This window comes from Cotesia typhae, unplaced genomic scaffold (genome assembly GCF_013202065.1).
Source record: "Cotesia typhae breed Kobodo isofemale line unplaced genomic scaffold, CoteBio_Ctyphae contig_35, whole genome shotgun sequence".
Classification (NCBI taxonomy): domain Eukaryota; kingdom Metazoa; phylum Arthropoda; class Insecta; order Hymenoptera; family Braconidae; genus Cotesia; species Cotesia typhae.
Window position 1 is genome coordinate 62,208 of NW_027423743.1, and position 144,179 is coordinate 206,386.

The 144,179-nt window shown below is 33.6% G+C and overlaps 8 protein-coding genes, 1 long non-coding RNA gene and 1 other non-coding gene across 10 annotated transcripts; 8 read left to right on the top strand and 2 right to left on the bottom strand.

Moving 5' to 3' along the window:
- Positions 1-12,224: 12,224 nt before the first annotated feature.
- LOC141526589 (5S ribosomal RNA) lies at positions 12,225-12,347 on the top strand. Its single transcript, XR_012479054.1, has one exon. It is a non-coding gene; the product is annotated as a 5S ribosomal RNA (ribosomal RNA).
- Positions 12,348-31,391: 19,044 nt separating this feature from the next.
- LOC141526572 (uncharacterized) lies at positions 31,392-33,280 on the top strand. The gene is made up of 3 exons (XM_074241604.1): positions 31,392-31,733; positions 31,939-32,122; positions 32,233-33,280. The coding sequence occupies exons 1-3, from the start codon at positions 31,657-31,659 to the stop codon at positions 32,362-32,364; spliced, it is 393 nt and encodes a 130-aa protein (XP_074097705.1). The 5' UTR covers positions 31,392-31,656; the 3' UTR covers positions 32,365-33,280.
- Positions 33,281-33,909: 629 nt separating this feature from the next.
- LOC141526582 (uncharacterized) lies at positions 33,910-36,454 on the top strand. The gene is made up of 3 exons (XR_012479053.1): positions 33,910-34,273; positions 34,415-34,498; positions 36,142-36,454. It is a non-coding gene; the product is annotated as an uncharacterized LOC141526582 (long non-coding RNA).
- Positions 36,455-38,456: 2,002 nt separating this feature from the next.
- Positions 38,457-41,072, top strand: LOC141526546 (uncharacterized). The gene has a single exon (XM_074241580.1). The coding sequence runs from the start codon at positions 38,457-38,459 to the stop codon at positions 41,070-41,072; it is 2,616 nt and encodes an 871-aa protein (XP_074097681.1).
- A 4,708-nt stretch (positions 41,073-45,780) lies between these two features.
- Positions 45,781-47,190, top strand: LOC141526547 (uncharacterized). Its single transcript, XM_074241581.1, has 2 exons — positions 45,781-45,925; positions 45,977-47,190. The coding sequence occupies exons 1-2, from the start codon at positions 45,781-45,783 to the stop codon at positions 47,188-47,190; spliced, it is 1,359 nt and encodes a 452-aa protein (XP_074097682.1).
- A 221-nt stretch (positions 47,191-47,411) lies between these two features.
- Positions 47,412-48,833, top strand: LOC141526549 (uncharacterized). Its single transcript, XM_074241582.1, has 2 exons — positions 47,412-48,407; positions 48,786-48,833. The coding sequence occupies exons 1-2, from the start codon at positions 47,412-47,414 to the stop codon at positions 48,831-48,833; spliced, it is 1,044 nt and encodes a 347-aa protein (XP_074097683.1).
- Positions 48,834-52,119: 3,286 nt separating this feature from the next.
- LOC141526550 (uncharacterized) lies at positions 52,120-56,287 on the bottom strand. Its single transcript, XM_074241583.1, has 2 exons — positions 56,243-56,287; positions 52,120-56,166 (listed from the first exon to the last, which is right to left on the bottom strand). Exons 1-2 carry the CDS (start codon positions 56,285-56,287, stop codon positions 52,120-52,122), a joined length of 4,092 nt encoding a protein of 1,363 aa, XP_074097684.1.
- Positions 56,284-57,510, bottom strand: LOC141526551 (uncharacterized). Its single transcript, XM_074241584.1, has one exon. It carries the CDS (start codon positions 57,508-57,510, stop codon positions 56,284-56,286), a length of 1,227 nt encoding a protein of 408 aa, XP_074097685.1.
- A 2,813-nt stretch (positions 57,511-60,323) lies between these two features.
- On the top strand, positions 60,324-63,377 carry LOC141526552 (uncharacterized). The gene is made up of 2 exons (XM_074241586.1): positions 60,324-61,111; positions 61,394-63,377. The coding sequence occupies exons 1-2, from the start codon at positions 60,324-60,326 to the stop codon at positions 63,375-63,377; spliced, it is 2,772 nt and encodes a 923-aa protein (XP_074097687.1).
- A 13,655-nt stretch (positions 63,378-77,032) lies between these two features.
- Positions 77,033-82,652, top strand: LOC141526553 (uncharacterized). The gene is made up of 3 exons (XM_074241587.1): positions 77,033-78,481; positions 78,601-81,250; positions 81,295-82,652. The coding sequence occupies exons 1-3, from the start codon at positions 77,033-77,035 to the stop codon at positions 82,650-82,652; spliced, it is 5,457 nt and encodes a 1,818-aa protein (XP_074097688.1).
- Positions 82,653-144,179: the final 61,527 nt, after the last annotated feature.

Genomic DNA, 144,179 nt, shown 5'->3' on the forward strand with positions numbered 1-144,179 from the left:
AAGTGTTGACACGTCAAAACGCAGAGTTCCTAAAAAGTCTAGGACTAAAATTACGTGGAAAATTCACAAGATAAAAATAAATTTTTGTTGTCTAGCTTGTGTGATACCATGGCGGAAATCTTAGATATAAAAAAATCAATTATTTTCGATGAGTCTATTGCACACTATGAAGCTCATTCACACTTACCATATGCATCATCAACATTCAACAACAGTGATGAAATCAGGATTGCTGTTCAACATCAAGATCTGTGCTTGCTCCCAAGTAAGAGCACATTACATTTTTATGGAAGAATGAGGAAAGCTGATGGTACTGCTGTAAGTGCTACTACGAAGATGGTCAACATGGCTGTTCGTCATATGTTTGAAGAGATACGTTATGAACTCAATGGTGTAGAAATCGATAGATGTAAGAATGTTGGTATCACCAGTGTTATGAAAGGATACGCTTCTCTGAGTCCGGGACAACAAAATATTCTGGAAAATGCTGGTTGGATTGTTAATGAAGATGACAACAAGCTGACTGATAATAGCGGTTACTTTGATGTCTCAGTACCGCTGAGTTTCATTCTTGGATTTGCTGAAGATTATCAACGAATTATCGTGAATGCCAAGCATGAATTGATACTGATCAGATCAAATACTGATCAAAATGCTTATGTTGTTACCGTTGAGAATGAAAATGCTTCAATTACGATTCAAAAAATTGAGTGGATTGTACCATACATAACAATGTCTGACAAGCAAAAATTATGGTGCTGAATTACATAACCTCCGATCCAGCTATCCCAATCAGTTTCCGGACTTGGGAATTGTATGAGTATCCACTGCTACCAGCTACCAACAAGCATATTTGGGTAATCAAAACGACAAATCAGCTTGAGAAACCTCGTTTTGTTATCCTTGGATTCCAAACAGCAAGAAAGAATCAATCGAATCAAAACGCAAGCGAGTTTGATCACTGTAGCATAAGAGACATTAAGCTGTTCTTGAACTCTCAGAGTTATCCATATGGAAATTTGAACCTCAACATTGTGCATAATCAGTATGCCTTGATGTATGATATGTACACAAATTTTCAAAGTGCTTACTATGGGAAAGAAGCTGAACCGCTATTGGCTAAGAAAAAATTTCTAAGTACAGCACCTCTGTATATAATTAACTGTTCCAAGCAGAACGAGTCAATCAAGTCTGGACCTGTGGATATACGCCTGGAATTTGAATCATCAGCACAGTTTCCAAATCAAACTGCTGCTTACTGCTTGATAATTCACGACCGAATAATTGAGTACAATCCCATCAGCAGCACTGTGAGAAAACTTACTTAATGGTGCAGTTTGACCCCAAGCCCACCATACATTACATGTATGTATGGGACTTTGCATCCAGACAAGCGAGGAAAGGACCATGGGAACAAGCAGCAAGAGACGGAGAACGATTTCGCCGACGAATACAACAAATCAATAACATTATTGATCCTATACTAATCAATAAACTTAATGTAATTAAAAATAGTAAATAAATAACAATGTTTTTGTAATTTAATGTTTTTTAATTACAAACCTTACTAGAATAAGTATAAAAAATTATTTAGTATAAAAGTTAAGTATCAAACAATTATTTAGAATAAAAGTTAAGTGCACATATCAAAACACAATTCTCTCACAATTTCTGTAATTGTTTTCCCAGAGTGATTAATAAGCTTGAATTTATTATAATTGGCCCCAATGTAGTGTCGATTTAAAGTATTGCATAAGATTAAAAATTTCATTTTAAATATCATATCAGGATTGTTGAGATATTTCTGGTTGGTGGTAGCAGGGAAGAACGTTGAAAAGTGGTTTTCCAGATCGATTTCAACGTTGAGTCCATGATCTGTCATAACCGTTCTAATCCCAGTTAGCTTGTAAGTTTTTCCCACCTCAAGTTCACACATCCTCTTGAACATCAACGGGCTTGGAGTTTTATCTTCAACTTTGACACGCTTGAAAGTTGTTGATCTCTCAATTTCATGCATTGTATCGGTAACAGGATGTTTACGGTACGGTGCCATGATTGAGATTTCTTCAGCAGATTTCAAGTAGCAGATTCCAGCACGAGGTATCAGATTTCAACAGCTGGTAGCAGGCTTCAGAAAACAGTTTCAGAACAGCAGATTTCAAAAGCTTGATATTTTCTAACACACAACACTATGGTACTTCACTCGTACTTCACTTCGATGAAGTATGCTCGCGTCGCGCTGCTTTTATAGCACGGTAATGACGTCATCTACTGCGCAGTTGGAAAAATTCTAGAATAGTATGACTCATAATCTAAAAATAGAAACTGCGCAGTTATGATAGATGACGCACAAGAAGTTTAACATAACCTGAAATCATAAGTTAAATGGCGGGAAAGCATAAACATAACCTAACAATCATAAACATAACCTAAAAATTGAGATGATATCATCAACTACGCAGTTGAAAATTATACAACCTTGAACAGGCTCAGAACTGTTGGATAGTGTCATATACTACGTGGTTCAAAAATCTACTGTGTACTTTGAATAACCAATCAAATTATCAATTAACCAAGAAGAAATAATTGACCAATAAGATTATCGAGTGGTGGGGGGTAAAATCCAGAGATCGGGTTATAAAAAGGTTGAATTGATTGTAAGAGTCATCATTCAGTCACTCTTCGTTGTCAAGAGCAGAGAAATGGAGATCATTCTGAACGTTCAAGGATTCAGAGGAGCTGATAATCGCTTCATTGTTAAGGAGTTGGCCTCAATAACAATTCAACATGATATTGTTAATATTGAAGAGTTGTCATACACACTATTTCAACCGCCATATCACTGGAAAGTGCTACCAGCCAACTATCAACGTCTGAATACCTGGCTGATTCGAAATTATCATGGAATCGGTTGGAACGCTGGAACAACTTCATATTACAAGCTCAAAGAAGTTCTTAATTATTTAACTTGTAATAAAAAAATTATTTATGTCAAAGGTATCGAGAAAAAGTTATGGGTTCAAAATTTAATTGATTGTAATAATAAAATTGTAATCGATCTCGATAATTTCAAATGTCCCTCTCTAAAAAGTATGAAAATTTGTAACAATCATTTTTGTAATTATCATGATCGTTTATCTGATTTATGTGCATTGGAAAATGTAAAAAATTTAAAAGATTGGTTTGTAAGCACTCAATAAATCTAAAATAAATGAATTATAATTGTTATTATTATTTCATCCTAACACATTTAATTCAGAATAGAATTAATTATTGTTAGTTATTAAATTCAAATAATTTTCCAACTCTACTACTGATATTAATACTTATCAACAGATGGCGTAATGGTTTTTGATTTTTTAATTATGATAATCAATAATCAGTTTTTGTTTTCTAAAATTTTATAATTAATATTTGTTTAAATTAAAAGCCATGCATTATTTTATATAACCATTTAAAAATAAAAACTGAGTATTGATTTTCAAAATATATAGAAGATTTTTGGATTTGACGATACAGAGCACATCAACCCCATATTAGTTTATCAAATAATACATAACTTTTAATTTAAATAAATATTAATAATATTAATAACAAAATATTATAAACTAATAATAATTATTTATCTTTTATTTAAATTAAAAGTCATGTATTATTCTATATATGTATATATAACTAGAAAATTTTTTTAATATTTATGATTTGACAGCTTTCACGCTCTAAGAATAAACTGATAGTAGATGGCTCTAGTACAAGAAGCGCGAAATTCAAACTATCATTATGATAAGTAACTTAAAATTATGATTAAGTATAACTTATTGAATTTGAATTATAAATATTAATCTTAAATTAAAAATGTGAGGAATTATAAATAAAAATAATGAATTATTTATATTGAAATCCAATATTTTATTGATTAAATAATTCCACTGGTCATTTTTACATCAAGACTAGAAATAATAAATTCAAATTTATTATATTTTCCACCATGGAAACGTAGAAACAGGTAGTTTGAATCTATTAATTCATTCAAACTCTTCAGGAAGTTATCATCTTTTAAATGTTGAATAGTTCTAGATGGTAGATAAATGTTAAATTCATCGTTTAGATTGGCAACAATCCTAGTCCCATACTGAGTTGTAATAGCTTTGATACCATTAATCTTATATTCTCGATTAAACTCCAAATGAATCATTTTTTTAACAGGAAGAATCCGAGTAAGACAATTAACCTCATTTATCTTGGTAAAATCCATGATTGATAGCTGTAAAAATTTTTTAATTAATTAAATGATTCTTCATTCAATTCATATTTTAATTAGACAGTAAATGAATACTTACAATTAGTAATACTGATAGGCAGAAGATGTATATCACCAATACTTCACTACTGTCTGTCGACAACTGGTACTTCACTGGAGACGTGTACTTCGTTTTTTATGAAGTACGCTCTCAGCGAGCTGCTTATATAGGCAGAAAATACTGCGTAGTTACCCCCACTCCTCTACCTCGAAACCGGTTTGATGACGTCATCTACTGCGCAGTAAGAAAATTCTAGAACAGAATGAGTCATCTACTGTGCAGTTAGAAAATTCTAGAACAGAATGAGTCATCTGGTTCGTGGAAATTTCCCCCACCCCTTTCACAAAACAAGTCTAAACCTGTCTGATGACGTCATCTACTACACAGTTAGAAATAGAACAAAGAAAACTACGCAGTTACGCGACCTTGAACAGGTTCAAACCTATCTGATGACGTCATCTACTACGCAGGAGAACAAAGAAAACTGCGTATGACCTTGAACAGGCTTAAACCTAAGGTTGACAAAAACCTCACCAGATGGTGTATCTTCTCGCATGTACTCGTCATACATGCAGTTTGAATATATAAACCTTTTCAGATTATGAACAATAAAATGCACCTGTGATCTAAGCAACTATAGTTGATGGTTAGATCACAGGTGCATTTTTTAACAAAATGGTGAATTCACAATTCAAAATGGTGGATAGCGGTCACCAGATGGCGGATTTCAGATAGCAAATTCAAAATGGCGGATTCAGAATGGCGGATTTCAGATAGCAGCCACCAGATGGCGGATTCAAAAGGCTGATAGCAGCCATCAGATGACGGATTCAAAATGGCGGATTCAAATGACGGATTCACAATTCAAAATGGCGGATAAATTTTAAAAATGGCGGACAGTAAGATGGCGGCGGAATTCACCACCAGCGCCACCTGCAAAACCTCGACCATATCCTCAAACTGTCGGTAAAACAGGTCACCCATATCGACAAATGGTACTTAGCATGGACACGAACCCTCTGTGGTAAACAGATTCCTGTGATGTCGGTATCACCCCCCCAGCTTCACTACTTTACGTGGACTACATTTAATCAATTTTGATCCTCATTCCGTTAAAGCAAGCTCTTCAGCAATTAAAGAATATAATCCTTTAAGAAAAATTTATAGGTCTGATTTACCTACCATACCAATTCCTGATACACGTTGGCAAAAAGTATGGGATATGATTTGGGCAGTTGAAGAACATTCTATTCAAATTGAACTCAAAAATGCGAAAAAAGCTTCTCTTAGTTTATTAGATTGTCGAGGTATCGAAAACTGTGATAACGTTTCCGATGGTCTTAATTCAATTATTCAATGTATGTTTAATAATACAATAATTAGGACATTATTAATCAATCATGGCCTAAAGTATCAATCTGTCAACAATAAACTTAGTAATTTATTTAGCAAATATAATAATCGCGAATTACTTCTAAAGTCCAGTGACATTAAAGAGTCATTAATAGAGCAGCCTTATTCTATGACAAATAACGATGCTGTATCAGTATTTCTTAAAATTTGTAATGATAATTGTGATATTAGAAATTTAGTACAATTTAAATTAGAAATTAATGATCGATGCAAAACATGCAATTATTCTAATTCGTACAGTATACTAGAAAATGTATTACATGTTTCAATATATGATGAGAAAAAAACATTTGAACTACAAGAATTAATTGATTCATCATTTGGATATTGGTTTACTAATTTCAAATTTTGTGAAAATTGTATAGAAGTCAAAGAAACGCTAACAAAAATTTCATTAAATTCCTTGCAACAGATATTAGTTGTGAAGTTACATGTGTCCATCAAAAGAAACAATAAATTAATAAATAGGAAAAAAGGGTTTATAAAAGCGGTACCCAAAGCAAAAATATCAATATGTAATACAAACTATGCTATTGTAAGTGCTATATTTAACTCTTCAAAAGATGGTAATTCTGAAAATCATCATGTTGCGATTATTAAACATAATTTATCATGTATCCAAATAGATGATGAGACTGTACAATCAGTAAGATGGCCTGAGTAGTTAAACAGGGGGGTACATGCCCAATCGGTAAAACAGATTTATGGGTTCGTGTCACACACTTAGCTGGGGTCTACATTACCGACTGTTCGTTCGTGACGAGTATCATCTGTGGATATGGGCGACCTGTTTTTACCGACAGTAGGTGTTACCGGCGGTAGATATGTATGTCATTTTGAGGTTATGGGTGAGGTTTTTATCGAGGTTATAGGTGGCGCTAGTGGGGAATTCTGCCGCCATCTTACTATCCGCCATTTTTTAAATCTTACTATCCGCCATTTTGAATCCGCCATTTGGTGGCTGCTATCCGCCATTTTGAATTTGAGTTCAACATTTTGAGGTTGAAAAGCATCCTCAACTATTAACCTGCCTTCGGCTCAGCCATAACAGATCAATAGTTCAGGATTACGCATTTGTAGTATGGTATATCCATGTTCTATATATGTAAAATGAAGTTATGTCAACTACTTGCGAGAAGGATTTCACGCAACGCCATCTGGTGACAGCGTGCATTACTTCTAACCGCGCAGTAGATGACTCATTCTGTTCTAGAATTTTTGAGTCTGCTATCTGATTTCCGCCATCTGGTGGCTGCTATCTGAGTCTGAAATCCGCCATTTTGAGTCTGCTCTCTGAAATCTGCTATCTGAAATTTACCATCTGGTGGTTGCTATCTGACTCCGCCATTTTGAGTCTGATTTCCGCCATTTCAAATTTTGATTCTGATTTCCTGCATTTTTGTTAAAAAATGCACCTGTGATCTCAGCATCAATAATAGTTGCTTAGATCACAGGTGCATTTCATTGTTTATATTCTGAAAAGATTAATATATTCAAACTGTACGTATGAGGAGTACATGCGAGAAGATACGCCATCTGTCGAGATTTCTATCTACTTCTAAACAGGTCTGAACCTGTTCAAGGTCACGGTAACTGTGTAGTTCTCTTTGCTTTATTCCTAACTGCGTAGTAGATAACGTCATCATACAGGTCTGAGCCTGTTCAAGGTTGCGTAACTGCACAGTTTTCTTTGTTCTATTTCTAACTGCGTAGCAGATGACGTCATCAAACCGTTTTTGAGGTAAAGGAGTGAGGGGTAACTGCGTAGTATCCTCTGGCTATAAAAGCAGCGCGCTCAAGCCGTACTTCACAAAAACGAAGTACACGTCTCCAGTAAAGTACTCGCTGGTGGTGACTACAAGTTAAAGTACAAGTTCTTGGTGATATACATCTTCTACCTATCAGTATTACTAATCGTAAGTATTCATTTACTGTCTAATCAAAATATGTATTGAATGAAGAATCATGTAATCAACCATTACAATTAATTAAAAAATTTTTACAGCAATCAATCATGGATGTAACCAAGATAAATGATCTTAATTGTCTTACTGGGATTCTTCCTGTTAAGAAAATGAACGAGTTGGAGTTTAATCGAGAATATAAGATTAACGGTATCAAAGCTATTACAACTGAGTATGGAACTAGGATTGTTGCTAATATAAACGATGAATTTAACATTTATCTACCATCAAGAACTACTCAACATCTAAAAGATGATAACTTCATGAAGAGTTTGAATGAATTAATAGATTCAAACTATCTGTTTCTGCGTTATCATGGTGGAAAATATAATAAATTTGAATTTATTAATTCTAGTCTTGATGTAAAAATGACCAGTGGAATTATTTAATCAATAAAATATTGGATGTCAATATAAATAATTCATTGTTTTTATTTATAATTCCTCACATTTTTAATTTAAGATTAATATTTATAATTCAAATTCAATAAGTTATACTTAATCATAATGTTTTAAGTTACTTATCATAATGATAGTTTGAATTTCGCGCTTCTTGTACTAGAGCCATCTACTATCAGTTTATTCTTAGAGCGTGAAAGCTGTCAATTCATAAATATTAAAAAAATTTTCTAGTTATATATACATATATAGAATAATACATGACTTTTAATTTAAATAAAAGATAAATAATTATTATTAGTTTATAATATTTTGTTATTAATATTATTAATATTTATTTAAATTAAAAGTTATGTATTATTTGATAAACTTATATGGGGTTGATGTGCTCTGTATCGTCAAATCCAAAAATCTTCTAGCGATATATTTTGAAAATCAATACTCAGTTTTTATTTTTAAATGGTTATATAAAATAATGCATGACTTTTAATTTAAACAAATATTAATTATAAAATTTTAGAAAACAAAAACTGATTATTGATTATCATAATTAAAAAATCAAAACCATTACGCCATCTGTTGATAAGTATTAATATCAGTAGTAGTGTTGGAAAATTATTTGAATTTAATAACTAACAATAATTAATTCTATTCTGAATTAAATGTGTTAGGATGAAATAATAATAACAATTGTAATTCATTTATTTTAGATTTATTGAGTGCTTACAAACCAATCTTTTAAATTTTTACATTTTCCAAGGCACATAAATCAGATAAACGATCATGATAATTACAAAAATGATTGTTACAAATTTTCATACTTTTTAGAGAGGGACATTTGAAATTATCGAGATCGATTACAATTTTATTATTACAATCAATTAAATTTTGAACCCATAACTTTTTCTCGATACCTTTGACATAAATAATTTTTTTATTACAAGTTAAATAATTGAGAACTTCTTTGAGCTTGTAATATGAAGTTGTTCCAGCATTCCAACCGATTCCATGATAATTTCGGATCAGCCAGGTATTCAGACGTTGATAGTTGACTGGTAACACCTTCCAGTGATATGGCGGTTGAAATAGTGTGTATGACAACTCTTCAATATTAACAATATCATGTTGAATTGTTATTGAGGCCAACTCCTTAACAATGAAGCGATTATCAGCTCCTCTGAATCCTTGAACGTCTAGAATGATCTCCATTTTTACTGCTCTTGACAACGAAGAGTGACTGAATGATGACTCTTACAATCAATTCAACCTTTTTATAACCCGATCTCTGGATTTTACCCCCACCACTCGATAATCTTATTGGTTAATTAATAATTTGATTGGTTATTCAAACTACGTCGTAGAGTTTTAAACTGCGCAGTAGATGACGTCATTACCTTGCTATAAAAGCAGCGCGCCGCGAGCATACTTCATCGAAGTGAAGTACGAGTGAAGTACCATAGTGTTGTGTGTTAGAAAATATCAAGCTTTTGAAATCTGCTGTTCTGAAACTGTTTTCTGAAGCCTGCTACCAGCTGTTGAAATCTGCTACCTCGTGCTGGAATCTGCTACTTGAAATCTGCTGAAGAAATCTCAATCATGGCACCGTACCGTAAACATCCTGTTACCGATACAATGCATGAAATTGAGAGATCAACAACTTTCAAGCGTGTCAAAGTTGAAGATAAAACTCCAAGCCCGTTGATGTTCAAGAGGATGTGTGAACTTGAGGTGGGAAAAACTTACAAGCTAACTGGGATTAGAACGGTTATGACAGATCATGGACTCAACGTTGAAATCGATCTGGAAAACCACTTTTCAACGTTCTTCCCTGCTACCACCAACCAGAAATATCTCAACAATCCTGATATGATATTTAAAATGAAATTTTTAATCTTATGCAATACTTTAAATCGACACTACATTGGGGCCAATTATAATAAATTCAAGCTTATTAATCACTCTGGGAAAACAATTACAGAAATTGTGAGAGAATTGTGTTTTGATATGTGCACTTAACTTTTATTCTAAATAATTGTTTTATACTTAACTTTTATACTAAATAATTTTTATACTTATTCTAGTAAGGTTTGTAATTAAAAACATTAAATTACAAAAACATTGTTATTTATTTACTATTTTTAATTACATTAAGTTTATTTACTATTTTTAATTACATTAAGTTTATTGATTAGTATAGGATCAATAATGTTATTGATTTGTTGTATTCGTCGACGAAATCGTTCTCCGTCTCTTGCTGCTTGTTCCCATGGTCCTTTCCTCGCTTGTCTGGATGCAAAGTCCCATACATACATGTAATGTATGGTGGGTTTCGGATCAAACTGTACCATTAAGTAAGTTTTCTTACAGTGCTGCTGATGGGATTGTACTCAATTATTCGGTCGTGAATTATCAAGCAGTAAGCAGCAGTTTGATTTCGAAACTGTGCTGACGATTCAAACTCCAGACGTATATCCACAGGTCCAGACTTGATTGACTCGTTCTGCTTGGAACAGTCAATTATATACAGAGGTGCTGTACTTAGAAATTTTTTCTTAGCCAATAGCGGTTCAGACAAACAAAAATTGTTTAGTTCTATGAATCAGAATTATTTCGGTTCAGACAGCGTTGAATATAACTGCTTAAATTTTGTCCCTATTATAATTTTTTATTCAGATATCTCTGCATAGGAACACTTTTTAACAATAATACTAATTATAATACTAAAAGTAATAATATCGGTAATAATAAATTGATGTTAAAAATGACAGCAATAATAATATTTATCATTATCATTATTATTACTAAAATAATTGTTTGTTATTTTCATTGAATTAATGTGTATTGCAGTATTAAATCTAAATTAAAATTTTTTCTTATTAAGAAAATGTCAAAATTCTCTTTGTATATATAAGAAATGTATAATTTTCATCGATAATTTAAGTTATCGATTTAAACCGGAGGCTTTTTCGCGGATTAGTCAGTTAAAATTTTTTAATACCACCAGCTAATATGAGAAAAGAAAACTTTAATTTTTTTTATCATAATTTGAGCTGTAAAATCAAAGAACGAACGACTTTTCATATGATTATAGCTTTGCCTGAAAAAATTCATTTATTTATGAATTTTTAATATTGCGCGGGAAAAGTTTACGTTTGAAATTAAAAATGTAAAAGTATCTTATGAAACAAAAAATTTTATAGAACAAATTATCATACAACCTTCCATGTTTATGTTTGAAACATATTTTTTTAATTAAATTTTATTTGATAACCAGTTTAAACACACAAACATTGTATGAGTTATACTTTCTTCGGATAAACCAGATGTTCAGTGTCTGGGGAATTCTCATTAAAAAGTGTGAACATTCTGTGATCTTATGGTTATTGCCTGTAGGTGGCACTGTCATCCAATTGAGCGGGTTTCAAATAATCTTAATCTCTTGATAATACGAAACATGACTATGCATTTGATATATTGCGTCATTTACTAACAACAATATCATAATAACAATAAATAATATTGGTAACCATAATAAAAATAACAATAACAGTAATTATAATACTGAAAGTATTAATATCGGTAATAATAAATTGATGTTAAAAATGAAAGCAATAATAATGTTTATCATTATCATTATTATTACTAAAATGATTGTTGTTATTAATAAATCCGAATAAAAACAGTTTCACTGTAAAAAATTGCGCCAAGTCCACGTTCATAAAACTCATCTCAATAACATCTGCACTTTGCAAAAAAATAAGACTCGTTACAATAATTTTCATTCTATACAAAAAAAAGTTAAATAGAAAAAAATACCAAGAAACCGTCATAATGTTGAAAAAATTGAAAAAAATTTGTTGAAAATTTTAAAATTAAGAAAAAATTTTTTTACAGTGAAACTGTTTTTGTTCGGATACCATGTACCCCATTCTTTTTGTTACAACAAAAAACATTTTTTCTTATTTACACTATTATTATTAATTTATATTTATTAAAATTTTTTACACTATTTTTATTTTTAATTTATTTTCTATTTTTTAGTTTGGTTTTCTATAAAAAGCATGTTTTTTAATTTTTTAAACTATCATTTTTTTAAATTATCATTCATTTCCAATTAATTTAAGTACAAAGATATTTTATTAATATTTGTCAACGACCATATCATGCTGAGTCAAAACACCAGTTCTCGTCCGATCACTGAAGTTAAGCAGCATTGAGCGTAGTTAGTACTTGGATGGGTGACCGCTTGGGAACACCACGTGTTGTTGGCACACATTTTTTTGTCATTAGAAAACAAAATCCGAACAAAACAGTTCCACTATAAAAAATTGTGCCAAGTTCACGTTTATAAGACGATTAAAAAAATAAAATTCTTTTTGTTTTTCAATTCTAAAAAGTAGTCAATTAAATATTTTACTTTTTAATGATAATAATTTTTTTTTTAATTAATATTTTTTCAAAAATAATAATAATTTTATGAATTAAAATATTTGAACCAAAATATAAATATTGTAGTATCTATTATCCGAACAAAAACAGTTTCACTGTAAAAAAATTGCGCCAAGTCCACGTTCATAAAACTCATCTCAATAACGTTTGCACTTTACAAAAAAAAATAAGACACAATATAATAATTGTCATTCTCTACAAAAAAAAGTGAATTACAAAAAAATACCAAGAAACTGTCATAATGTTAAAAAAATTGAAAGAAAATTTGTTGAAAATTTTAAAATTAAAAAAAAATTTTTTTATCGTACTTGGCGCGCGTCATTGAGTACCCCAAATTTTTTCGGAAGAATTTCAACCCGAGAAAAAACGATTTTGCTCGAATTTATGTAATTATGTATAGTTATACATATTCGGGCTGATCAGCTCTAATTACATAATATATGATTTCATACATTCTTATACTTATAAATTTACATTAGTCAAGCATACTCAACTCATTAAAAGCTCTGCTTACTCGATTAATTATCAGTTTCAGTGAAAAAATCCGTTTTAAAATTTTTTAAAAAATTTTTAGTGGACATAACTATCAATATGGTGGTGTGGTGAAATCATCTGAAATTATATAAAATTTTTGGATTCAATTTTTTTCAGCTCTGTCATTAAGCTTCAATGAAGAAACTTGATATTGCTTAGTTTAATTGTAATTAACACATTTTGATTGGCAATCACACCGCATTTTCTCAATTTAGTCGGCCATATGTTTTCTTTTCTAGAGCACTCAATTGTATCTACTTTGAAGTAGTTTTCATAACCAAACACGAGAGGGCGTTTTAGTAAAATCATAAATGATGTCTGGAAGATTAGAAAATTTCAAATAACATATGTATGACATGTCGATTTTACCTAAATTTTGTAAAACTTATTATTAAATAATAATAGTTGATTAATTAAATTCATGCATTTTATAGGTTGACTTAATTATAAATTTTTAATCATTCAAAGGATGTTTATTCATCCTGAAAAAATTTGGGGTACTCAATGACGCGCGCCAAGTACGATAAAAAAATTCTTTTTTAATTTTTAAATTTTCAACAAATTTTCTTTCAATTTTTTTAACATTATGACAGTTTCTTGGTATTTTTTTGTATTTCACTTTTTTTTGTAGAGAATGACAATTATTATATTGAGTCTTATTTGTTTTTGTAAAGTGCAAACGTTATTGAGATGAGTTTTATGAACGTGGACTTGGCGCAATTTTTTTACAGTGAAACTGTTTTTGTTCGGATATATTTTTCAAGTTACATTGAGAACATTACATTTTATAAAGAAAATCCATGCATAGGTTCTTAATAGTTTATTATTAAAATAATTTAAACCAATTTTTGTACGATCAATGTTTTGCATTCCTAACACAAAAAAAAATTTTTTTTCATCTAATCAGGTTCCCAAATGATCTGGTAAAAATGATATATAACTTTTGGTTCCAGTTGAAAAGAATACTATTTTCTTTTATAAATCATTTGCATTAACAAATATCTCACAACCTTGTTTATCGATCACTTCATAAATATGATTCAACCGAGCTGTACAGAATTCCGCAGGGGCTACTACAAGCTCACGGCCGTATAAATAGCAGGTATTATCAACAACAACAAAATCGTGAATTTGGAGTATTTTTTCAAATTTTAACTGAATCACTGTGTCATCCGTTTTTGTTGGGCGTGTGTACTTAACACTACGGAGAATCATTTTTTTAAGAATGCAGCGGCTATAAATTTTGCAGGAGTGTATTTGTGGAATGTCTAAGTTACGAATTAGGTCATTAATTCTTGCATTTGGTTCGTTTGCTCTGCCAGTCAGCATTGCATCATTATTTGTACGTAGAAAATTAGTTAAGTTTAGGGGAAGAAATAGTTTTTTACAATAATCACGACAAATCACTGAACTAGTACCGTTATCAATGTTACGCCGAATATGATTTTTTTTTAGACTTGAGGTAACTATTTGATGAGAAACGCCATGAGCAACGTTAATTTCACGTTTTTAATAAAATATTTCATTTTCAAAAATAAATGTATTATTGGAACAGAGTGGCCCACTTAGTCGTACTGATTGACCGATATGAAGTAAAGAATGCAGATTAAAGGTCATCACAGATTTTCCATAAAATTGTTGACATTCACCAACAAATTGTAACAAATCTAATTCGCACTCTAATATATTTTTTTCAGTTATATTACCAGATAACCGTTTAAATATGCTTGATACGAATAAACAATATGAATCAAAACATTCTTCTTTTAAAATTCCAACTAATCAAGGTAAACTGTCAAATAATAGCCATGATTCCCACTTAGATGCTTTCCATTTTGCCATAGTTTTGATAGGCCCAGTTAATCGATGAATTTCATGTAGTCGTTTTATACAAAGAAACCTTTTATTGATTTCTTTACGATCAGTTGACGTCAAGTAATATGAAGTATTTGGAGTAGTCCATATAGACCATAACTGTCGCGTAACACCCAATAAAACACCATGCATATAGTCTACAGGGAAACTCCATACACAATCAATATTTTTTAATCGCAAAAATTCAGAACTTCCTTTTACACTGTTATGTCCACCCCAAAATTTTTTTTCTTTCTTTAAATTTAAATCACCCGCACAGATGGAAGACTTCTCCATGCGCGAAAGCCACAATAAAATATAAGCTACGCGACTGCTGGTTGACTAGCGGGGACTTCTGCAATCTCAGCACCGCGAGTATTTAAAAAGGCGATCTTCAATCAACAGCCAACGCCTTGTCTTTGAGCGATTAATTCGACTTCCGCGTTTAATTGACGGACCCGTGCCTTGTAAAAGTCACTCATCTTAATTTGCACTGCACTTAAGACGAGTTCAGATTCGGTTCAACCAGCAGGCCACGTATTAATTATTAGTTTTAAAAATCTAGAGAACCGGAATCTCAAAGTTCTAATTTGCCCTGCACTTAGGCGAGAATCCGGGCATTAAGTTTAAATAAAACATCTCAAAAAGCTAAATTTGCGCACTTTACCCTACGGGGGACTGGAGGACGTTAGCTCAAATAAATAAAATTCATTAATATAATTTCGATTAAATAAAATTTGTGAAAGTGTAAAAGTATAGGTGTTTATTAAAATAAATCTTAAAAAGAAGTGAAATTCCATTCAACAAGTCATTTCATAAAATAAGAAGCCCGTAATATAAGCAGCCCAAATCCATCCTACTCCATCCGCTGCGAGAACCAATCAAAGGGCCCAATCAAGGAACAGGCGCTAACAGCTGCCCTTAAACTACGGATCTGATCATCAATAAAGTTCCTGTAACAGTAAGTACATCTACTCTCATAAAAATCCGTCGGTCTCAAACGAAGGCGTGGTAAGTTCGTATCTCGAAAACGTCCCACATAAATAATTAAAACAACGGAATTAAAACCTCCGTTGCGTATTCTTTAAACTGTTAGTCCAAACCTCCACCGTTTACGCTACCGCTCTAAAAAAAAAACGCCCTTGGACATAACATAAAGAACACTGGTGGCAGCGGTGGGATATTCGAATACGAAATTATTTAACTTTTGTTTGAGAAAAACTTATAATCTCTGAATATTTTCTTTTCTATTTTTATTTTCTATTTAAATTCCACTGTCCAAATAAATTCAAGTCTAATTGTGTTCAATTTTGAAATTTTAAAACTTTTCAAAAAACCTTTTTTTCTTTTTCATCATTTTCGTCTTATTCTCAAAATTTTAAATTTTTCTTTAAACTTTATATAAACCAATAACTCCCGAAATTTTATAAAATTTGCTTTTTCTTCATATTTCTATTTTTATTCAAAGGAGTTATTGAATATTTAACTATATCATAGATATTATTTTCATCAAGTAGTCTAAAATTACAATAAAGAATTCGCTTACGTTTCTTTATTCGAGGTGCGGCTTGTCTTGTACGGACTTGCACCAACATTCTTGGTCAGCAGAAATTATTTAAATTTAGAAATATTTTCTTTTCGCTGATTTTGCAAATAAAAATAGTCGAAAAAAAAAAAATTTACAAAAAAAAGGGGGGAATTTTTTTTTTAAGACTCCAACAACTTTCGTTCGTTATTCATTTTATCTAAATCAAATAAATTAAAATTCTCTTAGAACGAAATTCGAGTCTTACAAAATTTTCTCTTATATTTCGACATATTTTAAATTTCAAAAATTTATATTTTGCAAAAATTTCCTTTGTCCGGAATTCTTTTTCAAAAGGTTATAGAAATCAAGTAATATCGTTTTGCAATCGTTTTTTTTTTTTTTTTTTGAACTAATATACTGTTCTTTAGACAATAAAATATCGCAAAAAGAATTCTCTGACGCGTCTATACCGGAGTTAGTTAACACCAAACAGAATTTGCAATCTCAACTCCTGTCAGCAAAATTTATTTTTACTCGGTATCGAAGAAAAAAAAAAAATTTTTTTTGCTAACTTAACAATATCAACATTAAATTTTAATTATTTCGAAATTTTGAAAAATTTTTTTTATCCCTTACATTTACACTACATTTTAAGAGAAGTGTGCTGTGAATCTAGCACCTCCTCTGACAAAACTCTCACAGAAGTTTCCTAGTACTAGAAAGGTGCTTTAATTAGCACTTTCTTTTGCGAAAGAAGCTCTCACAACTCTTGGGAAGTGTGCTGTGAATTTAGCACCTTCTCTTGACCACACACTCACAAGGGTATAAAACAAAATTTAATATTTGTATAATTGTAATACTAACTCACATTAAATATAAGAAAACTATAATCCCTTATCATCGATCGACCGAATCATAATTTCGCGATTCATAAATCTTTCAAACAAACTTACTACTTTGGGTTAAAACCGATAAAAATTTTTTCCGGAATTCGAGAAAAGTTGATGAGAAAGAGTAGACGGTCTGGCTATCGATACCATCTGAAAAAGATACATTCCGATTTCATTAACGGCAGAATATACCACCGTCCTCTCATCGAAACTAAATATTGGGAAGAAGATACGAAACCCGCAAATAAGGTAGTCGACAATCAGGTTAGCGGTCCGAAGATCCTAGAAAACTTTAAGGCAATCCCGGAAACTTACGAAAAAATACAAAAATTTAGACAAATCCAAAACCCCATCAAAGTTAATCTAAACCCGTCTACACGACATCTAAATCCCCATTGCAAATAGATTTATCCGAAAATCTAAACCTTATCCTCTCTACCTTTAATACCTTTCCGAATTACACATATTAATTCCATTTAAACTCTTGCGTGACTTTCTTAAACTATTCTCCGCTAATTAAGCAAAAATAAAGTCGAACCTTGAATAGTCAGTCGAACACGTGACCTATTTTTTTTTTTAAATCGGTTAAAATTTTTGTTGATTGATTAAAGGCATTTAAATTGTCTCTTATTTCAACCGTAAATTCACCTATCAACTCTTCCTTGCGTACACTACCGTACTCGTCACTCGGTAACCATACTCCACGATAACTAATCTTTCTTTCGTGTTATTGTACTCTACAGCTGTTGACCTACTTACCTAGTAACCGAATAAAAATACATCGCGATTTAAATTAAATAAAGTCGAAATTTTCCTTTTTTTTTTCTCTCGAACAAAAACCTCCCTTGTAACCCTTCCTTAAATATATCTCTTATACAGAGTAGCTAAATTTAGACAGGTTTAATCATACAATAATCGTGGAACCATTCGAGGACGAATCCGGAACGTTTTTCGTGCCTTGCTCTAACGATTTCCCGTTTGGAAACATGGAAAGAAGAACCTTCCGCGTTGACACCTCTATAAACGAGGAAAGCCTCAACTTCCAAATTCAAACCCTCGCGAAAGAATTACACGATGCGCTCCCATATTTTAACGGAGAAGGTCCCACCGCAGTAAAAGATTTCGAATTATTCGACGGAATAGTCAGAAACTGGTTACCCAGCATCCCAGCTGATAACCAGGGCTTTTTCGCTCGCCGTGTAGCACAAAAATTATATGGACGAGCCAAAAGACTAATCGAATATGCAGAACTAGCTTCCGTTGAAGATATTTTACTAATCTTAGGGAGAAAATTAAAAAGAGGTGACCCATATACCACGTGGCAGAAAAATCTAGCTGCTGCGGCCCCAAAAAAATCTGAAAATATCGAAGATTTCTATTTTCGGTTAAGCGAAATGGTCCGGCGTATCGAACTTAATGCTCCCGAAGATGATAGGGCCGTAGTAAAACGAACTTTCGAAAAGACAGCGGCCACTACTTTCTATGAATACTTACCAGACTTTTTACGATGCCTATGTAAAATGAGAAGAGCCGAAACATTAGACGACATGTACAAGGCCATCGAAAATGACGCGTACGGAAGACCAGACCGTAGACGCGCAATGAGAGATGACGGCCTTATACCAGGTGAATCTCTACCACCCTCGGTGGAGTTCCATAGACGAACTGGACAAGACGGTAACAGACACTATCCACAGATGCCGAGATCTTCTCGTGAATATGACGACCGAGGTAATTATCACGAATTGCCTCGCACTTTATCATACCACGAATACAGACAAGTCCCGGAGACATTCACTCATAGACTAGTACATCCGACGGACTACTATGAAGACCCATACCCTGACACTTATGAAGAAAATTACTACGGTCCGAATTATCAGAGGGAACAACAGATTTTAGGCTCCACTTTCGCGTTCGGAACCGAACGAAATCCACGAAATAACTATCGACACCGGAAAAGCTAAGAGATTCCGAGGACTCAGTGATAGCACTTTCGAAACGTTAGGAACAACCACCTTAAAAATCCTCAATATTGACGTAGAATTTCAAGTTTGTTTAGAAGATTTACCACTCCCTGGAGTGGGAATCTTAGGAAACAACTTTTTCGAAACCGAAAAAGCTGAAATCTCTTACGATGACCAAACCCTAGTTATATTGTCCTGCCCTTCTAAACCAACACCTTTTAGCCTTGAAACAAAGCCTTCTTCCAGCTACACCTTGCCACCTCGGATGAGAGTATCAGTAGCAGTACCAATCCAAAGTTTCGAAAAAGGAGAGGGATACCTCCCCCGAATGAACCTTCCGAAAGGGGTACTCGGAGGAGAAGCAGTTGTCAAGGTAGACGACGGGTACGCCATGTGCATGATCATTAACCTAAATTCAAATCCGGTAGACATCGACATAGGACCTCAAACACTCGAGGATTTCGAATTTGATAATCCAAGCTCAGAAGGGGACGAATCCGACTCCCCTTCTATAGAAAACCCCAACCGTATAATAGATAAACAAGAACGTATAAAGATTCTACTCCAGAAAATACCAGTAGATCACCTCAACGAGGAGGAAAAAGAACAAGTTCAAAATCTCATCAAAAATAATCACGACGTATTTCACCTCCCCGGAGATAAATTAGGTCGTTCGAAGAATTTCACCTGCCGGATAGAAACCACCACCAACGAACCGATGAGAATAAAACAATATCGATTTCCCCCAGAACATCGGGAAGAAATCGCCAGGCAGGTCGAAAATCTTGAAAAACAAGGAATAATCCGAGAATCTAACTCTCCGTACAACTCACCCTTGTGGATCGTACCAAAAAAATCAAATGACCCCTCTATAAAAAAATATAGAATGGTTATTGACTTTAGGCAATTAAATAAAATTACAAGAGGGGATGCCTACCCTTTAGCCCTAATTATCGATATATTAGACCAATTAGGCGATGCTAACTACTTCAGCGTGTTTGATCTCGCCATGGGTTTCCACCAAATCCCAATGCACCCCGCAGACGCATCAAAAACGGCGTTCTCTACCCCAGACGGGCACTGGGAATATCGTTGCATGCCTTTTGGACTAGAATGCGCTCCATCTATCTTCCAACGAATGATGGACTCTACCTTAAGCGGATTAAAAGGGACAGAATTGTTTATTTATATCGATGATTTAGTCAGCTATGGAAAAACCCTACAAGAACATGGGGTGAGAGTTCAAAGATTATTCAATAGACTGAGAGAAGCTGGTCTCACCCTTCAACCCGAAAAATGTAAATTTCTCTGCCCGGAAGTAGATTATCTAGGTCACGTAACAACGAAAGAAGGCGTAAAACCAGATCCGAAAAAGATTTCATCACTTAAAAATGCCTCGAGACCTAGGAATCATACAGAAGCCAGAAAATTTATGGGACTGGCAAACTACTACCGAAGATTCATACAAAACTTCGCTGAAAGGGCTAAACCTATAACGGATCTTACTCGAAAAACTAAGCCCTTCACATGGACCGAGGAAGCGCAAAAGGCATTCGACGATATCAAAAATGCCCTCTGCGTAGACTCATTCCTCAAATACCCGAATTTCAATAAACCCTTCATCCTAGCAGTCAGTGCGTCAGACTCAGGAATATCCGGAATCCTCAGTCAGCAGACGACAGAAGGGGACGATGACTTAGACAGAGACGCAGAGAAAATAGTGTCATGTGTCTCACGTGTCTTTCATGACACCGAAACCCGATACACTGACATTGAAAAGCAATGCCTTGCAATAGTTTACGCCATCCAACAATTTCGACCGTATCTCCAAAAACACTTTACTCTAATAACCAGTAGCCCTTGTGTCGCCTGGCTAAGGGACAGCACGATCGTCACCGAAAGGCAAGCTAAATGGCGGTCGAAATTAAGCAGATACAAATTTATCGTCCTTGTTCGTCACAAAATCACGGAACAATACGCGGAAGGACTCTCATATAACCCCGAAGGTCGTCCCGAGCCCTTAGAAAACGAATCAAATAATATTACCGAAAATGATTATTTAGCACTGCCGATCAAGAATAATACTACAATAATAAAATTACATAGAATACGCTCAGATGAAGAAGCGATTCAATCGATCAAGCGCCCTGGTCGCCCTCTCGGATCAAAAAATAGACCAAGAATCAGTAGCACCCCCGAAATCAGAGAAACAATCGCTTCTCGTCTCAGAAAAAGGGAAATGGGAAAAACGCGAATCCCGCCCAAAATAAATTACTTCGAAGATAGCAACCTTGATTTAACTACAGAAGATCCTAAGACAAAATCAACAGCAAACGAACAAGAGGGGGACGATGATGTTTTCTTACCTGCCTCAACTCCCGGACCCTCCACGATTAACAAACCAGATACGGGACAAGAGGGGGACGATGAAGAGGAGAAGGACGAAGAATTAGAAAAGAATAAAGAAAACATCATCCCACAAAGACAAAGACAAAAAACCCTCGACCTAATAAAAATGTTCGATGAAATCATTAAAAGGCGACCCCCACCGGAAAATCCTTATAAAGAAAAAGCTCTAGAAAAAATGCTTCTAGAAGAAGCAATATTCTACTACACCCCCCAAGAACTAGCAAAAATGAAAAGAACTAGTTCCGAAACAGCGAAAAATATCCGCCAGTCGCTAAGTAAAATGCCTCCACTCTGGCGAAGCGAAGAAGATTCCATAGATGACACAGCAACTGAAACTAATGTCGACGAATTTCTTAGAGACAACAGCGATGACCTCGAAGCAGAATCAAGCAGCGACATCAGCCCAGAAGATACGGGAAGAAGCAAAAATCTCAGCGAAACGGAACACCCCGTCATCGTAGAGCCGGAACCTGCAACCTCAGCAAAAATTGCTAATACAAGAAACGTCGTCAAGGTACACGATAAAAATGAAAAACAATTAAATAAAAACTCTCTAACACCACAAAACTTAATTAAATCCCGATTCACTGGATATTTAAGAGACGGTCCAGAACCCCGAACCCCAATCTTCGGAAGAGTCCTCATCCCTGATGAACTAGCGGCCATGGGTATCCATTATGACCACACAAGCCGCCAAATCGTAGACGAACACGGCAAGGGAATACAGGAAATAATCGAACTTGAACCGTCCAACGCGAATAACACCCTTATCGAACCAGAACGGGTAGAACAAATAAATAAGTTACCACAAAGGATTAAATCAACCAATCCACCAGATAATAATAACTATAATAATAATAATAATAATAATAATAATAAAAATAAAATTTACAACCGGCCGAGATGGGCTTACCTATGCCCGAGACCATTTATTACATTTTCTAGCAGCCGACTGCGAAATAACAAAACCCGTAGCGAAGCTGCTCCGTGACTTAAAATTCATAAATGCTGACGACCTTCAAGCCTCAACACCTACAAAAGGGGACGTATTTGTCACCAAATTAGGTCGTTGTAAAATCTTCACGGTATTTATTAAGACAAAACATTTCGAAAAACTAGACCCAATCGACCTGATCGAAGGATTGAGAAACCTTCGACAGTCGATGCACAAACACGACATTCATTCACTCCGCTGTGCAAAAAAAGGAGATGAGTTCGATGACCTTAACATCCAAGGTTATTTATCACAAGAATTAAGAGACTGCCCACTAACAATTACTTTGTGCAAAGGGAATGTCGAGGTACCAGACGAATTCCTACGAACAAAAATAATAGTAGAAAATCATAACAGTTTAATAGGGGGCCACAAAGGTGTAGTAAAAACATATTGGCGAATTCGCGAAAGATATTACTGGCCAGGAATGAAAGACAATATCTATAATTACATTCGAGCTTGCGAAATCTGTCAGAAAAATAAACTCACGCGAATAAAAACCAAACAACCTATGTCCATCACAGATACACCCTTTGAACCTTTCGAAAAAATTAGTATAGATACGGTAGGGCCCCTACCTATGACCCCTGACGGTAACTTACACATCCTAACGATCCAAGACAATTTTTCTAAAGCAGCCGCAGCAGTTCCTCTCCTCGATATCAGAGCAGTAACTGTCGCAGATGCCTTATTAAATCATTATATCGCTCTTTATGGGTGCCCTCGCGTAATTCTATCAGATAAGGGCACCTCATTCACAAGCAAATTAATCCAACAATTAGCCAAGGCGCTGAAAATTCAAAGAATAACAACTTCTTCCTACTATCCTCAATCGAATGGAGCCTTGGAGCGATCTCACCAGCCTTTAGTCGACTACTTCCGGGCTTACGTAGATAAATTCAGTAACTGGGATCGATACATCCCAATGGTAATGCTAAATTATAATACCACCGTACACACGGCTACGAAATTCACACCCTACGAAATTTTGTATGGAAGAAAAGCCCGTAGTCCGACTCAATTTCCAGACTTCAGTAAAATCGAATCATATAACGATTATCTAGCAGACCTAATTAGCCGAATTTCCGAAATCCAACGAATATCTGCGGAAAATCTAACGAAAGCTAAACACGAGTCAAAAATTCGATTTGATAAACATATACACCCGGCCCAATTTAATGTAGGAGACTTCGTATTTACATTAAAAGAACCTAGAAAAAATAAATTAGATCGTTACTATACTGGCCCATACAAAATATTGGAAATAAACGAAATGGGGAATTTAATAATAGAAAAAGAAAACGGAAAACGGAAATTAATCCACCCAAATAAGGCTAAAACAGCCAGCCGCGAAAATTTCGACTAAAAAGAACTTAGATTGTTTGTTTCAGTAAATATACATATAGACGCAGAAATCTACATAAAAAAAAAAATTATGATAACTGCACCACTTCTCCTCCTGGAAATCGGACACCTGGCATGGGGAGCTGACGAGGTGAAAATAAAACCAATGGAATCGAATCCGGGCATACTATACGACCCATTTAAAAGAGTCCACCTCATCAGAGAAGAATGGCAAATCATCAGCTCAATAAACATCAAAAACCTAGTAAACCTTTACCTCTACCTAAATCAAAATATATGGGAAGCTTATGGAATATGTTCTCAAAAATTCAATCATTCATCCTGTATGTCGTACCTGAGAATCAACACACACCGGGAAATATATGCCGAAATTGAGCAAGCAAAACACCGGCTAAGGCAATTCCTCGAAGATCCTCAACTCGAAGAACTACATCCACAGAATCGCACAAAAAGAGCACCATGGTTCGGCTTCGTAGGCTCAATTGCAAGAAAACTATTCGGAACCATGGACTACAGCGACAAAGAACATATCTCCAACGAACTAGACAAGTTATACCAAGACAACAGAGAACTTGTACACTTATCGCAAAATAACTCCCACATCATTAAGAGCGAAATCAACGAAATCCTCAAACACGAAAAAAATATAACCGACCGAATCAAAGAACTGGCGAGAACTTCAGCATGACTGCAACAATCAACGAATAAACAAATAACAGACATACAAAAGATCCAACTATTCTCAATGGTAGGCGACGAAAATATTCACCGAATGACTAACCACCTAAGAACTCTCAACAATGCAGAAAAAGCCATAGAGGAAGCAAAATGGGGAAAACTGACCTATTTAACAGTGTCAGACAAACAACTAAACGAAGCCACAGCGGACATGATAAAAAAACATCCAACCCGAAATCCGCCACAACCTCTGGACCACATGGACATCAGCACACTGGCGAAGATGTCGAAAATAGAAACAGGAAAATCGAACGGTCACTTCCTGATAATAATAACGGTACCACTCTTCGACCAGACGCCGTGGCTAGCATATGAACTAAAATCACTTCCCAAGGCCGAGAACATTGGAGATCAACTATCAACATTAACGATTCAACCTACGTCAAAATATCTAATGACGGAACCTGCATTCGAAGAATACTTCCTCGCTGAACAAGACTACATTGACAACTGCAATCCCATTAGACCAGATATGGCCTGCCCAACTGACATCCCGACGAAAATAACAAAATTAGAAAAAGAAGTAGACTGTGAAATGAAGTTACTCATGAAACCAAAAACAGAAAACCTCAGAGAGTGCAACGTAAGAATAATTGAAAAATGTAAATTAACTTGGATAAAAATGAACGAGAAAAACACGTGGGCATACTCAACGTGCAAAGAAGAAAACATCGAGTGGAAATGCCCAGAACTGATAACCGGAAACACAGTAATCAACGGAACCGGACTAATACACCTCCAACAAGGATGCCAAGCAAACTGCAACCAATATAAAGTCCGAGGAACAGCTAGAGAATCAACAAACATAGAAATAATCGCACCAAGTTTCAATCTATCTCTCGAAACACTAAACTCAAGTATCATATTTAACAGCGAAAATCCCAATCTACTAACAAAAGTTTCAGATCCAGCCTCAATCATCGACAAATTCGAACCTTGGGGTCAAGGGCTAGAAGAAAATGAAGAAAAAATGTCATTAATAGCACTAGATCACCAAAAAGAAGAAATAAATAAGAAAATAACCATCGGATCGGTATCAACAATCGGAATACTATCGATCATTATAAGCGGATTCGCCATACAAAAACTCATTCGTCGATGCCTACTAAAACCGCGGCAGAACAACAAAATAATCGAAAAGCCAGTTGTTATAGAACTAAAAACAACCGAAGGAAAAACGTCATCACCGACGAAAGTCAACGAAGCACTCCCAGAGAAATCGGAAACCAACGAAAAAGGAAGTCCACCGAGTAAGCAAACAACGACTGAAGAAGCGCTGGAAAACATCGAGAAACCAAAGAAGTCAAAAACATTCCGACTAAGAGACTACAAATCACCGATCTAAACACAAACCAAACATCGACATCGTAGAAAATGAAATCAACACTAAAGAATTGTTAATAATAAAAGAGATAGTAAAATGCAAGATAAATTTTCATTTAATTTACACTACTGGAAAAAATTAAGGGATCAAAAAAAAATTCCAAATTTTTCGGTAGTTTTCAACAGGCCGTAACTTTGAGAGAAATGGTCGTACAGGAAATAAAAAAAAAGTAAATTGTAGCTCCAAGTGTCTAGTTTTTGGATTAGAACTTCAAAATTTTGTAGCCTCCGCGGTTTCTGAGTAATCGTAGAAAAACCAGCAACAAAAAAATTCTCAAAATTTTTTTTTTTTTTTTGGTCTACGGGCGTGGAAAAAATTTTTTTAGCTTAACCACCATAAGAATCGGATACTTTGTTCATTTAGCTTTAATTTCTTTTTTTAAACACCCTGATACGTCCACTCCTCACTGAGATATCGGTCTTCAAATGGAAAAGGATCTTTTTGTCTTTGATTATCGATATCTCAGCAACCAATGATCGCACAGAAAGTTAAAAGTCGGTTTCAAGAACTTGAATGAATTCCCCTTAAAGACTGTCCATTGTTTTTTCCAAAAAAAATTTTTTCTTTCCGTCACATGAATTTGAAAATGCAACAAAAAAGGGCTTTTAGTGGTTTTTTGGAAAATCAAGCGCTGGATCGAAAATATTGAGGAAACCACTAATGTTAAGTGTGCCTTTTACAGTTCAATATGTCCACAAAAACCCTATAAAGAATCAAATTAATCCAGCCAGCCGTTTTTTTGTTTTACTTGATCGAATTTTTGAAAAAATTAAAGGATCACGTTTATTGCTCTGAAAAGCTCATAATTTTTAAAAATGAGAAAAAATTTGTTTTTTCGAGCTTTTTCCACATTTTCGTTCCAAAAAGTGCTTAAATTTTCAAAAAAAAAAATTCAAAAAAAAAAATTTTCAAAAAAAAAAAAAAATTTTTCGAAAAAAATTAAAAAAAAATTTTTTTGGAAAAATTTTTTTTTTAACAAGTTAAGGAATCTCAAAAAACCATCGCCCAATGATTTTTATCACCTTTCCACCGCTGCATTCCTTGATTCTACTGATCTTCTTTTAATTAAATTAATAAAAAAAGTTAATACCCCCAATCGAATTTCGATTTTTTTCATACGCTTTTCGGAGTTTTTTTTTTTCTTTTCTTTTTGTGAATCCTTAGCAAATCGCTTCATTCAACAGTTTTTTTCAAAACTAATCCCTCTGCGCTAAAAAAAATTTTTTTTAATTTTTTGGTCAAAATTGAAAATTTCTGACTTTTGATTCTTAATCATGGTTAGACGACATTTATTGGAGGTGGAAGTCGCTCGGTTAGTGACTCTTATCGACGAAGGTTACACTCAATATGCAGTTGCTATCCGGATGGGTGTAAGTCAATCTGTCGTATCTCAAGCTTATACCAGATACCAAGAGACGAATCAATATCATCGTCGCCCCGGACAAGGTCGCCATCGAGTCACTAATGCCCGCGATGATCGAACAATTGTTAGAGAAGTTCGACGACAACCTTTCGTCAATGCGAATATTGTCGCTCGAAACTTCCCCAATCGCAGACAGCAGCAACAACAACAGCAACAGCGACGACGGCATCAAGTGCGAAACATTTGCTCTCGAACAATCATCAACCGTCTTCGTGAAACTGGGTTACACGCACGACATCCTAATCGTGTACCCCTGTTGACAGCAAGACATCATCGAGCTCGTTTAGCGTATGCTTACGATCATCGAAATTGGAACTTGAGGGAATGGACAAATGTTTTATTCACTGATGAGTCTCGTTTTAGTCTGTATGGCAACGATCGACGTCCTCTCGTTTGGCGCCGTCGTGGAGAACGTTTTCGCCAGAACTTTGTCCGTCCAGTCGTTGCCTACGGCGGTGGATCAGTTATGGTGTTGGGCGGCGTTTCACGAAATTGGAGAACACCTTTGGTAATTGTACGCGAAAATTTGACAGCTAGACGTTACATCGACCAAATTTTAAGGCCCATTGTTCTGCGCAGACGACAACATCTGAGGTCGTTCATATTGATGCAAGATAATGCACGTCCACACACAGCCAACATTACCCGGCGCTTCTTTGAGCGGCATGACATCACATTGTTGCGACACCCAGCAATGAGTCCAGATCTCAACCCCATAGAGCACGTTTGGGACATAATGGGCCGTCGGTTGCGCAGAGAGTATCCAAATTTGCAGAACTTAGCTGCTTTGGAGCGCGCGCTTCAGCACATTTGGAATACCATTCCGCAGCCTCAAATTACCGTCTGCATAAACATGGCTGAACGTTTGAGAGCCGTTATTGAAAACAGGGGTGGTAATACCCGGTATTGAACCAACAAAAACCTTCAGAGAATGAGTTTGGAGTCATTAAATACGGTGGAACTGACGAGCCACCGGGTCTCAATTCTCCTGAAATACCTCACACACACACACACACACACACACACACACACACACACACACACACACACACACACACACACACACACACACACACACACACACATACACACGCAAGCGTAAATCCGACCGCGCGACCTCCACGTGGTACGCTTTGGATAACACTAATGCCGGCGGTAATTGTTTTCTTAAACTTTTCAAGAGAAAAAATTTCAAAAAAAAATTTTTTTTTCAATTTAAGCACTTTCTGGAACAAAAATGTGGAAAAAGCTCGAAAAAACAAATTTTTCTCATTTTTAAAAATTATGAGCTTTTCAGAGCAATAAACGTGATCCTTTAATTTTTTCAAAAATTCGATCAAGTAAAACAAAAAAACGGCTGGCTGGATTAATTTGATTCTTTGTAGGGTTTTTGTGGACATATTGAACTGTAAAAGGCACACTTAACATTAGTGGTTTCCTCAATATTTTCGATCCAGCGCTTGATTTTCCAAAAACCACTAAAAGCCCTTTTTTTGTTGCATTTTCAAATTCATGTGACGGAAAGAAAAAATTTTTTTTCGAAAAAACAATGGACAGTCTTTAAGGGGAATTCATTCAAGTTCTTGAAACCCACTTTTAACTTTCTGTGCGATCATTGGTTGCTGAGATATCGATAATCAAAGACAAAAAGATCCTTTTCCATTTGAAGACCGATATCTCAGTGAGGAGTGGACGTATCAGGGTGTTTAAAAAAAGAAATTAAAGCTAAATGAACAAAGTATCCGATTCTTATGGTGGTTAAGCTAAAAAAATTTTTCCACGCCCGTAGACCAAAAAAAAAAAACTAAAAATTTTGAGAATTTTTTTGTTGCTGGTTTTTCTACGATTACTCAGAAACCGCGGAGGCTACAAAATTTTGAAGTTCTAATCCAAAAACTAGACACTTGGAGCTACAATTTACTTTTTTTTTATTTCCTGTACGACAATTTCTCTCAATGTTACGGCCTGTTGAAAACTACCGAAAAATTTGGAATTTTTTTTTGATCCCTTAATTTTTTCCAGTAGTGTAAGTTGTTTTAGAACAAGAAAAAATTTTATACAGTCAAGAAAATACTCTTCACTAAAGAAAGTGTTACATAAGTAACTAAAATATTAGATAACTAAAATAATTAAAGCTATCCAAAATATTTTCTTGAGTCAAAAAAAATTGATCAATGATGTATGGATTTGTATCAAACATGATAAACAAATAATGACTATTATTGACTTACCAATTATTTGTTTTTTAATTTCATGAAATCAATCGTGAGGTCCAAATGTTTTATCTCCATTTACTATTAATTGTTCTAAATCCAAATTATTTAAATCCATTTCGAAAAAAAAAATTGGAAAAAATTTTTTTTTTAATTTGTTATTTTATATTTGGTTATTTTATTGTTTTATTTATTGAACTTTAAATTTTATTTTCATTTACATTAGTTAATTATTTTGTAAATATAGTTATTAATAATATTGGTTGAATATTCCTTGTAAATAATATTAATTTTTTAGTCTATAAATATATTATTTTTGTTATTAAATTGAAATAGGTTAATTATTTGTAAATATATAACTTCAGTATGCTTATATTTTAGGATGACATTTGTTTTGACACTTTTTTTATTGTGTCAAAATAAAAATATTATCAGACAGCTGTCACGATAAATAATTAAAAAAATTGATCTTATTGATTTAATAAAATCTATTAGACCGGATTTAAGTCAGCTTAATTGAGTGAAGTTAAATAATCTATAATTTTTTTATATTATTTTTTTTTGTTAACCCTTATGTGAGTGACGAGGTACCTGGGTACCTTTAGCGTTTTCAAATTTAAAGAAAAGTAGGTTTTACGCCCTCTAGGTGGTTGTGATTTTCTGAGAGCTCTGCACTAGTTATAAATTACCTGTTTTTCAATGTTTTGACACAGTCAACTAATTCCAATGTATTGTAGAAACCAAAACATATTTTGAAATCACAACAGAGTGACAAGGTACCCGGGTACCTCTCTGTGTTTTGTATGACTATGGAAAAAGTATTTATAATTTCGTTCAAAAATGAAATAATAATAATTTATTGAAATGTTTTATTTATATAAAAATTACAAATTCTATGTTTATGCAGAATTAGCACAGCTCTTGAAGCAGGTGTTACATGTTGGACGAGTTACTGCATGTTCATCACAAACTGGTTTTCTGCAGTTAGTGCAAGCTTTTCGTGTTTTTCTTTGCTTGCGTTTGAGTTCTCTACATATGTAGCAACTTCCGACGACTGCAACACGCCCTGTAGAATCTCGTCCAGTCTGAGCTATAGAAGTTGTAGATGCAGAAGAAACCGATAGCCATAGATCTTGACCAAGCACGTCCTGCATTGCAGATCTCACATGTAGTTTTGATGTTACAATGCAATTTTTTGATCTTTGTTCTATATTTTTACCACACAGTTGTAGACTCAATGATTTCAGAAACTTTCTACGTCTGTCACTCGAGACAAATTGCGGGTTATGTTCCATGTAAATGATATATGCTGCCAAAGCTGCAATGTCAATGATCCTCTAATAAAAAGTACATGACAAAAATATGAGGCCTCAATAACTCAGCTTCTCATTGGTTGAAAGTTAAAACAGCATAATAATATATATAAATATATGCAATTGACGTCATATTATAGTTAGTATATATATTTTAAATAAAATGTGGATAACTCCACAATGTGATAATTATTATTATTATTCTAAACTATATCAAAAAAAAATTGTAACTAAATCAATAACAGTAACTTTCATGGTAATTAACCAGCTACTTAACTTATTTTGTCAACTTTCACCCCAGTAAGTATATGTAAAGTGACATTTCTATTTAAAATTTCCTGTATATTGTTTTTGCGCTTGGTGGCGCAATAGTAGTAACCATAATAACTAAACCACCTCATGTGATTAGCGCTCTTTCTTACCGGGATCTCAACGAGTACAAACGCGAAAACTCTTTCTATTATTCGTGCCGCATTTTACTGTTTTTCCAGTTTTAATTTTAATAAATATATAATAATAATGGATCCTAAAGATATTATTAATAGTTTTACCAGAGATGAAGAGATCGAACACTGGGTTGTTGGCGATGATACTATGTAAGTACTTTTTTCAATATTTATTTTTTTTATCTTTAAAAATCAATTTTTTTTTCAAGTAAAATCGAACTAATCTGTTTCGGCCATCTTAATTCACAGTACATTCTATTATAATACTAGCAATTATTAATTTAAAATAATCAATTTCATGCAATTTATTATTATTATATTCTACATTTTTTAACTTTTTTATATTTATTTTTAGTGAATTACGTGGGTATGTCGATGAAATTGTAGGCATGAGAGATGTAGCTATCGGCAGAGCATTTGATGAGCGGGTAATCATGCTTCTGAAAATAATTGTCAATAACGGTGGCAATAGAAGAATTTGCGTTCTTTTTTGGGGGGAAAGAGCTATTCAATACTCAGAAATTCTGACTAATCGAAGCGTAAGTTTTTTATATTACAATATAAAATTACTTAATTTATTTTAAATTGAAATTATAAATGCATAATAATATATATAATATTATAATATTAATTTTTCTATTTGTTTTAGATCGTCACCATTGACCGTGCGAAGGGTAATGAAAGGAATTCTAGATTTAACAATCTAAATGACGGTCTAGGACTTATTGAATTATCCCTTACCGTAGCTTCTACTATCCAAGTCGAGAACTTTTTATTTTAAGATCCGAGAGTTCACGCAACTTTAGTTCCAGTGTGTATTTTACAATGACTAGAGGATTTCAGCGTGTATTTTACAGTGATTACTTTTTTTTATTTTTTATTTCTCTATTTTTTTATTTACTTTTCTCTTTTCTATAAATGGAGTCTCAAATGACAAGGGACACTACTTTTTGACAGTGCCATGTGTCATGTTGTGTTATGTTACTATTTCATCATTAAAATTATCTTACGTGATCTTTGAAATTTTCAACAAAAAGAAAAGTAATAATTACTGCAAGTTTTTTATTTTTAATGATCGTTTAATTATTTAAACAGATGTGTGCGACTAAATTTCATTACTTAACCGGTTGACAGCATGTTATAGTGGTCAGAATCTGTGAAATGTTTACTTTTGTTTCTCATAATTATTCTTTATTGATAAAAATCATTACTTTTTCTATAGTCCGACATTAAAAAATGAAAAGTATTTAATTTGCTGAAAAATTTAATTTCAGTTTCTTTGAAAACAATTTTCTTTTATTTTCTTAATTTAGTTTTACATTCACAATTATGTGCATTAAACAATTTACTTATGGATTTTGAAACCTATCGTAGTGTTAGTCAGTAAAACTATGAAGACTGATACCTACCTGGTACCTGACGTTCGGATTATTTATGTAAGTGATACTTAATAATAAGTGTATCAAAAGTACCCAATGTGAAATTGTATACCTGATAGGTTAGATAGGTAATATCATTAAGACTATAAGTAATAATTATTATTGTTGTTATAAGAGACATTATAGAAAGATAAAGATATTATAACATATTATAACTATTCAAAATAACATATCAATATAATTGTATCAATATGATTGTGATGTAGCTATTATCTATTGTTCATAAGTGAATTCTTTAAATAAAATATAATTAAGTCATAATAATGATTCTAAAAAAGTTAAGTTCAATAAATGGTTTTTTTTTTATTTTTAGAACAGAAGTTATTTTCGGTAAGCAAATTATTATTTAAGAATTTTTATTCTGAGAATTTAAAAACGTTTAATTTTAATTATGCTTTTAATTTTTTTTTTATTTACACTATTATAAGTTTATACTTATTGAAATTTATTTTCTATTTAAAAAAATTTTTTTTTTAATGATTTGTTTAAAAATTCCATTTCATTCATTTTGGATTATGCATAACTTTTATAATTATCTCCAAATGGCGGTAGCCATTATTATTATTTTTATATTGACTTTTTAAAATGGTACATTCATGAAGTGTGCGTTCAATAGAATAATATATGATTATTATACTTTCTGTTGTGAACTGCCCTCTAAGTATATTCATTACATTTTTATGAACAACGGTTATTTACCAGGTCTGACAACTTTCACCTTAATACAGATATACAGATTTGGCCGTTTTTGCTATTTCTGACAATTGTACTAAGGTCATTATTTCCCCCACCGAAGATAGTATAGGGAGGTAATTTCCGTATATTATTAACCTTAATTTTTTATTGCTACGGCAGAGTATAATTTGCATTCGACGAAAAAAAGAATTTCCGTTAAATTTAACCAGCATTTATATTTCGATACTTATATTTAGACGATATATCAATGTGATTATCGTAATTGCCGTTGATTAGCATCGTACAATAAAGTTATACTGTCATTGAAGTTCTCAGTGCTTACAAATAAAAACATTTTCACCAAATACGTTTGGGTACGTGTCTATACGTGTGATAATTAATAAAAGTGCAACTAGAACTTACGTTATCGCAAAACACTACCAGTGTCGGTGAAGTTTTTTTTTTTATCATTTACTGTTGATATTCTTAAAAAAATTATAGTCATGAGAATTAAGCAATTTATTATGATTCTGATTTCTCTGCATCCGACATTCGAGTAAAATTGTATGTCATTTCGTAAGTATTTGATTTTCAATAAAAAATATGTTTTTCTTTAAATACGAATATTGTAATAATTGTACTGATATTATTATTTCCGATAAATGTAATAATAATTTTAATTATAGATGTTTATAAATAACTTTTTTTTACTTTTAGGTACGGTCGTGTTTTACGGATTTCCAATGCAACATTTGCTAATCTCATGGGGATAGATTGATCGACTTTTAACTCATTTGATAGGTAAGATGATTTTTCATTTTTTATATCGTAATTTTATCGCTCCGTATTTTTAATTATTGACGGATATTAATATATATTATCGTGACTGTGAACTGACTGTTGATTTCATTGTTGTCTTTTAATTGTTTGATGTCTCAAACACTGTTACATGACAAGTTTTTTGAACTATCGAATATTACTACAGTGTAAAATTGATTAATTGTAAACAATTATAAGTCAATAAGTTAAATTACTGAACCTTCGACGTATATTTTTTTTAACTCCATTATAAATATCATAAAATTCTTATCATCACTTTATTATCTTTCATACAGTACTTGAATATCATATTCATTTCATTACAACTATATATGGAGCCTTCCCTGCTAAATCAACTACTTTTTTCCTTAGTCTCTTAATTAAGTCTTTTTATCTTTTCATACTTTGTCAAGAACATTGCTCCGAACTTTTTTAAATGATTTCACCAAACTAAAAAAAAAAAAGACTTGTGAATTTTAGAGAAAAAGTTATTTGCTATTTTCGTTTATCCATAACGTTGTCGAAAATTAACTTTTAAAAAAATTTTTTTCACAATTTTGTCTTTTAATTGACTTTTTAGAAATGAATATCATGAGGTCATGTAAAGTTATATTTAATGTCTTTTCGAGATGTTAAGCAAAAAAATATTTTCGAGATTTGTAATTATTTTCTTTACTTTATAAGATCGTTGGAAATTTTTTTAAATTGACTGAATTTTTTTGATTGGGATTAGCTTATTTTTTTTACAAAATCCCATTTTCACAAAAGTTTAATCAAAAACAATTAGGTTTTTGTTACGATTGACTTATTTTCTTTTATACTCTTTGAATTTTAAGGCTGTTACACACCTCGAAATTTTTCACAGTCGAGTTAAAAATTATAATTTGAAAAGAGAAAAATTCTAATTTATAAAAAATAAAGCAATAGAAAGCGAATAAAAACTTCATTTTTAAAATTTTAGGATGATAAGAAATAAATCAAAGTATCTTAAACAGAAATAAAAGTGACTCCAAAAATTTCAACCATTTCAAGTTAGTAAGATTATTTCAAAAATCTCGAAATAACATTAAAGATCAATTTGCATGAATTTTTCGTATTCTCCTAAGATAATTAAATAAAAAAATAAATATATATATATATATATCAAGAAAATAAAATAGCGTCCCGAAAGTTGACTTTTCACAAAATTAAAGATATTTCAAAATAATGATTTATTTTTTAATTTGTAATTATCTTGAGGTTACATAAGAAAATTAAAAAAAAAAATTGTATGAAATGTGTTTGACAGAGTACAAAAAGATAGAAATTAATCAGCCACATATGAACGGATCACCCTGGTTACGAATAATGATTGAAAAGAATTGAGAAGCGGTCACTCCATGCAAACTGTATATCTATATATACAAACAAAAGAATTGAAATTATTGAAAAGAATTCGAATTTCATCATTTTTAATTCTTTTCAATCAATATTTTTAAACAGGGCAGGTTCAAAAGTCATCGATTTGGTGTAAATTAAGTGCTTTATGTCAACTTTTTTTATCGTTCCTTAATTGTTTTTTGTATTGGTTTTCTATTATCAATCTACGTAGGATTTAGTTTTAATGAATCCTTTTTTTGTTTCAGATTCAAGAAGATCACGGTACAGGGATATCTGATAATCTGATTTGATAACAAGAACAGAACTTTACCAGTAAAGAACAGATACGACTATAGAAATATTTTATTTTATAAAGACGAACATTTATACCATCGTACTAATTAATGCCAGAATCTACCTATTAATACTAAGATATTACCGACCTACCTAAGATTAAACAATATGAATTTGATGAAAATAAGATCAGATTGAAATTAATAAAAAACCTAATACAATTATTTTTGTAGTGTATCTTATAATTTTTTGTTATTGTTGTATCTTATTTCAATAAACTTATTGATTCTACTCTGTAGTTCTATTGTGAAAACTTACTCTATAATAAAAAAATCTTCCCATTGCAAATATTGTAATAATTTCTGTTTTACTTTTTATTTGATTTAACTTCTTCTGTAAGAATGCCACGCCGAAAAATCATTCGAACACCTACCGAAGAGGCCGAATTTAAAAAAGCACGGAGAGAAAAAAGAAATGAGCAACAACGAAACCGTCGGATGAATAAACAACATAACGATTGGAATTTATCACTTTGCAATTTAACTGATGAAAATATTCTTCCAGTAAGTAGTGAGAGTGATTCTAAGAATACAGAGAATCCGAATATGACAAAGGAACGTGAAACTTCATCAAATCCCTCCAGTATACCCTTGCGTACTATAAATACATGTCACGATATTTTTGCAACAGTGATTAATGATCCAACACAATATATTAACGCAGGTGATTCAATTTTTCATGTACTAAATGATCTTAATACAATACATGAGAATTATATAGGCCAAATGGATATAATATGTCAACATTGTGGGTCAAAACATTTCGCTCTTGAACAAGTTATTAATAAAAAGAATTCTTTTAACGAGTGTTGTCGTCATGGAGAAGTTAAATTAGAACCGATGCCCGAACCTCCGGTAATTTTAAAATCTTTATTTGAAGGAACACATGAAAACTCGAGACATTTCTTCGAACGAATACGTAATTATAACAGTTCTTTTTCATTTGCATCATTTAATGCTAATTTATACAATCTCAATTCTCAAAGGAGAGGACCATATTGCTTTAAAATTCAAGGACAGATTTATTATCAAATGAATACGGCATTGTATCCATCAATTAATGAAACACCAAGTTATGGTCAACTTTTTATTGTAGACACCAATGAAGCAGTAGAAATTCGTCTACAGCAAAATGTTGAATGTGATTTAGAATTATTTAGAACTATAGATTCCATAATTCGTGATCATAATGTATTCGCAAAGTCATATCAAATGATGAAAGATGTTATAGAAAATGATTCTACGCGTGATTTGCACGGAAATGTTATTGAACCTGAATTAAATCTATTATTTACTCTAAAACCCGGCTTAGATGCCCGACGGTACAATTTTCAAAAGGTAAATGAAGTTGCAGCAGTTTTTCAACGACTGCGGATGGTGACATACCGGAATCATACATCACAGTTGCAAATAAAAATACCAAAACCCTTCAGCGTTTAAGTACAATGGACCCTAATACAGAGCCATGGGTGTATCCCTTATTTTATCCTCATGGCAATCAAGGTTGGCATTCGAATATACCATATACTAAGAAGACGACACGAAGAGTAACACGTGCGGATTATTATAAGTATAAATTGGCAATCCGTGACGAATTCAATGTTTTTTTGATGGGTCGTCGTTTAACACAGCAGTGGGTGGTGGATAATTATGTGAAAATTGAAAAAGATCGATTGAATTTTTGTCGGTTTAACCAAAAAAAATTACGAGCAGAATCATATCAAGGGCTATTAGATCATTTGAAATCGAGAAATGAAAATAGTAACACACCCGGCAACATTGGTAAAGTAGTGATACTGCCATCAACATTCACCAGTTCTCCGCGTAATATGTTACAACACTATCAAGATGCAATGTCAATTGTCAGAAAATTCGGTAAGCCAGATCTTTTTATTACAATGACGTGTAATCCGAAATGGCTTGAAATTACGGAAAACTTAATGCCGAATCAAACAGCATCCGATAGACCAGACTTAGTAGCACGCGTATTTGACATAAAAAAGAATGCATTAATTAAATCAATAACTAAGAATGATCTATTCGGTAAAGTTATTGCCTATAATTGGGTAATCGAATTTCAAAAACGTGGATTACCACATCTACATATGTTACTTACATTACAAAGTAATTTTAAAATTAAAACTCCCGAAATTGTTGATAAATTTATATGTGCTGAAATACCAAATAAAGACCTAGATTTCAGGCTATATGATATCGTTACAAAAAATATGCTTCATGGTCCTTGCGGTGATTGGTGCTTAATAGACGGAAAATGTTCAAAAAAATTTCCCAGAGCATTTCAAAACGAAACTGTTATGGATGAAAATGGATATCCTCTTTATCGTCGCAAAAATGATGGTACAACGTTTACTCGAAACAATGAATTTTTTTTTGATAATCGATACGTAGTACCATATAACCGCACATTGCTTTTGACGTTCAATTGTCATATCAATGTTGAAGTAGTTTCATCCGTAAAAGCAGTTAAGTATTTATATAAATACGTCTATAAGGGTCATGACAAAGCTGCAGTAACAATTAATGGGAGTTTACATAGTTTAAATGCAGATAGAACACATAATGATCCACATCCTCAAAATGAACCTGGCACAACTATAAACCATGATGAAATCCGCGATTTTGTTGATGCCCGGTATGTAGGTCCCGTTGAAGCGGTTTGGCGGATTTTTTCAAAAGTATTGCAAGATAAAAGCCACTCAATTATTCGTTTACCGGTACACTTACCGAATGAACATAATATTACAATAACTGAAGATTGTGATGAAAATGCCTTGCAAGAAGCATTGCAAAAACAAACCATGTTGATAGATTATTTCAAATTGAATGAACAAAGCGTAGAAGCTAGACAATACACTTACAGCGAAATCCCACACCATTACGTTTTTAAAAAGTTAGACAATACTTATAGTTGGCAACCGCGTCGAAAACACTTTAATGTAATAGGTCGCATGTATTCAATAAGTCCATCCCAAATAGAATTATTTCATCTTCGGCTTTTACTTGTCAACGTCAAGGGTGCAAAAAGTTACGAAGAAATCAGAACAGTCGATGGAAAAGTACTCGATACTTTTACAAGCGCATGTTTAGCGTTCGGTTTAATAGAGGATGATCAAGAATGGAAGCGTGTAATGAGTGAAGCCGTAGTATGGATGATGCCGCGACAGCTGCGCTGTTTATTTGTACGCATATTAATCCATTGTCAGTCTCTTTATCCAGAAGATCTATGGGAACAATTTAAAGAACACATGTCTGAAGATCTCTATAGTCGATTTGGTGTAAACGATGGCATTCGAAGAGCATATAGTTTCATAATTTTTATGCTTAACAAAGAGGGCGTTCATCTATCAAATTATCCGAAAATGCCTCAAATAACCGAAACCGAGAGTATTTCTGATGACTTTGAAACACACACTTCAAGTAATGATGAGTCCGAAGCATATTATCAGAAATTAAATGTAAGACAAAAAGAAATCGTAGATTTTGTTATACAGATTATCAATGAGAAGGGCAATCACCGTTCTAATTGCGTTTACATTGATGGACCAGGAGGTTCAGGAAAAACTTTTGTATACACGACGTTGTGTCATTTATTGAAAAGTCAAAACAAAATAGTTTGTACTATGGCTTATACCGGTATTGCAGCTACTCTCTTACCTAACGGAAAAACAGTCCACAAAACGTTCGGTTTACCGGTTCCAATGTTCTCCGATTCATCTTCAAATATTAAACCCAATTCCATTCAAGGTCGATATTTAAAGAGTGTGGATGTTTTTATATGGGACGAGGCTCCTATGTCTCCTAGATATGCATTAGAGATAATCGATCGAACCCTTCGTCATATCATGAATGTTGATGAACCATTTGGAGGAAAAATAATGATATTAGGTGGAGATTTTCGTCAACTTCTTCCCGTTCTAACTCATGCAACTCGAAGTGAAATGGTTAATTTATCAATAAAATATAGTAATCTGTGGAGAACGTTTCATAAATTCACATTAACACAAAATATGCGGGCGTTACCAGAAGAAATTGAATTTTCACAATTTTTGTTAAATGTCGGCGATGGCTCATTGAATGATATAAATGATAACCTTCTGTTACCGGACGCATGTCCAACTTCAAAAGCTAACGATATCGTAGAATATTTATACGGAAATATTATCAAAACACAGCGTTTTGAAGAACTAACTAAGTCCGTAATTTTATCTGCTAGAACCGTTGATGTTGACATGATCAATGAACAAGTTATTGAGCTTTTACATGAAGCTACAGAAAAAATTTATATTGCTATAGACAGTACCGAAAACTGCGATAATGGAGACATGACTGACGCGATTTTGCCAGAATATCTTCATACTTTAAATCCACCAAACTTCCCTCCTTATAAATTACGTTTAAGAAAAAATACTATAATAATGTTAATAAGAAATTTAAACTTAAGTGAGGGATTATGCAATGGAACGAGGCTCATGGTACTAGACTTATCAACTAATGTCTTGCGATGTAATATATTGACGGGCGATAAAGCCGGTGAAATCGTTTTTATAAATCGTGTGACGTTATATTGTGAAAATGTTTACTCATTTACATTTAAGAGACGACAATTTCCCATAAAAACTGCATTTTGTATGACGATCAATAAAGCCCAGGGTCAGACATTTAATAAAATAGCAGTTGACCTCACAAAAGATGTATTTAATCATGGTCAATTATACGTAGCTTTATCCAGAGTTCGTTCGTGGCAATCATTACGTCTTTATTTAAGTCATGAAAAAGTAGACAATTCTGTGAAAAACTTTGTTTTCAAAGAATTGTATTCATGAAATGTATATTATGAGTTGCATTTTTATACGCAACGAAATTAGTATTCATAAACGCGCGCGCTTGCGCGCGCCACATAATCTAGTGTTGTAAAAAAGTGCTAAAGGCCACCGATTCGTTCTGCGTTTTACAGTGTATTCTGCTAACAGTTTATCCATGTTGTCCACTCCACTTTTGGTTTTATTATAATATAAAATTATTTCTGGTTTGGCAGTTTCTTTATTACTTTCAATAACTGGTGACATGTGCATTAATGACAACATTATTACTGCTTTATTCTTTTTAGGTACGTAGGAGCACACAGTTGCTTCTTTGCTAAAGGCAAAGTTTGAAGAATAAATCGCCCTCTCTTTGTGTGCTTGCATATTTGCAGGAAGAAACCGTTTATTTTTTCTTACCGTTCCAACTAATGTCATATTCCACGAATTCAAGGAATGGGACAGTTGAAGAGAAGTAAAAAAGTTATCAGTAGTTACATTCAGTCCTGAATTTTTATATTTAGCCACGAGGTCTAATACTGTGCATTCTCCAACATTTATTTGACGATTGCCATCAGTTGACTTTCCTGTATATATTTGTCCATTTAGGGGGTATGAATTATTTGCATCACAAGCCCAAAATATTTTTATGCCATACTTTTCAGGTTTCGATGGCATGTATTGAGTAAAGCGAGTCCGCCCGCGATATCCATATAGCTGTTCGTCAACTGTGATACATTCACGAGGCTTGTACATTTTATTCAAATTTGAAATGAACATAGTCCAAATATCTCGTATAGCGGCTGCTTTATCAGCTAACAAACGTTCAGGACGCGTTACATCATTATCAAACCTTATAAAGCGTAAAAGCATTTTGAATCTATCATGGGACATCGCAGCCCGAAATAGCGGCAAATGACTGGATTTCCACAGTTCAGTCAAATGCTCTTTATTAGATCTATGCACCCCACTAAAGATAAGAATGCCAAAAAATGCATCCAATTCTTGTTCTGTGAATGGTTTGAATGTTTTTTGTTTCGGTCGCTTGCTAGTATCAGGGTAATTTTCCATCAGTTTATTATTGTATGCTTCAGTAATCTTAGTCCCTTTCCGATTTGTGTCCCTCAAAATAATGTCACATATTTCATTGGACAATATATTTTTGAATATTTCCATTTGATTGTAAAGTTTACTGAAAGATGCAGCCCCGCCTCGTTGACGAATGATGTTTCGACTACTAGTTTGTGTTCTAGGAAGTGGGTCAGATTGCCACTGCGTTCCATCTTTTGCAATAAGGATATTTTCAAACGATTCCCCTTCAAAACTCGCATCGGAATCGTATGAGTCAATCTCATTTTCTACTACAGCTTCCTGCTCAACATCCGAAATTTCCAATCCACCCTCTTGAACCAAAGGTATATAATCATGTTCATTATCAGAAGCAACAAACTCACCTTCATCACTGGAAGATTCTGCCAATATTTCCAATAATTCTGTTGAATTATATCTTCGAACACGTGATCTTTGTTTAGAAGTACTCGCTCCAATATTCATAATGAAATAAAATTCTTAACTCACAAAATATAAATAATCTCGCACAATACAAACTATCGTATACAGTCAAGTGTCAATATCAAGCACGATGCATTGAATGGATGCAGTGTTTCTTGGGCACCGATTACCAAGTACCGCACTTCGCCCCCCCCCCCTCTCCACCGCATTGACCGCCGTAGTCGTCAACTGTTTAGATTAACTAATATAATAATATTTGAAGTGTGTGGAACGTAAACGCAGATCTTGATTGTTAACATTACGTACAAAATGTATGCAGGTACCCGGGTACCTCGTCACTCTGATAAAGGTGTTTTATTTGTCACTCACATAAGGGTTAATAAGGTGATTTCTTCATTATAATAGAATTTCAGTTAATATAGTGTTGATGATAATTTAGTGAAATGCTACTCAATTAAGAATTAATTTTATGGATATTCAAAGTGAGTGAAATCAAACCAAAAGTGATTTCTTATTTTTAATGTTCTTGCAGTCTTGGTGAGTTTTTATTTAATTGTTTTTCTGTTTCAAAATATATAATTCAATATACTTTGTTATTTTTCCCATTTAATTTATCATCATAATTTAAAATAATTTAATTTATGAAGTAATCATCGGAATATTTATTTGATCTCCATTCAATAATAATAACGAGATTCTTAATTAAATTTAAAAACATCGATTTATTTTCGAAAGTTGATTAAACATAATTTTTTTTGATTGGATTTGTCAAAACATTGCTAATTGATATATTCAATTATCATTTATTTATTGTTATGATGATAATATAATTTTTTAAACTATTTTTTCAATTAAATTCCATCACCATATCAACCTAAGTTCAAATAAAATTTTGTTTATTTACATTTTATAATAATTATTCACCAATGGATTCTGAGACTTCTTTAAAAGTTGTACATATTCTCGGTGATGGCGCGTGTCTTTTTTCTTCAATATCGTATTTATTGTATGGCACTATGTCAAAAAGTGCTCTTATTAGAAATCAGATCGTGCATCATGTATCCAACAACTGGCACAGGTTCAAATATTTTACTCAGCAAGAATCTGGTGAACCTTATGGTACTAAACGTTTGTACTTCGAGGACATGTCGAAGCCTTATACACAAGGATCTCTTTGTGAAGTTAAAGCGGCGGCAGAGTTGTTTCCATATCAGTTTCAAGTATATCAAGATGGATGTCTCAGGGCTACGTTTGGTGAACCATCAGATGGAATTAAAAGACTCAGGTTTACTGGAAACCACAACAACGGTCATTATGACGTTTTAGTTCCATTATTTGAACCAATAAGTATTGATATTACTCAACCATCAAACAATCTTGATCAAAATCTTGAAATAGAGACCGAAGATGTAACAAATCTGTCTTCCTCTCAATTAACTTCTGACACAACTTTCTTGAGTAGTGATGGATCTGTTTTGTAACTGAAATATCAATACGATCAAAAAGTGGAACAAAACGAAGAAAAAGATTTTCTAGCGCAATCAGAACTAAACAACTGAAAAAAGCTGCTTCAAAATATACAAAAAACCATAGAGAAGTTCATAGAGAGGCCGCTAGAAAATATAATGAAAGTCATCCTGAAATCTTAAAACAACCCACCCAAACATATCGTCAAACTCATTCTGATGTAGTGAAAAAAATTCACAAGGCGTACAACGAAAAAAATCCACACGTCAATCAAGCAGCTACTGCAAAATATCATGAAAAGAGATCAAAATCTAAATTATTGTCCTGGACTTCTAAACATTTGTCCGGTTTCAAGTACGATAGTAGAATAAATTATTCAAATGATAAAATTGTCAATCTTGGTCCACGTTCTCCTTGCCAATGGTGTTATGCTCTGAAATGGAAAGATGAGACTCAAGGAATGTGCTGCAGTAGTGGTAAAGTCCAACTTTCTAAGATTGGTCCCTATCCTGAATCTTTACACAGCCTATTGACTCATCAGGATCCACTATCAGAACATTTTCTGAAAAATGCCCGTAAGTATAATGGATGTTTTCAAATGACATCTTTTGGAGCCAAAGAGGTAAGAGAAGGAAATTTTATGCCAACTTTCAAAGTTCAAGGGCAGGTTTATCACAGATTAGGCAGCTTGATGTCTGAACCTAATCAAAAGCCTTCTTTTCTTCAAATATACTTTGTTGGTGATGAATGTCATGAAAGAGACATCCGTTGTGGAATTTATCCTGGCGTTTATCCGGAATTAGTTCATCAACTGCAGAAGTTGTTACATCAGCATAACAAATATCTTCAGGATTTTAAGGCTGCAATAGATTCAATTCCTAAAGATCAAAAAGACTTCAAAGTAATAATTAATGCTGACAGAAAACCGGCTAGAGAACATAAGGGCCGTTTTAATGCTCCTCAAGTAAAAGAAGTTGCAGTTCTAATTGTCGGACAGGATTTCGAAAAAAGGTACATTGTTCTTCACAGTAGAGACAATAAGTTGATGCGAATTAGTGAAACACACCGCTCATATGATGCTTTACAATATCCTTTGATGTTCTGTTATGGAGAAGATGGCTATCACATCAACATATCTAAGCGTGACGAGAGGACTAAACTCCCTCTCGATAAGACAGTATCTGCTTCAGAATTTTACAGCTTTAGGATTATGGAGCGTGAGAGTGAAGTGTGCTGTTTATTGCGATTCCGCAATCTTTTAAATCAATGTTTAGTTGACATTTACGCAAAAATTAGGACTGAAAGACTTAACTATATTCGTAACAACCAAAAAAAACTGAGAAGTGAAGAATACGTTCACTTGAAAGACGCTTTGTCAAAAAATGATGAACAATTATCAACAATGGGAAAAATGGTTGTGTTGCCTTCTTCTTTTACTGGAGGACCCCGTTACATGCATGAGCGAACTCAAGATGCAATGACATATGTACGTCATTATGGACGGCCAGATTTATTTATAACATTCACCCTCAATCCTAAGTGGCCGGAAATAACGCAGCTTTTGAGTGAAGGTCAACAGTCTCATGATAGACATGACATCGTAGCGAGGGTTTTCAATGTGAAAGTGAAACATATGATAAAACTTCTTACAGTAGGTCGTATCTTTGGTGACACGAGGTGTCACATGTAAACCATAGAATGGCAAAAACGTGGACTCCCTCATGTTCATATTCTATTATGGTTAGAAGAGAAAATGAGACCAGAGTCTATTGACCAAATTATCTGCGCTGAGTTACCTGATCCAGACATAAATCCAGATCTTTATCAAATTATCAAGACAACAATGGTTCACGGTCGATGTGGATCTTTCAATTTAAAATCACCCTGTGTGGTTGATGGTAAGTGCACAAAAAATTACCCCAAGGAATTTTTAAAATAAACTCAAACAGGATATGACGGATATCCCAAGTATCGTAGACGATCACCAGCAGACGGAGGAAAAATTTTCAAACTTAACGGAGTTGAATTCGACAACCGATGGATAGTGCCGTACAATCCCGTTCTATCCCATACTTTTGGGGCTCATGTTAATGTTGAGAGTTGTAACTCTGTAAAATCCATAAAATACATCTGTAATTATTTAAATAAAGGATCTGACCAAGCATCGTTCACCGTTCAGGATCTTGATGAGGTGACGAACTACCAGGCGGGACGTTACATCAGTAGCTCTGAAGCAGTCTGCCGAATATTTCGTTTTCCTATTCATGACAGGTTGCCTTCGGTGATGCATCTTACCGTACATCTTGAAAATGGTCAAAGAATTTATTTTACTGAGCAAGATGTGGTTGACAAAGTAATTAATCCAAAAAAAACAACACTAATGGCTTTTTTTGAGCTTTGCCAAGTTGATGACTTTGCAAAAACTCTTTTGTATGTTGAAGTTCCAGCTTATTACGTATGGAAAAATAACCGATTTGATAGAAGAAAAAAAGATAAGGTTGTTTCAGGTTATTTAGGAGTCAAGAAAGATCAAGTTTTAGGTAGAGTTTATACCGTGCATCCCGGAAATACTGAATGTTATCACCTGCGTCTTCTCTTACATGAGATTCGAGGTCCTACATCATTTTCTGCTTTGAAACCTGTTGATGGAGTGATTTATCCATCATTTCAAGCAGCATGTAGAGCACTTGGTCTTCTAGAAGATGATGCTAATTGGTATCGCACTCTGGATGAAGCTTGCATCTCTGATTCGCCCTACAAGATCCGTGAGCTGTTTGCCATTATGTTAGTTTTTTGTCATGTTGACGACCCACCAAAATTATGGGAGAAATATCGAGATTATTTTTCAGAAGATATTAAGAGAGAGGTAGAACGAGACGGTGGAGATGTTGAGCTGTTACTTGACGTTATTTACAACAAATGTCTCATACTACTTGAAGATATTGTTATATCAATGTCTGGAAAACCACTTCTTCAGTTCGGTCTCCACTCTCCAACCCGAGATGAAAGGTTTATTGTCCCTAATCGTCAATATTTGCGTGAATTGGCTTACGACACCGGCTATTTAACTAAAGTTGTAGCAGAAAATGTTCTTAAATTAAATCTAGAACAGGAAAAAGTTTACAATGAAATTTTAAATTCAATTATATCTGATTCTGGGTAGTTGTATTTTCTTGATGCTCCAGGTGGCACTGGAAAAACGTTTTTAATCAATTTACTGCTTGCGAAAATCAGGAGTGAAAAAACATCGCTATAGCCGTAGCTTCTTCAGGAATTGCTGCGACTTTGATAGACGGAGGTAAAACAGCTCACTCTGCCTTTAAATTACCTCTCAATTTAGGTTATTCTGAGTCTCCACTTTGTAACATCTCTAAACAGAGTGATATGGCTCATGTGCTGCGAGAAGCAAAAATTATTATCTGGGACGAGTGCACTATGGCTCACAAAAATGGTATTGAAGCTCTAAACAGATTGCTCCAAGACATTAGAGGTTGCGACCGAATTATGGGAGGAGTAATTGTTCTCTTGGCCGGTGATTTTAGACAAACTTTGCCTGTTGTGCCACGAGGAACACGTGCAGATGAAGTTAAAGCCTGTATCAAGTCATCAATTTTATGGCCTTCGGTCAAAGTTCTATCTTTGACCATCAATATGCGTATTCATCTTCAGCGAAATTCGAAAACAGAAGAGTTTTCAAAAATACTGATTGATATAGGTGATGGCAAAACTCCGGAAGAAGACGGAAGAATAAACGTGTCCTATATTAATTGTGAAACTGTCCCAGATTTAATCACCTTGACTGACAAAATATACCCGAATATTGAAAAAGCTGGCGACAATTGTAGTTCATGGTTAAAGGAAAGAGCCATCCTCACACCAACCAATGAACAAGTCAATTGTATTAACAACTTTTTGCTGGAGAAACTGCCAACTGAGCAAGTAAGATATGAATCGGTGGACAAAGTACTGGAGGATGAAGAAGCTGTCCACTATCCTGTTGAATTCTTACACACTCTCAATCCACCAGGGATACCACCTCATGTTCTTCAACTCAAGATTGACACTCCAATAATGTTGCTCCGAAATTTAAATCCGCCAAAATTATGTAATGGTACCAGGCTTCAAGTCAAGGTCTTACACAAAAATGTCATTGAAGCCATGATTTTCACCGGAAAATATGAAGGAGAAACTGTATTCATTTCAAGGATTCCTCTGATCCCATCAGATTACCACTTCGACTTTAAACGTCTGCAATTTCCTGTCAAAGTTTGTTATGCCATGACGATTAACAAGGCACAAGGGCAGAGTTTAAAGATGACTGGTATTGATTTAAGAAATGACTGTTTCTCTCATGGCCAACTATACGTGGCATGCTCAAGAGTAAGTTCACCTGACAGCTTGGTCATTCTTCAACCAATAGGAAAAACGAAAAATGTTGTATATAAAGAAGTTTTAAGTATTCAATTTTCGATTTTTGACTATATTAATAATTATTTCTTTAAATTAGATCGATAGAATAAGAAAATAAACAGTAATCCAATCAATAAATATTAAAATTTCAAAAATTTTTTGGATCTACCGCTAGGGTGGTTTTTAATACAATTATTTTAAATATTTTATCTAAATAATAATTTCTTTTTACTGTAACAAGAGAAATGTTTATCAAGCTTTCAATTTTGTTTAGTGTTAATTGATTGGATACATTTATAAATTGCCAAAGAATAGATATAATAAACAATAAATTTTAATAATTTTCAGGTTTATTGTAAAGCTAAAACTATGAATAATGTGTTTTTTGGATTTTAATTTACGTTTCTAATATACAAAATTAGTAATCAAAAAAATTTTTAAACTATGAAAATAATAGTATAAAAATAAGAACAATGTTAAAATAGAAAATGCTAGCAATATGCTGAAAAGTTCATAGTTTTAAATTTATAACTAATGTTCATTTAGAATTAGTTAATAAAAAAGATATAAGTTAAATTACTGTCTTTTTATTTAGCACGACAGAGTATTGATGCCCAGGTTTAAGTTGTTTATATCCAATCTATATTTATATAGATTTGATATGTGTAACAAATTCTAAACTTGATGGTATTGACACTCACGTCGATCCATGGTGTAGGCCTACTGGGGATCCCGCCATGTAAAATAATGGGAACGCATCGTACGACACAGTACCTCCATGGTGATGTGGAAAGCTGTGTTATTTATTATTTTAAGTCATATAAATCAATAAGACTCTAAGTAGTGAAAGGTGTGTTAATTTCGTAAAATCCGTTTATGATATATAATTAGGCAGCTAGATTAGATAACACAATTTAATATTTTTTTCACTTGGCATGTATTTTATGCCACGCGAAGCGGGCGGGTAACGGCTAGTTCATTATATGATAATATTATATTTTTCTATTATAATGAAAATATAAAGATGAAATACAAGTTAAATTATAAAATTCACAGTGTATGAAAGTATATTTAATTTATAACTGAATATATATTATTAATATACATTCCGGATGTAAGCAAAAAATATATCAAACAATTATAAGTAAATATAATGAATCAATTTATACTCTACATATATATTGATATTTATAATTTTTATTGTAATTCAATTATGTAACAAAAAATATATTGCTGATTATATATCGCAGTTTACAACTAAAGATATATAAAATAGTATATTTCAGTATATTAATGAAAAAAGGATAGCTATATCTAGATATTTGAGAAAAGAAGATGGTCGTGCCTAGTCTGACCTGAAAATTGATCGAAGATCAAGCCTGATCAGTAATAAAGTGCGATAGGTAGACATAGATCGGTGTGATCATTAAAAATGATCAAAACCCCGGGTAAAAAAAATTATATATATTACTATTTATAATTATATATGAATAATGGCCTTATATAATATATATAAGCGAAATACCACTCACTCACTCATCACGAAATCTCCGAAACTATTCGCCCGATTGACTTGAAATTTAGCATACTTACTCCATTCGTGATGTAGGCGCTCACTAAGAACGGATTTTACGCAATTGCTACCTATAATGAATTTTTCGTCTACCATCACGTTTGCTACTCCCTCCCCTCCCTCTCATTCTTCCCCTCCCTTCCCGTGACTTCTTCCCCCTTCCCTATATCTCTCTCTTTTTTTTTTTTTTACAAAATGTCATTTGGATTCGCCAATCTAAGAAACCCATCAAGTGACACCCATCAATTATAGAACTCACCCCCCCCTCCCCAGCACAACCACCCACGCTAATCAATTGTTGCCATGGTTACCGTTGATATGGATACCGTTGCCATGGATACCGTTGCCATGGTTACCGTTGCCACGGTTACCGTTGCCATGGTTACCGTTGCCATGGTTACCGTTGCCATGGTCACAGTTGCAATGGTTACCGTTGCTAAAACAAATGTTAAAATGAATACATTGTAATAATAAATTCGGTTGTAAACTAAATTCAGTGGAATGATTAGAATAAAAGTAGAAAGTCACTAAATATTAATATTCTATACAATTATTATTCAACAGTATTATTCTACACAATGTTAGGCAAATACATGGATTTTCATCGATTGATTGTTGGGACAGTAGGAATTCATAATCATACTTTTTTTTAAGAAAGAATATCTAAATCATTCATAACTGAAATAGCTAATATGTATTTAAATGATCATGAAGGATAAACTCCATTATATCATAAAATAGATAAATATAACATAAATATTAATGTTGATATTGTTAAATGATTATACTGATTTAAATGATTAAAAATAAAATGGTAAATTGTGTTTGATGTATCCTCTCTAAAATTTCACAACAATATCGTTAAATTATTATAAAAAAAGGAAGAATTAAGATAATTATTAATAAAATGAATAATAATAAATATATTTCTTAATACCACTTAATTTGTGATGAATTTCTTAATAATAAAGATTAAAAATTTTCATTTTTATATTTATAAGCACAAATAAATTTATTCATTAACTTATCGATGTTAATTTTCAGTAAAATTAATATAATAACATTGTTGTTTTTATTTTTAATTAATATGTGATTAATTTCATAATCTTGATCACTAAAATTCATATTTTATAAAAAATGGCACTAAGATAAGAATTAATAGGATTAATAGGTATTAATAAGTAATAATAAGATTACCAATCTTAATAACGTTATTGAAGTTGGCGCTTAGACAAAAGAATAATAACATATTTATTCATGTAATTTATAAACAAATTCAGAGCTGTCAAAAAAATTATTTCATAGACAAAAAAATATATAAAATTGTAATTAATTATCTAAAAATACATAAGTTATAATGATAAATAATTTAATTTAATTCAATTGTGTTATTGGTGAGTTTTGTTGATATTGCTCTAATTTTTTATAACTTTGTTCAGTGCTAATACCGGCACCTTCCTTCAAACTTGGGTAGGTTTTCTTACAATTAAGTGCAATTGTTGGCCTTGAAAAAGACCGGTGTCGTTAAGACTACGTAGTAGTCTTGAGATGACTTATTCTCACTCTCAAAATGGGAGTGAGGAATAATTAGTTCTAAAAAGAACTGTTTCAATGTTAGCCCTCAAAAGGACTGTTTTGATGATACTCGTCAGTAGTTAGCTTAGCCGAGATGATCCAAGTTGGCTCGATTGTTGAGTTGCGGATATACAAGCCTTGCACGATTGGTATCCGAAACACTGCACTGCATAGTAAGCCTTGCTCGCTTACTGTAGACTGTTGGCTTCTTCCTTCTTCCTTCTTCTTCTTCTTCTTGGTTTTGCTCAGTGGTTAGAAGTGGACTGTGTTGTAGCTCTCCTCGCTGCCTCTTTTAAACAGTCTGGTAATTTGAGGGGGGATTGGATTAGGTGAATACATTGGCTCGCTAACTCCGATGGGCTGAGTGGGGGTTTCGAAGGTAGCGGCCCAATTAAAATTTAGAATAATTTCCCACTATTTTACTAGAATAATTTTCTACTAGCTCTCTCGTCATGGTTCGCGCTTTTTTTAGTACCTGATAGTTTGAGGGTTTTTCAACATTCTCCCCCCCAAATTGTGCAGAAATGCAGAATTTTAATCGGATGATTCTTGATGAGGAGCTAGTGAGAGAAGAGCTAACTTGATAATTGGTCTAGTGAGCGTTGTTGTGGCTGTCTTGAGAGTGACTACTCGAGTAAGTCCGTCTTTCCCAGGGTGAAGTTGAATTACTCTCGCGAGAGGCCATTTTGAGGGAGGAAATCTTTCATCAGTTATTAGCACTAAAGACCCTATTTTGATATCGTCTTGTTGATTGCGCCACTTTGAGATGGACTGATGTACAGACAAGCATTCTGTTGACCATCGATTCCAGAATTGTTGGAATCGTTCCTGTATCCTTTGAAATTGAGATAATCTTGATTCGTTAACGGAAGTTAGAGATGGCTCAGGTATGGAGTTGAGCGCAGCTCCTCGAATGAAATGGCCTGGAGTTAATGCTGAGAGATCTTCTGGATCATCTGATAGAGCACTGAGAGGTCTTGAGTTAAGTACTGCTTCAACTTGTGCTAGGAGAGTAGAAAAATCTTCAAATGTGAAGCTGGTTTCAGATATTGATGATTGGAGATGACGTTTGACAGATTTCACTGCAGCTTCCCATTTTCCTCCCATGTGAGGTGCTCCTGGGGGATTAAATTTCCAATTTGTACCATCATTAGTGAGTAGACGTTGAAGATCTTTTGATTCTGATGTAGCCTTGGAGAAGAGACGTTTCAATTCATTGTCAGCTCCTTTGAAATTAGTTCCACAATCACTATGTAGTGTTTTGCAGATTCCTCGTCGACTAGAAAATCTTCGAAATGCCTTCAAGAAACCTTCGGTTGAGTAATCTGAGACTGCTTCAAGATGAATTGCTGATGTTGAGAAACAGACGAAGACTGCTATCCACCCTTTAAATTTCTTTGCACCTCTTCCTTGGAATGTCTTCAATGTGATTGGTCCAGCGTAATCAACTCCAGTTGTTTCAAAAATTAATGATGGAGTTACTCGAGATGACGGTAGAGGAGCCATGAGTTGTTGTGTTCGGACCGCTCGGATTCGGGCGCAGACTAAACAGTGGATAAAGGACTTGATTGGAGCTCTTCCTCCTAATATCCAACATTGACGTCGTACGTACATTAGTGTAAGTTGAGTTCCACCGTGGAAGGTCCGGGCATGAGCATCTGCAATGAGAAGTTCAGAAAGTTTACATTGTCGAGGTAAGATGGGTGGGTGCTTGCTGTCATGATCAAGTTGAGAATTTTGAAGACGTCCTCCAACTCGAAGTATTCCTTGATGATCTAATCTTGCAGTTAGTCTAGAGAGGGCATGAGATTTTGCTAGGGGTTTTCCTGACATTATGGTGCTGATCTCGGATGAGAAGTATGCTTGCTGAGTTGCTTTTATCCAAAATAGTTTTGCTTTCTCTAAGTCTGCAGGTCCAATTGGAGATGTTGATACGTTCGTGTTGGGGATCCGCTTGAAACATGAGATGGCTCGTTGACATAGTGCTGTTATTCGTAGTAACTTGTTGAGGTCTTTGTGAAAGGTTTTTACACATGGAAGATCGATCAAGTCCCAGATTGTTGGTTGTATTACTGCTGTTAATGAAATGCCAGGTCGTTCTTCTAGATCTTCTGTTGGAGATGGAGCTACTGAGATTGGCCAATATTCAGGAGATTGAGCTAACCAAGGTGGACCTGTCCACCAGAGATGATGACTAATTAGTTGAGAGGCGTTTAGGCCTCTTGAAGCACAATCTGCTGGATTGAGTTTTCCTGACGTGTATCTCCAACAGGCGTTTGGAAGTGTTTGATGAATAGATGAAACTCTGTTTCCAACGTATTCTTTCCATTTCATGGGGTTATTTTTAACCCATGCAAGTGTTATTGAAGAGTCGGTCCATAGAAATACGGGGACATCTTGGAGTTCTAATGTAGATTGTGTATGCTTTATGAGATGAGCGAGAAGTACAGCAGCTGAAAGCTCTAATCGTGGAATGATTAGTCGCTTGATTGGAGCGACTCTAGTTTTTGAGCAGACTAGAGTGACTTTAGACTTTCCTTGACAGTCAGTGATCCTGAGATAAACAACAGCAGCCATTGCTAGCTGAGATGCGTCGGAGAATCCGTGGAGTTGTACCGAATAAAAATTGGATTGCAGATTAATCCATCTTGGTATTCGAAGTTCAGTTAACTTTGAGATATCTTCTCGAAATTTGGCCCATTGATTTACTGTATCAGGGCAAAGTTGATCATCCCAATCAAGCTTCTCAAGCCAAAGTTGCTGAAGTAAAATTTTTGCTTTAATGACCACTGGAGAGATAAGGCCGAGAGGATCGAAGAGTTGAGCTACTTCTGAGAGAATTGATCTCTTGGTTATTACTGCACTTTCTGATATGGAGCTTTGAAACGTAAACTGATCATGAGTTGATGACCAGGAGAGACCCAATACCTTTGATAATGATTCATCAAACGTGTGAAGCGATGACTTATCCTTGGATTGAGATGTCGATGGAATAATAAACTCTTGTGTGTTGCTTTTCCATTTATCTAGTGGAAGACATGCTGAAGCGCACATGCTGTTAAGCTGTCGAGCTATTGTGTTGAGCTGATCAATTGAATCAGCTCCACCTGAGATGTCATCAACATAACTGCCTTTTAGAATTGAATCAACTGCTAATAGGTAACTTTCCTTTTCATCTTCCACTAGTTGGAATAATGTTCTGCAAGCTAAGTATGGTGCTGATCGAGTTCCATACGTAACTGTTTTTAGTTGATATTCTTGGACTTCATTCTGTTGGTTGATCCAGAGAATTCGTTGTAAGTCCCAATCATCCTGATGGACTTGAATCTGTCGAAACATCTTGACTATGTCAGTCATGAAGATGAATTTGAAACGTCTGATGAACAGCAATACGTCAAATATATCTCTTTGAATTTTTGGACCAGCATGCTGAATGTCATTGAGTGATACTTGTGAGGTGGTTTTACATGACCCGTTGAAAACGACTCTGAGCTTTGTAGTAGTGCTTTGTTCTCGGAGAACTCCATGATGAGGTAGGTAGTAGACTTGTTTAGGTTCAGGGGCATCCTTTGGAACTGCTACCATGTGGCCTAATGTTTCATACTCATGCATGAAGTCCATATACCGCTGTTTGAGAAGTCCGTCAGATTCCAGACGCTTGAGAAGTCGTTTCAAACACCGATAAGCGATAGCTCTGGAATCTCCTAACTGTGAGATTTCAGTTGATAGTGGTATTCGCACTACGTAGCGCCCTTCTTGGTTTCGTGAGAGTGTGCTAATGTAATATTCTTTACATTGCGCTTCTGCTAAACTGAGAGATGGCTTTGTTTGATTTGGTACTTCTTCCTGAACCCAGAATCTTGTGAGGGAGTCTTGAAGCTCATCGTTTGTCACTGTATGAAGAGACCTGAGAGGGAGATTTCGTGCTTGAGATGATGCTGGTCCATGAAAGGCCCATCCAAAGATTGTGTGAATTGCTAATGGCTCATCTGATTGTCCTTTAATTATTGGAGATCGTTCTAGTATTTGATTAAGCGTATCAGCCCCTATGAGGATTTCAACGTGTCCGGGCTTCAGGTAGTCTGGATCTGCTCTTTCTAGCTTGCTCAGATGAGACCAATGCTGGTCTGTGATGGACACTGATGGAATCTTAGTAGTGATTTGAGGCAGGATATTTACTCTGAGATGGACTTGTTTATGTGAGATGCAAGACTCAATGGTTAAGTTCGTTTGACCAAGAGTTTTGCTTGAAGACTGATTACCCACGCCTAGGATTGGTATCACAGCAGCTAGTTGGTTGAGTTTTGCTTCTTTAACTAGCTTGGCTGAGACTAATGTCAATTCTGATCCTGGATCGATGAGGAGACGAGTTGTATGTTTTTTCATGTTAGGAGACACTACTAGTGCTTTGCAAGTAGCCAGGATTACTGCAGTTCTTGTGTTAATTGCTGATAAAGTTATTGCATTTGCCTGAGCAGGCAATTGCTCTGGTTGAGATGACTTGGAGATGTCAATTATCTGAGAGGATTGGTTTGCCTGAGCAGGCAACTGCTCGGGTTGAGATGACTTGATGATAGTAACCTTTTGAGATGACTGCTTGTATTTGGTGATGTTGGTATCAGTTCGAGATGCTCTTGATCTGAGATGTCTTCCTGGCTTGAGATGACGGCGTGGGAGTGGAGATGACGATTGCCACCGTCATTGTGGAGCTGGCTTGTCTTCGGTTTGAGAAAGTTGCGATAGAGAAGATAACTTTTCAGAGAAGGCTGCAAGAGATGCTGGTTGTTCCTTGGGTTTTGTAAACAAGCCGTGCAACAATGTGTGATGGCGCTCTTTACACAGCTTACAAGTTTGAGTGTTACTGCACTTGTATACGTTGTGCCTACCTAAGCAGTTGTAACACAACCTCTCGGTCTTGACGAACTGAAGTTTTTCAGCGTCGGGCTTCGTTGAGAAGTCTTGACAGAAGGCAAGGTAATGATTCTTACCACAGTACTTGCAGGTGTTGTTCAAATCCTTCACCCATGGCTTTGTCTCAGCTTGAGATGACGTTCCAGGTTGGTCTGAGATGACGTGATGTACTCTTGATGGTTGAGATGACCTAGTGTCTGGTTTTGTCTTCTTTGAAGCGGTCTTAGATTGCTCTTCGATGCTTTCCAGAGCTCTAGCAGCACCAGTTAGAAAGTCAGTTAACTGTTCTAAGGATGGATACTCCGTTGCTGACCCAAGGTGCATTTCCCAATCTTCACGAGTCTTGGGGTCTAGATGGTGAGTCATGAGATGTACTATTATTGGATCCCATTGGTCAACTGGAAGTCCGAGGGCTTTCAGTGAGTTGGTTGATTCAGAAACTACATTGAGAAGTGAATTGAGAGTAGCTGATGACCGAACTCCTGGCGTCTTCAAGCGCAGAAGCTTATCCAGTTGGGCTGCGATGAGAAGTCTCTTGTTTTCATACCTCTTGACAAGCATGTCCCAAGCTCCTTGAAAAGAATCGGCGGAGATCTTGATGTTGGAGATGAGACTTGCAGCATTTCCAGAGAGGCTATTTCGGAGATGTACAAACTTCTCTGCATTTGAGATAGCTGTGTTTTCACCAATTAGTGAGACGAATAAATCTGAGAAGGCTCTCCAATCTCCGAAGTTACCAGAAAATGGTGAAATCGGAATCTTGGGCAATGATGATGGTCTGACTGCTGTACCTCCGGTTAGACTTACATTGGCAAGACTAGTTCCACTAGGAGGGTTAGCTGCTTCGAGCTCAAAGATTCTTTCTTCCAAGGCAGCTTGGATATTAACAACGCACTGCATAGCAGTTTCGTAGGCGTTGTTCTTGATGTAAGGATCGTCTGATGGGCTTTCAACCTCGGACAATATGATCTTTTCGTGCTCAGTTTCGAATTTTTCCCAGTTCGTCTTGAGCATCAGCAATTTTGCCTTGGCCACGTGAATGTTGAAGTTGTGGTGAGCTTCTGCCTAGACTTCCTTCTGAAGAGACATGATGAAGGCATATTTGGACTGCTGCAAAGACAGTCTTGCCTGAAGTGCGGACATTATTGAGGATTTGTATAGCAAAACTTCCCGCAGCACTTAGTGCTCCGCAATGCGCAAAGTAGTGAAACCCAAACTCAAGAAATGCAACGCACACTCAGAGATATGTCTTGAGATGTCGCTGATCACTACCCAAGCTGAAGGATGATCCGGCTCGAGGGACCACAAAATGTTCAGTACTAATACCGGCACCTTCCTTCAAACTTGGGTAGGTTTTCTTACAATTAAGTGCAATTGTTGGTCTTGAAAAAGACCGTTGTGGTGTAGTATTCTAGAGATGACTTGTAAGTCACACGCTCTTTAATAAGAGCCTCAATTATTTGATGGCCTTGAAAAAGACCGGTTCGCGCTTTTTTTAGTTCCTGATAGTTTGAGGGTTTTTCAACAAATATAAATTTACTCCCGTTGTGTTGGTGAGTTTTTATGACAATTTTAATTTCCATTAATTTGTTAATGCTTTTTTTAAATTGATATTAATATTTTATTAACGATATTTTTTTTATTTTGATTAAAATTTTTATATTTTTTAAATTCAGGATAAGATTCAATTCTATTGAAAATTTTTATTTATGATATTTAAAAAATATTTATTATGAACGTAGAATATATTTTAATAGGTGGGCATTATATCCCTTTCCGAATTGTCGAGATTATAGGCGACTGAGCATGTTTATTCTCTACTCTGTCCCTACTGATATACGGCAACGTATCGAAGGCTGACGAAATTCGAAAAGAAATTGTTAAACATGTATCAAAAAATTGGACAAGATTTAAATGCGTCACACAAATACCATCTGGCGCCCCTTATGATACTCAAGGTATTTACTCTATAGAAATGTCTAAGCATAACACGTATGGGTCCATTTGCGAAATTATGGCAGCTGCAGAATTATTTCCTTATCAATTTCAAGTGTATCAAGGTGGCTGCCTCATGGCTATCGTTGGAGAAGCGACACAGGGTCTAAAAAGACTACCGTTTACGGGAAATTTTAATAACGGTCATTTCGATGCTTTGATTGATTTTGTCGAGTCAATGCATGGTGATAATGTTCATGTAAGTAGTGATAATAATGTGCAAAAAAGTAAAGAAAATGTTTCATTCTTAGTGTCTCAGGCTAACGAAAATGTATCAGTGGCAGTTTCACAGCCTCAATTAGTTTCTAACATTAATTTATCAAATTTGAATTTAAATAGTGATGATAATGTGCAACAAAATGATAAAAATGTATCATTTTCAGTGTCTCAGCCTAAAGAAAATGTGTTAGTGGAAGTTTTACAGCCTCAATCAATATCTAAAATTAATTTATCAGGTTCAAGTGAATCTATTAATGATAATGTAATACCCCTTCAACCAAATAGAGGAAAAAAAAGGAGGAAATGATTTACAAATGCAATTGGGAATAAACAATTGAGACAAGCTGCTTCAAAATATAATAAATTTCATCCTGAAGTAAATAGAGTAGCTGCTGCGAAATATACTAAAAGTCATCCTGAAGTAAATAGAGAAGCTGTGAAAAGGTACGTTTCTCAAAACCAACATGTTAATCAGGCAGCTGTAGTTAAATACAACCAAAAAAGGTTACAAATTAAACTAGCACCTTGGCAATCTAAGACTTTGTCTGGCTTTCACTACAAAACGAACATCGATTATGGAAATGATAAAATTGTAAACATTGGAAAACGATTACCGTGTATTTATCGTCGTGCTTTAAAATGGATGGATGAACCTCCAGGGATGTGCTGCAGTGGTGGTCAAGTCCAGCTTCCTACAATTGAGCCCTACCCTGAACCTTTGAACAGTCTCCTTATCCATCAAGACCCGCTTTCAGAACATTTCCTTTCCACGATTCGAAAGTATAACGGATGTTTGCAGATGACGTCATTTGGAGCAAAAGAAGTGAAGGGGGGAAATTATATGCCAACATTTAAAATTCAGGGCCAAGTGTACTACAGAATAGGTAGCCTTATGGCTGAACCTCATCAGCATCCTTATTTTCTTTAGTTGTACTTTCTTGGGGATGATAAACGTGAGATTGAAATCCGTTGTAGAATTACTCCTGGTGTTAAACCCGAATTAGTTAGCCAACTACAGAAGTCGCTTCATAAAAATAATAAATATATTTTGGATTTCAAGGCCGCTATCGATTCAGTTCCTAAAGACCAAAAAGAGTTCAAGGTTGTAATTAATGCCGATAGAAAACCGCAAGGTCAGCACAAGGGTCGTTTCAATGTTCCTCAAACTAATTTCAGTAGCAGTTGTTATTGTCGGTCAGGCTTTCGAAAAAAGAGATATAATTCTTTACAGTATAAACAATAAATTAATACGGATTAGTGAAACGCATCGTGCATACGATGCTCTCCAGTACCCTTTGATGTTTTTCCGTGGAGAGGATGGTTATTACATAAACATACCTAAACGTGACGCAAAGACTAGGTCCCCTCTCAAGAAGACTGTGTCTGCTTCTGAGTTCTAGAGTTATAGGTTAATGGAGCGTGTTAGTGAAATATGTCATTTAGTACTCTTTCGTAATCTCTTTAATCAGTTTTTAGTTGACATGTATGCTAAGATTGAAACTGAAAGGCTCAATTGGATTCGTAATAATCAAACAAAACTTAGGAGTGAGGAATATATCCACCTAAAAGACGCTATGGTAAAAAGAGATGGACATTTTTCATAACTTGGTAGAATGGTTGTATTGCCGTCTTCGTTCACTGGTGGACCCCGCTACATGCATGAACGAACTCAAGACGCTATGACGTACGTACGACATTTCGGACGTCCAGATTTATTCATTACATTCACTTGCAATCCTAAATGGTCAGAAATTGAAGATCTTTTGAGACAAGGACAAAAATATTATGATCGACACGATATCATTGCGAGGGTATTTTGTTTGAAAGTTAAACACATGATGAATCTTCTGACAAAAGGTTGTATCTTTGGCAATGTAAGGTGTAACATGTATACTGTGGAATGGCAGAAGCGTGGACTTCCACATGTTCATATTCTTCTTTGGTTGGAAGAAAAAATAAGACTTGACTCTATTGACGAAGTTATAAGAGCTGAATTACCTGACCCTGATCAGGATCAAACACTTCATGAAATTATTAAATCAACAATGATTCATGGCCCGTGTGGAGTTTTCAATTTCAGTTCACCTTGCATGCTGGCTGGTGTTTGCACTAAACGATACCCAAGGCCTTTCTTAAAAGAAACTCAAACAGGTGAAGATGGATATCCTAAGTATCGAAGGCGGTCTCCGGAAGACGGTGGAATAGAAATAAAAATTAATGGAAATGATATTGATAATCGATGGGTGGTACCATTTAATCCTGTTTTGTCACGTACTTTCAAAGCTCATATCAATGTTGAGTATTGCAATTCAGTTAAATCTATCAGATACATCTGCAAGTACGTAAATAAGGGTTCTGATCAGGCAGCGTTTACCGTTGAAAATTTAGATGAGGTTTCTAGGTATGAAGCAGGACGATACATAAGCAGTTCTGAATCAGTCTGACGTATTTTCGGTTTTCACATTCATGAGAGATATCCTTCTGTTGTTCATCTTGCTGTTCATCTAGACAATGGTCAAAGAGTTTATTTCACAGAAGAGAACATTGTTAATAAAATCGCGAATCCAAAGAAAACAACGCTTATAGGTTTTTTCGATCTCTGTAAAGTAGATGGTTTTGCGCGAACTCTTTTGTATAGTGAAATTACAGATTATTACGTTTAGAGAAACAATGAATTTATTAGGAGGAAAAAAGGAAAAGTGGTGACAGGTTTTCCAGAAATTAAAAAAGATCATGTGTTGGGTAGAGTGTATACTGTCCATCCCGGTAATGCTGAATGCATCTATTTACGCCTTCTCCTACATGAGATTCGTGGTCCTACTTCATTCAATGATTTAAAAACTGTAGAAGGGGTAGAGCATCCGACTTTTCAAGCAACTTGCAGAGTACTTGGATTATTGGAAGACGATATTAACTGGGATCGTACTTTAGAGGAAGCTTCTATTTTTGATTCTCCTTATAAAATTAGAGAGTTATTCGCGATTATGTTGGTTTTTTGTCAAGTGGGAGATCCGATAAAATTATGGACAAAGTACCGGGAAAGTTTGGCAGAAGATATCAAAAGACAAATGGAAAGAGAGAGTCGAGATGTTGAACTGATCGTTGATATCGTGTACAACCAGTGTCTTATCCTTCTTGAAAATATTATTACATCAATGTCAGGTAAGTCATTGTTAGAATTTGGGCTTCCAGAACCATTAAGAGAGCAAAGCAACGTTATTAACAACCGTCAGTACATAAATGAATTGGCTTATGATGTTTCTCAGTTGATCGAAGCAGTTTCTGTAGGGGTTTCGAAATTAAATGACGATCAGAAACAAGTTTATGATGAAGTCTTGAACAGTATTGATTCTAATTCAGGGAAGTTGTTTTTTCTTGATGCTCCTGGTGGAACTGGGAAAACTTTCTTGATCAATCTTCTGCTTGCTAAAATTAGGAGTAGAAAAAATATTGCTGTTGCTGTTGCTTCGTCAGGGATTGCAGCTACGTTAATTTATGGAGGCAAGACGGCGCACTCAGCTTTTAAACTACCTCTCAACTTGAATTATTCCGATAATCCCATTTGTAATATCTCAAAGCAAAGTGACATGGCGCATGTACTCAGAGAAACAAAAATTATAGGGTGGGATGAGTGTACTATGGCCCACAAGAAAGGTATTGAGGCTCTTAATCAGACACTTCAAGACATTAGAGAGAATAATCGACTTATGGGTGGGTTGACTATTCTTTTAGCTGGTGACTTCAGACAAACTTTACCTGTTGTACGACGAGGGACACGTGCAGATGAAATTAAAGCCTGCCTAAAATCTTCAATTTTATGGCCTAATATAAAAGTCCTATCGTTGAAAGTTAATATGAGGGTATGTCTTCAAAATGACTTGAGAGCGAAAGAGTTTTCAGAATTATTAATTGACATAGGTAACGGAAATCTCCCAAAAGAAGAAAGAAAAATAACCATTCCAAGTAACCTTTGTGAAACTGTGGGAGAGTTGATTACTTTGATTGATAGAATATACCCGAATATTCAACGTGATGCATTAGATAGTTTATCATGGTTAAAAGAAAGAGCTATTCTGACTCCAATAAATGAATCAGCTGATAGGATTAATACCTTACTGATAGAACAACAAACAACTGAACATATGAAGTATGAGTCTGTGGATACAGTCATAGAAGTAGAGGAAACTGTTTATTATCCTGTTGAATTTCTGCATACACTTAACCCGCCAGGCATACCACCTCATATTCATCATCTAAAGATTGGTACACCGATAATGTTGTTGCGTAACTTGAATCCTCCCAAATTGTGTAATGGCACCAGACTACAGGTAAAAACTCTGCGGAAAAATTTAATTGAAGCGACCATTTTTGCAGGAAAGTATGAGGGAGAAAATGTATTCATTCCAAGAATACCTTTGATTCCATCAGATTATCATTTTAAATTTAAGCGTTTGCAGTTTCCAGTTAGAGTTTGCTTCGCGATGACTATTAATAAAGCTCAAGGGCAGAGTTTAAAATTAGCTGGTGTAGAGTTACAAAGTGACTGTTTTTCCCATGGTCAATTTTATTTAGCATGTTCAAGAGTAAGTTCCTCTGAAAATCTCATCATTCTTCAACCAGAGAAGCGAACGAAGAATGTTGTATATAAAGAAGTTTTAAACATGTAAGTACATTATTTTAGATTTTATATATTTTTAACAATTATTATAAGTAATCATATGATAATAATATGTTCTTAAATGGTATAATTGAAAGAAATAAATTAATGTGATAAAAAATAAAAATTTCGTTGATATTTATAAAAATTGCCATACATAAAAAATAAAGAACATCAAAGTGAAATTTATTAAAAAATATAACTCAATGGGTTTAAAAAAATAAAAAAAAAATATAATATATATTTATTTTCATGTTGGTAATTTTTACATGGTTTAGGCCTACTGGGGACCCGCCATGTAAAATAATAGGAACGCATCTTACTACACGGTACCTCATGGGTGATGCGGAAATCTATGTAATGACAGATTTAATGACTAACTGACCCATTGATTGATTGATTGATTATTAATAATAAAATACTTTCAGTGGTTGATATATATTTTCCAATAGTTGTTTCTCCTGAGCAGCGGTAACATCAACAGGTTTCATTTTGATGGTACTATGTTTGGTGTTGTTGTATGTATTCACCAAGTCATCATGTACATCAGTCCACTTGTAGCTGCTGCGAGCTGTAAACTCTCGCCACATTTTAGTCTTGAGTGTTCTATTGAAACGTTCACATATGGATGTTTTGAGATTGCTGAATGTTGAATACAGATTTATCTTGTGCTGCTTCATCAGATCTTTAAATTCTTTGTTGTAAAACTCTTTACCCAGATCAACATGGAGATTCTTAGGAACACGACCTTGCTGGAGTACAGACTTCATAGCACTAGTGACATCTCCACCACTTTTTGATTTAATTGGAACTGCCCAGGCATATTTAGAAAATATGTCTATGATTGTAAGCAGATACTTGTATCCTTTATTGACTGTTGCCTATGGAATCATCTCAACCAAGTCGGCTTGCCAAGTCTCATCGAGACCTCGGATATCAACATGACGACGTTTATAGTTCCTGCGAGCTGGTTTGTGAAGCTCTTCAGCTATCACCACCTTTTTCTCTTCCATTGAAATTATTAACGAGATATTTGATATTATTTTGATGAGAGGAAAGTACGGCTTTAACTTCCTCAATAGCTGTCTGCAAATTTCTCACAGCAGCTTTCAGTATTACTATTTCAGAGTGTAAATGTGAAATAATCTCTTTCTGTTCACTGTCTATACTTTTATTCAGTTCAGACATCTGTCTCAGTACAAACTGCACTGTCGCCGCATCATGTTCATTTGAAGGATTACCGAGATTGCACAGCCTTTTATTCTCAATGTTATAGTTACCATCAGAAGTTACATTGAAACCTCTACCAGCAGGGCCTCGTTGACCTGACTTATCATTGTCCAGTGGACGTCCAAATATATCGATGCTCATGGTTATGAACACTTTGACTGTCAGCGTGCGAATGATTTAATTTTTCAGAAGCTTTTAATATATAACTCCAGCCTCCCTAAGCTCTTCAATAATTGATATGATTTCATTCATGTGACTTGAATTTCCAGCAGCTTGAGATGCCATAAGTAGTCGCAAACGATCAACTAGTTCATTTGGATCATCCCAGTAAACATAGTCCATTGGTAATCTCTGTTTTCTTGCAATCATATATTTTGGTAAACCTTGACCGAACTTGGTGATAAAATCAGCAATGTATTTATTGAACTTGATTGTTGTATCTTCATAAATGGTACGATGTGGATCATAATTTTTCCTATGAGCGTTGGTATGTTGAATTATGTCTAAGTACTTTTTCTTATCATCTGGGGTGATGAGTGCATCCTCTGGTGATTTTCTAAATAATAATTCCAACAATCCAGGAGTTATTGGATAATTTTTTTCTTTGACAGTTATTGTATCATTTGCAAATGAAATAGGTGAATCACCCATATGCATTTCACCACGTTTTCTGCGTACACCATATCTCAAATCATTATCTTTATGTTTTTTACTTAAAGGTTGTAGATAATTAGTGAGAAGAGGATTTCTACGAGCTGGAGTACTTGTTGATGGTGGTGGCTGAGTAATAGCAAGTGCTGTATTATCAAATAAACTTTCATCATCTGTTATTAAACTGTTGTATACTTCTGGATCATCATACAAAGATTTTTCAACCTCTTGTTTTTGAACCTGTGGTTTTTCTTCTTTTTTAATATTTTCCCCTTTCAACTTTGAAGATTCAACTATACTCTGGAGTGGTGTCACAATAGGCTTGAATATTTCCTCCATAGCTTTCTCAGCTGTATCTTTACCCAACTTCAACATCTTGTGCTTCCGTCGGATGGCATCACTGGCTTGAGATATCTGATGCAGAATATCTTTCTGCTTTGATATTTCTTCAGGCTTCATGTTGACAGCATGTATGACTATCACACTCTAAAGTACCTCAATTTATACTAATGAAGCAGTCGAATCCTTTGCGATACCTACCACTGTTCAATTCACTGTCTTTATCTATTACCACATACTCATATTTATTCCAACATGCCGAGCATAAATCTCTGAATGAGTTGTATGACATATCTGTATTGACATGATCATTATAAATATACTTCAGATTCATTTCGTCTTGACGGAATAGCACGGGAAGTTTGTGTTATCTCTAATCAGATGCTTAGGTATTCGTGTATAAGTTTGACAGAGATAAAAGCTGTCTACATCCTTGTGTCGACCCATGCAGAAGAAAGCCTTGATGTGATCCTATTTTTCACAAGCCACATCATCAAATATCATCAGGGAGTTAGGTTTAGCATCTTCACGCTTGATTACAGCTTCATGTTCACTGAATGTAAAGAATCCAATTCCATCAATCTGTTTAAGCAGCGTCTCCAGGAACTGATACTTTGGTTGGTTAAGAGACTTTGAGTAAAGACATATATTCTCAAACCTCGAACCGTTTGGATGTACAATAAGAGACAGTAGAGCGTTGGTCTTTCCACAGTTTGATGGTCCGCAAAACACTGCACGGATACTGTTGGGAAGTAAAGCACCGTGTCGTTTGAGTTTCACACCGGTTCCTTGAACAATTTGATCAAAATTGATAACTGGCAACTGAGCTCTTGGTTTGTTGTCCATGACTGCTGATTGTATTCTGAGCTCAAGAGGTATATATACCGGCTTATATAGATAAGCGAGTCAGTCTTCGATGTGATATGTCTGAGAGCAGACGTGGTAAAGGTTTGTTCAACAACATAATCAATAAGCTCCCACTTGAACTCCATATCCCTGGGTACCAGTACTGCGGTCCAGGTACAAAGTTAGCTAAGAGGTTAGCTCGAGGTGATCCAGGTATAAATCCTCTGGATGCTGCGTGTAAGGAACACGATATAGTTTACTCTAAGAATCGTGAAAATTTGGAAGCCCGTCACGAGGCTGATAAAATTCTTGCTGAGAAAGCGTGGCAACGATTTCAAGCGAGGGACGCTACTATTGGTGAAAAAGCTGCTGCTTGGAGTGTAAATAAAATCATGAAGTTAAAAAGACGTTTCGGTATGGGTCTTAAAAAAGAAAAACCTATTCCTAAGCGTAAGACAATTAAAAGAAAAACAATGAAGCGTAAGATAAATAAACGCAAAGTAGTCAAAAGAAAGACTTCCATGAAAAAGGATGTTGCTCTAAGACAGATTGTAGATGGAGCTAAAAAGTCTATGCAACCTGGTGGAGATCCGGTTAAAACAGCCCTTGAAGGTGCCCGCAAGGCTGTCAAGAAATCTGGTGGAAAGAAAAACATTCGATTGCCTCGTATTCTACCAGTTCCATCAAAGATTGGTGGAGTACTTCCTTTCTTGATTCCCCTGTTCGCAGGGTTATCAGCAGTTGGTGCTCTGACAGGTGGAGCTGCAGGTGTTGCAAAAGCTGTGAACGATGCAAGCGCAGCTAAAAATCAACTTGTTGAAAAGAAACGTCACAACTTGAAGATGGAGGAAATAGCTGTAGGTAGAGGATTATACCTCAAACCTTACCGAAGTGGTATGGGGCTCTATCTGAAACCATACCCAGAAGGAGCTGGCTGCAAGAAGTCAAAAAACCAGTAGAGCTACCACATCGAGCACTGACTAACATCGATTTATTAAAGTATGCCAAGCTATTTAAAATTCCAAATTTTCGTAGAATTTTCATGAGAAATGATTTACCAAAATCTGGACCAAAGATAAATGAATCAGCTATAATAAATTTAGATGATAAACTTGGACCTGGAACTCACTGGGTTGCATACAAGAAGAATCATGATCAAGTAATTTATTTTGACAGTTTTGGCAATCTACAACCCCCACAAGACTTGATGAAATATCTCGATGTAGATAGCGTAAAGTACAATCATAAAAGATATCAAGACTTTGATACAATCATATGTGGACATTTGTGCTTAAAATTCCTGGCTGGACAACTATAAATTGAAGTGACTCGGGAATACAAGCATCAGTCATGGCAGAGTCATTCACCTTGACACTATCTGGAAACTCCTCCATACTGGAGGCAAATTATTTTCCACCTTTTGAGTTATCATCAACAAAAATTATGTACTTGGACTCGTTAAGCTCCTAACATTTAATTCAATACCAAATATTGATGTTAGTGCTAATAAATTTTGTTTCATCAAAAAGATCCAAGAGAAGTACAATCAAAAGATTTCAAGAAATAACTATACCTACAGGGAGTTATGAAATCAAAGATATTCAAACTTATATAAACAAGACATTACCAGAACTGAGTTTCACTTTAAAAGCAAACAACAATGAGTTGAAAAGTGAAATAAGAGGTGATCAATATATAAATTTTGAACCTGAAGATTCCATTGGATCATTACTTGGATTTACCAATCGGGTTCTTGAACCTAACATAACTCATAAATCTGATTTACCAGTGAAAATATTAAAAATCAATGCTCTGAGAATCGAGTGCAATATAACTACTGGATCGTACATCAATGGTGAGAAGAATCATACAATCCATGAATTTTTTCCAAGGGTTCCAACAGGATATAAAATAGTGGTGTCAACAAACATCATTTACCTGCCAGTCGCTGTACGAGCAATACACAACTTGAGACTACGCATTGTTGACCAAGACGGGAGAATAGCAAATTTCCGTGGCGAGACGATAACGATAAGACTGCATATAAAAAGTCTGTAATGGGTATCGTATACGAGACAAAGACCGGTAGTGGGTATAAAAGGATTGCAGCATGCCCAAAGATTATCAGTCATCATCAAGCTCTGAAAGTGTTAACACATCAGAACAGAGAGTTCCTAAAAAGTCTAGGACTAAAATTACGTGGAAAATTCATAAGATAAAAATAAATTTTTGTTGTCTAGCTTGCGTTATACCATGGCGGAAATCTTAGATATAAAAAAATCGATTATTTTTGATGAGTCTATCGCACACTGTGAAGCTCATTCACACCTACCATATGCATCATCAACGTTCAACAACAATGATGAAATTAGGATTGCTGTTCAGCATCAAGATCTATGCTTGCTCCCAAGCAAGAGTACTTTACATTTTTACGGAAGAATGAGGAAAGCTGATGGTACTGCTGTGAGTGCTACTACAAAGATGATCAACATGGCTGTCTGTCATATGTTTGACGAAATACGTTATGAGTTGAATGGCGTAGAAATTGACAGATGTAAGAATGTTGGCATTACCAGTGTTATGAAAGGATACGCTTCTCTGAGTCCAGGACAACAAAATATTCTGGAAAATGTTGGGTGGATTGTTAATGAAGATAACAACAAGTTGACCAATGCTAACGGCTACTTTGATGTCTCAGTACCGCTGAGTTTTATCCTCGGATTTGCTGAAGATTATCAACGAATTATCATGAATGCCAAGCATGAATTAGTACTGATCAGATCAAATACTGATCAAAATGCTTATGTTGTTACTGTTGAGAATGAAAATATTACACTTGCGATTCAAAAAATTGAGTGGATTGTACCGTATATAACAATGTCTGACAAGCAAAAAATCGAGGTGTTGAATTACATAAACTCCGATCCAGCTATCCCAATCAGTTTCCGGACTTGGGAATTGTATGAGTATCCACTGCTACCAGCTACCAACAAGCATATTTGGATAATCAAAACAACAAATCAGCTTGAGAAACCTCGTTTTGTTATCCTTGGATTCCAAACAGCAAGAAAGAATCAATCGAATCAAAACGCAAGCGAGTTTGATCACTGCAGCATAAGAGACATTAAGCTGTTCTTGAACTCTCAGAGTTATCCATATGGAAATTTGAACCTCAACATTGTGCATAATCAGTATGCCTTGATGTATGATATGTACACAAATTTTCAAAGTGCTTACTATGGAAAAGAAGCTGAACCGCTATTGGCTAAAAAAAATTTTCTGAATAAAGCACCTCTGTATATAATTGACTGTTCCAAACAGAACGAGTCAATCAAGTCTGGACCTGTGGATATACGTCTGGAGTTTGAATCATCAGTACAGTTTCCAAATCAAACTGCTGCTTACTGCTTGATAATTCACGATCGAATAATTGAGTACAATCCCATCAGCAGCACTGTGAGAAAACTTACATAATGGTACAGTTTGATCCCAGACCCACCATACATTATTATCGAATACAACAAATAAATAAAATTATTGATCCTGTACTAATCAATAAACTTAATGTAATTGAAAATAGTAAATAAAGAAAAACTTTTTTATAATTTTCGGTTTTTAATTATAAACCTTACTATAATAAATACGAAATATATTAGTAACATTACATAGATTTAAACTTTTTCATTAATTGCACAGTTGGTATAGATGGTGTGTAAATGAATTTAAATTTATTGTATGATGTACCGATGTAATACAAATAAATCTTTTCACCATTATTGATAATATCCTTCATCTTTGCAAGTAGATGCGGCTTATTCAAAAACTTCTGGTTGCATGCAGCAGGGAGAAACGTTGAACAAGTGTTGTCCAAGCCTATTTCAACGTTGAATCCAAATTGTGTTCTAACTATTCTGATGTTTGTGATCTCATAATTATGCCGAGTTTCCAATTTATGCATTCGCCTGAATGGTAGACGGCACCCGTACATCCTGGTGATGATAGCAGATTCCAGCAGCGGGTAGCAGCTTCCAGGGTAGCAGAGTCACTACCGTATTTTACTATGGTACTTCACAATATTTCACTGTAAACTCGTACTTCACACTGTAAACTTGTACTTCACTGTTGTGAAGTACGCTTTCAGCGAGCTGCTTTTATAGCCAGAGGATACTACGCAGTTACCCATCACTCTTCTACCTCAAAAACGGTTTATGACATCATCTACTGCGCAGTTAGAAGTAAAACAAAGAAAACTGCGCAGTTTCGCGACCTTGAACAGGTTCAAACCTGTCCGATGACGTCATCTTCTACGCAGCAGAAATAGAACAAAGAGAACTACATAACCTTGAACAGACTCAAACCTGTCTGATGATGTCATCTACTACGCAGTTCATAACTCTACCGTATAGTTTGAATAACCAATCAAATTATTATTAATTAATCAAGAAAAATAATTAACCAATAAGATTATCGAGTGGTGGGGGTAAAATCCAGAGATCGGGTTATAAAAGGTTGAATTGATTGTAAGAGTCATCATTCAGTCACTCTTCGTTGTCAAGAGCAGTAAAAATGGAGATCATTCTAGACGTTCAAGGATTCAGAGGAGCTGATAATCGCTTCATTGTTAAGGAGTTGGCCTCAATAACAATTCAACATGATATTGTTAATATTGAAGAGTTGTCATACACACTATTTCAACCGCCATATCACTGGAAGGTGTTACCAGTCAACTATCAACGTCTGAATACCTGGCTGATCCGAAATTATCATGAAATCGGTTGGAATGCTGGAACAACTTCATATTACAAGCTCAAACAAGTTCTCAATTATTTAACTTGTAATAAAAAAATTATTTATGTCAAAGGTATCGAGAAAAAGTTATGGGTTCAAAATTTAATTGATTGTAATAATAAAATTGTAATCGATCTCGATAATTTCAAATGTCTCTCTCTAAAAAGTATGAAAATTTGTAACAATCATTTTTGTAATTATCATGATTGTTTATCTGATTTATGTGCCTTGGAAAATGTAAAAAATTTAAAAGATTGGTTTGTAAGCTCTCAATAAATCTAAAATAAATGAATTATAATTGTTATTATTATATCCAATCACATTTAATTTAAAATAGAATTAATAATTGTTAGTCGTCAACTTCAAATACTTTTACAACACCGCTGTTGGTAGTAATACCTCATCTATAGATAATTTTAATATATTTAATTTGAATATATTCAAATCATTTTACAATCCTGTTACTAATACACATAGACGGTAGATGTATTTTATTATGAAAACCAATTTTTATATTCATTATTATTATTTTCCAACATTTTTTATATTTGTTTGAATTAAATAGTTGTATGTTATTTTATATAACCATTTGAAAATAAGTATTGATTTTTTTAAAAATATATCGATATAAGATTTTTCACTTCAACTAAGGATGGTGCTTCAGTCGCATATTAGTTTTTTAAAAATACATTGATATAAGATTTTTCAATTCAACTAAAGATGGTGCTTCAGTCGCATATTAGTTTTTTAATCATACATTGATATAAGATTTTTCAATTCAACTAAAGATGGTGCTTCAATCACATATCAGTTTATTAAAATGATAATTTAAAAATAAAAATTATTATTATTATATTTTTACATCTAAAATTAATCAACAAGATTTTATAACTAATTAATTTTTAAATCAATAAAATAGTTATAATTTCAAATAGCTATTAGTTGAATCATCCTCTAGAAATGGTGGATATCTGATTGTATAACTGACCGTATAACTAACCATGAAAATTCTCGCGAATCAAAATGTATCAAAATATATATTATTCTACACATCATTTTTTTAATGTGTTAATTAAAATAATCTTCAATCAATATTTGTTGATAATATTAAATTAATTTTTATAATAAAGATCTAATTATTAAGGTATAATTAGAAAATTTTTGAATATTTTTGAACTAGCTGCTTTTACACGCCAAATGTACCCCTAAAGCAGAATTTTCGATGATTAAATTTTAATTGAAAAAATTGATGAATTTTGATGAAATTTTGGATTTGGGTATAATGAAAAATAATTATTATATTTATCCAATAATTTACATAATAACGTTTATCAACGTTTTTTGTTAACATCAAAAAATGTCAACTTGTCAGCTGTGTACAGTGTGTATCCAATGAAAGAACCAATCAGCATCATGCGTTTTCAGTCTGATAGCTGTAATTGGTGGATTGAAGACCCTTTGACTCTATAGGAAGAAAGAACTTTCTAGGAAGATAGAGAGATCTGTGGGGGTGAGTATACTTTGTGAAATTAGCTTGGTAAGTAATGCGTCATAAATAAATTGTGTTACAATATTTTAATAATTTTAAGAAATTTATAATTAATAATAATATTTCAATATAATAATAAAACAAATTTTTACATATTAATATTATTAAAGCATAAGTGTCAGATTAATAATAATATATAAGTTTGACTAAGTATTCATAAAATTTCATTTCCAATATATAATAGCAACTTTTATAACAAAGCAATAATAGAAAATGTAAAAAATATTGTAAAACAATTTCAAATAATGTTTTTTAAATCAAAATTTTTATTAGTTTAACTTTTTTATTTTTAATTATAATTTTAAATTGATTTTTTAATTTTATAATTTTAAATCATTATTGTTTTAAATAATTATTTTTGATTTAATTTTTCTATAGTATTTGATGAAAAAAATGGGTAACACATTAGGACATGAGATTATAATCCCCATTCAGTGGTCCCAAATGAATCCTAATGAACTTTGGGCATTAATAACGGAAGAGCTTGGATTGCTGATTCTGGGTGGTGAGAAATTCCATGGTGCAGTTATTACTATCAATGAGCTGTCTACGATTTTGACTATTAGTTCAAAAAAATTTAGTTGGTGGTTTAAAATACCTGGTGATTCATACCCATCACTTTTTGATTACCGCTTCTCAGGCAGTTTGCTGCAATCAATGTATCCAGAAATGCATATGGAATACATTAATCACCTTCATGCTCAAAATTTATCTAAACCAGGTAAAGTATAAATTATTATTATTATTATTATTATTAAATATTAATTAATCCTTGTTAATCATAGTTTATCCATCGATGGGAGGAGAATTATTTTACAGCGCGTTCGTTCCAAGACAATGGCTGGAATACAGAAGCGTTAGCATGTTAGAAAATATCGTGATTCAACGATTGAATCCGATATTAAGCAATGATAATGCTGAACTTGAGGATACCGTGATCATTATTAATGATATTAGGACATCGATCTTTATCAGCCATCAATGTCTTGTATGGACATTCATGAAAGATGGTGATGATTCAGTAGATGAGCTGCACTATATACGTGTCAACAATTAGACAAGCCGTTTATTCTTCCGTTTAATAAATCATCATGCTCAAAGACGAGTAATGATAGAAATAATCAGCAGAGTGATGAATACTGTTGATGATGAAGGGTTTGAGGATATGGAGGATGTTTAGTTTTCTATTCTTTTATAAAAAAATTTTTAGTACAAAATTAAATAAGATTAGAAAAAAAATTTTATATGTTTATAAAATTATGTTGCTAATAAGTAAGATTGTTACATTTTTTATAATATTGTGTTGTAGTATGATTATAAATTTAACGTAAAACATTTAATAAAAGATGTTTGAATAAGTAAATTAAGAATTTTAAGTTCAATTTGAATATTATTAAGATTATTTTTTTATATTTCAGAATAATAAAATAAGTTAATAAGTGAACTTAACTAAGGTTTTTTCTTTATATTTCAGAATAATAAAATAAGTTAACAAGTGAACTTAACTAAGATTTTTATTTTTTTATATTTCAGAATAATAAAATAAATTAATAAGTGAACTTAACTAAGGTTTTTATTTTTTAATAACATTATGTTCTTTTATGATTATAAACTCTAAGTAAGTATTGGTAAAAGATGATTTTCATCCGTAAATGTAAACTAGATTAATATTTTTTATATTTCAAATAAAAAATTTTATTATTGCTTAAAAGTTATTTCAATAATTTGAAGTTGCTTAAAGGTGTGATAAGTTTATATATATACAATTTTTAAAGGATATATGAAGATTGAAACGCGCCAGTCTCAGGTCAGTGCTCGAGGGATGGGAGGTGTAATCCAACAATAACAGTATACTGTTGCCGTTGGAAAAAGCTTTCACTTCTCTCCTAAAGGCGACGCTGTGAAAGCTAGCGGTGGACTGGGAGGTTTGAATCACTCACATTCCCGCGATAAATAAACATAGTATATGTGACTGTTGTAAGATGTGTAAAATTTAAACTAATAGTAGATATCACTACTCTAAGAAGCGCGGGAATTTAAATTAAAAATATATCCCTGACATATCTATATTAACATTTGAATTATAAATATTGATCTTAAATTTAAAACGGGGCATTATAAATAAAAACAATGAATTATATTAAAAGATAGTATTTTATTGATTAAATGATTCCGCTTGTCATTTTTACATCAAGACTAGAATTGATAAATTCAAATTTATTATATTTTCCACCATGGAAACGTAGAAAGAGATAGTTTGAATCTATTAATTCATTCAAACTCTTTATGAAGTTATCATCTTTTAGATGTTGAATAGTTCTTGATGGTAGATAAATGTTAAATTCATCGTTTATATTAGCAACAATCCTAGTTCCATACTGAGTTGTAATAGCTTTGATACCGTTAATCTTATATTCTCAATTAAACTTCAACTCGTTCATTTTCTTAACAGGAAAAATCCCAGTAAGACAATTAACCTCATTTATCTTGGTAAGATCCATGATTGATTGCTATAAAAATTTTTTAATTAATTGTAATGGTTGATTAAATGATTCTTCATTTAATTCATATTTTGATTAGACAGTAAATGAATACTTACAATTAGTAATACTGATAGGTAGAAGATGTATATCACCAAGAACTTGTACTTCAACTTGTAGTCACCACCAGCTCGTACTTTACTGGAGACGTGTACTTCGTTGTTGTGAAGTACGGCTTGAGCGCGCTGCTTTTATAGCCAGAGGATACTACGCAGTTACCCCCCCCCCACTCCTCTACCGCAAAAACGGTTTGATGACGTCATCTACTACGCAGTTAGAAATAGAACAAAGAAAACTGCGCAGTTACGCAACCTTGAACAGGCTCAGACCTGTATGATGACGTCATCGACTACGCAGTTAGAAAATTCTAGAACAGAATGAGTCATCTACTACGCAGTTAGGAATAAAGCAAAGAGAACTACGCAGTTGACGTGACCTCGAACAGGTTCAGACCTGTTTAGAAGTAGACAGAAACCTCGACAGATGGCGTATCTTCTCGCATGTACTCCTCATACGTACAGTTTGAATATATTAATCTTTTCAGAATATAAACAATGAAATGTACCTGTGATCTAAGCAACAATTATTGATGCTGAGATCACAGGTGCATTTTTTAACAAAAATGCAGGAAATCCGAATCAAAATTTGAAATGGCGGATGTTGCGGAATTGTCGACCATCAACTCGTGATCGAAAACTCCCGCAATTTTTCAACTACCAGAGGGCAGCCTCCGAGGCGCCTCTGTGGGCTACGGCATTCAACACAGTCAAAACCATGCTTTGACTGTTACTTGTATTCCACGTGATCCCGACAAGTGCGGCATCACAACGTGTAATAAGTGTTAAAATCAACGGGTGTGAATTACCTAAAATCTAAACGGCTCATCAGCATTCATCAAGGATCCCAATTGTCATCCGCTGTAATAATTACAGGTATTGTCATAATCAACCTTGATTATTATATCAATCTGTGCCATCAGCACATACTATAACCTATCTTCTTGTTGGCGGGACTTGGCCTCACCAAGCCCGCCGAATATACAGACAAACACATTCGAGGTCACATGCATTCAACACATTCATGCATTCAAATAGTAATAACAGAGTAATTCTTGAATAATCACTTTAACTATTTTCTAATCACTACAAGTTACTTGGACTCGGCTTAGGTGATGACTCACCAAGGCCGACATTCCAATTCGGCTTATACTAATTCATAATTATAATTATAATTGTATTTTCTACTAAGGTCTTTTTTTAAAAAGAAAAGTGCCAGATCTTGCGCTCAACCAATTGTCGTGCTCATGTTAATTTAACTTAACGCAATTGTTTAAAAATAACTACAATTCTGTAATATTGTCTACGCTCAAATAATTAACAGTGTTTATTACTGATGCCGTTAGTTAATTAAATGTAATACATAGAATACCGACTGTGATCAAAATGCTCAATTAAGTTCATGAAGTCATGTGTTCAACTCTGTACTGTGATAATTATTTTATTAAATGACAATATTCCTTAACTGGTGAATTTAGTTCTTTATCACCCTATCCCGGCAAATTAAAGAATAAATTCTGTAATTTAAGTTGGTTTATTTTATATTAATTGGTCCCTCGAGCCGGATAGGGTGATAAAATCAGTGAATAATGATCATAGTGCACGCACTCCTAACAATCACTTATTCGTTCTCGAATTACAGTTACAGATAATCATTGGGATCACAATGTCGAACGATAAGGTTCCGCCTGCGATCATCCCGGACCAACAGGTCACTGAGACTCCACTTCAACAGCATCAGCATTCACTTACTCCAGCGATCACTCTCGACCCAGCGGGCGCTCACACTTCCACTGACACTCATGTCAGTGATTCTGACCTTACTGATGAAGGAGTCAAAGGTGTTGATCCAGCTGCGGACCCGGAGAACAAGAAGAAACCTCGTAAGAAGTCCACGACGAAATCTTGCGACTTGGAGTTCAAGATCGCTGGCCAAATGTCACGCTTGAGAGCCATTTCAGACGCTGAAGCCCTTTCCGCCGCCCTCACCGTGGCCGAAGGTTCAGCTGCACTCAAGGCACGGCTAGATGTCCTCACCCAGGTGTGGCATCAGTTTTCACTCAACCACGATCAGCTTGGATCCTCTGGTACTACAGAGCTCCTAGAGCATTCATATGTCAAGGACGGCATCTTTGACCTCGCGCATCGATCATTCACAGGTGCTCAGACGCGCCTGTCTACACTCATCAACCTATTAGAAGCTCCTGCTCAGCCTGTGGTGACCACAGGCCACACACAAGAGATCGCCAGTCCCGTGAGCCTGCCACCACTGGACATACCACCATTCGACGGGGATTACAGTGCTTGGCCAGACTTTCGCGACATGTTCACCGCCAATGTGATCGAAAGAAAGGGAATCAAGCCGGTGCAGTGCCTTCACTATTTGAAGAACTTTCTCAAAGGCTCAGCCGCTCAGCTCGTTGCGAATCTGCCGATGTCCAACGAGAATTTCGACACAGCATGGGACGCTGTTCGTCAACGATACGACGTTCCCAGGTTACTCATCGGAGCACAACTAGACAAGCTCATCAATCTCCCAGTACTTACCACAAGGTCATCTACTCAACTCTATTCACTCATTAACCGGGTTCATGAGGCACTCATGGCACTCAAGGCTCAGAATGTCAATTTCACTGAAGCTGACTGCCATCTTCTAACCCATCTTATCATCGGGAAGTTGGATCGATCAACCAGAGAGGCCTGGGAGCTGTCTCTTGGCTCTTCAGTAAATTACCCAAGGCTCAGCAAGATAAATGACTTCCTGCTTGAGCGTGCACGTGCCCAAGAACGTTATGAGGACACCTCACCGAATTCAGCCAGCTCCAGGGGATCATCGCATTCATCACAAAAATCATCAAGGCTCAAACAGAACACTTACGCTCATGTCGCGACAAGCGACAGCATCCTGCTCGCCCAACATTCACGATCAACTCCAGAGACTTCACTCCCCAATAAACCGGTGCCAAAGCCTCAAAGCCGTGTGATATATGTGGTGGTGAACACTATGTCGTACGGTGTAATCAGTTCGTCGCACTTACCAACAAGGATCGTGCTCAAGTCGTCATACGATACAGACTATGTCCTAACTGCCTTGGACATCACCGAGTTGAAGTCTGCAAATCTACTAATCGGTGCAAAATCTGCCAGAAGGATCATCACACAATGATTCACCCTGGCACATTTGAAACAACTAACCAGAGTTCTCCCGCATTAAACGCTCAATGAGATCATCAGCTTCCGCGTGATCATGCATCAAACAATCACCTAGGATCATCTGCATTCACCCACCAGAAATCATCCAGTGATCAAGACCAGCAATCAAGAGATCACCATTCCCACAACCAACTAACTCAGGCCTCACATTCGCCAGCTCATCACCCTCAGCCTGGGTGCATTCAAGATGATCATTCTGCCACGTTACTCGCAACTTGTCAAGTCTACATCGTGACAAAGCTAAGTACAATTCCAATTCGCTCTTTATTAGACACTGGTTCTGAGACATCTTTTATTTCAGATTCCTTAGTCCAAGCGCTTAACCTCTCACGCACTCAGTCACACTTAAACGTCCTGGGAATAGGCTCTGCGAAGGCTGGCCGCACCAAGGGTTGTGTGAACATCACTCTACGCTCATTACATTCAGACAACGAAATCAACATCAGAACTCATATTCTGGGTGGACTGTCCACTCAATTACCAGCCAATTCGATACCAAGTGCCGATCTGGCAGCATTCAGCGACATCACGCTAGCCGATCCAGGCTTCTCTTCACCAGGCCCGATTGACCTCATCATCGGGTCCGATTACTACGGTCAAATCATCATCAACCAGATTATTCGAGGGGAAAATCCTGGGCTTTTCGCTCAAAACACCATTTTTGGATGGGTCATCATGGGTCCAGTCCGGGTTCGAGCTCGTTACTCCCCCAGGACATTCCACGCTATATCTACTCGTCAAGATCGAAACCTCCAGGACCTCTTGACTCGGTTCTGGGTTCAAGAAGAAATCACTAGCAATCACACAAGTTTATTTTCGCCAGAAGAAGAGGCCTGCGAGGCCCACTTCAAATCAACGCACACTCGAGACAGTATGGGCAGATATATCATCAGGTTACCGCTGTTAAAGAGTCCTGATCAACTTGGAGACTCCTTCAAGCCAGCAATACGATGCGTACACCATCTCATGGGTCGTCTAAGCAAGGACGCCCGGCTCAACGCACTCTACACAGAATTCATGGCAGAATACATCAATTTAAACTACATGGTACCCACAACCTCATCTTCAGATCATACCCAGTACTTCCTGCCGCATCATGGGGTGCTCAAGGAAGTCAACAATCAATACAAGATCTGTGTGGTGTTCAACGGCTCAAAACCAACCAGTTCAGGCCTGTCACTCAACGATATCATGCATACCGGGCGTAAACTACAGGTAAACATCTTCGATGTCCTATTAAATTCAAGACGGCACCGCTACATCTTTATCACTGACGTGGCCAAAATGTTCAGGCAAATTAGAGTTCACGAGGACGATCAATATCTTCAGCAGATACTCTGGTTCGACCAGGATGGCAATATTACGCCATTCAAGTTAACTACGGTCACCTATGGCACAAAATCAGCGCCATATCTGGCTGTCAGAGCCCTGCTCCAACTTGTTGAGGACGAAGGACATCGATTTCCACTAGCAATCAAGCCACTCACCGAAGGCCGCTACGTCGACGACATCTCCGCAGGCGCAGATGACCTGGACTCACTGCAACAAGTTGCAGACCAAGTCGAGGCTCTCTGCAAAGCGGGCGGATTCCCGCTAGCAAAGTGGGCAAGCAATCATGACGAACTTCGTCAACTTGATCATACGGAAGCGATTTTACAATATAAGATTGAGGATCCAGAAGCCAGCACCAAGATACTGGGACTGTACTGGTCCCCAATCAGCGATCATTTCTCATTTAAGCATTCACCACCAAGCTCAAGCAACGCATGCACCAAGCGTTCAATTCTATCAGAGATTGCTCAGATATTCGATCCATTGGGATTTCTTTCACCACTTATAATCCAAGCCAAGATGTTTATGCAGGAGCTATGGCTTGTGAAGCTCAGCTGGGACACTCCACTGCCAGATAACTTGTGCAATAAATGGAGAGCATTCAAAAAACAATTAATAGCAATCAATATCATCAAAATTCCCAGATGGATTCACTCATCCACACATTCTATACTTGAAATCCATGGTTTTTCAGATGCCTCGCAGTTAGCAATGGCAGCTGTTATCTTTCTCAAGGTCCAGCCTAATGATAATACTCAAGCAAAGGTTACGCTGCTTTGCTCCAAAACCAAGGTGGCTCCGTTGAAGCATTTGACGATTCCACGCTTGGAACTCACCGCTGCATTCATGTTGGCACAACTCACCACATTCTGCCAGAAAACTCTCAATCTCACCCATGTGCCAACTTATTCATGGACCGATTCATCAGTAGCACTCATGTGGATACAATCACACCCTTCTAGGTGGAAGGACTTTGTCAGGAACAGGGTGTCAAAAATTCAAGATCTTCTTCCAGATGGCCACTGGAGATTCATACCTGGCAAGGAAAATCCAGCCGATTGCGCTACAAGAGGCCTCTCAACCTCTCAGCTGAAGGATCATCAACTATGGTGGACTGGCCCACCGTGGCTGCTCAAGAACTCATCGTCCTGGCCAACTAGCCCAACTCACACTGATGCAGATGTTCATCTAGAAGAACGACCGATCAAGGTATTCTACTCATCGGCTCAGCCACTGGAATCACATTGGCCTATCATGGACCGGCCAATACCTCTCTTACGCATGTTAAGAGCAACTGTAATATGCATGAGGGTACGGGATATGATTAAACGCAAACCACGTTCATCTCTGAATCACGCAATCAAGTCAAATGAGATCAATCAGACACTCCAATTCTGCATCAAGGAGACTCAACGCATGTACTTTCACTCCGAGTTCAAAGTAATAAAAATCAAGCATCCTGGCCAAGGGATCACCCATTCTCTCGTCTGACTGCCTATTGCGACACCGAAGGCATCATTCGAGTTGGAGGGCGGTTGGAGAATGCTCCAACTTCAGATCAGCAAAAGCATCCTGCAATACTACTTCGTGATGCTGGGCTCACTAAACTCATCATCTCTGATGCTCATCGGCGTACATTCCATGGTGGTACTCAGCTAACGCTCGCATTCATCCGCCAAAGGTATTGGGTCATCGGAGGACGTCAGCCAGTGCGCTCGCACATTCTTCGATGCCTTATTTGTGCTCGTCATCGGGGCCTTAGGGCTCAACAACTCATGGGTCAACTCCCAGCCCCTCGTGTGACTCCATCTCCACCGTTTTCTCACACGGGAGTAGATTACGCTGGTCCAGTCATTATCAAGGCATGGCAAGGCCGGGGAACAAAGACGTTCAAAGGATGGATTTGTGTCTTCGTATGTTTAGCAACTTCAGCAGTCCATCTCGAATTAGTCAGCAACTATTCATCGTCTGCATTCATTGCAGCTCTTCGCCGATTCACCAGTCGACGAGGAGTCTGCACAGCACTATATAGCGACTGTGGAACCACTTTCCAAGGCGCTAACCATGAAATCAGGCGACTTTTTGCTCAAGGCACTCAGGAATCATCTCAGATACTCGCCGCTGCCTCAGTGAATTCAATTTCCTGGCATTTCAACCCGCCTGCCGCTCCTCACATGGGTGGAAAGTGGGAAGCAGCGGTTAAATCATTGAAGCATCACCTCACTCGCACAATCGGGGAATCGACCTTCACGTTTGAAGAATTTACGACTTTTCTTACGCAAGTGGAGGCGATTCTTAATTCCAGACCGCTAGAAGCACTCACCGAAGATCCGGAGGACCTATCTACGCTCACCCCAGGTCACTTTCTGATAGGAAGACCGATCATCGCTATCCCGGAACCGTCCTTGATGGACATCAACGTCAACCGGCTTTCCAGGTGGCAATTCATCCAACAACGCATTCAACAATTTTGGACTCAGTGGTCTTCAAGTTTCATTCAACGTCAACTGGCCATAACCAAGTGGCAGCAAGCTCATTATGAAATCAAAATCGGTTCATTGGTTCTCCTCACTGACGAAAGAACTCCACCAACACGTTGGCCGTTGGCGAAGGTCATTGACATTCATCCGGGCACAGACAACCTAGTCCGTGTAGTAACCATCCGAACAGTCAACGGGACCCTTACCCGACCAATCAACAAGCTTGCACTCTTGCCTCTTGCCCCGGAGCCAAATGACTAAATCGCAACAATCAACCAGTATGCCAAGTCCATCAGTCAGCTCGTCAATGCATTCACACATTCAAGGCTTCACACAAGGTACAAACAGAATTCAATCAGCAACTCCGTTCCTGATGGCGGCCGGAATGTTGCGGAATTGTCGACCATCAACTCGTGATCGAAAACTCCCGCAATTTTTCAACTACCAGAGGGCAGCCTCCGAGGCGCCTCTGTGGGCTACGGCATTCAACACAGTCAAAACCATACTTTGACTGTTACTTGTATTCCATGTGATCCCGACAAGTGCGGCATCACAACGTGTAATAAGTGTTAAAATCAACGGGTGTGAATTACCTAAAATCTAAACGGCTCATCAGCATTCATCAAGGATCCCAATTGTCATCCGCTGTAATAATTACAGGTATTGTCATAATCAACCTTGATTATTATATCAATCTGTGCCATCAGCACATACTATAACCTATCTTCTTGTTGGCGGGACTTGGCCTCACCAAGCCCGCCGAATATACAGACAAACACATTCGAGGTCACATGCATTCAACACATTCATGCATTCAAATAGTAATAACAGAGTAATTCTTGAATAATCACTTTAACTATTTTCTAATCACTACAAGTTACTTGGACTCGGCTTAGGTGATGACTCACCAAGGCCGACATTCCAATTCGGCTTATACTAATTCATAATTATAATTATAATTGTATTTTCTACTAAGGTCTTTTTTTAAAAAGAAAAGTGCCAGATCTTGCGCTCAACCAATTGTCGTGCTCATGTTAATTTAACTTAACGCAATTGTTTAAAAATAACTACAATTCTGTAATATTGTCTACGCTCAAATAATTAACAGTGTTTATTACTGATGCCGTTAGTTAATTAAATGTAATACATAGAATACCGACTGTGATCAAAATGCTCAATTAAGTTCATGAAGTCATGTGTTCAACTCTGTACTGTGATAATTATTTTATTAAATGACAATATTCCTTAACTGGTGAATTTAGTTCTTTATCACCCTATCCCGGCAAATTAAAGAATAAATTCTGTAATTTAAGTTGGTTTATTTTACAGCGGAAATCAGACTCATAATGGCGGATATTATACTTAAAATGACGGCTCGATATAAAAATGGTGGAAATCAGATTCAAAATGGCGGATTCATAACATAAAATGGCTGAAGTCAGATTCAAAATGGCAGATTTCAGATAGCAGCCACCAAAATGGCGGATAGCAGCCACCAGATGGCAGATTCAAAATGGTAGGAAAATAGCGGATAAATTTTAAAAATGGCGGGAAAATGGCGGATAGATTTAAATTACAGAATTCAGCACCAGCACCACCTATGAAAACAACCGATAAAAACCTCATCCATAACCTCAAAATGTCATACATATCTACCACCAGCAACACATACTGTCGGTAAAAACAGGTCGCCCATATCTACAGAGGATACTTACCACGGACACGAACACACCGCTGGTAACGTAGATCTCAGCTTAACACGGGCGCGAACCCGCAAATCTGTTTTACCGAGTGAGTACCCCCTGTTTACCTACTTGGGTTGGATGGCAATGTAAAGGAGTGAGGCCGAAATCTCCGGTTCTTTCCTAGATTTTATTTTTTTATCATAATCTCGGACTTCTGAATCCCATGCTACTCCTAATTTATCACCTGGTATACTACTTTTGTGCTCCTTCAATGGCCTGTGAAGATCACTCACTTGTAAATCACATTTGTATTTTTTCTAGATAATTTTTAAAACCTATCTGAAAAATATTGAAGTATTTAAATCACTTAATAATTTAGAAAAAAATATATTTATAATAATATTTATAATTATATAATAATTATTGATCAAATACTCACGAGAATGTTAATGCATTCAAAGGGTTAAGGACTATACTTACGTAATGGTTGCTGAGATTTTAACTCAGTGTGGCCAGATCGTGGGTAAAACTTACCACCTCTCTGACGCCGCGCGCGCCACGCACACAGCGAAGCAATGTATCGGTGTGTCGGGTTCGGGGAAGCAGCCGACTACGTGTAGCAGGACCGTAACATATTACGGCCGATACCTCCTGCATATAAAAAAAAAAAATATGGATGAAATTTTTTTCAGGCAATAATTTTGGCATAAAAATAAATTTTAAAAATAAATAAATATTAATATTAATAATAATTATAGTTATTAATAACAATTGTTATTATTAATGGTAACCTTAAAATCCTAAACACAACTTTCATATAAGATTTCATTTATAATCTTAAAATGCTCTGGTAGCCGGTAGGTATAATTTTTGGTTCCGTACTCCCTAAGTTGCGTGTTCGAATTCGCAATTGAGTCACATTTTTTTTTTTTTTATTGTTGTTGCAAATGGCATGTTCCAATATATTTTGCAACTGTCATTCTCAACAACCTGGGGAATATCTCCTGGCAAATAAGGCAGCACTGGTGTCACGTCAATACCGTAGCAATGACGAAGATAGTAGTACAGTACTCTCAGGGCAGCATTGTGACGCTGGATATAGGCACCTCTCGCCAGCACTGGACATGCCGACAAAAGGTGCATAAGCGTCTCCGGATGTTGTCTACACCTCCTACAGGACGTGTCCGGAAGCTGCACCTGGAGCACCTTGCTACGGTACTCAAGAGTGTTAATGACACCATCTTGGCAGGCAAATATGAACCCTTCAGTCTCGGACATCAGGCCCGCTGACTTTAAGAAGGAAAACGTCAGCTGGATGGACAAGCCATGATCACGCACGTGTTTAAAGAACACGCTGTGCATGGACTTGTCCATCAGTTCGCCAAGGAGTAGTTTTTCCTCGGCGTTCCTGATGACGCTCTTAAATTCCTCCTTTCGGAGTTCCATAAGAGCGTTTATTTCTCCAAGACCATGGGTTCTTGCCGCATATATTGCTGCCTTATACAAGAATGACCCCTTATGCGCATTTTCATGTTTATGTACAATTTGCATAAGAAAGTCATCCTCGTCTGCAGTGAAATTGACAACTTCGTGAGTTAAACCCAGGACCAAACGGTCGTGAAGCCGCTCCAAACTCTGCAAACCTCTCCCACCGATGGACCGGGAGAGGTATAATCTGGCGACTGATGAATTGGGGTGCATGCTCCGATTCATATTAATGATCTTACGGGTTTTGATGTCGAGATCTCGTAAATCCTTTCGGGTCCATTTCAGGACACCGAAAGAGTATAGTAAGACTGGGACAGCGAGCATGTTAGTAGCTGAGACTTTGTTTTTGCCGGAAAGTTCGGAGGACCAAATTTTCCGGAGTCTCCTAACATACTCGCTCTGGAGAGTTGTTCGGACTTCAGAGACCGCATGCATGCGGTGCTCTTCCATTCCTAGATATCTATACAACTCCCCGGCGTCTAATTGGCTTAAGACGCTCCCATCCACTAATTCGACATCATTACCAGTATCAGAGCACTTACCCCTCGCCAGATGTACGACCGCACACTTGTCCAACCCAAAAGACATTCCGACATCTCGTGTGTACTCTGCTACGATGTTGAGGGCTGCTTGTAGATGATCTTCATCAGCACTATATAGCTTCAGATCATCCATGTAAAGCAGATGGGTGATCGAATATTTTGGATCACCCGGAGGCCCCACAGAGTACCCACGAGTTTTACGGAGAGCAACAGATATAGGCAGCAGTGAAATGCAAAACAGCAGAGGGCTCAAGGAATCGCCTTGGAAGACCCCTCGTTTGTACTCTACAACTCCGGTTACGTGCAATGCGTTTCCACTTCCAATGTGAAAACGCGTTCGCCAGAGCTGCATTGTACGTCGAATGCATTCCACTATTTCGGGATTGACTCCCAGGCATTTGAGGAGATATAAAATCAACTCATGTGGAGTTGAGTCAAATGCCTTGCGATAGTCAATCCAAGCCATTGACAGGTTGCGTTGATAGTAGATCGCATCTTGTTAGACGCATCGATCCACTATCAGGTTCTCCTTGCAACCTGACAGGCCTCTTTTACTGCCACGTTGTTCATATATCTGTTGCCATACAGGCTCTATCTGCTGCAAGATACGGTTATTTAAAATTTTTGTAAAAATTTTATAAACCGCATTCAAGCAGGTGATAGGCCTGAAATTCTTAGGGTCAGACAAGTCACCTTTTTTAGGTATCAGTACGGTTCGCCCTTCTACAAGCCAGTTCGGAATCGGATCGTCAGCTCTAATGTACGATGTAAATATGCAGGCCAGATGGAGGTGGGTAGAAGTAAACTTCTTCCACCAGAAGACATTAATGCCATCTGGTCCCGGGGCAGCCCAATTGTTGCTGCCATTTAGAGCTGAACGAACTTCATAAAATGCTCTGGTAGCCGGTAGGTATAATTTTTGGTTCCGTACTCCCTAAGTTGCGTGTTCGAATTCGCAATTGAGTCACATTTTTTTTTTTTATATTATCATTAGTTATTATTATTATTATAATTATTAATTGCTCAGGGGGGTTTTCCCCGGAGTCCGACTCTCCGAGGGCCCAGCCTGAGCGCCATCCATTACTGCTGCACCACTCCGCACAACAAGGCGGTTAGTGAGTGCAGCAGGCCAAGTTCATTTGCCTAAGTAGACGCAGGGATCCCAAAATGACAGCCTTTTGCATCCGCACTGCTAGAGACACGGCTGCTGAACTGCAAGCCGGTATCTTCGCAAGTGAAGACACAAAAGACTGTTTCATCCCTCCAAGGACGTCGACAACCAAAACGACGAGCTTGACACGGTAACTTGGGTAGAGTTTGCCAATTTCAAACAGGAGATCCTGATATATCTGGTGTTTGTGCTCTTCTTTGGCCGAGATATTGTATTCGGCTGGGCTGCCGAAAACTCAATGACATAAATGTCACGAGTAGCCTTGTCAAAGAGCACAATATCAGGTTTGTTGTGGTCAATCTGCCGGGTTGTTGCGAATGGTATGTTCCAATAAATTTTGGAACTGTCATTCTCAACAACCTGCGGAATATCTCCTGGCAGATAAGGCAGCACTGGTGTCTCATCGATACCGTAGCTATATCTGAGATGATAATAGAGTACTCGCAGGGCAGCATTGTGACGCTGTATGTAGGCACCTCTTGCCAGCACAGGACATGCCGACAAAAGGTGCATCAGCGTCTCCGGATGTTGTTTACACGTCCGACAGGACGTGTCCGGAAGCTGCGCCTGGAGCACCTTGCTACGATATTCGAGAGTGTTGATAACACCATCTTGGCAGGCAAATATAAACCCTTCGGTCTCGGACATCAGGCCAGCTGACTTCAAGAAGGAGAATGTCAGCTGGGTGGACAAGCCATGGTCACGGACGTGTTTGAAATACACGCTGTGCATGGACTTGTCCATGTGTTCACCGAGGAGTTTTTTCTCCTCGGCTATCCTGACGACGCTCTTGAACTCCTTTTTCGGGAGTTCAATGAGAGCGTTTATTTCTCCGAGACCTAAGGTATTTGCCGCGTAGATTGCTGCCTTATACAAGAACGACCCCTTCTGCGCATTTTCATGACTATGAACAAATTGCATCAGGAAGTCGTCCTCGTCTGCTGTGAAATTGGCAACCTCGTATGTTAAACCCAGAACCAAACGATCGTGAAGCCGCTCCAAGCTCTGCAATCATCTCCCTCCGATGTTCCAGGAGAGGTACATCCTGGCGACTGATGAGTTAGGGTGCATGCTCTGATTCATATTGATGGCTTTACGGGTTTTGATGTCGAGACCTTTCAACTCATTTCGAGGCCATTTCAGGGTCCCAAAAGAGTAAAGTAGGACCGGGACAGCGAGCATGTTAGTAGCTGAGACTTTGTTCTTGCCGGAAAGTTCTGATGACCAGATCTTCCGGAGTCTCCTAACATACTCGCTGCGAAGAGTTGTTCGGACTTCAGAGACGGCATGCATTTGCCGCTCTTCAATCCCTAGATATCTGTACAACTCTCCGGCGTCTAATTCTCTTAAGACGCTCCCATCCACTAATTCGACATCTCCACCCGTATCAGAGCACTTACCCTTCGCCAGGTGTACGACCGCACACTTGTCCAACCCAAAAGACATTCCGACATCTCGTGTGTACTCTGCTACGATGTTGAGGGCCGTTTGTAGATGATCTTTGTTGGCACTGTATATCTTTAGATCATCCATAAACAGTTGGTGAGTGATCGTGTATACTCGATCACTCGGTGGCCCCGCAGAGTACCCACGAGTTTGTCGGAGGGCAACAGATATTGGCAGCAGTGAGATGCAAAACAACAGAGGGCTCAGAGAATCTCCCTGAAAGACGCCTCTCTTGTACTGAACAGTTCCGGTTACGTGCAATGCATTTCCACTTCCTATGTGAAAAAACGCGTTCGCCAGAGCTGCATCGTACGTTGTATGCATCCCACTGTTTGGCGATTGATTCCGAGGCATTTGAGCAGACAGAGAATCAACTCATGTGAAGTTGAGTCAAATGCCTTACGGTAGTCAATCCAGGCCATGGACAGGTTGCGTTGGTAGTAGATTGCGTCTTGAATGACGCATCTATCTACCAACAAGTTGATCTTGCAACCTGACACGCCCTGTTTACTGCCACGTTGTTCGTATATCTGTTGCCACACAGGCTCTATCTCCCGCAAAATACGGTTATTTAAGATTTTTGTAAAAATCTTGTAAACCGCATTCAAGCAAGTGATAGGCCTGTAGTTCTTCGGGTCGGACAAGTCACCCTTTTTAGGGATGAGTACGGTTCGCCCTTCTACCAGCCAGTCTGGAATTGGTTCGTCGCCCTGAATGTATGATGTAAAAATCCGGGCCAGATGAGCATGTGTAGAAGAAAATTTCTTCCACCAGAAGATGTTTATGCCATCTGGACCCGGGGCAGCCCAGTTCTTGCTGCCATTCAGGGCTTTACGAACCTCTTGCACACTGACTGCAGGGCTCTCTTCGGCGATATCCTGCCGTCGGTGTTCTCGACAGAATGCCTCGAAGTCGTGCAGAGCTGGAGTATCCGGGTTCACGTTTGGTTGATCTCCGTACAATTCACTCCAAAAGGCTTCCACTCGCTCAGATGATGGATAATTCTCGGGAACAGCGGTCTTAGGTGACAGAAAGCGTGAAGGGTTGGTTCGAAACAAAGAGTTGTCGATCAACCGCTTCAGCCTTTTCTCTAGTGACTTTTTGGAAGCCATCAGAGCCCGCAACCTGTTAAGAGAATCTTCTTTGATGACAAGAAGAGTACTCTTGTTCAGTGTGTGATGTCGCCTTCGAAGTTCTGCCGCCAGGCGACGAACTTTTGGCGTGTACGGTCTTTGAGTACTAACATACTCTATCACACACTGAATGCGGGAGACTTGTTTCCGAGAAATGTCAATTTTGTGTCCAAGTTGAGCGATGCGCAGCTTCAACTTCGCCTCGAAGGAGAGAGAATGTCTTCTCTCTATCGGCAGAAGCGAAGTCGCGGCACCGTAGACAACTTGGTTGACAGTGAGCAGAGTAGAGTCCTCTTGAAGCTGTGTGGGGAGATCTTCGTTCACCGTGTCGAGCTGTTGTTTTGAGTGAGACATCTTTTTGGAGATGCTCACTTGTCGACCTGTAAAGAGGTTGTCGTTGTCCTCGGAGGAACGGTGCCGTTCTTGGTGTAGCGGTGCTGGAAATGAAGGCCGATTAGACAGCCTTCTATTTGGCAGCAGCGATCGTCGATAATGCCGAAAGTATGAGGCGTAATTACGCAGGTGTTTGGGCGTAAAATGTCTGTGCTCCGGATGCATGCCACACCAAAGTGTGTGCATCCGGGCCAAATACTCTGATACCTCCGGCTCGCTGTTCTGCCAGCACACCAAGAGATCGGCGCGAAGATCCTCCGTCCACTTAAACTTATTCCTATAAGCGCCGGGGTCGTCATAAGTCATCGGGTCCGGTGTGCTCCTCCCACCTGATGACTGGTCCTTATCCGAAGAGGACCGGTTGTGGGGAGCACTTCTGAGATTATACTGTTTTGGAACTCAGATATTACGGTGCAACGGGTAGTTGGCCCGTTGCTCCGGTTACGTTGTTAGCCTACAGACCAGATGTTGCGGTCTGCGTTTCCCGCGGTGCGCCACTAGGAGGCCACGTAACAAGCACCGCTTATTATTATTATTATTATTATTATTATTATTATTATTATTATTATTATTACTATTATTACAAAAATCACATATTATATCTTTTAAATAAATAATTAACCAAAAAATCATACGACTACAGTTAAAAATTGTATCATGTTATGCTGTAGTATAGTATTCGTTATAATAATAATAGTAGTAGTAATAATAATAATAGTAATAGTAATAGTAATAATAATAATAATAATTGTTAATTGTTATCCGGAAATTCCCAAACACAACTATTATATAAGTTTTTGATTTTGTATCTTAGACGCTGCGATGGCTGTGCGTCTAAGTTTTGGGTTTCAAACGCACAAAGTTACTTGTTCGAAACCGCAATGAAAGCGAATTTTTTTTTTTTGTCAATTTTTTTTTTTGTGTAAATTTATTTATTATTATAACAAAAATAATAATTGAATTTATCTAAATCATTAATAAACTTAATAAATATGTGACGACATAATATTTTTGCAGTACATATCAACGTATTTGTATCAATTATTTTTATTTTAAGAATAACAATAATATTTTTAGCAATATCAATAATAATAATAATAATAATAATAATAATAATTGTTAATTGTTATCCGGAAATTCCCAAACACAATTCTTATATAAGTTTTTACACTATCTACTCAAGCGCAGCAATGGCCGCGTGCCAAAGTTTTTGGCCTTCGACGCGCAAGTTCGCGCGTTCGATCCCGCACAAAATTGCTTTTTTTTTTGTTTTTTTTTTCAATTGCTCTTTGAAGGCACAGATTTCCACATCACCCAAGAGGTACTGTGCTTCGAGATGCGTTCCCATTATTTTTCATGGCGGGTCCCCAGTAGGCCTAAACCATGTCACCTAAAACTTAGATGGAGTAAGTTATTTTTTTACAATAATTTTGTAGTTAACGTTTTAATTAATAAAGTAATTAATGGTAGAGCTTTAAGCTTTTTTTTCTTAATAAGCAAATTAAAATAACTAATTTCTTAAACTAAAGACTAGAAATGACTAGAAATGTAAAGGAAGCCGAATTGAAGACTCTAACTTCGTCAACAAATGAATGGAATAATAAAAGCTTCGTTTAAGCTTTGACTAGTAAACTTTGTTAATAAACTATCTAATTATAAACCTTAAAGCTCCATATTGTTTACAAAACTTATAAAAGTAATGAATATTTAAACCTTTGAACAATAAACTTAGTTAATTAATTAATGGATGTTTCTATAATTAAATATAATAATTTAAGTTTTTAACACTTGACTAGACTTGACTGGATAAAATAGTACGAAGCAAAGCAGAAGGCTCTGACTTCTTTATAAAATAAAGGATATAATTAATCTTATTAGCAATAAAATTATCTATTAAATAACATTGCTTAAAGTTCTGGCTTACGTATAAAATCATAAAAGCTTTATCTAATTTACAGCAATTAAAATGTACAGTGGAAACGTTTCAATGATATAAATGAAAATTCTTACGATTCATCCATTTCCCAATCATCTCCACTATCGAAAGCATGGACATTCATTACTTATGACTGGGGCTTTTCTTTTTCGCAATACAAATTGCGAGATGACATCATTCCCACAAGATTTTTATGAATTGACATTTCTACCGCAGTTAAGTGACTTGATTTTGAAGAAGATCGTATAACACAAAGGGAATTAAGGGTTTCTGGGCTTAAGTTGTTCCTTTTCTTGGTTTTGATGTCAGGTATGAGAGAAAAAGCCCTCTCCGCCGCAGCGTTTGAATGAGGAAGGGCCCTGACTGCACTTAACAATGACCTCATCATCGGAAACTGGACAACATTATCTGAAATAGTAAGAGTGCAAATTTCTGTCCACATATTATCAAATGAAAGTTTGCACCATTGCTCCTTCAGAGTCGGATTGACATAGTACAATGAACGCCATTCTTCCTGAATTAATTCTTCTGAAACTCTAAGTTTTCGACAGACGTACTGTACTTAGAAATCGATGATTCTCGATCGGAGTCAAGAAGAGCGATTTCCTTTGAAAAAACAGTCAAATTTGAGAAGAATTCATCGTCAAATGGTAAACGTTTACGAATATTTTCTGCAGCCAATATAAGAAATTGTAAACAATTGTAGCGAAATTGGTTGACAATAGATTCAGGAACGCCAAATAGATTTAATTGATCTTTTAAGTAATCTCTACACTCGTATCCGACATCAACGTCAGCTAAATCAAGTTGATTGCCGCTAAAATTAAAGTCGATGTTGCGAGCTTCGAAGATTACAGGGTCTAACAAATGTGGATTCAAGAATCTTTGAAGATATTCAACGAGTAATTTTTTCGAAAAAGGTTGCAACTCATTAACTAATGTCTTATGAGCTTGAAAATAAGAATTGACGCTTTCTAAAGAGCTAAGTGCAAATTTTAAAAAAATCAGATATGCTTTCGTCATGGGATCGTTCATAACCTCTAAGAAGCTATCTGCAGTTGCAACGTTTTCCGAAGCTTGATCAACCATAAAACCATAGATCGCTTCCCAATTCTCTAAAATTCTCGTAATGGCGATCCGACGTGATAACCATCGCGTTGGAGCAAACCGCAAAAGGTTAGAAGGGTGTTCATAGTAAGCTCTCTGAAGTGTTCGAAATTCTGCTAAACAGTTTGGACTACCATTGGTAAAAGTTGGAATTTTGGACATAAAGTCAAGAATATTCTCTGGGATCGCAGTACACGCATTTTTAGCAACCAGCGCTAAAGAATGACATATACAAGGAAAAGTTAACAGATCAGGAACAACTTTGGTCGTGTGGGTTTTAAACGAATTGTTTTTTCCAATGATTACTAGGGTGGGTCAAAAAAATCGAATAATTTATTTTTGACTTTATACTCTGAAAAATAGGTTCGTAGACACCTAAAAAGAATTCTCTCCAAGTATAAGCTCTTAATTATAACGGGAAGGTCCTCCGCTTTGCGGGTTTCTATTTTTTTCGAATAATCAGATAAAAAAATTTATATCTCGCTTCCAACTGCTTGGAAAAATATTCCGTGGCATAGATTTTGTGAGAAATTGAATGCTTTACAAAAAAGGTCTCTTATGACTTTTTCAAAAACTCAACCGATTAAAAGATATTCATAGTTGAAGTTTGGCTATTTTAAGGAAAATATTCGTTTTTATTATGAATTTTATAAGTCGATGAAAAAAATTATTTCGGATTGCGGAACTCATGATTTTGAAATTTACTGCTCTACAAAAATGGTCTCTTATGATTTTTTGATTAAGTGAAGCCGTTACGAGATATTCATCGTCAAACATTAACGAATATCAATATTTCCAGTTTTTGATCAATAATTCGATAAATTTTAATTTAAACTATGAGTTTCAGGAAAATTTACATAAATTTGAGTTTCGATCGATAAAGAAATGTTATAAACAATTTTTTTAATATTGTTTTCAGTCTTGAGCTTGTTTGATTGCATTAAAACAAGAAATTAGAGCATTTTTTTCGACATATAGCCAATGATTAGTTTAATTTGAAGTGAATGACATATTTCTTTGTCAAATTTAATATGAAAAGTATTGAATCAAGTGAGAAACAACCAGTATTTAACTTTTTTATAGATAAATTTTTTATTGAATTATCAATTGCAATATAATTGTCTATATTTTTAACATAACAGTACGCTATTACTATAAATAATTTCTTTTATTACAATTTGGGAATGTTTTTGATGTTCTTTGACAACTTGCAATAAGTACTGGAATTGTTCTTCATTTTTGTCAAGCATTGATTATATTCACTGACTAATGCAACAGCTCGCTCTGCTGAATCATTGACAACTTTTAGTTGTTGAAAGTATTCTTTATTTTCGAGATAACTCTCATTAGTAGGCCATAATTCAACATCGACATCAAGAAAGTCATACGGTAGATCGAAGATTCTGAAAAGATTTAATGACTTTTTAGACACAAAGTCACTCAGAGTTCTCTGCGCCAATGAATTCAAATCTTTTTAGCAATTACAAATCTTTTAGCTTTAGAATCTGTACCTTCACGAGTATTAACAGCTTCAACAATACGTTTTTTTACTTCTAATGGAACGCCATCGTCAAACAGTGATAAAATGGCAAGTTCATCGCTCAAATACCATAAGTGCGAAATCATTTTTTCACACGTAGCTGAAGAAATCAAAGGATTGATATGTTTGTACTCCAATAAATTTTTCATAAACTGCAAGTCATGATAAGCAGCAGTTGTTGCAGAAGTTGATGAAAACCAAGTTTTTAAATACAATGTGACTATAAAAATACAGAAATGACGAAGACCATGCAATTCTTTCTGAGAGAGTTTGAATTCATCTCTGAATAGATACATTTTCAAACTATAAATGGCCTTAGCCATCCATCTAGCATGATGAACAGCACCAGGACGTTTGAAAGAAATCTTTTCTTGAGGCATTTCTCCAAGGAAAATCAATGATAATTCCAATAATTCTTTATCTAACTTATTATAACATTTCTTTATCGATCGAAACTCAAATTTATGTAAATTTTCCTGAAACTCATAGTTTAAATTAAAATTTATCGAATTATTGATCAAAAACTGGAAATATTGATATTCGTTAATGTTTGACGATGAATATCTCGTAACGGCTTCACTTAATCAAAAAATCATAAGAGACCATTTTTGTAGAGCAGTAAATTTCCTACAAAATCATGAGTTCCGCAATCCGAAATAATTTTTTTCATCGACTTATAAAATTCATAATAAAAACGAATATTTTCCTTAAAATAGCCAAACTTCAACTATGAATATCTTTTAATCGGTTGAGTTTTTGAAAAAGTCATAAGAGACCTTTTTTGTAAAGCATTCAATTTCTCACAAAATCTATGCCACGGAATATTTTTCCAAGCAGTTGGAAGCGAGATATAAATTTTTTTATCTGATTATTCGAAAAAAATAGAAACCCGCAAAGCGGAGGACCTTCCCGTTATAATTAAGAGCTTATACTTGGAGAGAATTCTTTTTAGGTGTCTACGAACCTATTTTTCAGAGTATAAAATCAAAAATAAATTATTCGATTTTTTTGACCCACCCTAATGATTACTGATGCATTATCACATGCAAGACCAATAAAATTATCCAGAGGAATTCCCTGTTTTACCAACGCATTTGTAAACTGTTCAGAAAGATGTTCACCAGAACAGTTAGTAGCATCTACTTCAATCAACTCAATCAACTCAGTCTTTACGATTAAAGAATCGGGAGCAACATATCGAACCATCAGCGTCATCCATTTATCGTTCGTATTGTCTGTAGTCTCGTCAACAAAAGCAGAATATTTTGTTTCTTGGAGATCTTTTACGATTTGCTGTGAGTGATGAACGCTAACCACATGGTTAACAACCCCCGTAGCTTTTGCTTTACCCAATGTCATTTTCTGTAAAACTGCAGCTTCTTGACCGATAGTTTGAAAGAGATTTAACATTAGTGGGGCAATTGACAAGGGGATATTATTTTCAGCCAAAAAATGTGCAAGCCGAATCTCAGCTGCTTGAACACGTTCGTTGAAATCCAAATCAGATGAAGATGAAGGTGAAGGGGAAACGTTCGATAAATCAGCAGAGATAATAAAAGAATTCATCATCTTCGAATGTGACACGGATTTGGAATGCCTGTCAATTTCCGAACGACCACAAAATAAAATTAAATTACACGCAAGACAATGAAACTTAGTTGAATCTGACGGGCATTCCTTCACCCATGTCTTCCACTGTGGATGATCGTCGAACCATTGGTGTTGAAATGTTTTGGACTTTTTAGATTTTTTGGCAGAAGGCTCTAGTAAATCCATGATCAAAAACAATTAAAAATAACACCAATGCTGCGATGATCAAAAAGAATAAAAAGAAAAAAAAATGAAAAAAAAAAACAAATGATAAATTGTTAAATTTATGAATTTAATAAAAAATCAACTATTGAAATAAATAAAGAGAAAAGAAAATAATGATAAAGTAATTAAATACCTGATAAAATTACTGTGTAATCCATAAAAAAAACTGCGTTGAATCAGTAATCTTCTTCCACGGTTTAAACGGCTTGAAATGTCGCGAATAACTGACCATCTCAACACTAAAAGTTAACGAACTACGCAATAGCCACATTACACAGAATTAACGATTTAAAAATTCACGGAAAACTGACTAACACAACATTAAATATCCACAACGTAACACACACACACGACATATACAAATTCCGCGACACTAACGGCTTAAAAACTCTCAGAGAACGAACCAATCACAACACAACACTGAAAATCGATAATGCATATTACTTCAGATCTCAGAAATCAACAATGTTAAAACCCAGAGAGAATCGACAAATCACGAGCGTAGCAGTCTGTTAGTAAACAAACGAACCGGCGTTTGTGAGACCATAGCGTCATGCTAAATTCTCGCGCGGTTTGAAAGACCTTCGGAAATTTCTTGTATGTCATTACAAGCAAAAAATTTTTTACCGCTTAATGAAAATATATAATACTAAGGTAATTATTAAAGAATAAATTAATTATACGGTAAACAATAATTGGAAAAAAAAAAAAAAAACAAAAAAAAAGCAATTTTGTGCGGGATCGAACGCGCGAACTAGCGCGTCGAAGGCCAAAAACTTTGGCGCGCGGCCATTGCTGCGCTTGTGTAGATAGTGTAAAAACTTATATAAGAATTGTGTTTGGGAATTTCCGGATAACAATTAACAATTATTATTATTATTATTATTATTATTATTGCTATTGCTATAAATATTATTGTTATTCTTAAAATAAAAATAATTGATACAAATACGTTGATATATACTGCAAAAATATTATGTCGTCACATATTTATTAAGTTTATTAATGATTTAGATACATTCAATTATTATTTTTGTTATAATAATAAATAAATTTACACAAAAAAAAAAAAAATTGACAAAAAAAAAAATTCGCTTTCATTGCGGTTTCGAACAAGTAACTTTGTGCGTTTGAAACCCAAAACTTAGACGCACAGCCATCGCAGCGTCTAAGATACAAAATCAAAAACTTATATAATAGTTGTGTTTGGGAATTTCCGGATAACAATTAACAATTATTATTATTATTATTACTATTACTATTATTATTATTACTATTACTATTATTATTATAACGAATACTATACTACAGCATAACATGATACAATTTTTAACTGTAGTCGTATGATTTTTTGGTTAATTATTTATTTAAAAGATATAATATGTGATTTTTGTAATAATAGTAATAATAATAATAATAATAATAATAATAATAATAATAACTGATGATAATATAAAAAAAAAAAAATGTGACTCAATTGCGAATTCGAACACGCAACTTAGGGAGTACGGAACCAAAAATTATACCTACGGGCTACCAGAGCATTTTAAGGTTACCATTAATAATAACAATTGTTATTAATAACTATAATTATTATTAATATTAATATTTATTTATTTTTAAAATTTATTTTTATGCCAAAATTATTGCCTGAAAAAAATTTCATCCATATTTTTTTTTTTTATATGCAGGAGGTATCGGCCGTAATATGTTACGGTCCTGCTACACGTAGTCGGCTGCTTCCTCGAACCCGACACACCGATATATTGCTTCGCTGTGTGCGTGGCGCTCGCGGCGTCAGAGAGGTGGTAAGTTTTACCCACGATCTGGCCGCACTGTTTTAACTTCGTGCTAAAAAATAATTTTTAACTTATAGAATACTCCAAATATATTAATAATAAGTAATAATAATAATTATTATTATAATAACAATAATAATAATAATAATTAATAAAAAAAAATTATTTGTTTTTTATGTAAACATATAACAATCTAAAAATAAAAGAACGTGGTAACTTATTATGACAACGACTGTCTGTTATTTATAAAGTAAATCCTAAATCCTACATAACTTTTAAAATTACTGAATTTTTAAATATTTAATTACGATCTATAAATAAATTTATTATTATTAAAATTATTTTTTGTGCTTTTACTTAAGAACCTGTAGGATAGACGCCATTTTTGAAAAATTTGAACATTTGAAAACTGCTTGCCGCCACTTCGTTTGCACCATTTTTTGAAAAAATTACTTATCAAAACTTGATACAATTTGTCAGGGATACTCAAACAACTATCCTTGTTATCTGGATTATTCCATTTTTTTGACTTCACTTGAAAAAAAATAATATAATTTCCTTTAATTCGCGCGTAAAAGTACTGTTTACTAGGACCCACTGGTGAGTCTAATAAATAAATGTTTATATACAGTAATTACCTATAAATGAATAATCAAAATAATCCTCGATGTTCAATTGTTAATTACAACGTTTTTTATTTTAATTTAGATACTTAGTAACACAGAAAAATGAGACAAACTGTAAAATGCAATTAGGTTATGATTGAGAACAGAATAATAACAACAATTTCAATAACTCAATTTTTTCTTCGAACGTAAGATGGCACTAAATGAAAATATTTAGTTGAAATTGTATCCGATAGATGGCAGAGTGAGGACAAATTGGAAGTGAATATTCTCTTATTTAGAGTAAATGAATTGTTAAAGAAAAAATGTTTTTTCAGTAAAGTAGCAATTACTTTTCAATAAAATAACAATTTCATTACTACTCAGAACTATAGAATACATTCTTAAAAAATCAGATTACTTATAATTATGTAAAAAAAAAAAAAATAATTAAGCTTACGCTACTCTAAAAAATTTTCGGAGTAATGTAGAAATGGATGCGGAGTAGATAATTTTCAACAAATTTTTTCCATTTGAAATGTGTAAAAGTAAAATTAATAAAACTTTTTCTGATTTTTATGGAATTTCAAATTCAAATTAAATTTTTATACAGATCGAAAAAAATTTTTTTCCAACATTCCAATTAATTTGAAAACCTTTTTTTAGAAAATAAAATTTTTTTTAATCGGAATAGTAAAAAATCAATTTTTTTATTGATTTCAAAAATTTTAATTCGGAAATTAAATTGAAATATTTTTTCTAAATTTGGATTTTTTTCAGTTTTGATTTTGTAAATTTTAATTTTTTAATTTCAATGCTGATAAAAAATATTTTTAATTACTGAAAATTTTGAATTTTTTTCTAAATTAGGAGTTTATTCTATGATTAAAAATTTTTTACATTTGAATTTTTCGTCAATTTTTTTATACTAACCAAAAAAAATTCTAAAATTTTATTTCATTTTTTCTTTACTGACAGGAATTATTTTTTTAAGTTAAATTGGTTTCATACCGACAAATAAAAATTATTTAACATGTAAAACTTGTTTCAGTAAAATAAAAATTCATTTTGCACTGTAAAAAATTTTGCGTCATTGCGTCAAAAAATTTTTCTGATAAATATTAAACATTTTGATGTGTACATTCCCAGGTGGAAAAATTTTATAATATATTATAATGATTTGGCCATATAATGACATTATAATGTATTATAATGTAATTAAAATTTTTTTGGTCGTAAATTTTGGTGGAAAAAATAAAATTGTTTGCAGGTTTATTTTGTAAAAACATTGACGGAGCTTAGTGATGGACTCCTGCAATCCAGACATCTTCTGCAGGAGTTTGGAGTGAAAGATAAAAATTTTTCACAGAATAATGAGGGATGATCATTGACGGATTTCAAAGATACTCCTAGAACCAAGACCTCTTCTCCAGGAATTGTAGCAGGAAAATAAACAATCATGCGGATTTTTTTGACAGGATGGAGGTGAAGTAACGACACTTGAACCTTTTTAAACCAAACATCTTCTCCAGGAGTTTGGAGTGAAAAATCCTCTTTTCGCTTTCGCGAAAAATTTTAATTCTCACTCCAAACTCCTCGAGAAGATGACTGGATTACACAGTTTCTAAAGTCCACACTTCTCTTTCACTCTATCAAAAATATCCACTTGATCTTTAACTTTATCCACCACAATCCCCGAAGGTGTCTTAGTTGCAGGAGTCCATTCGAGAACTCCGTTAAGAATCATATAGCGATTTAATCCGTAAGAAATTTTTATTTTTAACTCCAAATTTTAGGAAAAGATGCCTTGATTGCAGAGTAATCCATTTCTAAACTCCGTCAATGTTTTTACAAAATAAACCCGCAAACAAATTTATTTTTTCCGCCAAAATTTACCCCAAAAATTTCAATTACATTATAATACATTATAATGTCATTATATGGCCAAATCATTATAATATATTATAAAGTTTTTCCATCTGGGTTTAACATTTATTGTGTTAAATTGACACAAAAAAGTGTTGAATTAAAACATGAAATGTGTTAAATTTTAACCCCAAAAGTTCTTAACACAAAATTTTTTACGCATTGACGTAAAATTTTTTACTGTGTCATCTAAGCACTTCGTATTCTGATGTTTTTCGGATTAAAATCCGTATGCATTTCGGAATTACTCCACTGAAAAAAACTGTGAATTTTATTCTGTATATGAAGAATTTTATTATTCCACTTCGGTACTGTGAGTGATGAGAATAAATGCGAGTTATAATGCACTCCCAATTTTCGACTTGTATCGTACTTGAAATAATATCAACTATTGAGGATGACATATCTTTTCTTTTTATCTTGATTATTTTTTTTTGATTGTTATTTACCCAAGACTAATAAGCAACGCGAGCGCCACTCTACTTTTTTTACGGAAAAACGTTGAGTTACGAAGAATACCGCGAATCACGTGAGTAACAAAAGCAAATAAGGAGTATGGTTCTTTGTTTTCCCGATCGCAAGTATATCGCTGATCAAAAGTCGTTCAATTTAGTGGCTATCACATGTTATCAGACATTTATAAGGTACTTTTTACCAAAATTTATACATAGCATTATTGTCTGAATAAATAATTATAACCCTGACTCAATAAATTTTTATTTATTGAACATTTTGATTAATCTAATAAAAAGTGTTGGTGATTTTGATTGGTTATGATAATTGACAATTATCATCATGACTAAAATAACGAGTTGTGATACTGAAAATAATCGTGATAATAACAATGGACAAAAAAAAATATATCAACGAAAAAAGCCAAAGCCAAAATCACGGAATTTTGCTTGTCGACAATCGTAAGTACTTTTTAGCTTTTTTTAACTCATGCAAACTGTCTATTTATGAGGCATTTCACGCGAAATCAACTTTTTACCCTGACCTCTTACGATTTTGTTGAAACTTTGTTTTCCTTTTCAACTCTACAAATTTTTTGGCACAATCAAAAAAAAGTTATACATTTTTGAAAGAAAAATTTTTTTTATCTAAATAGCTATTACTTTTTTGAAATTTAATTTAGTAAGATGATTTTTTAATTTTCGTTTTTGAATGTACTTTTCGAAAAAATACAAAAACTTATTTCAAACAAAAAAAAAAAAAAAGAACAAAACAAAAAATATAAAAAATGAGAACAGCTACAGTTAACGTTTTTTTTTATTTGCTGCACGACCATTTTTCTACAAGTTAAAGCCTGTTGAAAATCCCTAAAAATTAGAATTTTTTTCTTGCTTTCTTAATGTTTGTGAGAAGTGTATATTAAAATAAATTTTTAAATAATAATCGACAAGAAAATTTTTGGTTTTTTTCAGAAGCTTAGAAAATAATAACTAGGTAAAATATTAAAAACGGAATACCTATTTGAAAAAAAAAAAAAAATTTTATATATTTTTTTCGAAAATTCATAATTTTTTTTTGATTGGACAAAAAAATTTGAAAAAGTTTTTAGTGTAGAAAATGATAGAAAAATTCCAGTCAAGTTGAAAGGGGTTGGGATAAAAAGTGCTTGATTTGGCGTAGAATGCCCCTTGTATTGTATAGTCAGAACTTAAACCATTGTTGTTTCGAATTCTTTTTAATTGATTAAAATTGTTTTTTTTTCTTTTTTTTTCTCCGAAAGTGTTATAAAATTAATTTAAAAGCTTAAGAAATTATCGTCAGGGAATTATAGGTTTATGAAAAAAATAAAATATCAAAATCGACATTTTTTCACTATTGTAACGAAAAGGTATTGATATTTTTTCATTGCACTTGTTTTAAAAATATTCATGTCTTAAAGATTGATAAAAAACATTGAATCGTACTATTTAGGCTCATATTTTCCATTTTCTAAAAATCAGGTTAGTCAGACCCATCAGCTTGTTTGCTGATAATTATTTTGAATCAGCATAACGTTTCGTTGGTTATCACCAAATTTTATCAGGCACATCTATAAGATACATAATAGATTTTATTCAATAATAAAAATTGTAGTCTTACGATTACATAATCAATTTATTCACATTTGTCGATTTTATACAGTGGAAAAATATTTAGTATAATTTAGCTCTGATAGAAAAGTTAATTTGATAAAAAAAAAAATTAGAAAAACGGTAGACCCTGAAGGCCATCCGTGCAACTTCCCGCTCATTTCGTACCTAGGTGCTTAAAATTGCACGATTGACGATTTTGAGCTCTTCGAACACAAAAAAACCATTGGTATATTATATTGAGCTCTCCGTAAAAAGATAACTTTTTAATGCTTTTAAGCTCTTCAAGCTCAAAAGTCTGATAGAAATTTGATAAAACACAATTTTTCAAATTCTTAAATCACAATAACTTTTGAATGAATGAACCGATTTCTACGCAGTTAACGGCAATCGACGTGGTTTTTTGATGTTTAAAGTTGATTAGTTTTTGTAATTAATCAGTAAAGCCGTTTAAGAGTTATTCTAAAAAAATGTCGAAGTTATGTAGAAAAAACACTTTTTTGGGTTTTCTTTTCCGTACGATATCTCTCGAACAAACCAACCAATTTTTACCGGATTGGCGGCAAAAGACGTGGTTTTTTTGAGGTTAAGAGCTGATGAAATTTTGAAAATGATCCATCGAACCGTTTAAAAGTTATTCCAGAAAAACCCCATTTGAAAAAAATTTTTAACTTCCCGCTGAGAAAATCGAAGATTTTCAAAAATTGGGAAGTTATTGGTTTTACCCCGTTTTGAAAAAATCGAGTTTTCATCAGATCTCGACGTATTGAGATCCTAGGAAGCTTCCCTGACTATTTTCGCGAGGGTGTCACTATGTGTGTATGTGTGTGTGTGTGTGTGTGTGTGTGTGTGTGTGTGTGTGTGTGTGTGTGTGTGTGTGTGTGTGTGTGTGTGTGTGTGTGTGTGTGTGTGTGTGTGTGTGTGTGTGTGTGTGTGTGTGTGTGTGTGTGTGTGTGTGTGTGTGTGTGTGTGTGTGTGTGTGTGTGTGTGTGTGTGTGTGTGTGTGTGTGTGTGTGTGTGTGTGTGTGTGTAAGTATATTATAAGAATAACTTTTGAACGGTTGGACCGATTTTATCGCGGTTGGTGCCATTCGAAAGGGCTTCACTAAATTTAGATTTCCTGAAAATTTGAACCGATTCGACCGATAGATTGTGAAAAATTTAGAGAAATCTCAAAAAAATAGGAAAAAAAATTGTTTCACAAGTTGTTTTTTTGGAATAACTTTCAAATGGCTCTACCGGTCGTTTTCAAAAACTAATCAGCTCTCAATCTTGAAAAACCACGTCGATCGTCGTCAATCTGGTAAAAATCGGTTGATTCGTTCGAGAGATATCTTCGACGAAATATTTGGAAACAAGTGTTTCTTCAACGAAATTCCGAAATGTTTTGAAGTAACTTTCAGACGGCTTGATCAATTTCAAAAACTATATCGCTTTCAATATAAAAAAACCACGTCGATCGCCGTCAACCGCGTAAAAATCGGTTTATTCATTCAAAATTAGTTTTTGCGGTTTAAAAATTTGAAAAATGTGTTTTAACAAACCTCTATTAGACTTTTGAGCTCCAAAATTAGTGCAATTGGAATGAGCGGGAAGTTGCACGGATTTTTTTTTTTTTTAACTGACACTCAAAAACCTTCGGAAAGGTGTAAAAAAATACCTGTAAAAATCTGAGCTCTTAATATTTATATGTAAAGGTCGCGTATTGCGATTTCCTATTTTCTATTTAAATAGCACAGGCAAAATTTTTCACAAATTTTGAAATTTTCTAACTTTTTAGCGGCTGGTTCGACGGCCAAAATTCTAGCATATTCTTACGGGTAATTTGATGCTCTATAAAGAAGGTCTCAAGTGAATTTTCGATATTTCTACTCTTTAAAAAGATATTGAAAGTCAAAGATAAATCGAGAAAAATTCAACGGTTTTTTTTTTCCCACTTTCTGGCTAATCTACTAGATTGTTTAGAAAATTTTCCTTTTAACGATATTCTCTGAAGCATTTTTGTAATTTTGAGAGTGTCTTAAGTCCATTTTGTTAGTAGTTTGGTTTTAAAATCTTCGATTAACACAGTTTTTTCCTGTATAAAAATTTTTTACGTACATTCCCGGGAAAAAAAGTTTAGATCTGCTCTGATCAAATCAGATCTACATTTTGGTCAGATCTGAACAGATCAAATCTGATCTATTCAGATCTGTTTCGATTGAGACAGAATCAATTTATAAAATAAAAATAATAGTAAAATTTTTTTGTTTCTATTTGCAAATTAGAAACTATGTATTTTATTTCAATTTTTCGCAATTTAAAGTCGTTTTGCTATTTTTATTTTATAAATTGATTCTGTCTCAATCAAACCAGATCTGAACAGATCAGATTTGATCTGTACAGATCTGGCCAAAATGCAGATCTGTTCAGATCTGATTTGATCAGAGCTGATCTAATTTGATCAGAGCAGATCTGATTTGATCAGAGCTGATCTAAACTTTTTTTCCCGGGTTAAGATACTAATTTAAAAACCTCGATTGAAAAAAAATGCTTCGAATTGTGATTCTCTGTCAAAGAAAGTTTTTAAACATATTTTCAAATGATTCACCTTATCAGTTGTAAGGTCTTCATGGTAACATTGATACTATGAATGTACAGAATCGAACTACAAATTATAATAGATATTCAAGGTCAGATTAAGAAAGATAATTCAGAACAAAGCGGCACAGTGACAAGTGAAGTAATATCAAATATTTTTTTGGTTATATCGATAAAAAAGAGCACTACTACTCTAATACACTTTAAGGGAAAAAATTTTTGGGAAAATTTACGATACAACTATTGTAAAGCTGGACTATACTTTTATTACTATAAATTTTCAAATATTTTAGAAGATAATTTACTATATATTCATGAAATTTTACTATTTGAGATTACAAAAAGTACGATATTATTTTTGTAAAAAGTAAGATTTAAAATTTTCAGTGCTGCCTATGTATTTTTCCGATAGAACTATTACAAATTTTACAATAGTTGAATTGGAATGTTTCTCAATTAGTATGAGTGATGGCCGTGCAGAGCGCTAGACTCTGAGTTAATGTAAATGTTAAAGGACGATGATATTAGTTTATTTCGGATAGCGTAAAGGGAGAGTCTCTGGCTGCTAACAAAGAGGTCTGAGTTTAATTCCTGGCTTGGGTCAAAAATTTCCTATTTATTTTTTCTGTTACCGGACAAGTACTAATTAGTCCAATCTTCTCTGTCTCCCTCTCTAAAATTTCTTTTAAAAAAGAATTGTAAAGTTCACAAGCTCATATTGTATAATTTGCGCTATAGTATTCGACTTTTTAAGTCTCTTGCTAGTCTTGTTTGTTGGATAAAATTTACAATAGTGGATTGTAAAAACTAAAAAATAAGAATAATAGTCCACCACTACTATTTTATTCAATAAAAATTACAATAGTGAAATAGTAAAAACTTCTCCAATTTTCTTTCATCGTACTGTTGGTAATTTTATATTTAATAATGCGACTTGACTTAAATCATGTCAAGAAAAGCGTCTATACAAAACCATAACTGAAATGGAGTAAGGATAATCTCAGAATTACGAAAATGCTTTAAAAATTTTCGTTAAAAGCAAAATTTTCTGCACAATCTGGTAGATTAGCCAGAAAGTGGAAAAAAAATATTTAATTTTTTCTCGATTCATCTTTGACTTTGAATATCTTTTGAAGAGTAGAAATATCGAAAATTCACAAGAGACCTTCTTTGTAGAGCAACAAATTACCCACAAGAATATGCTATTATCTTAGCCGTCGAAACAGCCGCTAAAAATTTAGAGAATTCCAAAGTTTGTGAAAAATTTTGCCTGTGCTATTTAAATAGGAAATAGAAAATCGCAATGTGCGACCTTCCGATATAAATATTAAGAGCTCAGATTTTTACAGACATTTTTTTTCACCTTTCCGAAGGTTTTTGAATTTCAATTAAAAAAAAAAAAAAAATAGTCGATTTTTTTGAATCAGCCTAGTTTAGATATTTATAATTGTTCAATGATTTTTTGTACACAAAAAATATATCAATATATAGACAACTAGTCATTTTTCGATAAGTTTATTGAATGGCTATAATTCGTTTACTTTACTAAAATGTATCATGTGTATTATAGATGTGGCTGAAGAAGTTTTGCGATAACCAACGGTTACTTCATACTTTTTATGTATATTTGCTGAAGGAAATAATGATCATTATTTTCTATGCTTTTTGAAATATTTTTACTGGAATTGTAAGTTGTATTAATTTAACTATCTAATTAAAGCTTTCGATTCTTATTAGCCGGAAAAGGAAACGTGAAGAAATGGTGATGATGAAGAATTCAACAGCAGGAGATCAAGAAATGGAAATAGAAATTGTGGAAGACTATTTCATTTTGGAACCGGACGGCATGGATGATCAACATGAGAGAATGGACCAAATGGACGTCCAGGAAAGTAAAATTTTATTTTGTAATAATAATGTAAGTAAATTAAGTAAAAATTTTTCTTTAGACCGCACAGCAACTCGTGAATCGACAAATTATCTGTGCAACTCTTCTCACGAATATTCTGAGAAATCAGAAGAATTGAGTAGTCAAGGTCTCAATAGTCTTGATGAATCGAGTGTTAGTTTATTGCATGATCATAAAGAACTTCCCGATAATTCTAGTATACGCGGTAACAGTTCAACTTTCCACACTGTACTTCATACTAACCGAGTATATTCTGAGAAATCAGAAGAAAGAAGTAGTCGAAATCCTGCAGGTTTCGATGAATCCAAACTTGGATTATTGCATGCAAAAAAAGTTCTTATTCTCGATATAAGTAATAGTAGTTTGATTAATTATAGTTCAATTGATAACAATCAAGTATACTCTGAGAAATCAGAAGAACGGAGTAGTCAAGATTGTATTGACCTTGATAAATCCAAACTTGATTTATTGCATGAATGTAGTGAACTTTCAGATAATTGTAATATAAGTGATAACAGTTTAATTCATCCCACTAGACTTCATACTAACCAAGTATATTCTGAGAAATCAGAAGAAGGGAGTATTCGAAATCCTGCGGATCTCGATGATACTGAGCTTGATTTAGTTCACGAAAACGACGAAGAATTATCTTGTCATACCGAAAGTATTAGTGGTTTAACTCATTCCAAAGTAGTTAATACAAACCAAGTACATTTTGAGCCATTAAAAGAAAAAAATTGTCACGATTGTTCAGATTCTGAAGATGATACATCCGAGATTTGCAATGAAACTTTACCAAACAGTGGAGCTAGAAGTCTCTCTGATATTAGCATTACTAGTACTATTAATAATGAATCATCTGAGGAAATGGCGGACTTGAGTGATCATGAGTCTGCAGCTTTCGATGAATTACCACTTGTAGATTCCGATGATGAAATGTATTCTGATTTATCTGTTTCATCAAAAGCTCAACAGTCACAAAATGTGCATGATTATGACTCCAGTTCCACGCCATCGAATTCAGTTGTTGATTCACCGCATAATAGTGATTTGCAACCAGAAGTAGAAAATCCTGGAGACAATGACAATGTCTCATATGGAAATCAAATTGATGCCAATAACGACGGCCAAATTCTTACTGACTCATCTCCTATTGAAAAACCTACTGATATTTCATCTATTATAACAGGTTGTCGAATAGTTGATATCGGCTATTTCATAAAGGAATTCACTAAGTTCGGTCATCCAAAGAATCATATGGCCCATTGCGTTCGTCGTGGAGAAAACTTTCATTGTTTTGCAAAGTTAGATATTGGTTTAAATACTTTACTGTTCTGGAAATGTCTCGAGTGCAAAATGATAACAAAATTTTATACAAATTCATTAAAGCCAGAGACTAAATTTAATATCAATGAGACTGCTTCGATAAGTGTGATTGGTTCTGCAAGTTCTTTCGCAGCATTTCAAACTGTTCTAGCAGTGTTTGACATCCCATACATCACAAATAAAACATATGAAAAGCATCGAAAGAAATTAGTGGAATCTCTTAAAAACGTTGTTGGTGAAGAAATGCATTTAAATGCAATGGAAGAAGCAAAAATTGCTATAAAAAATGGCGATGTTACCTCGGACGGAACTCCTTTTATCAAAGTTATAACCGATGGTTTCTATGATAAGAGAAGTTATCGTGGAGGCCGACACGACGCCCTAGGAGCTTCAGTTGCAATAATAGGCTGTGCTACTGGAAAAATAATTGATATTGAAGTATTAAATAAATACTGTTACACGTGTCGTTATCATGAAAATCGAAAAATAGAGCCACCACCTCATAAGTGCTTTATGAATTACGATCGGAAGAAAAGCTCTTCAAGCATGGAACCGCATGCAACTGCTGTACTATTCAATCGTAGTTTAAAACTTCATGGATTGATTTACAAAACGATGGTTTCTGATGATGATAGTGCTACATTGAAAGCAGTTCGAGATTCTGACCCTTATAAGGCTTTCGGTATTGAAGTGGATAGAATTAAATGTTCTTTCCATATTTTCCGTAGCATCGGTAATAAATTAAGAGAAGCTTCAAAAATTCGTGTTCCAAATCGACGAGTTCCTGCTGCTGTGCGAAAAGAATTAAGTTCAGCGGTTTAAGAATTCGTCAAGTTGTAACTGCTGAAATTGAACGTTTAAGAATAGATCTTGAACCTGAAAGCTTCTCAAAAGACGAGAAAATAAAAATTTTCGAACAAAACACAGAAGTACTGAGGGAAAATATTTTGCTTGCTCCGCATCATGTTTTTGGCAACCATGAAAAGTGTCCTCGTGAATGGTCTTGTGATACATCCAAACCGAATCATTTGATAAAAAAACAATATGGTTTGTTTGCCCGTGTTGAGAAAATAGTCACTGATTTGAGCCAAAATTCTGTACATTTATTACATTTCCTCAATACAAATATAATTGAGCAATATCATGGCATTTTAGCGAAGTATCTGTCTGGTAAAAGAATTCAGTATGGTGGTGCCGATGAATTTCAGGACAGAGTTTACATGGGTACCCTAGACCAGATGACTTCAGGATGTCATTTATCGAGATTTTATAAGTTTTGCAAGAAAATCGTTCCTGAAAGAATTGAAAAACTAGAGAAAGAGCGTAAATTGCAAAAAACTATAAATACTAAGTGTCGGGAAGTCTCAAAACAAATGAAAAAGAGTCGAAGCAAACATTGTGGACCTGATAAAGATTATGGTCCCAATGCAACTCAACCTGATCTAGGTGAAACGGATCCTAGTAACTATGAGCAATACAAAGAAGCTCATCATGAAAAGCTTCGTAACCGTCAAAAAAATCGAACGATAATTGAAGCTGAGACAAGAAATCATCCATTCAATGAACCACACGGTTATGAAAAAGATATGATTCCTTCTCACCTATTTGGAAAAATATGTGGAATGCGGGAAACGACTTCATGTACATCTGTCATCAATGATATATGTAATCCTTTCTTGTTTCATGAAGATGTATTGCGGACAATGGAAAATCAGAGACTGAAAGCTCTCCAGCTTTCAGAAATGCAAATCAGTAAAAAAATTGTACCTTGCGGTATAGTTGTTTCTCAAAATGCTGAAACCTTTTACTTATGTGCAAGGCCTGACGGTCTTGTTGATAACGATTCTATTGTTATTATTGTTAGTGTCTCGGATGATGAGCAAACTAACATCAATGCCGCTTTACACAGTCATAAAGATATGAAAAATTTGTTTGCTAAGACAGCATCCAATAAAATCAACACTAAACATCCAATGTTCTCTATAATTCAAGGTCATCTTTATGTTACTAATAAGCAATTTTGTTACTTTGCGGCTTATACGCCTAATGATTTAAAAATGGCTGAAATAATTCATAGAGATAACAATTTTTGGTTAGAGAAAATGAAGATGAAGCTTCACAGGTTTTACTACTCTGCTCTTATAGATGAAATCATTGACAGTAGATTATCACGTAGCTTGCCTATTCGCGAGGCTCCATTTACTATTGCAGCAAGAGCTAAAAAGAATCTGGCAGAAGCTAATAAAGATACTCCAATAGCTCAGCAGTCCAGTAGTGCTTCAATTGTTCCAGTTGATGCGCCAATGAACGATCATGATGGGGAGTTTATAAAAATTATCGAGCCGCAGTATTAAATCGACCGCTTAAAGAGTATAAAGATAATATTTTAGGTAAACGCAGTTTATTGGATGATCTAACGATTTCTCGCTTCTTGCTAATGTTGGAAAACAGAAATTTTACAATAGATTTACCTATAACTGCTGTAAACCCCCTTCAGCAATCAACTTCAGATAATGAAGTAGTGATCATTGGTGGACAGGCAGATAATGAGCATTGGTGTTGTTTCCACTATAATGGTCGTCACGTTGCTATTTATGATAGCATGAACCGAAATAATTCAGATCTGTTGTCTGACATGGAAAGAAGATACCTACAGGTTCGATATCCACAACAATATAAACGAAAGGAAATATTTTTCAAAGTTGTAACTCGACAACCTGACAATACTACGTGTGGAGTGTATGCTGCTGCATACGCTACTACTATTGCATTAGATGGAAATCCATGTACGATAAATTATTCTAGAGATGCTGCAGCGATGCGAAAGCATCTTTTTCAAATAATTTCTCAGAATCAAAACCAAAAATGAAAAATCAGTTGATTAGTCACTGAGTTATCCTTGTCGAAAATATTTGGAAAAAGAGAATTTTTACAATTTCTATAAAATTTTTGATTTAATCAGTTTGTTCTCATAAGCATAACATAAAAATAGAAAACTACGTAGAACACTGCGGACCACGTGAAAATCAAACCACTCATTCAGAAGTCATAGCAGTTTGAAAATTCAAAATAACAGCTTACTTTTTGAGCTCGGAAAGCTCAAAATAATATATAAATTATATTTTTGAGCTCGAGGTACAATTTTGAGCACTCAGGTATGGAATTAGGGGTTGTACACGGAAAAACGTAAACTGTAGAAAAAAAAATTTACTATTTATGCACGCAATTTTACAATTTACGATTAGAAAAAATACGATATTACTATTGTAAAAAGTCAGATTTAAAATTTTCAGTGCTGCCTCTATATCTTTCCAATAGAACTAGAAAAAATTTTACAATAGTTGAATTGGAATGTTTCTCAATTAGTGTGAGTGATGGCCGTGCACAGCGCTAGACTCTGAGCTTATGTAAATGTTAAAGAACAGAGGTGCCAGCTTGCTTCGGATAGCGTAGAGGAAGAGTATCTGGCTGCCAACAAAGAGGTCTGGATTCGAATCCTGGATTGGGACGAAAATATCCCATGTTTTTTTTCAGTCGCTATACTAGTACTCATTAGTCCAATCTTCTATCTCTCTCCCTCGCTAAAATTTCTTTTAAGAAAACCGACAGTGATTTTTTACAATAGTTGAATTGTAAAGTTCACAAGCACTTATTGTATAATTTGCTCTATAGTATTCGACTCCTTTAGATTCTTGCTAGTCTTGTTTGTTGGATAAAATTTACAATAGTGGATTGTAAAAATTAAAAAATAAGAAGTATAGTCTACCACTACTATTTTATTCATTAAAAATTACAATAGTGAAATAGTAAAAACTCCTTCAATTTTCTTTCCGTGTATAAAAAAAAATTTTAACGGTGGCGAAATTCCGGGCCCTAGACTGGTCACCTCTTTTTTAGTTTCTTGCTCGCGCTTTAGCGAGTCAGGCTATACGGGTGACTATAGTCTAGGGATCAATTACAAATGAAAATGCAACAGATGGAATGAAAATGTTGCTGTAGGAACCAAGTATGATGAGATATTTTCAAACAACTGAATAATGCAGTTCTCAGCTACTTAAAAAAGTGTTTAATTAATACAAAAAAGTATAAAATTTCAACGCAATTTTTTGACGCAATGACGCAAAATTTTTTACTGTGTATAAGAGACGATGAATGGGCCGAGCTTCTGTTGATCGAGTTTTGCTCAAAGAGAAGGTAAATTATACATTTATTTTATCCGTATCAAATAATATCGTAATTTTATATAAATCCGTTAAATTCATTGATAAAGCATTAAAAAATTTCAGAAACTACTTGGAATTTTCATTGGACATTGAAAAAAAGGAGATTATGGAGAATGTAAGCCAGTCAAAGTGGGCTCAAGAAATTTAGCAACCGTCCCTGAATAAAAAAAGGTATTGAGACAAAAAAAAAAGTATTGAAAAGTATTCGATTGACTAGAAGACCAATACGTTTCAATATTGTTTTCTTTGTCTCAATACTTATTCTTTATCAGGGGTAAGAATCAATGCTGTGATATTCTACTGTAATCTAATCAATGACTTTTGGACGCGGACACCGTTAACATTATCCAAGAAACAACTTACAATCATTATATGTTATTGTTACTTTATTATAAGCTTTACAGTTCTCAGATTAGAATTAATTTTTTTTTGCTGGAACAAATTTCATGTACTAAATTTCTTTTTCTCAGTCTCATATTGATTTGAGTGAAAAGAAACATTTTTTTTCATCAGTATAAAAATTCTAGAAGAAAATTTTTTGTCAATATATACACGGAAAGAAAAATATAGGAACTATTCCCATAATATTATGGGAACTATTCCCATAATATAATGGGAAATATTCCCATAATGATATAGTAATGGTTCCTATATTATTGTGGGAACTATTCCTATAATGGTATAGGAAGGATTCCTAGAATATTATAGGAATCGTTCCCATACCATTATGGGAATCATTCTCAAAATACCATAAAGCAAAATCTTCGTGCGGAGTGAGTTCGAAATGATTCCTATAATATATAGGATTTAAACCTATACATAGATATTGTGGAAATCATTCCCATAAATTTTAGGAATAGTTTTCGTAATCATACATAATCAAGAAATGACCTTGTATCTCGTAATGTATTGACATTATTTAAGATAATCTATTGACATTATCTATTGACATTATTTAATAAGCTTATTCCGATGTTGCACTCATCGAGACCTTTCATTTGAGCACCCACATCAATTTTTCATATATTTATATATATTATATATATGTATATATGAAAAAAATATCAAAAATGCATGTGGGTACTCAAATGAAAGCTCTTGATAAGTGTAACATCAGGATGAGCTTACATCTTTAAAAATATCAATAATTAAGAAATGACCTTGTATTTTGTGAACTATTGACATTTTTAAAAACATAAGCTCGTTCCGATGTTACACTCATCGAGTCCTTTCATTTGAGCACCCACATCCATTTTTGATATATTTATATATATTATATATATGTATATATAATAAATATTTCAACAATGCATGTGGGTACTCAAATGAAAGCTCTTCATGAGTGTAACATCAGGATGAGCTTACATCTTTAAAAATATCAATAATTAAAAAATGACCTTGTATCTTGTGAACTATTGATATTTTTAAAGATATAAGCTCCCCCCGACATTTCATTCATCGAGACCTTTCATTTGAGTACCCACATCAATTTCTCATATATATATATATATATATATATATATATAAATTTATGATGTTACACTCATCAAGACCTTTCATTTGAGCACCCACATCAATTTTACATATATTTATATATATTATATATATGTATATACGATAAATATATCAAAAATGCATGTGCGTACTCAAATGAAAACTCTTGATGGGTGTAACGTCGGGATAAGCTTATATCTTTAATTAAAAACGACCTTAGTTAAAAAAAGTACAGTGCAATTTAAAGAAACTCATTATTCCATGAGGGAAAATTATATTTATTTATAGTTTATAGGTCACGACAGTCACATAATAACTGCATGATCGCTAATAATAATCATAATAATAATAATAATGTGGTGGTGGACATGAACTGAAAATTAAAATTAATTTTTTTTTTTTATTCTAATTAATATTAGAAATAATTTTTATTTAATATAAATATCAATTTGATGAAAGAAATAAATAAATAAATAAATAAATAAATACAGTGTAATCCCATGTCATTATGGGAACTATTCCTATAATAGTATAGGAATGATTCCTACAGCATTATGGGAACTATTCCCATAATGGTATAGGAGTCATTCCTATACTATTATAGGAACCGTTCCTATACTATTATGGGATTAGTTTCCATAATGATATGGGAATAGTTCCCATAATAGTATAGGAATCATTCGTATACCATTATGAGAACCATTTCCATAATGGTATAGGAATAGTTCCCATAATTTTCTTTCCGTGTATAGTAAAAAATTCATATTGAAAAAAAAAAACAAATTATTTTCTTTTCAGTATTGAAAATCACGCATAAAGATTGAATTTTTAAAGAAAAAGAACTGAATTAGAAGAATGTCTCATTTTCAAAAAAATTAAAATTTTGTAAAAAAACTAAGTTTGTCAAATATTAAAATTTTGTAAAATATTAAAATTTTTATAAAAATTCAAAATTAAGAATGCTTTGTTAAAAAGATATTTTGATTATTATTTACGAGTGAAATAAATCCCATCTAGGGCCGTAAGTGGGTGAAAAATTAACATTTTTTATTATTTTTATTTTTGCTTGTTTTTACGGCGGATTGATGACAAAACATATCTCAAAAGCGAAAAATAAAGATTTCAATAGCTTTTGTCTTTAAAAATTGGAAAAAATATTGGCTTTCATGTTTTCGTATAAAATGGCTAGTTCTTCGTTTTTAATGTTTTTGATGGATTTTTTTTTTTTTAAAGAACATCAAAAACAAACAATTATAAATAAATTGTTCAATTTAATAAAAGAAAAAAATTCACTCCTTCAATTTAATTATTAATATTAATTAAATCTGTCTTGGAGTGATAGCCATTTCTGCCAGAGTCCAATCAATTAAAAATTATCCACTCTGCATTGGCTCTCAAATCACTCCGCATTCACTTTGAAAACTTTTTACATTATTTATTTTGCAATACTATAATTTTCGATGTGATTATAATTTTTGTACTGTATATATTAAACTGACTATAAACCAAAATACTGCGTTCCTTCACAGCTATTATCATACAGGTGACTGTAAGTATTCGTTATTTTTTTTAGTCAGACGAAAACTATAAAAAAATTTTCAAGTGCAATTGCAAAAGAACTATCACAAACAGGAATCACTGGAAACAAAATTTCCATAAAACTTTATCCGTCTGTAAAGTACAAATTGTTCGGGTTCGCTTAAAGTTATTAACATTTTTTCTAAAATATTTTCAATAAGTTTCATTTCCTCTTATTATCCAAAAATTTAAATGGCAGTCACATCTTTAACTTCCCGCTAAGAAAATCGAAGATTATCATAAATCGGGAAGTTATTGGTTATACCCCGTTTTGAAAATCGAGTTTTCATCTGATTTCGACGGTTTGAGGTCCGAGGAAGCTTCCCTGAATGTTTTCACGATGATGTCCGTACGTCTGTGTGTGTGTGTGTGTGTGTGTGTGTGTGTGTGTGTGTGTGTGTGTGTGTGTGTGTGTGTGTGTGTGTGTGTGTGTGTTTGTGTGTGTGTGTGTGTGTGTGTGTGCGTGTGTGTGTGTGTGTGTGTGTGTGTGTGTGTGTGTGTGTGTGTGTGTGTGTGTGTGTGTGTGTGTGTGTGTGTGTGTGTGTGTGTGTGTGTGTGTGTGTGTGTGTAAGTATGTAAACCTCTTGTAACTTTTGAACGGTTTAACCGATTTTATTGCGGTTGGTGCCATTCGAAAGGGCTTGATCAAACTTAGATTTCGAGACCTATTGAGACCGATTTGTATAGATAGATTTTGATAAATTTCCAAAAAACTGAAAAAAAAAATTTTTTCAAATGTGGTTTTTTTGGAATAACTCTTGAACAGCTTCATGGATCATTTCAAAAAAGTAAACAGCTCTCGAGCTCAAAAAACTACGTCTTGTGCAGCCAATCCGGTCAGAATCGATTGATTTGTCCAAGAGATATCGTGCGGAAAAGAAAACCCAAAAAAATGTTTTTTCCACATAACTTTAACATTACTTATCAGATCATTTTTGGTAAAATAAATCAATTTTTATAGCTCAAAAAATTGCGTCGATCGCCGCCTAAAACGTAAAAATCGTTTGATTGGTTCGAGAGATATCCTCGACGAAATGTTTGGAAACAAGTGTTTTTTACCATAACTCTGAAATTTTTTGGAATAACTGTCAAATTGCTTCACTGATCAATTCTAAAAACTAATCATCTTTTAACATAAAAAAAACCACGTCAATCGTCGCCAACCGTGTAGCAATCGGTTTATTCATTCAAAAGTTATTGCGGTTTAAAAATTTTTTAAATTGTATTTGATCAAATTTCTATCAGACTTTTGAGCTTGAAGAGCTCAAAAGCATTAAAGTAATATCTCTTTACTCTCGGAGAACTCAAAATAATATATCAATGGTTTTTTTGAGCTCGGAAAGCTCAAAACCATCAATAGTGCAATTTTAAGCACCTAGGTACACTAATAGAAAATTTAACTTGACTCAAGAGCAAAACTGTTGAACCAAAAACATCAATTGGAAGAAAATGAATTTTTGAGCTAAGAGGAAAAATTCTTGAGTCAAAATATATTTTCTTAAACCAAGAATTATATCTTGACTTAAGAATTTTTCCTTTTGGCTCAAGAAATTCATTTTCTTCTAATTGATGTTCTTGGTTCAACAGTTTTGCTCTTGAGTCGTTAAATTTTTTATCAGTGTACGAAATGAGCGGGAAATTGCACGGATGGCTTTCAGGGTCTACCTTTTTTCTAATTTTTAATGTAAAAATCTTATTTATAATTCTTCAGAGCTTCTAAAGATGAAATTTTTAAATAAAATTTTCTTGTTGTATACAACAATCATTTGTAATTGATTTGTTACAAAAATTCTTAAAATTACCAGATGTCTCTCAATATCAGTATTATTCAATTACTTACATTATTCATATCAATTTCTTTTTTTAATGATATATAACTTTTTTTTTTAAATCATACGAGAAAACATTTTTTTTTGTATCCCCCTGGTGGTTTAGTGACTTAAGCTCTATTGTTGAATCAGCTGCTAGCAATCAGAATGAGACAACCATTTTTGGACAGCTAACAGCAACATCGTTTATGGAAAAAATTAACTTTAACTGTCGGCACATTTTTATCATTTGCAACATTGCTGATTTATTGATTATTTGGTAAGTAAAAATTTATATAGCGTATATAATAAAATCTAGGCACAATATATATATATATATATATATATATATATATATATATATATATATACATTTATATATAACCTCATAATTTGTCACATATATAACCTCATTTTCAATGCGAGTTCTGAAAATACTACAGACTTAGTGAATAGAAATAAAATTGTTTGTAAAATAATCTAAAATGGCAAGTAAAATTAATTTTTTAACGACGGTAAGAATAATTATAATAATTTCCGTTTCTATTAAAATTTCATAATCATACCTTTAATAATAGAATCAGTATAAAATAAAATTATTTTCCAATAAATGAGAATAACAATTTACAAAGAAAAACGTTTATGTCGGAAATAAAAATTATTAAAAAAAAAAATACTTATACACCCGGGTAAAAAAGATTATCACTAAAATTGATTTTCTGACCATTTTAGGATACTAATTAAAAATGCCATATATTTCTTCCAACAAATAATCTTATATATTTGACACTATCGGTCATTTAATAAATTGTATGAACAAATTAATAATAACAACAATAATAAAGATACTGATGAACGTAAAATTGATTAAAAAAGTAAAGAATAAAAATTAATACGAAAATAATTACAATTATACTTATAAATATTTAAAATGTACAAATTTGATAACGATGAAAATTCGCATAATAATAATAAAAATAACAATTGTATTTTTGTCAGTCATATCAATATTGAAATTATAAGTACCATCTATTTAAGAGAAGAACAATCATAATAATTTTTATTTTCCTTTACAGTAACCTGCTCGTTTTGATACAAGGGTAGAAATGAATCCCTATAATAAAAAAGGCAAAGGTAATTAAATAAATATTCTTTACTTAAAAACAAAAATTTTCTTCAATAATAATTTTCAATTTCGTTTAAGGGCGTGGGCAACGTCAAGTACGTGCTTCTAGACTGCACGATGAACGAGTAAGAAGGTCTCCCCGAAGTAACGCTAGACAAGAGCCAAATGCGCCATTGCTACAGAATCTAGGAGGCAATCCACCACTGCTACCAGGGCAAGTGCTACTTCCACCATTACCACAGGGTGAAGGAGGTTATGTACCGATACTCCCTGGACAAGTACCGTTGCTACAAGGCCAAGGTGGTAATAATCCACCACTGCTACATGGGCTTCCACCGCTTCCACCGATGCTGCAGGGGCAAGCACCGTTGCCACAAGGGCAAGAAGCTCATCTTCCCCAGCCACCGGAAGAAGCACCGTTACCACAAGAGCAAAGAGTTAAGGCTCCCCAGCCACGGGGACAAGCACCGTTGCCACTAGAGCAAGGGGTTCATGCTCCACAGCCCCAGGGCCAAGCACCGTTGCCACTAGAGCAAGGAGTTCATGCTCCACAGCCGCAGGGCCAAGCACCGTTGCCCCAAGAGCAAGGAGTTCATGCTCCACAGCCCCAGGGCCAAGCACCGTTGCCACAAGAGCAAGGGGTTCATGCTCCACAGCTCCAGGGCCAAGCACCGTTGCAACAAGGGCAAGAAGCTCATGTTCCAGAGCCCCAGGGCCAAGCAACGAACGCATCATTGTCACAAAAGCCTCCAGTTGGTCAGGTTTCAAAGAATTATCAAGTTTCTCAGTCAAATCGTCCTAATAATGGCTTTCAAGGGCTAAATTTGTCAAACAGGTCCATGAAAACGATAAGACTTTTTAATAAACATATGTCTGAGACGTTAAAAATGAAGACTGTAACACAAAATCAGCGACAAACTGAAGAAATTTGCAAAAGCCAAACGACTATTGAAAATAGTTCACAAGTAATCACGTCAAGTAATTCTAGTAATGAGAACAAGCGTGAAGGTGAACCTTCTCTACAACCTCCGTTGATTCAATATGCTCCTCCCTACTTGAACCATCCTCAGTACTACCCTACTTATCCTAATTATAGTATGGCATCGGTTCCTCAGTATCACATGGTCCCAGTTCCTCAGTTTCCTACACCACTAGTTCCTCAGTTTCCTACACCACTTGTTCCTCAGTTTCCTCTCCCACCCGTTTCTCCGTTTTCTATGCCACCAGCTCCACAGTACCCGATCTCACAACTCCCTCAGTACCCATCTATGCCTTACAACTCACCATACGGTTTTCCACCTAATTACTATCCTCCACGACACTTTTAAGTTTTTTCATAGATGGCATCTATCATTTATATTTACAATAATATTACACTGACAGAAGGATTTGTTTATAGTTAAAAAGATTTGTTAATATTTAACAAATCATCTATTAGAAGCCATTTTTTAGTCCTCGATAAATATTTCTTATTATTTAAAAAGATTTATTAGTATTCAATAAATTAATATCAGGTCTAACAAATACAAACAAATTATTTTAAATACTAAGAAATATTTATTTAATACTAAAAAGTGGTATTTGATTGATTTGTTAACTGTTAACAAATGTTATTTAATACTAATAAATCCTTCTATCAGTGTATTATTTTGATAAATATTATCTAAAGTTTAGAAACAAAAACATTTATTTGTTCTTATTCATATTCTTTTTAAAATCATGTTTGTGGCTTTGTAATAATGAAAATATTTCATGCGTAATTCTTAATCTAATCCTTTAATAATAATTTTTTTCAGGTTTTCTTTTTTTCAAATAGAGATACTTATTAAAAGACTTAAAAATAAATATGTAAAAGAGATGGATTATTACTTCTAAATGATTTTCAGAAATTGTTATTAATTAGTCTTGGTTTAAGTCATTATAATAAAAGGATAAGTTAATATTTAAAATTCTGCGGTTATTTTATTTTTTGGTGAAGGCCTACAAAACTTGAAGCTCATGTACAAAGATAACAAAGACTTTCCTGACAGTACGTGTGATAATCATGGAGCTTATAATTATAGCTACAGGGTAACGGTAAGTAATATTTGGAGACTATGGGTTTAATTGATAACTTGAGCTCATTTTTAGAACTAATAACTTAGTTTTATTTGTAAGACATTTTATATAACAAAACCAGTATTGAAGACAGATTTATGACAATCACGAGATTTATCAATCAGTGTACTTTTAAAATTTGTAATTGAAAAAAGTTTAATATTCAATAATAAACCTTTCATCGAGAATAATTATTGCTAGGATATTAAAATGAAAATGTTTGACATAGTAAAAGATTCATTTGAAGTCTATATGACTATAACCAATTTAGAATGACATTGGAAGTAACAGTTAAATTTTTGCAAAAAAATTATTCTCCGTTCAAATAAAAATTTTATCAAATAAATTTTTTGAGTATTATTGGGGTGAAACACAAAATTGACGCTAATTTTGATTTTAATGTGTTGATTTCGAAAATAATGAAAGTAATAGGCTGAAGATTGTGATTATATTGTAGGATTGGAGTTGAGTGAGGACACATATTTTTAGTTAGTTATTTTGATGCATTATCTTAAAAACATGCAATTGACTAAGAATATTACTATAATGTTCAGTATTAAAAATGATGTAAATTATTATTTTGATTATTATAGAGAATAAAAATCGGCTGTAATTCTGGTAAAGGTAATATAATAATAAATAAAATTATGTAGAAGTAAATATGGACAAAAGCAATATCAAATTAATTTTTTTATGAGTTGAACTTGCTATTAGTAGAAAATAGATATTTGATTCTTTGTCTGTAATAAATGCAGTTTTATTTTTAATAACTAATAGTTAAAGGTAAAAAAATTGAATAGGCAACTTTTTATCAGTAATGCCAAAAGCTTTAGTTAGAACAACGAACTTATATTTCAAATATACCGCGGACATACTTTTTGTACAACACGCGCGCCATCATAGATACGAGAGTAAAGCGAGAACCAACGGAAACGTATGAAGTTAGAAGAAAGAGTGCGGTCCACAAAACACTTAACATAACCTTCAAATATCTTGTGAGTTATTATTTTAAAAATAAAAATTAAATGTATTTATAATAGCGCAACACTTTTTAAAAATAATTTATTACTCGAAGTGAATTTTTATGTGAATTATAAATTAATAGTGGCAGTGTGCAGTTTTGTTTATGCCGAATGTCTTCTGTAATAGAATGTAAGTTCTCAAAATTAATGATAGAATTTTTATTAATTAATATCTCCAATTATGTTGGTTTTGGAAAAATTAAACTTATTTTTTAAAAAATCAGCAATCTGAAGAATAATATTGACTTTAAATTGCCAAATTATTCTACATCTTCTTATGAGTCCTCTTTTTTGTTGTTACTGCCATACGATTATGGGAAGAACTTCCTGCTGACTTATTGCGTGCGGCCGACATCGGGATTTTCAAAAATAAAATGTTCGACTACCTTTTTAATTTAGATCTCAATTAGAAAATTTTGCCGAGCTTTTCTCAGAACAAATTGTCTAAAGTCATTAAAGTTCTAATGTTTCATTCAATTCCTACGGTACAGTTAAATCCAATCTTTAAATAAAACCTAATCCTTAAATAAAACTAATTTTAATTTAATCACTTAAAGCCAACCTATTTCCGAAACTTGCAAATATGACTGAATTTTTATTGTTTAAATTAATCATAAAATTTGTATTTAAAAATCTCCTGTAATTTATTTTGTAACATATTTTTGTATATTATTTTGTTAATTGCCATTCGGCCATCTGGCCTTGGCATAAATAAAGTATCTATCTATCTATCTATCAATCTTAAAGGAGAAAATATTTTTTTGTAGAATGGCGGTTACAGCTAATAATAGTATTGTTGTAGTGTAAATGTAGCAAGTGTAAGTCAATTTGTATGATTGTCGAAGCAACTAAACACAATATTAACCAACTAATAGTAAGAGTGGAATCTGGAAATTTTTTACTTTCTATTAGTTGTTACATTTGTTTGATTCAATTTTTATCAAAGACTAATTGTTCATTTAAATTGCAGATTTTGGAGAGAAGGAAAAAACAAACAAATATTGTAAGCCATTAACAGCCAAATATTTTTTAATCGAAAAAACGCAGTGGCTCGCTTACGTTGTAATTAATGAAAAAAATTAGTTCAAATCAGATATGCTAAGAAGGATACCAAATCCATCTCAGTAATTCTACTGAACGATTTTTAACGAGCTCGAGTATAAGATAATACCCCAAGGTACTGTAAGGACAAATTTTAAAAAGAAACTTATGGCTGAAGCGATGTTAACTGCCAAGAAAATCTTATAAAATCAGCCTAACATGATAACTTACATAGCAGCTGAAGGATTCTAATACAAAGATTATAAACATATGTCACCAAGTGGACAGCCACTGTCGTCAAGTTGAATTAACCATCCGTCTTCGCCATCAACTTGTGCTCACAGAAAAAAATTTTTTTATCGCTCAACACTCCAGTGCATCGAATTATGTGTTGTACAACAAATAAAGTAGCTAAGAGATCACAATTAATAATACTGTGAAGATTATTTGAGCTCACGTAATTATTCAAACGTTGAAAGAAATAAGTAAAAAAACTTTATGAATACCCTGAACGCGGTAAAGACAGGTAAAATCTTTTTAATACAGCTAAACTATAAAAGAACCAAAATATTAACATTCCTCTTTTGTTTAGGTCACCAGATGTAACCAGTATTGATGAGGGATTAATCGGTATCGAAGACGCAGTGTCGTCGAAACATATGAAGATTGTCGTTTGCAGAATTAGTGGAGCTAGAACCGTAAGTCTTCTGAAAAATTTTTGATAACAAATAAGTAAATATTTTCCTATGTGAGAAGAGAAACAATTAAATAGTATGAATAATTATCATGAAAAAATAATTTAAAGAATTTTTGTGAATGCACAGCTTATGAAATGAAGAATCTCATTTAAATATATTTATTTATTGAATAAGTTTTTCAACTCATTTAACAGTAGATGTTCACTTGTAGACAGATACAGAAATTAATTTAACAAATTTCTATAGCTACGAAGATGGTGACATGAAAAAATGTAGTTAACAGTTCTTCTATTCATTTTAAAAATTTTTAAACGAAGTAAACAGTGAATATGCAATCGTAGACAAATGAACTAAGTAATGCTTAAGATTAAGATTGATATTAGTAAAGAGGTAAAAAGATAGAAAATTCGATGTGAAAATCATTTATTTATTAAGAAAATGGTAATCGGTGCAATAGAATTCATTTCGACAATTTTAGTATCAAATAAACAATTAATGTACACTCACGGGCCAGTAAACAAATTAAATTTTAAAATTGATATAAGGACGGGATTGGTAAAATCAAAAATTATATTGAATAATTAACATAACTATGTAAATCATTTTAACAATTATAGACTCGAATAAACAAAAAATGTGCACTTACGGGCTGACAAAAAATGTAATTCACAGATTCGGTAGAATCTGGCGCCAAGTTCCGTTCAAAAATTCCGTTGTAAACGGAGCGCCAGACTACCGACTGTGTTTACTGTAAGCAGAATGTTATTTCGAGGTTGCAAAATTTTATTTAATTATATGGTACGTCTTTTTCCAAAATGATACGTTATAAAAGTAAGTCATACTCTATTTTACTGATATCAATTAATTATAATCAATTTTAACATTTAATTCACTTAAAATTATTAAATTTTATCAGCACAAACTATAGTAAGCCCAGAAATTTCGATCCTGACTTTTTTTTCATGGAGAAAAGTCACCGCCACAGACTAGATAAAATAAAAATGTGTAGTAATCTTCCGATAGATACGCAACTACACTGAAAAAAGTTAATTCACAGCTTGCATCGACAACCACCAGAGTGCGCTGGAATTATTATTTTTACATATACTGTAGATGTAACGGAATAGCTCACTGAAGTTAGAACCCCAAATTTTTTTTTTAATTTTTGATTTTTTTTTTATCACGTCTTTAGCTCTTCGTTTGTTCTTCACTGTTCACTATCAACATTTGTTTGTTCTCCATTTATTTATTTTGAAAAGAATTTATTAATTTTGTACTTTTAAGTTAGCCCCCTATCGCATTTTTAATATTTTGGTAGCAATTTAGGTTATTAAACCACTGTTCTTGATTGTTCATGTATATTTAACATTTGTTTCTACTTCAAATTGTTTAGTTGTTGTTTAATTAACATTTTTCATTAGCTGAATGTATGTATTCTAAATATTTGCACCGCGCATGCGTCAACTTTACATATATAGACTTTTAGCGCGGTCTTTTGAAAATTATAGTGACAAGCACATTTCATGTGTAAAAATTAAAAAATCTACAAGTGTAGTTTTTTAGGAATCACTCTTTAATTAATGTTATAATTACAAAAAAATTATTAGACGTCAGTCACTATCACTCATTAAGTAAATAAATAAATAACTAATAAATATCCATTTCATTTTAAATTTCTTAAAAAATTTCGAAACAATTGTTAATTAATGCATGTATATTTTTTTCATATTCATCAATTCTATTTTCATGAATTCTACGAACTATTTAAAAAAAAAAAAAAACGAAATCCATAACAAGTAACAAAAAATTTTAATACTTTATTAAAATAAAACTTATTATAAAATTTTTAAAAACTACACGTTGCCCTTTTGTCATGTGACCTCTATAATTAAAATTACAAGAATAATACACTTACTCTAATCACTGTGCTCGTCACTATAATTTTGAAAATTCCGCGCTGAAAGCTTAAACGTAAAGTTGACGCATGCGCAGTGCAAATATTTAGAATACAAATATTCAGCTAACTAAAAATATTAATTAAACAAAAAATAAACAATTTGAAGTTGGAACAAAGGTTTTTATACATGAACAATCATAAACAGAAGATTATCGATCCGCATTGCAAATAAAATATTAAAAATTGCGAGAGGGGGCTACATAAAGGCACATTTTTAACAAATTTTTTTAAATAAATAAATCTAGAACAAACAAATGTTTATAGTGAATAATAAAAAAGTAAACGACAAACTAACGATATAATGAAAAAAATTTTTATTCGATAAAAAAAAAAAACTCTGGGGTGCTGACTTTAGTGAGCTGGGGTATATAATTTCTAGAAAACTGCCATCCTAAATTAATGCAGCTTCAAAACTTAACGTCGTTTAGCTCATAAGAATCAGCGTCAAGCGTCAGCATGAAATTGCACCTCAAAAGTAAAGTAACATATTATAGAGACTTTCACATAATTCAATTAACTAAATAAAGAGTCTTAACTGTAAGTATTTTGTTATTTGTTGAGTTTTCAATTTGAGTCAAACAATATCAAATTCTAATGATAAACTTTTAAATGACAAAAAATATTAAAATATTTTCTACGATTTCATGAAATATAAACATTTATTGATATTTTTAGTTCATTTATTTAAATTTAAATGTCTCTGAAAAGCAAATCCAATTGAATCTCATGTAGGCCTTGAGGGGACTTACACTCATGTTGACAAACTAAGATGATTTGCTTGCGAATATCCCCTTATTCATTGACATTGAACTTTCAGCAGAAAAGTATAAAATTCAAATTATCAATTCTTTCACTTACAAAAAATGTAGAAATTTTGTGATGTTTTTATGCAAATTAAATTTTTGTAGTTGATTATTAGATTTTCAATACAAACTAAGAAGTACGCGCCACTCAGTCATTAAGTTCTTTAATGCTACTAGCTACTAAGAGAAAAAAAAAAATTTCATTTTTTTATTAGGATTTGAGCTCTAAAATTAAAGAACAAACGACCTAGACCTTTCATATGATTATAGCTCTGCCCGTAATATTTTATTTATTTGTGACTTTTTAATTTTGTGCGGGAATATCACAAATTTCAAATAAAAAATGTTAAAATTACTTCATGAATACAAATTTCTAGAAAAAACCATCAAACGCCTTTACATGGGTATGCTTTTAAAAATATTTTTCTTAATAAATTTAATTTATTGACTAGACTAAATACATATGAAAATAAGCATTGTTCGAGTTTTACTATCTTCGGGCAAGCCAGCAGTTCAAGATTTAGGCTATTCCCATTGGATAGTGTTCATATTCTATCATTTTGTGGTTGTTGCCTATAGGTGGCATTGTTATTCAATCAAGTAGGTTTCAAATAATTGTAATCTTTCGGTGAAATGACTTATAACTATGCGCATGGTGCATTGTGTCATTTACTAGCTACGACATCATAATAACAATAACAATAATAATAATTATAAGACTGAAATTAATTATACCAGTAATAACAAATTGATGTTGAAAATAATAGTAATTCTAATATTTATCATTATTATTACTAAACTAATTATTGTTATTATTAAATTGATGTTCGTTGGATTATCAAATCTAAATTAATAATTATTTTAATTTACATAAATTTTGAAATTTTAACTATGTATACATTAAAAATTTGCAATCCCCATTGATAAGTTAGTTGATCGATTTAAACCGAGGAGTTTATAAGTTTTTAATGCTACTAGCTGCTATGAAAGAAAAAGAATTTCAAAGTTTCTATTAGGAATTTGATTTTCAAAATTAACGTACAAAAACCTCTTATATGACAATAGCTTCGCCTGAATTAATTTATTTGTTTGTGAATTTTTAATTTTGCGCGGGGAAAAATTTAATTTTGAAATCAAGAATGTAAAAATATCTTATAAATACAAAATTTCTAAAACAAACTATCAAACAACTTTATATGTGTATGGTTTTAAACCTATTCTTCCTATTAAATGTTATTCATTAACTAGACTGCATGCACAAACATGCACTAGACTGCAGGCTAAACATTGTTTAAGTTTCACTATCTTCCTGCAAGTCAGCAGTTCAAGATCTAGGCATCTCTCTTTGGATAGTGTACACATTCTATAAATTTATAGTCATTGCCTACAGGTGGCATTGTTATTCAATCAAGTAGGTTTCAAATAATTGTAATCTTTAGGTGAAAAATCCTATAATTATGCGCATTATGCATTGTGTCATTTACTAATAACAATATCTCAGAATAACAATAATGATAATAGTAATTATAAAACTAAAATTAATAATGTCGATAATAATTAATTTATGTTAGAAATAATAGTAACATTAATATCTATCATTATCATTCATTACTACTACTAAAATAATTACTGTTGTTATTAAATTAATGTGTATTGGAATATTGGATCTAAATTAATAATTCTTTGAATTTAATAAAAATTCAAAAATTTTTACTGTATATTCATGAAAAATGTAAAATCTCCATTGATAAGATAGTTAATCGTTTGAAACCGAGGAGTTTACACGGGTCAGTCACGTTAAGTTTTTTAAACCTCCTAGAACAATGAAAAAATCAAAATTTTAATTATTTTATTAGGACTTGATTTTCAAAATTAACGAACAAACAGCCTTTTATGAGACAATGGCTTTGACTGCATTAATTTATTTATTTATGAATTTTTAATTTTGCGCGGGAAAAATTCAAATTTTAAATTAAGAATCTACAAATATTTTATGAGTACAAAATTTCTAGACCAAACTGTCAATAACTTTGTATGCGTATTTTTTTAAACATATTATTCTTATAAAATTTGATTAATTAACGAGACTAAATACATAACAGACTAAACATTGTTTGAGATTTACTATCTTCCGGCAAGCCAGCAGTTCAAGATCTGGCGATTGACATTGGACAGTGTACACATTCTATGATTTTGTGGTCTTTGCCTATAGGTGGCATTGTTATTCAATCAAGTGGGTTTCAAATAATTGTAATCTTTAGGCCATAGATATTACAATTATGCGTATGATGCATTGTGTCCTTTATTTACAAAAATGTCATAATAACAATAACAATGATAATAATTATAAGAATGAAATTAATTATATTGGTAATGAAAAATTGATGTTAAAAGTATCATTATCATTATTTACTATTACCAAAATAATTATTGTTATTGATAAATTGATGTGTATTAGAGTATAAAATCTAGATTAACAACTTTTTAATTCAAAAAATGTTAAACTTTAACAATAAATACATAAAAAATGTAAAATCCCCATAGTTAATTGATATAAACCGAGGAGTTTGCACGGATCACTCACTTTAAGTTTTTTAATGCTACTAGCTACTATGAGGGAAACAAAATTTCAATTTTTTTGTTAGGATTTGATTTTCAAAATTAACGAAAAAATAACCGTTTATATTACAATAGCTTTACCTGCATTAATTAATTTATTCACATATTTTCTAATTTTGCGCGGGAAAAGTTCAATTTTAAAATTAAGAATGTATTAAGAGGCGAGCAAAAAAGTGCACTTCACAAAAAGATATGAAATCCGAACAAAAACAGTTTCACTGTAAAAAATAGCGCCAAGTCCACGTTCATAAAACTCGTCTCAATAACGTCTGCACTTTACAAAAAAAAAAATAAGACTCGTTTCAATAATTTTCATTCTCTACAAAAAAAAGTTAAACACAAAAAAATACCAAGAAACCGTCATAATGTTAAAAAAATTGAAAAAAAATTTGTTGAAAATTTAAAAATTAAGAAAAAATTTTTTATCGTACTTGGCGCGCGTCATTGAGTACCCCAAATTTTTTTCAGGATAAATGAACATCCTTTTAATGTTTGAAGATTTATAAGTAAGTCAGCCTATAAGATGCATAAATGTAATTAATAAAATATTATTTCATAATACGTTTAACAAAAGTTAGGTACAATCAACATAGCATACGTATGTTATTTGAAATTTTAAGTTCTCCGCACATCGTTGATGATTTCAATAAAACGCCCTCTCATGTTCGGTTATGCAATCTACTTACAAGTGAATACGTCTGCATACGGTGACTCTGTAGTAGAGTCACTGCGAAAATTGAGTTGACTAAAAAATGATACAAATGACCGACTAAATTGAGAAAATGCGGTGTGATTGCCAACTAAAATGTGTTAATTACAATTTAACAATTAAACGAAGCAATATCAAGTTTCTTCATTAAAGCTTAATGACAGAACTGAAAAAATTAAATACAAAAATTTTACGTAATTTCAGATATCTTCACCACACTACCATATTGACAGTTATTTTCACTAAAAATCTGAAAAAAATTCTAGAAACGGATTTTATCACTGAAACTGATATTAATCCAGTAAGCAGTGTTTTTAATTAATTGAGTATACTCCACCAATGTGAATCTATAAATATAACAATGTATAAAATCATATATCATATAATTAGAGCTGATAAGATATATATAGAACTGTACATAATTACATTACATAAATTCAAGCGAAATCGTTTTTTCTCGGGTTAAAATTCTTCCGAAAAAATTTGGGGTACTCAATGACGCGCGCCAAGTACGATAAAAAATTTTTCTTAATTTTTAAATTTTCAACAAATTTTTTTTCAATTTTTTTAACATTATGACGGTTTCTTGGTATTTTTTTGTGTTTAACTTTTTTTTGTAGAGAATGAAAATTATTGAAACGAGTCTTATTTTTTTTTTTGTAAAGTGCAGACGTTATTGAGACGAGTTTTATGAACGTGGACTTGGCGCTATTTTTTACAGTGAAACTGTTTTTGTTCGGATTTAAAAAACTGTAACAGGTATGAAGATAATGACAGAAAAATTACAAGTAAAAATTTAATAACTTATATGGAAAATTCCGAATGTTACCAAGAAGTTGAAATGAAAAATAATATTTATAGAATATTCCGTGGACGAAATAATTTTATTTCGAGTAAAAGTGGTTCGATGAAAAATTAAATAAAAAAATTTGATCGTTTGTCGAAAAATTATGAAATAGAATAAACTATAACTAGCCACTTGTGACGACAAACAGTTAAAGAACGGAAATATCGATAGATATAAAGGTAATAAAATAGAGAAGGAAACTAAAACGCTTGTTTAGTTGGCTAGTAAATTATTCATTGTAAAAATCAATAAATCAGAATTTGCTGACGCATTAGCAAACTTTTTGAAGAAATTCTAATGAATAGAGGTAGTGAGGTGTAGAATTATATATTAAAATTTATTTATTTATTGCAAAAACTCAAGTATCAACAAAAGTTATAAAATAAAAAGTTGTCTCCCAAAAAAATGTTTCTATTTTAGAATTATTTAAATCGAATAGACGAATAATGTGCTCTTGCCAGCAGAAAACGAAATAAATTTACAAAGTTATTATGAATTTTAAGATGATGAAGTTGATGGGATTGATGAAAGTGAACATAAAATGAAAAATTTTAATCAATGATTTACGTAATATAAATTAAAAAATAATGGAAAATATGGAGGCAATAAAATGAAAATATAAAAAGTAGGAATTTGTTCATTGTAAATGTAAAGAAATTGGCATTAGAGCAAAATTAGGTAGATATAATTTTTTTTTTTTTAATTTATTTCTTTTTTGGAAAATTATTATCTCGAAATAAATCAAAAACTGTACACTTGTAGAAAGATGACCAAATAAAATGATATACTTGTGGTTGGTGGAAAAGTGATGGTGCTGAAAATCAAATTCAATAAATTTTTCCATGTATTAAAAAGTTTTTATCGGTACGAAGGTGGTAAGATAAAAAATAGTTTTTGAAAATTAAAAAATTTAATGGAAAATGGAAAAAAAATGCGTTCCCAAAACAATAACAAAATAAGATTAAAAATTACAGTAACTGGAAAAATGGTGGAACTAAAAACCGAATTCAAAATAAATTTCACGTACTAAAAATTTTAAATTCTGCTGCGGTAGTAAGACGAACAATAATATTTGAAAATCAACTAATTTATTGAGTAATTATTAAATAAAAATAAAAAATAACTGCACACCCTAGAAACTAACCTTATGAAATTAAAAAATTGTAGTAGGTAAGAAAGTGGTTAAACTGAAATCAAATTTAAAGTATACTTCATGAATTACAAAATTTTAATGGCTGCAAAGGTGTTGAGTTGAAAAATTGAATTCAAAAAATATTTCAAGTTTTTAAAAAGTATATTATTGTAAAAGTCTTGAGATGACAAATTATATTTGTAAAATTTAATAAGACATTGAAAAATTATTAAATATAGAAAAAATAATTGTGCACTCGCAAAATGATTCTAATGCATAATCATGTATACTAATTTTCATGATATCAGAATTTTTTTGGGGCATTACAGTTTGATAGTGGTAAATTGTATTTATAAAAATTTGAGTCGCTATCTGTGGTAAGATAGTTAGTGAGTACAGAAACCCAAAAATTTTTAACTACATTTCGAAATAAATCAACTTACTAAATCGACTTAATACTAGCGCATTACTAGAGAGAGTTATTACGCCATCATCATAGAGAAATTATTACAAAATAATCAAATGTACATAAATTATTATTTATAACATTGATAATAGTATAAACTTTGTAGTGAAAATTTGGCAGGGGTCAAAGTGATCCCGGGAAAAAATGATCAGACCTGACCATGCCTGTTCATGTATGATCAGGCCTGAAATTAGACCTGATCATGCCTGTTCATGTATGACCAGGCCTGAAGTTATACATGATCATGCCTGATCAGTTCTGTTCATGCCTGCTCATATCTGGAGTACTAAATACGCTCAGGCCTGATCAGGCCTGTCCATGCCTGACCAGACCTATCCATGCCTGCTCATGTCTGTTCATGTCTAAAGTGTTAAATACGCTCAGGCCTGTTCATACCTGTTCATGTCTATTCATGTCTGACCATGCCTGTTTATGACTGTTCCTCTCTGACTATAGTCAGAGATATGATAAAAATTTTTTCTTTGACGAAAAAAAATTTTTGGTCATCAAAAAGTGCAAAATTATTTTTAACATTACGTTTATTTAAATAATTTTGAAATAAAAAATTTATTACATTTTCTATGGGATGTTATGGTCTGCTCTGCTCCTGCCTAATATGAAAATCATTACTTATTATATTATTTAAATAAATGTGATATTATAATGAGATTCGGTTACATAAATAAATTAGGACTATCAAAATATATTATAAAACCAATTTTAACATTATATTTATCATAAACTTATTCGATACTCTATGTACTTCATAGAATTGTTACATCTAATATAGCAGCACAGCAGGCGGGAAATTCAAGGCAAACGGATAACACCAGAGTTAAACAGCATTGAGCATGGTTGGTAGTTGGATGGTTGACCGCTGGTGTTACATCCTTACAATAATATGTAATTATTTTTTTTTTTTTTATTTTATTTTATTATAGAGAATTGCGTACGACTCTATCAAGTACTACAACCATAAAATTAAGCAAAATAATTAATTAAAAATAGTAATGGGTTTTCAGACCTGACCATGTCTGATCAGGCCTGATCAGGTCAATTCATGCCTGATCAGGCATGGTCATTTTTCATGTCTGATCAGGGCTGAAGACTCATGCCTGTTCATGTCTGATCAGGTCTGATCATTTTTTCCCGGGGAGAAATTGCTTTACATGTTATTTGTTTCTCGACATTCTTGAACAATGATTTTGAATGAAAAACGATGATAGATGCAACTTACTTCTCTTCAACAAATAATTTTGATAATAATGACAGATAAACTTGCTTAATGATTGTCATGAATAAATTTGTTCATTAATGAGAGTAGTAAGAAAGTCGCAGTTATAATAAGAAATTCAGATTATATTCATCCATCATCGACAAATACAATTTATTAAAGCTTAGAGTATAAAATAAAAATTATTCAATTCCTCTTGAAAATAAATAGTGACTGAAAGAGGTGCATAATGTTAGGTTCGTATAAGCAGTTACAAAATGATTGTTTGATACTTTTAGCGTATGAAGAGATTATTTTACGAAACTAGTACCTTTTTTCTGTTATTTTGGCAAATAAATTATTTAATAAAAATGAAGTTGGAAATAAGTTCGTTAATGAACGTAGAATATTAAGAAATTAATTTCTTAATAAATTAAGAATATTATAATAATAAACTCTATTAGCAGTCCAATAAAACACAATATTTGAATTTTAAAACGGCAATCTTCCAATGAATGAATCAATATTCACACGGTTGGCGGCATTTGAGCACAGGAAAAAGAAATATTTGATCGAAGTAAGATTTATTTGTGCCAAAAATATAATATATTTGGATATGGCCAAAAAAATATTTATTTCTGGTAAATATATGATATATCTGAGCGATTTAGTTGCGTAAAAGAAATAGATTATTCATGGTAAAGATATGATTTATTTATGGTAAATAAATCGTAGTTGACGACAATAATGAACTTTCAAAATTTACAATAACCTTAGAGTTAGCTGTCACTTGATCAATTTTTAATTTTATTTAACCAATAAATTAGTTCTGAATAATTATTATTTGAAAATTGCATTTTTAATTTTTAAAAATTTCTACGTGTCCATTTTTTTTCTTATTTTTTGTGCCATAATTTATTTGTTAATAAAAGTTCTGAAAATTATTAAATACCTGCTAAATTAATTTTATCAATTTATCAATTTTCAGAAATGATTATGGCTTTGAAATAAAAACAAAAAAAAATTATTTTCTATTCTTTTAGTTGAATAATATTCTACGAGTCATAAAGAAATATTTAAAAACACGACTCGAATAAATTGATTTATTTGAGACAAATAAATCTTTTTTTCTGTGAGGCAGTACTTGAAGCTCCATGAAGAATTTTCAAGTTTAAATTGACCGAGCCAGAAATTTTGAAGTAATTCTAGAAAAAACACTTTTTTCGATAACAAGCTTTACAATGGTGAAGCCATTTAAAAGTAATTCTAAAACAACCACATTTGAAAAAATTTTTTTTTAAATGTGATTTTTTTTGTTGGCCCAAAAGATTACTAGGTATAGAGTAATTATTTTTTATTTTTTTTTCTGGGTCTTTTAATTATTTCATTAATCAATAATAATTAAAAACAATGAAAAATAAATAACCTTGATTTTATAATTCACCACACAGATTAAAATGAAAGAAAAGAAAAAAATTTTTCTAATTAATTCAGACTATTTTCGCAAATATATAAATAGTATGAAAAAAAAATTAAAAAATATCTGATAATTTATTTGTATAAATAAATGAGAGTTTAGACGAATAATAAGAACATCAACTGGATACTCTTGTTGCGATCATGGGCAAGGCTAGAAAATTCAAAGTTAAAAAATTTTTTTTAATTTTATTAGGAATTAAAACAAAAAATTTTAGACTAGTCAATAATGATAAAGCTAAGGTATCATTTTGAACAACCATTAAACAAGAAACAATCAGCTAAATAATTGAAGTGTATATGATCGAGTTGTATCTATGTACTGCAGGCTTGAATGAGGTTTGAAATGAGAAACGCTTCAAATATCCCGCGCACATGCTTGGCGTTCGACACGCGCACTGTTGGTGAATTAATAGAAACATGTGAAGCTCGAAGAAAGAGTGCAGTCAACAAAACACAAACAACCTAACCTTCAAGTCTGTTGTGACATCTTACTTATGATTTAGTCGCTTGGAAATAATAATTTTAAAAATTAAATACACTAGTCACAAAAATTAAGGGATATAAAAAAAATTCCAAATTTTTTGGTGATTTTCAGCGAGCTGTAACTCCGAGGAAAATGATCGCACAGAAAAAAAAAAAAAAGCAAATTGTAGCTCCAAGTGTCTAGTTTTTAGATATGACCATGAAAATTTTTTGTCATCGTCAGGTCTGGAGAAATCCTAAGAAAACTACTGAAAAAAATTTTTCGAAATTTTTTTCGTCTTAAAAAGGTCTACGGGCTTCAAAAAAATTTTTCGATTATTTCGTTTAAAAGCTCTTTTAGTAAATTTAATACCCTTTAATTTGACGTAATCAAAAAGCCTGTACGATAATTTGCCGCAGAGTTATCGTCAATCAAAGCAAAAAGTTTTTTTGACTTTGGAAATCAATAACTCTGGAAATAATGACCGTATAGAAAATCGAAGGAGGGTTTTGAAAACTACACAATATTCTCTATAAGAAAACGTAAACCGCTTTTGAAGAAAAAATTTTTTTGAATTGAAAACTCGGACTGAAAAAAGACAAAAATTCGCATAATTAAGGATATTTGGATAACTTGGTATAACTTTGGATAAAATGGATGAACGAAGGATATCGTTGGTAATTTTTAACTTCAAAGTGTCCCCTAAAATCCCTAAGAAATTCAAAGCGCTGCGATTTTTTGTTCATAGTGCCCAGAAGCTTCAAATTCTGTGTTTTCGCAAAAATCACCATTATGAGCAATTTTGTGATTTTTATTCATTTTTCCATTGAAAAAAATTTTTTTCAAAATTCTTTATTTTTCGATCAAAGAGATTGATTTTTCAAGAAATTTGAAAAAAAAAAAAATTTTCAATTTTTTCGAAAATTTTTTCGAAATTTTTTTATCAAAAATTTTTAAAAAAATTTTTTTTTTTATCGTCTTCAGAATGCTTCACTATTGTCAAAAAAATTAACTCAATTTTTTCTGTCCGCTACAACTGCCTTAGTTTTAAATCTCATTTTAAAAATTCAATAAAAACAAATTGATATACCCCCGCGGAGTTCGGCTTTTCCTCACACAAAACTTGAATTTTACGTTTTCTTTTTAGCCTAAATTCCTTACGTGAATTTTATGTAAGCTTTTCTTTGATAAGCACCTTTTGATATGCCTCGTCGACATTTAGCTGCCACAGATGTGGCTCGCATTGTTACCCTCCTTCAAGAGGGCTACAGTCAGGTGGAAGTAGCAGCTTCTATGGGAGTGAGCCAGTCCGTTATCAGTCGGGCCTATGCCCGATTTAACGCGACTCAAAGTTACGATCGTCGTCCGGGTCAAGGTAGACTACGAATCACTACCGAGCGTGATGATCGAGCTATCATTCGAGATGTTCGTCGAAACCCTACTGCGCATGCCCACACGATCGCTCATCAATTTCGCAATCGTCGACAACGTCCTCCTCCCCAACAACACATATCGGCATCGACGGTTCGAAATCGCTTTCGAGAGCAAGGACTACGCGCTAGACGCGCAAATCGCGTGCCTATGCTCACTCCACGACATCGCCGAGCCCGATTGGCCTATGCTCATGATCATCACCATTGGGGTCGTAGACAGTGGACCAGTGTATTATGGACTGACGAATCTCGATTTTGTCTTCATGGCAGCGATAGACGATCTCTCGTTTGGCGCCGTCGTGGAGAACGAGATCGGGATGGTTTTACGAGACCAGTTACAGCTTTCAATGGTGGATCAGTCATGGTGTGGGCAGGCGTGTCCTTCAATACCAGAACCCCGTTGGTCATCGTTCGTGGGACGTTGACTGCCGATAGGTACGTCGACGAAATTCTGGAGCCACACGTCCTGCCTATGCGCACACGCATGGGGGCAAGACGGTTCATTTTGATGCAGGATAATGCTCGTCCTCACACTGCAGTTCGTACGCGAACTTTTCTCCGCGCCAACAACGTAACAACGCTTAATCATCCAGCGATGAGTCCTGATTTGAACCCAATTGAGCATGTTTGGGACATGCTTGGGCGTCGATTGCGGCGAGACTATCCGCAACTGCACAATCTTCATCAGTTGACTCAAGCGTTGTTCCGTTGTTGGCAAGGAATTTCGCAACGTGATATTCGACGATGCATCAACATGCAAGAGCGTTTACGAGCTGTGATTCGGAACAGAGGTGGCAATACACGGTACTGAGCAGTTACTGCCGTGCGTACAGAGGTCATTCGGCAGCTGCAAACAGACAAACACGCAGACAAAGACACACACACACACACACACACACACACACACACACACACACACACACACACACACACACACACACACACACACACACACGTGTGTGTGTGTGAGAAGCATAAATCCGACCGAGCAACCTCCACGTGGTACGCTTTGAGTAACGCTAATGCCGGCGGTAAAACAACAGTCGAAAAAAATTGAGAAAATTTCGAAAAAATTTTGAAAAAAATTGAAATTTTTTTTTTTCAAATTTCTTGAAAAATCAATCTCTTTGATCGAAAAAATAAAGAATTTTGAAAAAAAAAATTTTTTTCAATGGAAAAATGAATAAAAATCACAAAATTGCTCATAATGGTGATTTTTGCGAAAACACAGAATTTGAAGCTTCTGGGCACTATGAACAAAAAATCGCAGCGCTTTGAATTTCTTAGGGATTTTAGGGGACACTTTGAAGTTAAAAAATTACCAACGATATCCTTCGTTCATCCATTTTATCCAAAGTTATACCAAGTTATCCAAATATCCTTAATTATGCGAATTTTTGTCTTTTTTCAGTCCGAGTTTTCAAATCAAAAAAATTTTTTCTTCAAAAGCGGTTTACGTTCCCTTATAAAGAATATTGTGTAGTTTTCAAAACCCTCCTTCGATTTCCTATACGGTCATTATTTCCAGAGTTATTGATTTCCAAAGTCAAAAAAACTTTTTGCTTTGATTGACGATAACTCCGCGGCAAATTATCGTACAGGCTTTTTTTGATTACGTCAAATTAAAGGGTATTAAATTTACTAAAAGAGCTTTTAAACGAAACAATCGAAAAAATTTTTTTGAAGCCCGTAGACCTTTTTTAAGACGAAAAAAAATTTCGAAAAATTTTTTTTCAGTAGTTTTCTTAGGATTTCTCCAGACCTGACGATGACAAAAAATTTTCATGGTCATATCTAAAAACTAGACACTTGGAGCTACAATTTGCTTTTTTTTTTTTTCTGTGCGATCATTTTCCTCGGAGTTACAGCTCGCTGAAAATCACCAAAAAATTTGGAATTTTTTTTATATCCCTTAATTTTTGTGACTAGTGTATGTAATAGTGAGCGAATAGAGAGATAGTTTTTTTTTTTTTTTTTTCAATTGTTGTGAGTGCACAACTAATAAAATTAAGAATTGCTTTTGAAGAATATTTTTTTATTGACAAAATTATCGAATCATATTATCAGTAAATGTGCGATTGTAGATGGAAACACAAATAATTAAATAAATTTTAATAACTGCAGAGATGGAAAAATGAAAAGATATAGTTAAAAATTCCGTTACTTTACAAATTATTGAATTAAATAAATGATCAAGGTGCACTTGCGGATAAATAAACTAAGTAATGTCTAGAATTATTATAATATTATATGAGTGACAGGGTGTTGAGATTGAAAATTAAAATTGAAAAATATTTATTCGTTGAGAAAATTGAAATAGGTATTAACGTAGTTAAACAAAAAAATTAATTTTTGAATTTATATGGAAAGTAAAAAAGTGTTAGAACTAAAAGTTAAATTAAAAATGTATTCCATCTATTATAAAAAATAAATTGTACGTAGGTTGTAAAGAAATTTGAAAAATTGCAGTCAATGAAAGAATGGTGTAACAGGAAGTTAAATTTAAAATTAAGTGAAAATTAGCATAGCAGAAAAATAGACAGAGCTAAAAATTGAAATTAAAATATATTTTATGTATAAAAAAATTGAATTGATGCTGAGTTGGTAACCTGAATAATTCAATGTTTAAATTAAATTACTTATTGAAATTTTGTTATATAACAAACTAAAAAAAAATTACAAATTTATATTAGTGTGGTAGTGGTGAGGTAAAAATGATCTTAGAAAATCAAATTACACATTAAAAAATTAGACAGCCGGATAAAAAATAATTGTGCATTCAAAGGCAGATAACTAAATAAAATCAAAAAATTGTAGAAGTTGAGAAAGTGGTAGAAATTAAAATCAAATTTAAAAATTCATAATTGGTGCACAGATGATTTAATGGAAAATTATAAACTTTGATGTAATGGAAACATTAAAAATTCATATTAGTGCGGAGATATTGAGGTGAAAAAATATCTTGGAAAAATTAATTATTTATTAAAAAGTTAGGGAGTCGGATGAAAAATAATTTTGTGTTCAGAGGAAGATTACTGAATGAAATCGAAAAATTGTATAAGTTGAGAAAGTGGTGGAATTAAAAATCTAATTTATAAAATGTTCAAAAAAATTTTTAATTTTGATTGGTCCAGAGGTGGTGAAATAACAAGTGAGATTTACAAATGGAATAAATTAGTAAAAAATTTCAAAAATTAAAAAAAAAAGTATAACAAAGCTTGCAAAAAAAAACAAACAAATTCGAAAAATTGTAGTTGGTAAAAAGATAGAGTAATAGAAAATGAAATATTATTGTTATTAAAAATAACCGTAAAAATTAGTAATTTGGAAAAAGACCGGACTAAAACTCAAAATTAAAATATGTTTCATGTATTGGAAAATGAATTGATATTAGGTAGGTGATTTGAATAGTCCAATATTTAAATTAAGTTATTTATTAAAAATTTATTATACTGAACAAAGATAATAAGAAAATCTGCACTCTCTAAAAGAAAGCCAAATAAATTTGAAAAATTATAGTACGAGAGAGAGAGAGAGAGATAAGTGTAACATAAAATTGAATTTACAGATTAATTTAAGTATTAGAATATTATAAACGGCGCACACATGGCATAATGAAAAATGATGTTCAAGAAATATTAAAAATATTAAAAATTTGTATTAGTGCAGAGGTGGTGTGGTGCGACATTATCTTGGAATTTTTTAATTATGAAGAAAAAAATAGGAAGTTCGACAGAAAAAAACTGTGCATTTGTAGGCAGCTAACTTTAAATTTAAATGTAAAAATTATAAGAATTAGCATAGGTGAGAAAGAGACGAAGCTGAAGATCAAAATTGAAATATGTTTTATGTATTAAAAAATTCAATTGATGCTAAATTGGTGACCTTAATGGTTGAATTTTTTAATTGATTGATTTATTCAAAATTTCTTATGTGTAAGAAAAATCTGCACCCTTAAAAAGACAACCAAAGAAGTTTGAAAATTATAATATGAGAAAGAGAAAGGTCTAACAGACATTCAAATTAACAAATTAATTCATGTATGAAAATATTATAATTGGTGTACACATGATATAATGAAAACTTATATTCGAGAAATATTCAAAATATTAAAAATTTACATTAGCGCGGAAGCGGCGAGGTACAAAATTTTCTTCGGAAATTTAATTATATATCGAACATTAGGAAGTTGTGTAAATTGTATAAAAAAAAATTGCGCGCTCAAAGACACGTAACTAAATCTAATCGAAATATTTTAGAAGTTGAATAAGGGGTGGAACTCGAAATCAAATTTAAAAACTATTCTATAGATTTAAAAATTTGTATTGATGCGGTGGTGGAGAGATAACAAGTAAGATCTTTAAATGAAATAAATTATTGAAAAATTTCCACAATATACAAAAAATATAACCAACCTTTAAAAAAAATAAATTCGAAAAATTGTAGTCGGTGAGAATGTGTTGTATTAGAAAATTACATTTATAATTGTTAAAAATGAATGTTAAATCTAGCTTAAGGGGTAATGTCCGCAAATAGGGTAACGCAAAATTTTAAACAAATTTTTTTCTATGTTGTAATTAACATAATGACCTGAATTTTTGCATAGATGTTTAAAACGATGTAACAAAGGGCAAACGAATATAATTTTTAGAATTTTCCAAAAAAAAAATTACAGATTTATTTATCGATCGACAGGCAATTGATTTTTCATCATTATTTAAAGTTTTATCATGTAAAATATAAAAAACGAATTCGATTGCCCTTCTATATAATATTTGTAATGTAAATAAATTATTATTTCATCGATATATTCTATAGATTGTTTATAAACTTTGAAATAAAAATTAGGTAATAATATTATAAACAATTTGGATGTAAGCAGCGGTACAGTGATATTGCTGACGACAAGAGATGGAAGCAGTGGTATGTGCCACGGTATTTTTCGAACGTTACTCACCGCACATTCGAAAGATGGCAGTGCCAGTTCTACACATAGAATACTTGTAATCTGCAATATTTTCCCACATCGGTTGGTTTTTTTTGTATTTTAGTTACGTTGACAGTTATCAGACAATTTGTTAATAATTTTTTTCAACGAGTAAATAACAAAAAATATGAAATTTTTCAATTTTTTTTGCAGAAATTTTAAAAAGATTCAATCTATAAAATATTATTATAATTATAAAATATAATAATAATAATAATGATAATAATAATAATAACAATAAAAATAAATATATTTTTTTATATCAGTGTCTGTAAAGTTCCATATTATTTTTCTACTTTTTCTAAAAAGGAACAAACAAGGAAAAATTGAAAATTTTTGAAATTTATGCAAAAATTTTAAATGTATTTACTTATTTATCACATTGTTCTGAATGAAGGGTGTAAATTCGTTTAATCAATTTTTTTATTTTTCAATAAAACTGAATCATTAATATGTCATTTAATAACATGATTTATAATAAAGTGACTTTGCTTGAAAAGAAAATAATCGTATAGTAAGATTTTCAAAAAATTAAGTTGTAATTGAGGTATCTAACTGGTGTACATTAATTATATGTATACATTTTAACTTCCCGCTTTGAGTAATTCACTTGTCATTGGACATTGCTTATATTGCTATTCTTTTCTAACTTCTCAATTCTAATGTTTTTTTTTTCGTAATTATTTATCAAACAATAGTAATGTGATTAAAAATAAAAATCTTTAGACCTTTCTTATATAATTATTGATGGCAGCAAATACTTATTTTTTATTTTCTTCGTTTTGTTTTTCAATGAATTTTGATGAAATTTCAGAAGTTTTGGAACAGTAAGAGAGAGAGAGCGTCATATATTCTCCGCATGCGCAGTAATGGGGCAAAAATAAATAATTCTTAAGTTTTGAAGTGACCTCCGGTTGTTGGAGCATAAAAAAATTTAAAAATGAATATTTGATAATATTACATTAACTGTTTTTTTAACTTCTACATAAATTTTTAACTTCCCGCTAAGAAAATCGAAGATTTTCGAAAAATCGGGAAGTTATTGTTTTTACCCCTTGCAAAAATCGAGTTTTCAACAGATCTCGACGTTTTGAGGCCTTAGAAATCTTCCCTGACCCTTCCCGCGATGGTGTCTGTATGTCTGTCTGTGTGTGTGTGTGTGTGTGTGTGTGTGTGTGTGTGTGTGTGTGTGTGTGTGTGTGTGTGTGTGTGTGTGTGTGTGTGTGTGTGTGTGTGTGTGTGTGTGTGTGTGTGTGTGTGTGTGTGTGTGTGTGTGTGTGTGTGTGTGTGTGTGTGTGTGTGTGTGTGTGTGTGTGTGTGTGTGTGTGTGTGTGTGTGTGTGTGTGTGTGTAAACCTCTTATAACTTTTGATTTGCTTAACCGATTTAATCGAAACTTTATCGATCAATTCCAAAAACTAATCAACTCTTAATATCGAAAAATCACGTCGATTGCCGTCGGGCCAGTCAAAATCGCTTGATTCGTTCGTGAGATATCGTTGACGAAAAAAATAAAAAAAAACGGCAAAAAAGTGTATTTTTTCAAATAACTCGTAAAATTCATGTCAGATCGATTTTTGTGTAACAAATTATTTTTTTTAACCTTAAAATACTGCGTCGATCGCCGCAAACGGCATCAAAATCAGTTGATTCGTTCGTGAGATATCGTTAACGAAAAAAATTCGAAAAAATTGATTTTTTAAGAAAAAATCCAAAATTTCATATTCGATTAATTTGTGTTCACAAAATGTTTATAGGACTTAAAAAACTACAGTGATTGCTGCCAACCGCGTGAAAATCGGTTGACTCATTCTAAAGTTATGGTAGCTTGAACATTTTAAAAATACGGTTTCATCAAACTTCTGTTAAACTTTTGAGCTCGAAGAGCTTATAAGCATCAACCAGTTTTATTTTCGAGCTTAGAGAGCTCAAAATAATACAAAAATGAAATTTTTCTTTAGTAAATTTTATAGATATTTAACTTTTGTACTTCAGTCTTCATAACGCAATTTTTAAAAATTTTTGGACCGCAAAACTTTCAAACTTCCCACTACAAAAGTTTTTTTTTTTTATGATGATCTCATTATAATCCTTCATGTAGAACTTTTTCTT

Bases quoted from the DNA above. Each gene is read 5' to 3' on its own strand.
- LOC141526572 (XM_074241604.1), top strand. From the start codon at position 31,657: ATGGATCCTAAAGATATTATTAATAGTTTTACCAGAGATGAAGAGATC. The intron at 31,734-31,938 runs GTAAGTACTTTT...ATTTATTTTTAG, and splicing joins GTTGTTGGCGATGATACTAT to TGAATTACGTGGGTATGTCG. The intron at 32,123-32,232 runs GTAAGTTTTTTA...TATTTGTTTTAG, and splicing joins AAATTCTGACTAATCGAAGC to ATCGTCACCATTGACCGTGC.
- LOC141526546 (XM_074241580.1), top strand. From the start codon at position 38,457: ATGCTTCATGGTCCTTGCGGTGATTGGTGCTTAATAGACGGAAAATGT.
- LOC141526547 (XM_074241581.1), top strand. From the start codon at position 45,781: ATGAGACCAGAGTCTATTGACCAAATTATCTGCGCTGAGTTACCTGAT. The intron at 45,926-45,976 runs GTAAGTGCACAA...AAACTCAAACAG, and splicing joins ATCACCCTGTGTGGTTGATG to GATATGACGGATATCCCAAG.
- LOC141526549 (XM_074241582.1), top strand. From the start codon at position 47,412: ATGGCTCATGTGCTGCGAGAAGCAAAAATTATTATCTGGGACGAGTGC. The intron at 48,408-48,785 runs GTAAGTTCACCT...AATAATTTTCAG, and splicing joins TATACGTGGCATGCTCAAGA to GTTTATTGTAAAGCTAAAAC.
- LOC141526550 (XM_074241583.1), bottom strand. From the start codon at position 56,287: ATGACGGTGGCAATCGTCATCTCCACTCCCACGCCGTCATCTCAA. The intron at 56,167-56,242 runs GCCAGGAAGACA...TCATCTCAAAAG, and splicing joins CTCCCACGCCGTCATCTCAA to GTTACTATCATCAAGTCATC.
- LOC141526551 (XM_074241584.1), bottom strand. From the start codon at position 57,510: ATGCTCAAGACGAACTGGGAAAAATTCGAAACTGAGCACGAAAAGATC.
- LOC141526552 (XM_074241586.1), top strand. From the start codon at position 60,324: ATGGTTGTATTGCCGTCTTCGTTCACTGGTGGACCCCGCTACATGCAT. The intron at 61,112-61,393 runs GTATGAAGCAGG...TGAATTTATTAG, and splicing joins AATTTAGATGAGGTTTCTAG to GAGGAAAAAAGGAAAAGTGG.
- LOC141526553 (XM_074241587.1), top strand. From the start codon at position 77,033: ATGTCGAACGATAAGGTTCCGCCTGCGATCATCCCGGACCAACAGGTC. The intron at 78,482-78,600 runs GCAAATCTACTA...TGAGATCATCAG, and splicing joins ACATCACCGAGTTGAAGTCT to CTTCCGCGTGATCATGCATC. The intron at 81,251-81,294 runs GTTCATCTCTGA...GAGATCAATCAG, and splicing joins TATGATTAAACGCAAACCAC to ACACTCCAATTCTGCATCAA.